The sequence below is a fragment of the Cornus florida genome, unplaced genomic scaffold, assembly GCF_030987335.1.
Source record: "Cornus florida cultivar Cherokee Brave unplaced genomic scaffold, ASM3098733v1 CherokeeBrave_3.0.0_Hap2_Chr04, whole genome shotgun sequence".
In the NCBI taxonomy this organism is placed as follows: Eukaryota; Viridiplantae; Streptophyta; class Magnoliopsida; order Cornales; family Cornaceae; genus Cornus; species Cornus florida.
The window spans coordinates 14,504,736-14,648,914 of NW_026775574.1; the positions used below are offsets into that span (position 1 = coordinate 14,504,736).

General features: G+C 36.3%; 11 protein-coding genes and 1 non-coding gene across 18 annotated transcripts; 5 read left to right on the top strand and 7 right to left on the bottom strand.

Annotated features, from left to right (window-relative positions):
* Window positions 1–31,191: 31,191 nt before the first annotated feature.
* Window positions 31,192–32,787, bottom strand: LOC132304753 (uncharacterized). The gene is made up of 2 exons (XM_059802475.1): window positions 32,594–32,787; window positions 31,192–31,978 (listed from the first exon to the last, which is right to left on the bottom strand). Exons 1-2 carry the CDS (start codon window positions 32,785–32,787, stop codon window positions 31,192–31,194), a joined length of 981 nt encoding a protein of 326 aa, XP_059658458.1.
* Window positions 32,788–40,202: 7,415 nt separating this feature from the next.
* LOC132302802 (remorin 1.4-like) lies at window positions 40,203–42,686 on the top strand. Its single transcript, XM_059799759.1, has 6 exons — window positions 40,203–40,382; window positions 40,784–40,884; window positions 41,159–41,389; window positions 41,473–41,791; window positions 42,145–42,226; window positions 42,316–42,686. Exons 1-6 carry the CDS (start codon window positions 40,357–40,359, stop codon window positions 42,505–42,507), a joined length of 951 nt encoding a protein of 316 aa, XP_059655742.1. The 5' UTR covers window positions 40,203–40,356; the 3' UTR covers window positions 42,508–42,686.
* Window positions 42,687–43,589: 903 nt separating this feature from the next.
* Window positions 43,590–46,579, bottom strand: LOC132302803 (uncharacterized). Its single transcript, XM_059799760.1, has 2 exons — window positions 46,409–46,579; window positions 43,590–44,573 (listed from the first exon to the last, which is right to left on the bottom strand). The coding sequence occupies exon 2, from the start codon at window positions 44,409–44,411 to the stop codon at window positions 43,605–43,607; it is 807 nt and encodes a 268-aa protein (XP_059655743.1). The 5' UTR covers window positions 44,412–44,573; window positions 46,409–46,579; the 3' UTR covers window positions 43,590–43,604.
* Window positions 46,580–49,308: 2,729 nt separating this feature from the next.
* LOC132302804 (uncharacterized) lies at window positions 49,309–51,947 on the top strand. Its single transcript, XM_059799762.1, has 4 exons — window positions 49,309–49,906; window positions 50,704–50,793; window positions 50,900–50,996; window positions 51,558–51,947. The coding sequence occupies exons 1-4, from the start codon at window positions 49,660–49,662 to the stop codon at window positions 51,745–51,747; spliced, it is 624 nt and encodes a 207-aa protein (XP_059655745.1). The 5' UTR covers window positions 49,309–49,659; the 3' UTR covers window positions 51,748–51,947.
* Window positions 51,948–56,023: 4,076 nt separating this feature from the next.
* On the top strand, window positions 56,024–67,966 carry LOC132302805 (uncharacterized). 6 transcript variants are annotated; one of them, XM_059799767.1, is made up of 16 exons: window positions 56,030–56,146; window positions 56,471–57,016; window positions 57,999–58,076; window positions 58,594–58,649; window positions 58,952–59,071; window positions 59,168–59,238; window positions 59,507–59,600; window positions 59,778–59,996; window positions 63,458–63,709; window positions 63,993–64,101; window positions 64,287–64,354; window positions 66,885–66,954; window positions 67,035–67,109; window positions 67,195–67,286; window positions 67,582–67,635; window positions 67,749–67,966. In XM_059799767.1, the coding sequence occupies exons 2-16, from the start codon at window positions 56,705–56,707 to the stop codon at window positions 67,750–67,752; spliced, it is 1,674 nt and encodes a 557-aa protein (XP_059655750.1). In that variant the 5' UTR covers window positions 56,030–56,146; window positions 56,471–56,704; the 3' UTR covers window positions 67,753–67,966. The 6 variants fall into 6 exon arrangements, with proteins under 6 accessions (XP_059655747.1, XP_059655750.1, XP_059655746.1 ...); XM_059799764.1 differs by having other exon boundaries at window positions 56,024–56,146; window positions 56,552–57,016; window positions 67,582–67,966; XM_059799763.1 differs by having other exon boundaries at window positions 67,582–67,966.
* A 1,519-nt stretch (window positions 67,967–69,485) lies between these two features.
* LOC132302806 (clp protease adapter protein ClpF, chloroplastic) lies at window positions 69,486–81,738 on the top strand. 2 transcript variants are annotated; one of them, XM_059799769.1, is made up of 9 exons: window positions 69,486–69,645; window positions 74,706–75,135; window positions 75,244–75,303; window positions 75,724–75,818; window positions 76,093–76,265; window positions 78,124–78,236; window positions 80,484–80,529; window positions 81,112–81,152; window positions 81,237–81,738. In XM_059799769.1, the coding sequence occupies exons 2-9, from the start codon at window positions 74,812–74,814 to the stop codon at window positions 81,390–81,392; spliced, it is 1,008 nt and encodes a 335-aa protein (XP_059655752.1). In that variant the 5' UTR covers window positions 69,486–69,645; window positions 74,706–74,811; the 3' UTR covers window positions 81,393–81,738. The 2 variants fall into 2 exon arrangements, with proteins under 2 accessions (XP_059655752.1, XP_059655753.1); XM_059799770.1 differs by lacking the exon at window positions 69,486–69,645 and adding an exon at window positions 74,226–74,244.
* LOC132305605 (U6 spliceosomal RNA) lies at window positions 77,183–77,285 on the bottom strand. The gene has a single exon (XR_009481647.1). It is a non-coding gene; the product is annotated as a U6 spliceosomal RNA (small nuclear RNA).
* Window positions 81,739–83,057: 1,319 nt separating the features above from the next.
* LOC132302808 (putative pentatricopeptide repeat-containing protein At1g69350, mitochondrial) lies at window positions 83,058–86,667 on the top strand. Its single transcript, XM_059799771.1, is given in 2 exon segments — window positions 83,058–85,658; window positions 85,660–86,667. Coding segments are annotated over 2 exon segments (2,379 nt in total). The 5' UTR covers window positions 83,058–83,412; the 3' UTR covers window positions 85,793–86,667.
* Window positions 86,668–86,918: 251 nt separating this feature from the next.
* LOC132302809 (pentatricopeptide repeat-containing protein At2g03380, mitochondrial) lies at window positions 86,919–89,791 on the bottom strand. Its single transcript, XM_059799772.1, has one exon. The coding sequence runs from the start codon at window positions 89,712–89,714 to the stop codon at window positions 87,570–87,572; it is 2,145 nt and encodes a 714-aa protein (XP_059655755.1). The 5' UTR covers window positions 89,715–89,791; the 3' UTR covers window positions 86,919–87,569.
* Window positions 89,792–123,868: 34,077 nt separating this feature from the next.
* On the bottom strand, window positions 123,869–126,740 carry LOC132304754 (uncharacterized). The gene is made up of 2 exons (XM_059802476.1): window positions 126,116–126,740; window positions 123,869–123,975 (listed from the first exon to the last, which is right to left on the bottom strand). Exons 1-2 carry the CDS (start codon window positions 126,738–126,740, stop codon window positions 123,869–123,871), a joined length of 732 nt encoding a protein of 243 aa, XP_059658459.1.
* A 2,915-nt stretch (window positions 126,741–129,655) lies between these two features.
* On the bottom strand, window positions 129,656–130,573 carry LOC132304755 (uncharacterized). The gene has a single exon (XM_059802477.1). The coding sequence runs from the start codon at window positions 130,571–130,573 to the stop codon at window positions 129,656–129,658; it is 918 nt and encodes a 305-aa protein (XP_059658460.1).
* A 6,095-nt stretch (window positions 130,574–136,668) lies between these two features.
* Window positions 136,669–138,886, bottom strand: LOC132304756 (uncharacterized). Its single transcript, XM_059802478.1, has 6 exons — window positions 138,359–138,886; window positions 138,195–138,267; window positions 138,039–138,098; window positions 137,596–137,955; window positions 136,948–137,279; window positions 136,669–136,797 (listed from the first exon to the last, which is right to left on the bottom strand). The coding sequence occupies exons 1-6, from the start codon at window positions 138,884–138,886 to the stop codon at window positions 136,669–136,671; spliced, it is 1,482 nt and encodes a 493-aa protein (XP_059658461.1).
* Window positions 138,887–144,179: the final 5,293 nt, after the last annotated feature.

Sequence of the window (144,179 nt, forward strand, 5' to 3'; positions counted from 1 at the left end):
ATTCTCACTGTGTTCCTTGCGCTTCTTGCGTTCTTCACTTCGTCATTTTGCTAGGTTAGTTTTCCATTTTCTTCTTTTCAATCTTGCATTATGATCATTTCATCTACTCCTGAACACATAGAAAACATAGATTCTGAATCCACGCCCTCATCGTCCCCTGCACTTATTAGGGTTCCTCCCCCTAGGGTTCCCAATCTTACTGGTTCTGTAAATACTTTGACCAATCAATCCAATATCCCTTGACTTCAAGCCGAAACATCCACTTCTGGATCAGATTACATCTTTACTAAAGAAGAAAGAGATGCAATTTTATCTATTCGTCGTATTAAGTTCTCTATTGAATCTACAATGGAGGACTTTGAGATTCCTGAGGGAGTTGAGATCGTAGAATACCCCGAGGGTGCCAATTTTTGTGCCGGCGAAGGCGTCGGAGATGATGAGTTGCTTCTCTGAGTTCGTCATCTCAACGCTCTTCGGTTCCCCCTTCCCTTTCTATCATTTAGTTTTCAATCAATTAGGTATTTCACCCCTTCAAGTAAACCCCAACTTCTTCCGAATAATCTCGGCACTCCTAATTCACCGAAGGCTGGAGAGCCTTGATCTAACTTTTGCTGACTTGTTGATTACTTATACCATTTCCAAACAAGGGAACGAACCTGGTCGCTTTTTCTTTACCTCTCCCTTGCACCAGAGGATATACACAGACGTCCTTTCCTCTGAAAAGAAATGGAAAGAGAGGATGATGATCGTTAAAGGGAAGTGGGTTGTGTCTCAATCGAGCAAGCTCCCAATCCCAAGCAAGTTTGGGAAGTTAGGTATAGAATATGCCCCTTCTTATAAAAATTATTATAGTTGTTTTCCATGTCGAGTCTTACTCTTTCGATATATTTATGAATTTCTTGGTCTTGTTTCAATGACATTTCCTCCTTCCTCAGCTGCAAAAGGAGACTTTCCTTTCTTGAAAGCAGAGTCTGGTGCGAGCCTCATTCTATCGAGGATTTGCTTACTTCAGCTAACCTTAAGGAAATTGCATCCAGAGCTGAAGCTACAGACCTCATGGATCTATCTCTACCAACCTTTGATAGTTTTCCAATGACTGAGGAAGAAAAACAGAGGGCTGAAGCCCTAAAGAAAAAAGCTGTTGAAGCTCAGCCTTTGATAATTGTTAGGTCAACTGAGCATGAGATAGAGGTTGAGGAACCTCCTCTAAAGAAGACTCGACTCAATCCTCCTTCTTCTGGCAAGGGTAAGACTCTTTCCAAGAGCAGAGGAAAAAAGTCTGAAGAGACTGAGCCAGAGGATGAGGTCAGAGCATATGTTCTGGCTGAAACTGGGGCACCTTGGACACCCTCATTCTCTAGGGCTGATAAATCGGTCTTGCATTCTGGTGATTCTATGATTACCGATCCATCAGCTGCATTGGCAGTGGCTCGAGGAATATGGTTCCCCAAAGATGAGGAGATTATAAACAGAATGGGACTGGAACAGTTGCTTCCCTCTGCCCTTGTTCATGCTATAGAGGTTTGTTCCACCTTCTTTCCCTTATTCTTTTAATTCTTGTTTCCACTATACTCACATTGCTATCTCTGTGGTTTGTTGATGTAGGGTCTGTATCACACTATGGCCCTGTGTGCCACCGCTGAGGCTCAATCTCTGTCAATCAAGAAGCTGGAGAAAGACCTTGGTAATGCTGAGAAGAAAGCCTATAATTCTATCTTGAACTTAAAGATAGCTTCGGACGCTAGGGATGTTTACAAGAAGCAGTTGGCCACTTCTGAGGCTAAAGTAGAGACCCTAGAAGCTGAAGTCCAATGTTTGACCGATGCTATCAACACTTGCATCATTGCTGGGAAACAGATGCAAGGTCACAATTCCTCTTTTGTGCGTCTATCTAGTGCAAAAACGTACCGGTCCGGCTTCAATCAAGGCTCAAGCCCCAAAACGATGGATCCTGATGCATTTGATGCAAACATGGGAGTATCCTTCCCTTATGATGAAGGTCCGAAGGCTCAGGAAGCTGAAGTTCTTTTCGTTAAAATGGTGAAGGCTCATCCAGAAGGTCCTCCAAGCTCATTAACTTGCGGCTCCTAGTCCTTCAATTCCTCCAACCTCAAGTCCCCATGTCGTGGATGCTTTTGAATCTACTCCTTTTAATCCGAAAAGGAAGTAGAATTGTGTAATCTTGTTCCTTGAATTGAGACTATATTTTTGGGATAATATAACTTGTTTCAGGCTTTGATGCCTTAACTTTATGAATGCTTTCAATCTTGTATATATTTTGTTGACTGGTAATGTTTTAAGAGTTGTACCCTGTCTGAGGGTTCCTCATTTGTTGGAGTCCGAAGCAAAAGTGGATAAGATATGAAGAAGGAATATCCTTCAACATCTTACTTGATATCTGATGATTGTTCTTCCCTCTAGCGATTCAATCGTCAAGAGAACCATAATTGCTATTGATTTGTATGGAGTAACTATATATATACTTATTTATTTTCTGTATTTTGTCGACGTGGGATCAATATATAATAGGCCTTGCACTAGCGTGAGGACTTATGAAGGAAGTACCTATGAAGTATTTTCCTCAGCGTTGATCATGAGAGGAAATATTCTAACCCGGATACTTAGGGTCCGTAATTTTCTGAACCGAACACTTAAGGTCCGGAGCGTGTTATTCCTCGGCGCTGAGCCTGAGAGGGAATGTGCTGATTCGGACACTTTGGATCCAAAGCAATTTCGTTCCTCGGCGCTAAGCTTGAGAGGAAATTTGGCTGAGCTGGACAATTAGGATCCAAAGCTACTTGTTCTTTTGCAATGAGTCTGAGAGGAATTTTACTGAGCTGGACACTGAGGGTTCGAAGCTATTTGTTCCTCGACATTGGTCCTGAGAGGAAGCTGTACTGAATCGGATACTAAGGGTTCGAAGCGTTTGTTCCTCGGTATTGGGCCTAAGAGGAAGCTTTGCTGAACCGGACACTTATGGTCCGAAGCGTTTGTTCCTCGGCGATGAGCCTGAGAGGAAGCTTTGCTGAACCGGACACTTAAGGTTCGAAACATTTTTTCCTCGGCACTAGGCCTAAGAGGAAGCTTTGCTGAACCGGACACTTAGGGTCCGAAGCGTTTGTTCTTCGGCACTGGGCCTGAGAGGAAGCTTTGCTGAACCGAACAGTTAGGGTCCGAAACATTTGTTCCTCGGCACTGGGCCTGAAAAGAAGCTTTGCTGAACTGGACACTTAGTGTCCGAAGCATTTGTTCCTCGGCGATGAGCCTGAGAGGAAGCTTTGCTGAACCGAACACTTAAGGTCCGAAGCGTTTGTTCCTCGGCACTGGGCCTGAGAGGAAGCTTTGCTGAACCGGACACTTAGTGTCCGAAGCGTTTGTTCCTCGGCACTAGGCCTGAGAGGAAGTTTTGCTGAACCGGACACTTAGGGTCCGAAACATTTGTTCCTCGGCACTGGACCTGAGAGAAAGCTTTACTGAATCAGACACTAAGGGTCCGAAGCATAAACTCGGATGAGATTCTTTGTAGCACGATTCATTATGAGGCCGACGAGTAAAAAATGATAGGAGGCCACGAAAAAGAGTCACCGTGACTAGGATATCTCTCACTCGTTTGTTTGAGAAATTTCCCTCCACGAAGACTCCCTTCGTGGCGTTTTGATGTGTTAATGCATGCATATATTAATTGCACATTCTCTCTATTTCTAATCGATGTGGGACAAGATTTAGGATTTTCAAAGAGATAGGTCAATAACTTGGATTTTTCAAAAAGGTTTAGTGTAAGGAATGCCACTGGTAATGGGCTGGGCCAGTGTTATTACCAGTGGGCCCTCCTTACACTGTACTCAATTACTTTCATATTCCCATATATAAAGGGTTGCAAGCACTACTTTTTTACTGATGTGGGATAAGAACAAAAGCTGTCGAATGTGAGCCAGAAATCTGAGCTTCAAAAATTATTGTAAAGAATGCCCGTTGATACCGTTGCTTTAAGCGTTATTTGGGCTGACTATGCGTGTTATCAACGGGCTTCTTTACAATGCATTTGAGTAGTTCACTATTTCTTTATAAAAAGAAATTTAAACAGTAATTTTTATTCGATGTTGGACCATGGTAATAGTAAATGATGCAAGACATAAGTTACCAAGGTAAGAAAACTTGCTCTTGTTTGTTTCATAAAACTTGAAAATTGAATTGAAAATTGGATTGAAATTTAGAATGCTGGTGGCCTCGGTTTCAGGGATGCATCGCCGTATGATTTGGTCCGGGCAATACTTTAATAGTTCCGGATCTTCCCAAAAGAAATGCTTGACTTGGGAGAAAAACCGGTCCCTCTCTTGTTTGGACCAATGAACTGGAATTTTGCCAACCGCAAGATAATTGACAATATCCGCAAACCATGGAAGAGTAGAATGTGAAACTTGAAGAAGTTGCTCATCCGGAAAGGAATCACGGATGGCTGCGAATTCTGAAGATTTCTCAATAAGTAAGCGAGAGAGATGATCGGCGACAACATTGTCGGTCCCTTTTTTGTCCCGGATGTCAATGTCAAACTCTTGAAGTAAGAGGATCTATCGAATTAAACGGGATTTTGTCTCTTTTTTCACTAACAAATGCCTAAGAGCGGCATGATCTGAAAAGACGATGACCTTGGAGCCAAGAAGATAAGAGCGAAATTTATCCAAGGCGTACACCACAGCTAGCAATTCTTTTTCAGTGGTGGTGTAGTTCAATTGGGCATCGCAGAGAGTTTTGCTAGCATAATAAATGACATGCGGAAGTTTATCCACACGTTGGCCCAAAACCGCCCCTAATGCATAGTCGGATGCATCATACATGATCTCAAAGGGAAGAGACCAATTAGGGGGTTTCATGATTGGGGCGGAGGAGAGGAGAATGCGAAGTTTGATGAAAGCTTCCATGCAAGCGTCATCAAAATTGAATGGAACATCCTTGGCTAAGAGATTACACAAGGGCCGTGAGATTTTGCTAAAATCTTTGATGAAGCGACGATAGAATCCGGCATGGCCAAGAAAAGAACGGATTTGACGGACGGAATTCGGAGGAGGAAGATTAGAGATTAACTCAACTTTTGCCTTGTCTACCTCGATTCCCCGCTTAGAAATGACATGTCCTAAAACAATGCCTTCTTGGACCATGAAGTGGCTTTTCTCCCAACTTAGAATGAGATTCGTCTCTTTGCATCTTTGGAGCACAAGAGATAAATTTTTGAGACACGAGTCAAAGGAGGAGCCAAATACGGAAAAATCGTCCATGAAAACTTCCAAGAACCTTTCAACCATATCGGAGAATATGGACATCATGCACCTTTGGAACGTTGCCGGTGCATTGCATAGACCAAAAGGCATGCGTCGATAGGCAAAAGTACCAAAGGGACAGGTGAATGTTGTTTTCTCTTGATCTTGGGGGGCGATTGCCACTTGGTTATAGCCGGAATAACCATCAAGAAAACAATAGAAGCTTTGGCCGGCTAACCTTTCTAGGATTTGATTAATAAATGGGAGTGGGAAATGATCCTTCCTAGTTGATGAATTGAGTTTCCGATAGTCAATGCACACACGCCACCCGGTGGTAGTTCGTTGTGGCACGAGCTCACCCGCTGAATTTTCAACAACGGTGAGCCCGGATTTCTTGGGGACAACTTGTGTGGGGCTCACCCACTTGCTATCAGAGATAGGATAGATGATTCCCGCATCTAGCAATTTGATCACCTCTTTCATGACTACTTCCTTCATATTTGGATTTAACCGGCGCTGGACCTCTCTAGTAGGCTTTGCGTCATCCTCCATATGAATGCGGTGCATACAAATGGAGGGGTCAATTCCTTTCAAATCTGCCACTGTCCAACCAATAGCTTCTTTATGCTCTTGGAGCACCGCTAAAAGGTTGGTCTCTTGGTCGTTTTGAAGATCCGAGGCAATAATGACCGGAAGGGTTTGCTTTGGACCAAGGAACACATACTTGAGATGGGCCGGGAGCGGCTTAAGCTCAAGTTGTGGTGGAGATAACAATGATGGGACCGGAGGAGTGGTGGAAAGTTGGGGAAGTGGTTCTTTTGGAATTTTTCAAGGAGGTACATCCATGATAGCATTAATATTAAGCAAGGAATTTACTTCTTGAATGGCTTGATCAACATCAAAGTTTGAGAAGTCAAAATGGGACATGCAAGTTTCAAGAGGATCTTTACTTAGAATGAAGGGGAGAGATTCTTCGACCACTTTATCGATGACATCCACAAGAAAACAATCATCCTCATTGGAGGGATGTTGAGTTGTATGAAAGATGTGGAGTTTGACTTGCATGTTTCCAAAAGCAATGTCCATCACCCTGGTTCGGCAATTAATTGATGCATTAGCCGTGGCTAAAAATGGCCTACCAAGGATCACGGGAATGTGCTTTTTTGGGTCATGGACCGGTTCCGTATCAAGAACCACAAAATCTACCGGGAAGTAGAATTTGTCCACTTTGATGATAACGTCCTCGAAAATACCTCGTGGATGCTTGACCGATCTATCGGTAAGTTGCAAAACCACGGAAGTCGGCTTAAGATCTCCCAAACCAAGTTGTAGGTAGACTGAGTATGGAATTAAATTCACACTAGCTCCTAAGTCAAGGAGGGCCCTCTCGATTTTGCTGTCACCAATGACGCAAGAGATTGTGGGGGCACCCAGATCCTTATACTTCGGGGGAGTGCTGTGCTGAATGATAGCACTAACATTTTCAGTCAACCTCACTTTTTTAACGGGTTTGAACTCCGTGTCCACCTTCAGGCTATGTGATCGGTTGATTAACTATACATCAACCTTCGCAATAGCACGAATCATTGTAAAATAGGGCTATTGGTCGGGTAAGTCGAACCACTGGGACTGCGCTAGTCTATGGCAACCTAAGAGTCTAGATTACTTTTAGAATGATGAGGGGGTATATAGAGTTTTGTTGGTTTATCACTTATACTATGAATTGAAATATGCATTAATGAAAAACTTGCAAGAATTTAAGAGATGAAAGATGAGCAAAGAAGACTAAGGAAGTGAATCCGCCTCCATCCCTATACACATGCTAGATTAGACCTAAATTAGGGGAAAAACAACATATGATGGTCAAAAACTACATAGCAACACATAGTTGCCATGTAAGTAATCAAGAGGTACATTAGGTCTCAAACAAGTATAATCCATCAAAAGGGTAAACATGTTGAGACTACCTAACTAAGGTGTAGCTTATACACGTTTACTTAAATGAAAGACTATCAAATTCTTGACAAAATGATGAAGCACATGGAGTTAGAGATTAAGCATACACCATCAAATGATTTCCTAAGCAATGGTCTATCAAAGTCACCTATCAACATGCCATTAAATCATTTCATAACCTTGTTTCCATTCTCACCATGTAAACTCAAGCAAAAAGATTAATACAAGACATTACCTAACATAAGATAATGAGCTTGAAGAAATCATCCATACTTATATAAACATTCATTACACCAAATGAAGTGCTCTTAGCTATGAAAAAGACCATAAATATACATTATAATCCCCCAATATAGACTACCCTAGGACATGCTTATAAGGGAGGGTCTTCATCACCTCCCTAGAGAAAGAGTTAGTTACTCATTGCTAAGCTAGAAGAAGGAAGAAGCTCCATCTTCATGGCCATTTTCGTGCAACCTTCTTGGAGCTTGAAGAACACACCTCTTTTGCTCTCTTCTCTCTCCTCTAATCTTGTAAAAAATGTAGGATAGCAAATGTGTGGCCTTTGGTAGCTTTTTATTCTCCAACAAAACCCTCTCTCTCCTCCAAGGAACACCTCCAACCACTTCATAAAGAAGGAAGATGGCATTGAGGAAACCAATGTGCAAGTGGCTGAAATTGAGCCATTTCCGAGTGCAATCTGCCTGATTTTCGAGCACTCGAAAAGTGGTCTCGAGCACTCTAAATTAGTGCAATGTGCAACATGCTCTTCTTGCTCAGCGCTGACCTTCTTTGGCAAAACTGCTATAACTTTGTGCCCTGAACTCCGAATGATGATCTGTTTGAAGATTTGGAGAGCTGATTCAGTGCTTTAAAAACTTCATGTTTTGATGAAGACCCAATTCTCAAGTCTGGTTGGTCGAAAATGGGGAGAAAGGCAGTACTTCAGTGCTGCCAGGCAGTTCTGCGCACCTCTGTTACGAAGATCATAACTCTCTGCTTCGAACTCCGAATGATGAACCACTTGAAGATTTGGAAAGCTGATTCAGAGATCTAAATCTTTCATGTTATGATAGAAGTCCAGTTCCTCAGTTTACTAAGTCAAAAATGGCGACAAAAGTCAGGATCACTGCTGCCAGAAATTCAGAAATGGCATCCTTTTTGTTCAAAATTCCACAAGGCATCATTTTTGCTTCCTTTTTGCACTTTAACCTGAAAATGCATAAAAACATGCAAATGGAGTTAATCTACATAAAATAATCAATAACTGGACTTTGTTAATGTAATTTAGGGCGCTTGAATATACAGTATTCAGCGCTTATCACACCCCCAAACTTACATTTTGCTAGTCCCTTAGCAAAACCAAAATGCAAAGCTCAATGGAATGAAAACATGGGAATACAATTACAAAAATATTCACCATGGCAAAGATAAACATAAACATAGCTCAAATACAACTTGAAACAGATAAGGAGTTGGAGACGGGATCATTGGGAAGACTACCTTGCATATATGAAGCATTGATACAAAAATTGGGAACAACCATTTCAACATGCATGCATCAACATCATAGTCCATATAAATAATTCAATTGTCATCTCTTAAATGGAAATAAGTCAAACTCCAGTGAAAGTGAATTGGATTCTCAACATGCGGCTTTTACTTTCTTTTCCAATTCCACAGCACAAGTTTTCAAATCATTGAATTCCCCTTTAAATGAGGTTCCTAAGGCATGATTTTATTTACAAGACAACTTTTGTTGCTTGTTGACAATTTATTGCAACTCATAAGCGACACATAGAATGGTTGTGCAATGCTGAAGTCCCTTAAGCTTTCTAACCAACCTATGTAGCAAGCGTTAGGCCAACAGCTCCCAAACCAGATGGCTTTAGGGTGTTAAGTGTATAGACACTCCTAGGGCTTAATAGCTCAAGTTGGAAAGGCTACGAACTCCAACGAACCATGTTTATTACAATTTTTTTTTTTTTTTGTTGAATGACCGTGCAATGTTTAAGTCCCTTAAGCTTTCTAACCAACCATTGTAGCAAGCGTTAGGCCAACAACTCCCAAACCAGACGGCTTTAGGGTGCTAAGTGTAGAGACACTCCTAGGGCTTAATAGCTCGAGTTGGAAAGGCTACGAACGTCAACTGGTCAAATTTATTTTTATATATATATATATATATATATTTAATAGAAACATGCCAAAGGTATCCATCTATCAGGTTCATCAAATCAGATTAACTAGGCCAAGGTCAAGGTCAATCAAGTTGCATGCCTCACAGTTAAGTTTCCAATGTGCATCTGTGCATTGTGAAGCTTATAAGAGTGTAAATCCAACAAGAATCTAATTGAGACATTTATACAGACTACATTGTATTTGCATGATCACATCAAATTCAAATTTCTTTATTTTCAAAAATTTCTCAATTACTTCTATACACAAGGTATTAAACATATGCTTTGTCTCCGACAAGTTCCAAGTTACACTATCATTGCTTTACAAAAATATGATACCAAAACTATGCCAAGAATGCTTTGTTGCACCCCCAAACTTAAACTACACAGTGTCCTCAATGTGGGACATGGATGTAAGTTAGAGAAAAAAATGACAAAGAGTAAAAAAAAAGGAACAACAATACCCAGGGGGAGGAAACGACATCTTGATACAAAAACCCCCAAACTTGAATTGGACTGCGCAACCTGGAGAGCATCATGAAGAACAAAAAGAAACAACCACAAACAGCATTAATAGCACAAGCATAAATATAGAAAAAGAATGTACCGAAAGTTAACATAACAGAAAGAATTTGCATTGCAAAAAGAGTTTACATGATTACAAAAAGAGCTGTACAGGGATCATGTCTACTAGAGCAACCTATACATAGCAAATTCTTACAGTTCAAAAGGAAAACAAAAGATACAAGAGAAATAGGTACATATGAAACAAAAAGAGAAGGTCCAACACTCGCAACAAGCTACAGTCCAGAGGGTAAACGGGCGAGGATGGAATGGAGGAGAGATTGAGTTTTACGCCATTCAGCGGAGGCCAAACGACGTTCCTCAGTGGCGACACGATGGTCTTCAGCAACAAGACGACGATCTTCTTCAGCACGTGAAGAAGTCTCACACAGAGTCCGAGTGTACGCGGACAAAGAATTCTCAAAACGATCCAGTCGCTCATGAATACCGGCAAAGCTAGCCCGGATGAAAGCCTGGTCCTAGTGAGAGTCGACCGGAGGCTCTACCCTTGCAGCGGCTGTTGCGATGGAAGCATCCTCAGAAGGAGGAGGAGGTGGAGCGTGGATGAACAGGGGGGCAGCAGGCTGAGGGGTACTAGAATGGCTAAGAACATTGATCCACTAGCGCTGGGTAAAAATTTTAATCTTTTCGCCTTTTGGTTCATGGGGAGGAACAATGAAACCCTTGTGTTGAAGGAGCCGAGTGATGAAAAACGGCAAAGGCAATTTCCGATTTTCAACTCGCGGAACCCGTGCATTATGAGCATCATGCCAAAACTTCATAAATGTGGTCCAAATGAGCTCTGGGATGGAGAACCATTGGCCTTGGTCCATGGCATATAAGGCTTGCAAAAGGAGGCCCCGACGCTCGGTGCTATGCACCAAAGGGCAGACATTGTGCTTGAAGACAGTGTCAATGAACCACAGGCATTCCGGAAGATTGGTTTTGCGGATAAAAGACCGGGGCCTAGTAGGATCGTCAACAGTGCAAATGGCAGCGGCAATCTGCTCCACAGTTAATGTATCCGGTTCCTCATATAAAGGGAGATTCTCACGATTGACAATGTCATCGGGGCACTCAATGGGGCAACCAGAAACCTAAATGATGTCAGTCATAGTGAAAGCATATGTGGTGCCATCAATGGATGTAGTGAGAGAAATGGGTGGCTCTTCAGGGCATTGGAGATTCTGGTAGAAGAGGCGCACTACACGGGGGTAGGCAACCCTGGCAAGGGGTGCGCAAATGTGCTGTAGACGTCGGTTAGTCAATTCGGCGACAGCCCACGAAGTAGTGGGTAGAATGTCAAAGGCATCCGTGAGCGGAAATGAGAGTTCGTAGATGAGGTGTTTGCGATCCCAAGGTTCACGTGGTCGCTCACGATTGACAGCACGGGTACCCGAAGAGGGTCGAGGAGGGCGAGAAAAACCGGCACGAGACATTTAGAGAGGTGGACTTGGTTGAGGACTTTCAGCGAGCACCTGGCGTGCACTACAAAAGAGAGAATGGGAAGATGAGTGGGAGGGATGAAGAAAACCAAAAATTTTTGACAATCAAACCAAGCTCTAGCATAGAGCACTCAGCAACCACAAACAATACAACCTCCACAATGCATTCCCATCCTCCGTATAACAGAAATAAAGGAAAGGAATTGAGAAAAAAAAAAAAAAAATGAAGCTCACATACCTTGCGTAGAAGAAAAAGAATGGAGGCACATGGAGTGAATGCATGCATGAATGAGAGGGAAAAAGGGGAAGGTGGGGTGGAAGGGAGAGAAAGTTGTATGTGGTGGGTGGCCAAAGGTGAGGGGTTAGAGGGAGAGATTAAGAGGGAGGCCGAGAGGTGAGGGGGAAGGAGATTGAGTTGGTGGTTGTTAGGTGAGGGGGATGGTGAAGGTGGTTGGTTTGGGTTGAAGAAAGGTGGATGGTGAAGGGGGTTTGGTTGAGAGGGTTGTGGGGGTTTAAAAGAGAGGAGGGAGCTTGGGTCGAGAGAGAGAGGTTGTGTGGTTTTAAAAGAGAGAGGGAAGCTTGGTTCAAGCACTCGAAGGGTGTCTTCGAGTGCTCGAAATTGGGGCAGTGGCCTCGGCTGAGGATGGGGCATGGTGCTCTACACTTCGAGCACTCGAAATGGGACTTCGAGTGCTCGAAGTCTTGGCAGTGAGGTTTGCTGTGGCATGAGATGTGGCGGTGTGTGAAGTGGGGGTTGGTTGGTTGTGTGGGGTGGAGGTGCATGGTGTGAAGAATGGTGGTGAGTTGGTGGTAGAGTGAATGGTGAAGATGGTTGGAGAGGAGGAAGAAAGGTAGTAAGGTTGGGGTGTAGAAGGAGGTGTGGGTTGTGTTGTTTGATAATTGGGTTGGTGGTGTGAGGTTGAAGGGCATGGTGGAGAGTGGTGATGAGTTAGGTGAGAAAGCAGCGTGGGTTTGCATGCATGCATGCATGGAGCTTGCATGCATGCATGGATGTGTTGGGTGGTGAAGGTGGTTAGTTTGGGTTGAGGGAGTGGTGCATGGTGTAGGGGTTGGGGTTGCATGGTTGAGTGTGGATGAGGTTTGTTTGGTTTGAGTGGCCGAGAGTGAGGGTGGTGGATGGTGGGTTGGTGAGGATGATGTCGGGATGGGGAGGTGGGGTTAAGGTGGAGTTGGTGTGGTGTGTGAGGTTAGAATGGGTTTGCATGCAAGATGGGCATGCAGGAGGCATGGTGTGCATGGTGTGCATGCGTGGAGGTGGTGAGGTGATTGGAGGGTGGCTGGTTGAGGGGCATGCATGCATGGGCTTGCATGCATGCATGCAGGGTTGTGGGTTGATTGATTCGAGTGCTCGAACTGAGCCTGCGAGCACTCGAATTGAAGGCAGCCGAGAGAGGTTGTAAGATGGATGCAGGTTGGTGGTTTGTGGAAGTTGGTCTGCATGGGTTGGGGGGGTGGTTTGTTGATGGAGGTCGAGCACTCGAAGCTTGGTCTTCGAGTGCTCGAAATTTGGGCAGTGAGTTGGGTTAAGAAACTTGGGCACTCGGAAGGGGGTTGGGATTGCTCGAAAGTAAGGCAGAGAGTTGGGGTCTTTGGGTGAGAGAATTTCGAGCACTCGAAGTTCAACTTCGAGGGCTCGAAGCCTGGACAGTGAGCTCCACTGATGAGTGCATGTGAGTGCAAAGTTTATGAGGGCATTTGAAGAGCAATCAAGCTGTTGCATGCAGTGGCTTGAGTGTTGGGGAGGAGGAGTTCAGATGAATGAAGCTTGGGAGGAAAACTGGAGCACTCAAAGCTTGCATGAGGATTAAAACAATGCATGAATGCAATGCAATGGTGCTTTAATGCAACATGTGAACCTGAACTCTAACATTTCTTGACCATTTCATGCAATGCAAGTTCTGGAACCTGAACTTAATACAATGCGAGTTCCTTTGCATGCATGAATAAACTGTGCATCATGTTGGCATCAAAGCTGCATGCATTATGATTATGAGTATGATAAAAATATGTATATATATAAAGAGGTGATTAATGATTATTTATTTATTTATTGATTTATATATATACTGTGCATCATGTTGGCATCAAAGCTGCATGCATTATGATTATGAGTATGATAAAAATATGTATATATATAAAGAGGTGATTAATGATTATTTATTTATTTATTGATTTATATATATATATATATATATATATATATATATAAATCAATAAATAAATAAATAATCATTAATCACCTCTTTATATATATACATATTTTTATCATACTCATAATCATAATGCATGCATCAAATATATATATATATATATATTTTTTATATATGCCAATGGAAAACTTTCCAAGCCTTGATACATTGCAACATGATGCAAAATGGATGGAATTCTCAAAAATGAATATTTCAAGCATAGAGAATTTTTGAAAATTTTGCATGTCAGTCCTAAATTCAAGCCATGCATGGAAAATTTGAAACTTGGCACATTATTCCAATCCAATGCATGGATGATTTTGAGAAAAAGTTGGAAAACTTTTCGACTTCTCTCTAATGCATGGATGATTTTGAGAAACCATGATCCAACAATGCATTGAAGATAAGAGGCTATGCATGTGAGAGCCATGTCGAAAGTCCAAGAAAATTGCCTGATAGAGCCAAAAACTTCCGGGAATGAAAACAAGAATTAAGAAGGTCTAAGAAGCCAGTCTAAAAATGTGGAACACAACTTAAGATAGTTCCAGAGAAAGTTAAATTTTGGCATTTCTACACCGTTTCCCAGAAAATTTGCAAGGCACGAGCAATTTCAAAGAGAAGGAAGCTTGGAAATTGAAAGAATTGCTTCCCTTGCTTTGCTAAATTTATTGTCGATAGCTAGACAAAGCTAGATCAGGCACTAATCCTCATAAATTGGATCCGTCAAGAGGACTTCCTCAACTTTTCGGGTTAGGATGGTGCCGTCAATGCAAGGCTTAAGCCTTTGGCCATTTACCTTGAAGAGTGATCCACTTGCAAGATCATGAAGTTCGATTGCTCCATGAGGAAAGACGGTAATGACAATGTATGGACCATCCCATCTTGACCGGAGTTTACCGGGAAAGAGTTTCAAGCGGGAATTGAAAAGCTAGACCTTTTGTCCCGGGACAAAAGACTTCTTGACGATGTGTTTGTCATGAAAAGCTTTAGTCTTTGCCTTGTAAATTTTTTGCGCTTTCATACACGTCATTACGCAATTCCTCAAGTTCATTTAATTGCAACGCACGATTAGAGCCGGCTTGTTTGAGATCAAAATTGAACCTTTTTATGGCCCAATAAGCACGGTGCTCTAATTCTACCGGGAGATGACATGCTTTGCCAAAGACAAGTCGATATGATGACATGCCAATGGGTGTCTTATAAGCTGTCCGGTAAGCCCAAAGCGCATCGTTTAGCCTTACTGACCAATCTTTGCGGTCCGGTCTAACCGTTTTTTCCAAGATATGCTTAATCTCCCGGTTAGAAATCTCTACTTGACCACTCGTTTGAGGGTGGTAAGGTGTAGCAACCTTATGAATGACGGAATACCTAGCAAGGATGGATTTTAGATAACGATTTCGGAAATGAGATCCGTCATCACTAATGATTGCTCGGGGCGTACCAAAATGACTAAAGATGTGAGACTGAATGAAATGGATCACGACTTTATGATCATCGGTTTTGGTAGCCTCTGCTTCAACCCATTTAGACACATAATCCACCGCTACAAGGATGTACTCATAGCCATAAGAAGATGGAAATGGTCCCATGAAGTCAATCCCCCACACATCAAAAATTTCAACAATTAAAATGTTGGTGAGGGGCATCATGTCTCTACGGGACATGGATCCAAGTTTTTGACATCGTTCACACGATTTTCAAAAATTGTATGCATCCCGAAACAAGGTAGGCCAAAAGAATCCGCTTTGAAGAACTTTGTTAGCGGTCTTTTTGGCACTAAAATGGCCTTCACAAGCAAGAGTATGGCAAAAATTTAGAATGCTGGTGGCCTCAGTTTCAGGGATGCATCGCCGTATGATTTGGTCCGGGCAATACTTGAATAGTTTCGGATCTTCCCAAAAGAAATGCTTGACTTGGGAGAAAAACCGGTCCCTCTCTTGTTTGGACCAATGAGCTGGAATTTTGCCAACCGCAAGATAATTGACAATATCCGCAAACCATGGAAGAGTAGAATGTGAAACTTGAAGAAGTTGCTCATCCGGAAAGGAATCACGGATGGCTGCGAATTTTGAAGATTTCTCAATAAGTAAGTGAGAGAGATGATCGGCGACAACATTGTCGGTCCCTTTTTTGTCCCGAATGTCAATGTCAAACTCTTGAAGTAAGAGGATCCATCGAATTAAACGGGGTTTTGTCTCTTTTTTTGCTAACAAATGCCTAAGAGCGGCATGATCTGAAAAGACGATGACCTTGGAGCCAAGAAGATAAGAGTGAAATTTATCCAAGGCGTACACCACAGCTAGCAATTCTTTTTCAGTGGTGGTGTAGTTCAATTGGGTATCGCAGAGAGTTTTGCTAGCATAATAAATGACATGCGGAAGTTTATCCACACGTTGGCCCAAAACCGCCCCTAATGCATAGTCGGATGCATCACACATGATCTCAAAGGGAAGAGACCAATTAGGGGGTTTCATGATTGGGGCGGAGGAGAGGAGAATGCGAAGTTTGATGAAAGCTTCCATGCAAGCGTCATCAAAATTGAACGGAACATCCTTGGCTAAGAGATTACACAAGGGCCGTGAGATTTTGCTAAAATCTTTGATGAAGCGACGATAGAATCCGGCATGGCCAAGAAAAGAACGGATTTGACGGACGGAATTCGGAGGAGGAAGATTAGAGATTAACTCAACTTTTGCCTTGTCTACCTCGATTCCCCGCTTAGAAATGACATGTCCTAAAACAATGCCTTCTTGGACCATGAAGTGGCTTTTCTCCCAACTTAGAATGAGATTCGTCTCTTTGCATCTTTGGAGCATAAGAGATAAATTTTTGAGACACGAGTCAAAGGAGGAGCCAAATACGGAAAAATCGTCCATGAAAACTTCCAAGAACCTTTCAACCATATCGGAGAATATGGACATCATGCACCTTTGGAACGTTGCCGGTGCATTGCATAGACCAAAAGGCATGCGTCGATAGGCAAAAGTACCAAAGGGACAGGTGAATGTTGTTTTCTCTTGATCTTGGGGGGCGATTGCCACTTGGTTATAGCCGGAATAACCATCAAGAAAACAATAGAAGCTTTGGCCGGCTAACCTTTCTAGGATTTGATCAATAAATGGGAGTGGGAAATGATCCTTCTTAGTTGATGAATTGAGTTTCCGATAGTCAATGCACACACGCCACCCGGTGGTAGTTCGTTGTGGCACGAGCTCACCCGCTGAATTTTCAACAACGGTGAGCCCGGATTTCTTGGGGACAACTTGTGTGGGGCTCACCCACTTGCTATCAGAGATAGGATAGATGATTCCCGCATCTAACAATTTGATCACCTCTTTCATGACCACTTCCTTCATATTTGGATTTAACCGGCGCTGGACCTCTCTAGTAGGCTTTGCGTCATCCTCCATATGAATGCGGTGCATACAAATGGAGGGGTCAATTCCTTTCAAATCTGCCACTGTCCAACCAATAGCTTCTTTATGCTCTTGGAGCACCGCTAAAGGTTGGTCTCTTGGTCGTTTTGAAGATCCGAGGCAATAATGACCGGAAGGGTTTGCTTTGGACCAAGGAACACATACTTGAGATGGGCCGGGAGCGGCTTAAGCTCAAGTTGTGGTGGAGATAACAATGATGGGACCGGAGGGGTGGTGGAAAGTTGGGGAAGTGGTTCTTTTGGGATTTTCAGGGAGGTACATCCATGATAGCATTAATATTAAGCAAGGAATTTACTTCTTGAATGGCTTGATCAACATCAAAGTTTGAGAAGTCAAAATGGGACATGCAAGTTTCAAGAGGATCTTTGCTTAGAATGAAGGGGAGAGATTCTTCGACCACTTCATCGATGACATCCACAAGAAAACAATCATCCTCATTGGAGGGATGTTGAGTTGCATGAAAGATGTGGAGTTTGACTTGCATGTTTCCAAAAGCAATGTCCATCACTCCGGTTCGGCAATTAATTGATGCATTAGCCGTGACTAAAAATGGCCTACCAAGGATCACGGGAATGTGCTTTTTTCGGTCATGGACCGGTTCCGTATCAAGAACCACAAAATCTACCGGGAAGTAGAATTTATCCACTTTGATGATAACGTCCTCGAGAATACCTCGTGGATGCTTGACCGATCTATCGGCAAGTTGCAAAACCACGGAAGTCGGCTTAAGATCTCCCAAACCAAGTTGTAGGTAGACTGAGTATGGAATTAAATTCACACTAGCTCCTAAGTCAAGGAGGGCCCTCTCGATTTTGCTGTCACCAATGACGCAAGAGATTGTGGGGGCACCCAGATCCTTATACTTCGGGGGAGTGCTGTGCTGAATGATAGCACTAACATTTTCAGTCAACCTCACTTTTTTAACGGGTTTGAACTCCGTGTCCACCTTCAGGCTATGTGATCGGTTGATTAACTATACATCAACCTTCGCAATAGCACGAATCATTGTAAAATAGGGCTATTGGTCGGGTAAGTCGAACCACTGGGACTGCGCTAGTCTATGGCAACCTAAGAGTCTAGATTACTTTTAGAATGATGAGGGGGTATATAGAGTTTTGTTGGTTTATCACTTATACTATGAATTGAAATATGCATTAATGAAAAACTTGCAAGAATTTAAGAGATGAAAGATGAGCAAAGAAGACTAAGGAAGTGAATCCGCCTCCATCCCTATACACATGCTAGATTAGACCTAAATTAGGGGAAAAACAACATATGATGGTCAAAAACTACATAGCAACACATAGTTGCCATGTAAGTAATCAAGAGGTACATTAGGTCTCAAACAAGTATAATCCATCAAAAGGGTAAACATGTTGAGACTACCTAACTAAGGTGTAGCTTATACACGTTTACTTAAATGAAAGACTATCAAATTCTTGACAAAATGATGAAGCACATGGAGTTAGAGATTAAGCATACACCATCAAATGATTTCCTAAGCAATGGTCTATCAAAGTCACCTATCAACATGCCATTAAATCATTTCATAACCTTGTTTCCATTCTCACCATGTAAACTCAAGCAAAAAGATTAATACAAGACATTACCTAACATAAGATAATGAGCTTGAAGAAATCATCCATACTTATATAAACATTCATTACACCAAATGAAGTGCTCTTAGCTATGAAAAAGACCATAAATATACATTATAATCCCCCAATATAGACTACCCTAGGACATGCTTATAAGGGAGGGTCTTCATCACCTCCCTAGAGAAAGAGTTAGTTACTCATTGCTAAGCTAGAAGAAGGAAGAAGCTCCATCTTCATGGCCATTTTCGTGCAACCTTCTTGGAGCTTGAAGAACACACCTCTTTTGCTCTCTTCTCTCTCCTCTAATCTTGTAAAAAATGTAGGATAGCAAATGTGTGGCCTTTGGTAGCTTTTTATTCTCCAACAAAACCCTCTCTCTCCTCCAAGGAACACCTCCAACCACTTCATAAAGAAGGAAGATGGCATTGAGGAAACCAATGTGCAAGTGGCTGAAATTGAGCCATTTCCGAGTGCAATCTGCCTGATTTTCGAGCACTCGAAAAGTGGTCTCGAGCACTCTAAATTAGTGCAATGTGCAACATGCTCTTCTTGCTCAGCGCTGACCTTCTTTGGCAAAACTGCTATAACTTTGTGCCCTGAACTCCGAATGATGATCTGTTTGAAGATTTGGAGAGCTGATTCAGTGCTTTAAAAACTTCATGTTTTGATGAAGACCCAATTCTCAAGTCTGGTTGGTCGAAAATGGGGAGAAAGGCAGTACTTCAGTGCTGCCAGGCAGTTCTGCGCACCTCTGTTACGAAGATCATAACTCTCTGCTTCGAACTCCGAATGATGAACCACTTGAAGATTTGGAAAGCTGATTCAGAGATCTAAATCTTTCATGTTATGATAGAAGTCCAGTTCCTCAGTTTACTAAGTCAAAAATGGCGACAAAAGTCAGGATCACTGCTGCCAGAAATTCAGAAATGGCATCCTTTTTGTTCAAAATTCCACAAGGCATCATTTTTGCTTCCTTTTTGCACTTTAACCTGAAAATGCATAAAAACATGCAAATGGAGTTAATCTACATAAAATAATCAATAACTGGACTTTGTTAATGTAATTTAGGGCGCTTGAATATACAGTATTCAGCGCTTATCACACCCCCAAACTTACATTTTGCTAGTCCCTTAGCAAAACCAAAATGCAAAGCTCAATGGAATGAAAACATGGGAATACAATTACAAAAATATTCACCATGGCAAAGATAAACATAAACATAGCTCAAATACAACTTGAAACAGATAAGGAGTTGGAGACGGGATCATTGGGAAGACTACCTTGCATATATGAAGCATTGATACAAAAATTGGGAACAACCATTTCAACATGCATGCATCAACATCATAGTCCATATAAATAATTCAATTGTCATCTCTTAAATGGAAATAAGTCAAACTCCAGTGAAAGTGAATTGGATTCTCAACATGCGGCTTTTACTTTCTTTTCCAATTCCACAGCACAAGTTTTCAAATCATTGAATTCCCCTTTAAATGAGGTTCCTAAGGCATGATTTTATTTACAAGACAACTTTTGTTGCTTGTTGACAATTTATTGCAACTCATAAGCGACACATAGAATGGTTGTGCAATGCTGAAGTCCCTTAAGCTTTCTAACCAACCTATGTAGCAAGCGTTAGGCCAACAGCTCCCAAACCAGATGGCTTTAGGGTGTTAAGTGTATAGACACTCCTAGGGCTTAATAGCTCAAGTTGGAAAGGCTACGAACTCCAACGAACCATGTTTATTACAATTTTTTTTTTTTTTTGTTGAATGACCGTGCAATGTTTAAGTCCCTTAAGCTTTCTAACCAACCATTGTAGCAAGCGTTAGGCCAACAACTCCCAAACCAGACGGCTTTAGGGTGCTAAGTGTAGAGACACTCCTAGGGCTTAATAGCTCGAGTTGGAAAGGCTACGAACGTCAACTGGTCAAATTTATTTTTATATATATATATATATATATATATTTAATAGAAACATGCCAAAGGTATCCATCTATCAGGTTCATCAAATCAGATTAACTAGGCCAAGGTCAAGGTCAATCAAGTTGCATGCCTCACAGTTAAGTTTCCAATGTGCATCTGTGCATTGTGAAGCTTATAAGAGTGTAAATCCAACAAGAATCTAATTGAGACATTTATACAGACTACATTGTATTTGCATGATCACATCAAATTCAAATTTCTTTATTTTCAAAAATTTCTCAATTACTTCTATACACAAGGTATTAAACATATGCTTTGTCTCCGACAAGTTCCAAGTTACACTATCATTGCTTTACAAAAATATGATACCAAAACTATGCCAAGAATGCTTTGTTGCACCCCCAAACTTAAACTACACAGTGTCCTCAATGTGGGACATGGATGTAAGTTAGAGAAAAAAATGACAAAGAGTAAAAAAAAAGGAACAACAATACCCAGGGGGAGGAAACGGCATCTTGATACAAAAACCCCCAAACTTGAATTGGACTGCGCAACCTGGAGAGCATCATGAAGAACAAAAAGAAACAACCACAAACAGCATTAATAGCACAAGCATAAATATAGAAAAAGAATGTACCGAAAGTTAACATAACAGAAAGAATTTGCATTGCAAAAAGAGTTTACATGATTACAAAAAGAGCTGTACAGGGATCATGTCTACTAGAGCAACCTATACATAGCAAATTCTTACAGTTCAAAAGGAAAACAAAAGATACAAGAGAAATAGGTACATATGAAACAAAAAGAGAAGGTCCAACACTCGCAACAAGCTACAGTCCAGAGGGTAAACGGGCGAGGATGGAATGGAGGAGAGATTGAGTTTTACGCCATTCAGCGGAGGCCAAACGACGTTCCTCAGTGGCGACACGATGGTCTTCAGCAACAAGACGACGATCTTCTTCAGCACGTGAAGAAGTCTCACACAGAGTCCGAGTGTACGCGGACAAAGAATTCTCAAAACGATCCAGTCGCTCATGAATACCGGCAAAGCTAGCCCGGATGAAAGCCTGGTCCTAGTGAGAGTCGACCGGAGGCTCTACCCTTGCAGCGGCTGTTGCGATGGAAGCATCCTCAGAAGGAGGAGGAGGTGGAGCGTGGATGAACAGGGGGGCAGCAGGCTGAGGGGTACTAGAATGGCTAAGAACATTGATCCACTAGCGCTGGGTAAAAATTTTAATCTTTTCGCCTTTTGGTTCATGGGGAGGAACAATGAAACCCTTGTGTTGAAGGAGCCGAGTGATGAAAAACGGCAAAAGCAATTTCCGATTTTCAACTCGCGGAACCCGTGCATTATGAGCATCATGCCAAAACTTCATAAATGTGGTCCAAATGAGCTCTGGGATGGAGAACCATTGGCCTTGGTCCATGGCATATAAGGCTTGCAAAAGGAGGCCCCGACGCTTGGTGCTATGCACCAAAGGGCAGACATTGTGCTTGAAGACAGTGTCAATGAACCACAGGCATTCCGGAAGATTGGTTTTGCGGATAAAAGACCGGGGCCTAGTAGGATCGTCAACAGTGCAAATGGCAGCGGCAATCTGCTCCACAGTTAATGTATCCGGTTCCTCATATAAAGGGAGATTCTCACGATTGACAATGTCATCGGGGCACTCAATGGGGCAACCAGAAACCTAAATGATGTCAGTCATAGTGAAAGCATATGTGGTGCCATCAATGGATGTAGTGAGAGAAATGGGTGGCTCTTCAGGGCATTGGAGATTCTGGTAGAAGAGGCGCACTACACGGGGGTAGGCAACCCTGGCAAGGGGTGCGCAAATGTGCTGTAGACGTCGGTTAGTCAATTCGGCGACAGCCCACGAAGTAGTGGGTAGAATGTCAAAGGCATCCGTGAGCGGAAATGAGAGTTCGTAGATGAGGTGTTTGCGATCCCAAGGTTCACGTGGTCGCTCACGATTGACAGCACGGGTACCCGAAGAGGGTCGAGGAGGGCGAGAAAAACCGGCACGAGACATTTAGAGAGGTGGACTTGGTTGAGGACTTTCAGCGAGCACCTGGCGTGCACTACAAAAGAGAGAATGGGAAGATGAGTGGGAGGGATGAAGAAAACCAAAAATTTTTGACAATCAAACCAAGCTCTAGCATAGAGCACTCAGCAACCACAAACAATACAACCTCCACAATGCATTCCCATCCTCCGTATAACAGAAATAAAGGAAAGGAATTGAGAAAAAAAAAAAAAAAATGAAGCTCACATACCTTGCGTAGAAGAAAAAGAATGGAGGCACATGGAGTGAATGCATGCATGAATGAGAGGGAAAAAGGGGAAGGTGGGGTGGAAGGGAGAGAAAGTTGTATGTGGTGGGTGGCCAAAGGTGAGGGGTTAGAGGGAGAGATTAAGAGGGAGGCCGAGAGGTGAGGGGGAAGGAGATTGAGTTGGTGGTTGTTAGGTGAGGGGGATGGTGAAGGTGGTTGGTTTGGGTTGAAGAAAGGTGGATGGTGAAGGGGGTTTGGTTGAGAGGGTTGTGGGGGTTTAAAAGAGAGGAGGGAGCTTGGGTCGAGAGAGAGAGGTTGTGTGGTTTTAAAAGAGAGAGGGAAGCTTGGTTCAAGCACTCGAAGGGTGTCTTCGAGTGCTCGAAATTGGGGCAGTGGCCTCGGCTGAGGATGGGGCATGGTGCTCTACACTTCGAGCACTCGAAATGGGACTTCGAGTGCTCGAAGTCTTGGCAGTGAGGTTTGCTGTGGCATGAGATGTGGCGGTGTGTGAAGTGGGGGTTGGTTGGTTGTGTGGGGTGGAGGTGCATGGTGTGAAGAATGGTGGTGAGTTGGTGGTAGAGTGAATGGTGAAGATGGTTGGAGAGGAGGAAGAAAGGTAGTAAGGTTGGGGTGTAGAAGGAGGTGTGGGTTGTGTTGTTTGATAATTGGGTTGGTGGTGTGAGGTTGAAGGGCATGGTGGAGAGTGGTGATGAGTTAGGTGAGAAAGCAGCGTGGGTTTGCATGCATGCATGCATGGAGCTTGCATGCATGCATGGATGTGTTGGGTGGTGAAGGTGGTTAGTTTGGGTTGAGGGAGTGGTGCATGGTGTAGGGGTTGGGGTTGCATGGTTGAGTGTGGATGAGGTTTGTTTGGTTTGAGTGGCCGAGAGTGAGGGTGGTGGATGGTGGGTTGGTGAGGATGATGTCGGGATGGGGAGGTGGGGTTAAGGTGGAGTTGGTGTGGTGTGTGAGGTTAGAATGGGTTTGCATGCAAGATGGGCATGCAGGAGGCATGGTGTGCATGGTGTGCATGCGTGGAGGTGGTGAGGTGATTGGAGGGTGGCTGGTTGAGGGGCATGCATGCATGGGCTTGCATGCATGCATGCAGGGTTGTGGGTTGATTGATTCGAGTGCTCGAACTGAGCCTGCGAGCACTCGAATTGAAGGCAGCCGAGAGAGGTTGTAAGATGGATGCAGGTTGGTGGTTTGTGGAAGTTGGTCTGCATGGGTTGGGGGGGTGGTTTGTTGATGGAGGTCGAGCACTCGAAGCTTGGTCTTCGAGTGCTCGAAATTTGGGCAGTGAGTTGGGTTAAGAAACTTGGGCACTCGGAAGGGGGTTGGGATTGCTCGAAAGTAAGGCAGAGAGTTGGGGTCTTTGGGTGAGAGAATTTCGAGCACTCGAAGTTCAACTTCGAGGGCTCGAAGCCTGGACAGTGAGCTCCACTGATGAGTGCATGTGAGTGCAAAGTTTATGAGGGCATTTGAAGAGCAATCAAGCTGTTGCATGCAGTGGCTTGAGTGTTGGGGAGGAGGAGTTCAGATGAATGAAGCTTGGGAGGAAAACTGGAGCACTCAAAGCTTGCATGAGGATTAAAACAATGCATGAATGCAATGCAATGGTGCTTTAATGCAACATGTGAACCTGAACTCTAACATTTCTTGACCATTTCATGCAATGCAAGTTCTGGAACCTGAACTTAATACAATGCGAGTTCCTTTGCATGCATGAATAAACTGTGCATCATGTTGGCATCAAAGCTGCATGCATTATGATTATGAGTATGATAAAAATATGTATATATATAAAGAGGTGATTAATGATTATTTATTTATTTATTGATTTATATATATACTGTGCATCATGTTGGCATCAAAGCTGCATGCATTATGATTATGAGTATGATAAAAATATGTATATATATAAAGAGGTGATTAATGATTATTTATTTATTTATTGATTTATATATATATATATATATATAAATCAATAAATAAATAAATAATCATTAATCACCTCTTTATATATATACATATTTTTATCATACTCATAATCATAATGCATGCATCAAATATATATATATATATATATATTTTTTATATATGCCAATGGAAAACTTTCCAAGCCTTGATACATTGCAACATGATGCAAAATGGATGGAATTCTCAAAAATGAATATTTCAAGCATAGAGAATTTTTGAAAATTTTGCATGTCAGTCCTAAATTCAAGCCATGCATGGAAAATTTGAAACTTGGCACATTATTCCAATCCAATGCATGGATGATTTTGAGAAAAAGTTGGAAAACTTTTCGACTTCTCTCTAATGCATGGATGATTTTGAGAAACCATGATCCAACAATGCATTGAAGATAAGAGGCTATGCATGTGAGAGCCATGTCGAAAGTCCAAGAAAATTGCCTGATAGAGCCAAAAACTTCCGGGAATGAAAACAAGAATTAAGAAGGTCTAAGAAGCCAGTCTAAAAATGTGGAACACAACTTAAGATAGTTCCAGAGAAAGTTAAATTTTGGCATTTCTACACCGTTTCCCAGAAAATTTGCAAGGCACGAGCAATTTCAAAGAGAAGGAAGCTTGGAAATTGAAAGAATTGCTTCCCTTGCTTTGCTAAATTTATTGTCGATAGCTAGACAAAGCTAGATCAGGCACTAATCCTCATAAATTGGATCCGTCAAGAGGACTTCCTCAACTTTTCGGGTTAGGATGGTGCCGTCAATGCAAGGCTTAAGCCTTTGGCCATTTACCTTGAAGAGTGATCCACTTGCAAGATCATGAAGTTCGATTGCTCCATGAGGAAAGACGGTAATGACAATGTATGGACCATCCCATCTTGACCGGAGTTTACCGGGAAAGAGTTTCAAGCGGGAATTGAAAAGCTAGACCTTTTGTCCCGGGGCAAAAGACTTCTTGACGATGTGTTTGTCATGAAAAGCTTTAGTCTTTGCCTTGTAAATTTTTTGCGCTTTCATACACGTCATTACGCAATTCCTCAAGTTCATTTAATTGCAACGCACGATTAGAGCCGGCTTGTTTGAGATCAAAATTGAACCTTTTTATGGCCCAATAAGCACGGTGCTCTAATTCTACCGGGAGATGACATGCTTTGCCAAAGACAAGTCGATATGATGACATGCCAATGGGTGTCTTATAAGCTGTCCGGTAAGCCCAAAGCGCATCGTTTAGCCTTACTGACCAATCTTTGCGGTCCGGTCTAACCGTTTTTTCCAAGATATGCTTAATCTCCCGGTTAGAAATCTCTACTTGACCACTCGTTTGAGGGTGGTAAGGTGTAGCAACCTTATGAATGACGGAATACCTAGCAAGGATGGATTTTAGATAACGATTTCGGAAATGAGATCCGTCATCACTAATGATTGCTCGGGGCGTACCAAAATGACTAAAGATGTGAGACTGAATGAAATGGATCACGACTTTATGATCATCGGTTTTGGTAGCCTCTGCTTCAACCCATTTAGACACATAATCCACCGCTACAAGGATGTACTCATAGCCATAAGAAGATGGAAATGGTCCCATGAAGTCAATCCCCCACACATCAAAAATTTCAACAATTAAAATGTTGGTGAGGGGCATCATGTCTCTACGGGACATGGATCCAAGTTTTTGACATCGTTCACACGATTTTCAAAAATTGTATGCATCCCGAAACAAGGTAGGCCAAAAGAATCCGCTTTGAAGAACTTTGTTAGCGGTCTTTTTGGCACTAAAATGGCCTTCACAAGCAAGAGTATGGCAAAAATTTAGAATGCTGGTGGCCTCAGTTTCAGGGATGCATCGCCGTATGATTTGGTCCGGGCAATACTTGAATAGTTTCGGATCTTCCCAAAAGAAATGCTTGACTTGGGAGAAAAACCGGTCCCTCTCTTGTTTGGACCAATGAGCTGGAATTTTGCCAACCGCAAGATAATTGACAATATCCGCAAACCATGGAAGAGTAGAATGTGAAACTTGAAGAAGTTGCTCATCCGGAAAGGAATCACGGATGGCTGCGAATTTTGAAGATTTCTCAATAAGTAAGTGAGAGAGATGATCGGCGACAACATTGTCGGTCCCTTTTTTGTCCCGAATGTCAATGTCAAACTCTTGAAGTAAGAGGATCCATCGAATTAAACGGGGTTTTGTCTCTTTTTTTGCTAACAAATGCCTAAGAGCGGCATGATCTGAAAAGACGATGACCTTGGAGCCAAGAAGATAAGAGTGAAATTTATCCAAGGCGTACACCACAGCTAGCAATTCTTTTTCAGTGGTGGTGTAGTTCAATTGGGTATCGCAGAGAGTTTTGCTAGCATAATAAATGACATGCGGAAGTTTATCCACACGTTGGCCCAAAACCGCCCCTAATGCATAGTCGGATGCATCACACATGATCTCAAAGGGAAGAGACCAATTAGGGGGTTTCATGATTGGGGCGGAGGAGAGGAGAATGCGAAGTTTGATGAAAGCTTCCATGCAAGCGTCATCAAAATTGAACGGAACATCCTTGGCTAAGAGATTACACAAGGGCCGTGAGATTTTGCTAAAATCTTTGATGAAGCGACGATAGAATCCGGCATGGCCAAGAAAAGAACGGATTTGACGGACGGAATTCGGAGGAGGAAGATTAGAGATTAACTCAACTTTTGCCTTGTCTACCTCGATTCCCCGCTTAGAAATGACATGTCCTAAAACAATGCCTTCTTGGACCATGAAGTGGCTTTTCTCCCAACTTAGAATGAGATTCGTCTCTTTGCATCTTTGGAGCATAAGAGATAAATTTTTGAGACACGAGTCAAAGGAGGAGCCAAATACGGAAAAATCGTCCATGAAAACTTCCAAGAACCTTTCAACCATATCGGAGAATATGGACATCATGCACCTTTGGAACGTTGCCGGTGCATTGCATAGACCAAAAGGCATGCGTCGATAGGCAAAAGTACCAAAGGGACAGGTGAATGTTGTTTTCTCTTGATCTTGGGGGGCGATTGCCACTTGGTTATAGCCGGAATAACCATCAAGAAAACAATAGAAGCTTTGGCCGGCTAACCTTTCTAGGATTTGATCAATAAATGGGAGTGGGAAATGATCCTTCTTAGTTGATGAATTGAGTTTCCGATAGTCAATGCACACACGCCACCCGGTGGTAGTTCGTTGTGGCACGAGCTCACCCGCTGAATTTTCAACAACGGTGAGCCCGGATTTCTTGGGGACAACTTGTGTGGGGCTCACCCACTTGCTATCAGAGATAGGATAGATGATTCCCGCATCTAACAATTTGATCACCTCTTTCATGACCACTTCCTTCATATTTGGATTTAACCGGCGCTGGACCTCTCTAGTAGGCTTTGCGTCATCCTCCATATGAATGCGGTGCATACAAATGGAGGGGTCAATTCCTTTCAAATCTGCCACTGTCCAACCAATAGCTTCTTTATGCTCTTGGAGCACCGCTAAAGGTTGGTCTCTTGGTCGTTTTGAAGATCCGAGGCAATAATGACCGGAAGGGTTTGCTTTGGACCAAGGAACACATACTTGAGATGGGCCGGGAGCGGCTTAAGCTCAAGTTGTGGTGGAGATAACAATGATGGGACCGGAGGGGTGGTGGAAAGTTGGGGAAGTGGTTCTTTTGGGATTTTCAGGGAGGTACATCCATGATAGCATTAATATTAAGCAAGGAATTTACTTCTTGAATGGCTTGATCAACATCAAAGTTTGAGAAGTCAAAATGGGACATGCAAGTTTCAAGAGGATCTTTGCTTAGAATGAAGGGGAGAGATTCTTCGACCACTTCATCGATGACATCCACAAGAAAACAATCATCCTCATTGGAGGGATGTTGAGTTGCATGAAAGATGTGGAGTTTGACTTGCATGTTTCCAAAAGCAATGTCCATCACTCCGGTTCGGCAATTAATTGATGCATTAGCCGTGACTAAAAATGGCCTACCAAGGATCACGGGAATGTGCTTTTTTCGGTCATGGACCGGTTCCGTATCAAGAACCACAAAATCTACCGGGAAGTAGAATTTATCCACTTTGATGATAACGTCCTCGAGAATACCTCGTGGATGCTTGACCGATCTATCGGCAAGTTGCAAAACCACGGAAGTCGGCTTAAGATCTCCCAAACCAAGTTGTAGGTAGACTGAGTATGGAATTAAATTCACACTAGCTCCTAAGTCAAGGAGGGCCCTCTCGATTTTGCTGTCACCAATGATGCAAGAGATTGTGGGGGCACCCGGATCCTTATACTTCGGGGGAGTGCTGTGCTGAATGATAGCACTAACATTTTCAGTCAACCTCACTTTTTTAACTGGTTTGAACTCCGTGTCCACCTTCAGGCTATGTGATCGGTTGATCAACTATACATCAACCTTCGCAATAGCACGAATCATTGTAAAATAGGGCTATTGGTCGGGTAAGTCGAACCACTGGGACTGCGCTAGTCTATGGCAACCTAAGAGTCTAGACTACTTTTAGAATGATGAGGGGGTATATAGAGTTTTGTTGGTTTGTCACTTATACTATGAATTGAAATATGCATTAATGAAAAACTTGCAAGAATTTAAGAGATGAAAGATGAGCAAAGAAGACTAAGGAAGTGAATCCGCCTCCATCCCTATACACATGCTAGATTAGACCTAAATTAGGGAAAAAACAACATATGATGGTCAAAAACTACATAGCAACACATAGTTGCCATGTAAGTAATTAAGAGGTACATTAGGTCTCAAACAAGTATAATCCATCAAAAGGGTAAACATGTTGAGACTACCTAACTAAGGTGTAGCTTATACACGTTTACTTAAATGAAAGACTATCAAATTCTTGACAAAATGATGAAGCACATGGAGCTAGAGATTAAGCATACACCATCAAATGATTTCCTAAGCAATGGTCTATCAAAGTCACCTATCAACATGCCATTAAATCATTTCATAACCTTGTTTCCATTCTCACCATGTAAACTCAAGCAAAAAGATTAATACAAGACATCACCTAACATAAGATAATGAGCTTGAAGAAATCATCCATACTTATATAAACATTCATTACACCAAATGAAGTGCTCTTAGCTATGAAAAAGACCATAAATATACATTGCAATCCCCCAATATAGACTACCCTAGGACATGCTTACAAGGGAGGGACTTCATCACCTCCCTAGAGAAAGAGTTAGTTACCCATTGCTAAGCTAGAAGAAGGTAGAAGCTCCATCTTCATGGCCATTTTCGTGCAACCTTCTTGGAGCTTGAAGAACACACCTCTTTTGCTCTCTTCTCTCTCCTCTAATCTTGTAGTAAATGTAGGATAGCAAATGTGTGGCCTTTGGTAGCTTTTTATTCTCCAACAAAACCCTCTCTCTCCTCCAAGGAACACCTCCAACCACTTCATAAAGAAGGAAGATGGCATTGAGGAAACCAATGTGCAAGTGGCTGAAATTGAGCCATTTCCGAGTGCAATCTACCTGATTTTCGAGCACTCGAAAAGTGGTCTCGAGCACTCTAAATTAGTGCAATGTGCAACATGCTCTTCTTGCTCAACGCTGACCTACTTTGGCAAAACTGCTATAACTTTGTGCCCCGAACTCCGAATGATGATCTGTTTGAAGATTTGGAGAGCTGATTCAGTGCTTTAAAAACTTCATGTTTTGATGAAGACCCAATTCTTAAGTCTGGTTGGTCGAAAATGGGGAGAAAGGCAGTACTTCATTGCTGCCAGGCAGTTCTGCGCACCTCTGTTACGAAGATCATAACTCTCTGCTCCAAACTCCGAATGATGAACCGCTTGAAGATTTGGAAAGCTGATTCAGAGATCTAAATCTTTCATGTTATGATGGAAGTCCAGTTCTTGAGTTTGCTAGGTCGAAAATGGCGACAAAAGTCAGGATCACTGCTGCCAGAAATTCAGAAATGGCATCCTTTTTGTTCAAAATTCCACAAGGCATCATTTTTGCTTCCTTTTTGCACTTTAACCTGAAAATGCATAAAAACATGCAAATGGAGTTAATCTACATAAAATAATCAATAACTGGGCTTTGTTAATGTAATTTAGGGCACTTAAATATACAGTATTCAGCGCTTATCACTATGGCAGGAGATTGAGGGATCGATCCCTACCATGTCTAAGTGATCCCAGGCAAAAGCATCTGCATTACGTTGAATGACATTGATCAATGGTTCTTTCTCCTCGGCTGTGCAGGAAAAGCCTATATAAGTGATTTTCTGAGGGTCACCAAGGATTACTTCTACGGCTCCGAGGGATTCCTCGGTTGGTTCTACAGCTTCTGCTTCTTCCGCTGCCTTTAGATACTTGGGCAGAGGACTCTGTAATTGCTATTTGGTTGTGTCTCTGGGAGTTGCATTTGACTGAGGTGGTTTAGACACCTTATTCGCTTCACCTTGTGTCAGCATATAACATTCTTTCGCTGCAACTTGATTCCCCCATAGATTAATTACCTCCTTACCATCCGGAGATAAGCACTGCATCACTTGGTGAAGGGTGGATGGAACTCCATTCATTCGGTGGATCCAGCCTCTGCCCATGATGAGATTATATGAAGGATGGATTTCTGTTAGGACAAAATTCTCCTTCAGTGTTCGTTTGGCCACTGTGACGGATAAATCTACCACACCCAGGGGGTCCACCTTCGTACCGTCGAATCCCATTAAAGGATTGGAAGTAGGTCGAATTGAAAATGACGGTATCCCCAATTGCTCAAAAACCGTTCTTGTGATAATATTTGCACTACTTCCTAGATCTATCAAGGCCCTTTTGATTACACAATTTGCCACTAAGAGGCTGATGACCAATGGATCTTCATAGGGAAGCTGAACTCTGGACAAGTCACTATTGCTGAACCCTATGCTGATGCTGCCCGAGGCGATAGTATTGACCGAGGTTAGCCTTCTGAGCTTATGGGCTACCCTCAATCTGGATCTGTAAACCTCCTCAGACTCTTGATCATTTTCAGATCTGCCATGTCTCGCATGAATGACTTTTACTTGATTATCCTCCACTTTACAAGGGTTGACCTCTCGGGGCTTCACGTACTCATTCACCGTGAGGTAATTTGCCAACTCACCTCGGGCTATCATGCTCTCCTCTTGGCGCCTAAGGGATCTGCAATCATTGGTCGAATGTGCATAATCTAAATGATAAGCATAATGCTTGCTTTTGTCCCTCTGCTCCAAGGGTTGCTTCATTAGTTGCCGTGTGGTGAAACTCATCTTATTCTCTTAGAAGAGCCGAGCCAAAGTAGTTCAGAGAGGTGTGATTCTTTCCTCTGTCCTTCTCTTCTTCTCAGGTAATTGAACAATTGGGGTTGAGGCGCGCTGGCTTTTCTGAACTTTTGAGTTTGGAATTCTCTCCCGAGGCTTATTCTCTACCGTGACGAGGGTGGCGTGCCGCGTTCGGTGGGCTACATTCTCCTCGAGCCGGATGTAGATCTAGGCTCTAATATTGAGAGTCTGCATGTCCGGAGGAGAATATTTAACTAGGGAAGTATAAAACTTAGTCCCTTGAATCATTGCAAGTTTGAATGTCTCTATGGCAATGGCAGGATGACAATCGGCTATTTCCGAAGCTTCCATATTGAATCTATTCAAAAAATCGTGCAGTGATTCCCCTTTCTTTTGCCTTATGGTAAAGAGGCTAGCCATACTCTTCTTTTACTTCTTATTTCCACAGTATTATGCTAGGAACATGGTGCACAGAGTTTCGTAATCTGGGATAGACCTGTGTGGCCTGTTCTTGAACCATTCTAGTGCTGCTCCTGTTAGACTGGTGGGGAAAACTTTGCATAACCAAGGATCATTGCGGTCGTCCAGAGCCATCTTCTGGGCGTAGTGATCCAGATGACGAAAAGGATCTCCTGTACCATCGAACTGAGTAAAGGAAGGCATGGTAAACTTCCTGGGCCTCTCAACCATATACACATCGTCAGTAAAAAGGAGTCTTTACTAGAGAGTTTTTGTGTTCTCTGGCCATCTCCGCTGGTGTTTCAATATTCAAGAGTCTTTTCTCATCAAAAGCATCCTGTACACCAGCACCATCTGGGATACCATTAGACCACACTGTAAACTTACGGCTAGACTCGGTCTGTTCATCCTGCATGCGACGAAGGAAGTTATCCGAAGCAATTGCCTCAGTCCTTGTCCTCTGCTGCTGCTGACCCTCGTTAGGCCGAGCTTCATTGAGTCGTACCCCATTGAGTTGAGGCTCGTTAACTGGAGGAAGAATGTTCTGGTTAAGGGGCGATGCTGCCGTATCACCCGGTGGTGGCTATGGTATCAACTGAGCCATCGCCGTTTGAAGAGTGTTATTCTGTTGTTAAAGTAAGGCGATCTGGGTCACGCTAGCTTCGTTCGCCTGACGAAGTACTTCAAACTGGTGCAGAAATTCTTCCCGCATCTTTTGCATCAACTCTGTCTGTTGATCCGCTGAAGATCCTCCATTTGACATTTTAGATGGTGGTAACATAATTTACTTGAAACAAACGTGGGAGTATCTTTGAATATAGTTCCCACAGACGACACCAAAGTGTAGGTGCAAAATTCTGCTCAACCAATAATGATTGAGAATAATTAAACAACACACTCAAAAAACAGTAAGAATAAATAAGAACAATAGATATAGAAGCATAGAATTGTTTGATCTCTTTATTAGAGGTCCAGGCCTTAATTTATATACAAAGATTGGTAGAATTATGGTAGGACTCGCATTGCTTGTCCTCCAATTATTACCATCTTTGATATTCTTTACAAATAAAGTTCTTTCTATTGTATATAATTTTCCATACACAGAACTTGCCTTGTATGGAAAATTCTATCATATAATCTTCCTTCTACAACAACTTCCTTCTTTGTTGTATCATTTATCTACCAGAACTGATCTTCTTTTAATGAATTTGGGCCGTACATGACCTGATCCACGCGACTTTGCTAATGGGCTAGATCTCTTAATTCGGACTTGAACGATACTAGAAATCAGTTCGCTGTGATCTTGGGCTAGCGAATATGACTTTGGGCTAGCAACGAGCTTGGACTGGGCTCTAGGCAGGATGGGCCTCTGACATTTGTGATGGATATTTATATTGTGATGACGTGTATCATTCTCATTGGAGGGAGATTTTTCCCTCCATAGGGTAAAACGGCCATTTTCAAAATACAACCTTCATTTTATAGATAAAATGAACCGGAACAGTGTCCCCTGGTTTATTTTGCAAAAATTAGAATAGTTTTGAGGGTTTTCTTTAAAAATAAAAGTTCAAGAGGGTTCTTTGAGAAACATTTACTCGGAGTCACATTGTCATTTTGTTAAACTTTATGTCTGAAATATCTATTAAAACCTTAAATTTATAAGTAGTAAAGCTAAATAAGGTGGCTAGGTGGCTTAACATCTACATTACTGTAATCTCCTCTTGGAGTGGAAGGTTGAAATTGTTTATGGGTAATGATATAGGGGCCGAAGGTATTTGGCCAAACAAGGGACGAATTTGATGTGGCAAGGCCATCTCATATGATTAAATCTAAGTGAAACAATAAAAAGACTAATGTACCCTAAATGTTTAGCATAATTTTCATTTAATAGCCTTTCAGATCTGAAATAGAACATTCAAGAACTCCTTAGCCTATGAAAGTCATCTCTCTAGCTCCGTCTCAAAACTCTCTGGACTTCTCAATCTCTTTCTTCTCTGTTCTCCCCGTCAACGTTTATCTATTTGGCATACCTCGCTTTAAAAACCTTTAAATTTGTTCCATCCTCATGACTCCACTAGGGCCGGCCATCATCTTGCACATCAAAACCTGTTCAAATAACCTATTCTTTTCTATGGTCTTCTTCCTTTCAAAGGCGACCCAGCTCAATAACAATCCACCATTGCATAAATCAAAAGACCAAATTTCCTTCACAAAAACCTAAATAAACCTTGAAGAGGAGGGATTTGCTGTCATGCACCATAGCCAATTAGTAATCAAAAGGGAAGCAATGCAAAATTGGTCGGCTAAAAATGGATAAGCTATGCAACGTCAGAATCATCCAAATTCAATAATGCTAAACAATGTAATTTGGGTATATATATATATATATCTTTGAACACCCATAATCATATAGATTTTATATTTTTATATACTTTTACACCTACTTTTTTTTGGTTCGCCATGGTTCTACGATTGTCAAATAAGGGATTATTTCTATATATCTGGTGTTATACAAAAGAATACTCTATAACGCAGCGTACTCACTCCTGTGGGACTCCTAGTTTTTCACGCAAGGTCAGATTTAAGAATCTGATGTGGCCTTGTTCGGCCAAAACCTTCGGCCCCTGTATCATTACCGATTGTTTATTAGATGGAACTTGATAGAGAGTCTTTATAAGGGTAGTTTTTTTAATTGTATTACGAATCGATAAGCATTAAATAATGAATATGTAAATAATAATAATAATAATTGATTCTGGGTTTGATAAGAAGTCTAAACAACACAAGTCACCGAGTTAGGAGTTGGTTGGATTACGACTTTTAATGGATGATGATAAGTGATAGTTTGCTTATCCTTGTTGAAAGGTAAAAGGGAATTGATTTCCTTCTTAAATGCAACTATTATCTCTGCTAAGATGTACGCACAAACAAACCCGAGAAACGATCCCTTGATTACCAATCAAGTCTCTAACTTGGGAGCCCTTCCGGCTAGTACACATTGAAGACTTGCTTATAAAAGTGATTTTTATCATTTTGGTTAAAATTCTTGTAATTCTGAAATATTTAGACACAATCTTTAAATTTTAAGGCTTAAACTTATTCATTTATTAATATATATATTACATATATTTTTGAGTTCAAAATAAGTAGATTGTCGTGTTTGTTCACGAACATGTTTTTGAACTAACAAGCCCAAAATTGTTTTGAGTTTTCTATCTTAATGAAGCATGAAAATTATATTTTAACTAAGGCTCATTTATTAAACATGCAAACATGAATGGAACTCATGACATGCCGAACCTGAACTGTAATTACTAATATTGTTTTTTCATCGGATTTACTCCAAGTCAGGTTATTTTGTTAAATTTTATGTGTGAAATATCTATTAAAACCTTAAATTTATAAATAGTAAAGTTGAATATGAAGGCTCCGTGGCTTAACATATCTATTTGGCAGTCTTAGAAGGGTAGTTTTTTAATTGTATTGCGAGTCTATCTAATAAGCATTAAATAATGAATTATGTAAATAATAATAAAAATTAATGAATCAACTTTTTAATCATGGTAACAAATTTTATGTTGGTAAAAACAAAATTGACTTGATTTTGATCATTTTGGTGTTAAAACTCTTATAATTTTGAATTTTTTATTATTGGCGATTAGTAAGCAAATAAGTAACCAATTAACTTTTTTTTCCTTTTTCTTTTTTCATGACCTAATCAACCCATCTCACTTTTTTAAAGTTGAGGAGGTTTTACCATTGTCTGGAGAGAGTCGTAATATGATATGAGGTATACTTGATCTCACGAAGAATTTAAAATTGGTAACCCAGTAAATTAGTGTTTTTGGTAATTTTAAAGTGTCAAACTTCGACTCTCTCGTCTACTAATATAACTTTTAACTCTTATTGTCTTATATATATGTATTGAACTCTTTTCACTTTTTATACGGAATCAACATTTGATTCCGTATAAAAAGTGAAAAGAGTTCAATACTAGTTGTATAAATTTTAGTTCCTTCCAACTCCCTTTTTAATATCCAAAGTCTTCTCTCTTTTGGTGCGTGCCGTGCTAGGGTTTTCAGGGAGGAGCGAATTAGAAGAATTGAAAGACGGTTGTCAAAGTTTGTTACTGTATCGTGCTAGGGTTTTCAGGAGGAGCAAATCAGAAGGATTGATATCGTTGTCAAAGTTTGTTTCTTCTTCATTCTTCCCCATGTCTAATGTTTTTTTTCCTATGAATGGTTGACTTAAAATTGGTTTTAGAAATTTGCATTCTGCTGCTTTTTTTTTTTTGATAAAAGACTCTTATTATTTATTTATAAAAATATTTATTTCAGATTGCCACAAAGATGTCGCGGCTCAGTAATTTGAGTACTAATTCTCTATCCACCTTACATTCCTAGTCTTGATTGTGTTTCAATTTTCACTAATTCTATGTTTTTTTCGTTTTCGTAAACCAGTTTTACTTTAGGCGCATTTCTACTTTCTAAGGCGTATGTTTCATTCTTTTTTTCTTTCTTTTTTCAATTGATTAGTAAACAACTTGAATTAATACTTGTACTCATACAATGTCGAAGAATTATTTTTAAACAATGGTAATATTTCATTATATGTCTCTTATATCTTAATTTTTGTTTTGATTACAGGATATTTAAATTGGAGGATTGGCTCGATAAAGGGTATGTCTTATTCCCCCTTGAAACTTGAATCTACTTTGTGTAATTTTTTTTTTTTCTTTCACTATCTATTGGTCTGGCTTCGTATTGTATATGAAACAATTACGGTTGTTTATGGACGTTCACATATCACTACATGACCATAGAGTTGGGAGATTATTTATTCGTGTTTCCTTTGTGAGGGAATTTCCTAATCCACCTATCACTCCCATGAATTTCATACCTTATAGGGTAAAAGAAAGTAATTTAGGATTTGCTCTAGGGAGCTATAGTTTCTTTCTTAGATAATTTTTTTTTGTTGCATTATTATTATTATTTAAATATATATCCCTACCAAAAACTAATTTCTCTGTTTTTTTTTTCTCTGTTTTTTTTTTCTTTTATATTAACATTTTTTTTAATTCATTATGTTTTTTCCATTTTGATGAAATTAAAATAAAAGAGTATTTTGTATTACAAATTATGTCTTGGTTGCTATTAATATTCATTGTTGATGTAATTTTTTTTATATTTTCATTTCAGAAAGGTAGAAACATCGGTGAGAAAGGTGGATATATCGGTGGGCACACGCACACGCACGTATACATATACGGCTGACTGAGCTATATGGGAGATCGTACGTCAAGTAGATGCTGCAAAGGCACAATATGAAGATGAGATCAAGAATAAAAAGAAATTTAGATTGTAAAGGACCCTTTAGGATTGCTTTTCAATCTCTTAAAAGTGGTTTTATTTTTAAAATTTGCATTTGGATGTATTTAGTAAACATAAGAAACACTTTAATAAGTGCGTTCTAACTTTTAAGAAGAGAATATATTTTAGAATATATATATATATATATATATATATATATATATATATTAATCAAAAACACTTGGCATTCTATTAAGCACTTTATGCATCTTAGGGGAGTTTTTTAGGCCTTCTCATAAGCTATGTGAATAGACATTGGATGCGCTAGGTATACGAGCCTTACATGCACAACACGCATCTGTGCTTGCACAACACGTATTACTCGAATGAGCCCAGTGCACGGTGTGTCTAGCTCACCTAATACCTTCTCGACAAATTTACGTACGGATCGAATCAGATTCACAAATTCACATATTATTTGCTCACCCCTAACTTTAATGGCAGTTCTATTTTGTCATTTAGCATTTGAGAGCTAAGTACAAACCTGCCCTTACTTTTCATTAGAAACTCAAAATTTGATTCTTGAATTGCATTCGTAAGTGGAAACGAAAATTTATAAATGAACATGTATTTATAAAAGGGTTTAAGATTATTTGATAACAGTCATTACACTCCTAATAATCCCACGTTCGCTCTCTGTATGGTTGAAAGCTACCCTTTAAATAGTGGTTTTACTATTTTTCTAAATCAGAGAATTTGGATGGAAAAAATAAGAGAGTTAATAATTGTCTATTTTGTCCATGTTTTTTAAACAAGTAAATTCATATTTTGCACTTAATACCCAAAAATAAAAAATAAATAAAAAATTATCTCATTTGTTTTCCCTCCTGCCAATCTTCTCCTTGGATATATGTCAAACACATGTCCATAAATAGAAATTAATTTTATTATTTTAGACACTTCGCCACAACATTTATAACACAAATCTACCAAATAATCTTGAAAATAATATGACATTTCTAACACAAGTTTACCCAATAATCTTAAAAATAATATAAATACTTTCATGACAAAATAATAAAATAATGGTATATATGATATACAAATCATTACAATAATGACACAATTTCATTTTCTAATTCATGTAAGGGAGGGAGCCAATGAAGGCCTGGGGACACTGCCCCCAAGTTGGCTCAGTAAAAATCACTTTCTTTAATAAATGGTGGCAACCTATAATGTATGGATATGCTGCTGTAGAAAAAGTTTGAATGGTAAAAGTTTATCCTATATTTCTCCCTGTTTTGAAATAGTGCCATTTCAGTGTCAAATATTATCGTGTTTCAGTGCTTAATATAAATATAGTAATGAGGCTCTGTATAGTCAATGTTGTGTACCAAAACGACACCTTTTCAACGCGAGACAATTCGGATTGGCATCAATTAAATAAAAGATTAATTACTTGTACTTTGAACCATTGAAGTCATTACTCAAATAAATAATAACCCTTTAAATAGTGGTTTTCTGTGTAAATAATTCGATAACTCAGTAAATTTGTACCTCGGAATGACAGGATCTTTGATTCATAACTGATGTGATCATTTATTTTCTTTTGGGTCCTAGTTATTCAAAGGTATCCTAAAGAGTAAAGGGTGCATTTTCTTTTGTCTTTTGCACAAGCTGTTTCAGAAAAGCGCTTTCTTGTCAGACGCAACAAACACATCCGAAGACGTCTTATGCATCTTAGAAGAGCTTTTTAATTGCACTCAGAATTCTTTATGAAAAAAGAACTAAAAACTTCAAAGGTTACAACACTGATACAAGAAAGAGAGTAAAATACCTTGACTATGAAAAAATTATGCAACAAGATTACTTCTTTTATAGCCCTCTCTAAGTCACAAGGAGCAGGAGCAAATGTAAAAGCCGGAATGCAAAAGTGACAAAATCTAAGTCACACATAGTGGGATCGGAAACAACAGTGTGTGCGGAGCGCAAAAGCAGAAGCGCGCGAAGCATGTGAAGGTCACCTATTTAGAAGTATTATTTAACTTAGGTACTTCTATTTTACCATTTAGCATTTGTTACCTTCGATGGTTTCAAATGAGATTTGAAGGAAAGCTATCCCAAGGCAACATCCCTCAGAGGCCTTGGGTACATTAAAATGGTTTTTAAATGTTGCTTTAGAGAAGAAACCTGCAGAAAAGGAATACCAAAAACCACAAAAAAAGCTTTCAATGTAGAAAAGAAAGCAACAAGAGAAAGAAAAGAATACATTCCTTCACTCTGTCGTCATTTAAGATCGAAAAGCAGGCCTTGCATGCAAGCAAATTCCACCTTGCTTGCCTCCAGTCCCCAACTAACAGTAACAGCCTATCATCAACCTCGACAAACCTTCCTATCTTCCTACCCTTCTCTGCTTCAAATAAGGAACAAACTATGATCACCATATCGTTCCTTCGAAGAAGAGGTTTCAGAACAGGCGCTGTCCCGGAGAATGGAGAGTCTGATTAAGAAACAGAGGTAATTCCAGTTTTTGAACACTTTTGATGGGGAATGGAAATTAGATTAGGTATGCAGGTTCATAACGTTATGAATGCACTGAGACACAAGCTCAAGTTCATGCAAACACAAACACACACATAAAAGTTGGAAAATAGCAAGTCATACATAATTCAGCTTCACACAAGACATTTAGGGGCTTTTACTACCATTTCATTCAACTATTGATATTGAAGATCTCTAAGTTAAGAGTGTTTGGCAACAAATTTCTGAATTTTTATTGGCTTGTTAAGCCAAGCACAGCATGTTGATCTCAGCCATCTAAACCTAGCTAAAACATGCACTAATTTTATTTTAGCATAACTTAATAGCTTCATGTGCATATTAATTTTCTTTCAATGACTACTGACTTCTTTTGTTAGGGTGAGATTTTCTGGTGTAGGACAGCAAAACAAAGAAGGGACTGACAACATCAAAGATCTAAGGATACCACCACCCCAAGAAACTGAATCCTTAAAGAAAGGTACACCTGAAATTTTCACTTTCATTAAATTTTCACTTCTCAACAAAAGCAGAAAACTATAAGAAAATCTGCTGTTTATCTACAATCAAGTCCTAAATCGTTCATAGAGATCATATTAAACACTTAGTAACCTATAGTTCACTAAAAGTTCACTTCTGAGGTATAAAACAATACCCTTAATCAACAATTTTCATTACAATTACTCCTTTATAGCATAAGGGTGATGTATATATAGAGAGAGCAATAAATCAAACCTTGACAATGGAATTTGCAGAGAGGAAAAACAACCAGAACTGGTTTTGGAGACAGTCTTCTGGGCAAATGAATGAGGATGATTCCAGCAATGGTGGTGAATACCCAACTGCAGTTGCAGCAGCAGCATTTGCCATTTATTCACTTGAAGAATCAAGTGTCCCAGAAAGGAAAGAGAAGAGTGAGGACCCTGCAACCTCTTTGACCAAGATCAAGAGCAAAACACAAGATAGTGTGTCCGAACAATTATCAGGTAAGGATGCCGGGTAAAAGAAGCAATAATCGAGATCATTCTAACAATTTTCTTGCATATATATTGAAATTGGACTACATCAGGTAAAACTTCCATTACAAATGTGGAAGTTCCGTATAAGGTGCCAATAACAGCGGCGGCCAAAAGTGAAAAGATGCCTGAAAAGGCTCTTAGTCATGCCCCACCCATCAAAAAGACACCAACTTTCGCGGACAAACACTTGAACAGCACTGCCAGTACAAAGCCCGAAAGTGCAGTGCCAAAACCTGATCTTCCATCCACCAAACAGTCTGCATCCCCACCAACTGAAATCAGAAGGCAGACTTCAACAAAACCTGCTGGAATAGGAGAAACTGAGGCAGATGCTTGGGAGACAGCTGAGATGGCCAAGATCAAAGAAAGGTAATTATTCATTTCAAGAGAGATATTTAGTATCAGTCAACTCAAAACAAAAGGAAAAAAGAAACTATTATCCAACTACTTGCAATCTCCTATATGTATCCTTCTCTCCACTTTTATCCAATGCAATGCTTTCTGTTACAAATAGCACAAGCATAAATGAAAGCTCAAAAAGTACTCAGAATCACTAAAAGAACAACTTAATACATTATTTAGAAGCTTTTACCAAGTGGCTAGAGACTGGACAAATTCAGGACCAACATATAAGCCTGTTAAATTCAAATACTTGGTTCAAATTTCATATTACAACAAATCAAAAAGGTATGTTGTTTTTACTCTAACGAGAGAATCTTCAGGTACGACAAGTCAAACACTAAAATTCACAACTGGCAGGATAAGAAGAAGGTCAAAGCCAATCGCGAAAAGGATAAAAGAGAGGTCTTGTCTCATTCTTTTTTTTATCCTTAATCTAATAGTCATCATTGATGCTAAATTTAGAGCTGACAACACAATCATTTAAAGTGCAGAGCAAATTGGAGCACAGAAGAGCAAAAGACTTGCAACATTACCATGATGAGATGGCAAGAATTGACCGGTATGCAGGAAAAGCAAGTGCTCAGGCAGAAGCAAATCGAAGAAATGAGGAAAATAAGGTGAAAGAGAAGGCAAATAAAATCAGATCAACAGGGAAAGTTCCAGCAACATGTTTCTGCTTCTGACTCTCACTAACAAAGAGGCCCCCCTGGTCAAACAACAAATTGTAAATAACACACATACATGTGTATATATTTTTCTAACTAATGCTGTAGTAAACTCAACAGGTGAAACCAGGTTGCATGAGCCGGCTTTCTATGTAAAGATGAATTAATAAATGAGCTTTATGCTATTCTTGTGATAACTAATATGACTAATTCCTTCAATGATGGTAGCAAATGGTGACTAATAGCACACAACCCTTTTACTCTTAGTGCCTCTTATGTTGTAGAGAGACCTGGAAAAATATAATGAAAATGACAACTACTCTAGGCATTTAAACTGACAGTATAAGACACGTTGGAAGAAAGCTGAATCAACATGCATTGTAGGACTGGTTCATTTGAGTTTGTTTAAGATCCACAACGAAGGAAATTTTAAACAATGATTGGAAGTTGTACAATAAAATGAAAATCTAAATCGGGACAATACCTTACTAAAACGAAGGTCATATGGCATTGAGGGAAAAACAAGAATAGCTGAAATTTTTTCTAGTAATGCTAGCTCCGTAGCTCAACATCAAACGGAGCATTACTAACACAAAGGTCACATGCATCTGTCCAAAATTTCAGGATAAAATTCTTCCAAAAGCTTCTGCAACTGCTGAAATGACAACATTAAGTACCAGGGAAAATATATATATATATATATATATACTGCTGAGAAGATGACAATTTTACATACAATTAGGATCATTATGATCTAAGGCGGACAGGAAACCATGCTTGGAATGGAGAAAAAGTATCATCATCAGAATCACTTGTCTTTTGTATTTTTAACAAGAAAAGTTCGGTACTAAAGTCAAGTCACTGTAATGCTTAATCAAGCCTCAGAAACTCTTGAAACGTCTATTCCCATCACAGAAGCCACATAAAAACTAAAAAAGCTTCTCAACATCAAACAGTTGAATTTAAGAGAAATGGAATCACTACTGAGAGGCACTAGTGTTAGCAATGAAAACTAAAGTAATCAAAAGTACACCACTACCAAGATTTAAGCAAAGATTGAAATCATCTTAAAGCCACAATCTCTCTTGCCAATTAGAAGAGGAACCAACGATCTCTTAAGAGGTGATTTCTTTTATTAGCCAAACCAAACTAGGATAACCAAAGTACAATACCAGGAAAGATGGGATCACAAAAAGAACAGTGATTAGCAAATACAATGCCAAAATGGCAGCACTGGCAGGTATCGCAAAAAAAACAATCAGAAGAAGTATGATCACCAGTGGCAACTTTGCCGTAAAATGAAAAAAGAAATCCAGGGATTTATGAAGGGAAAGATGGGGTCTCTCCACATTAAGACAACTATTGGTGTGTCTATCATCATTACTGTTAGATCCTGAATGTCCTAGACGATGAGTACATGATGGCCTCCTGAGGCTAATGTTTCTGGCTTGATTTCCAAGCATTGGAAGGCTTCTTGGAGACCAAATTGGTTGATGGTCCCCACAAATTGAGGAAGTAGACTTCACCCTGTCACCATTCAAGCTCTCAACCATCCAGAGAATGAAGAAATTCTTGCAAGGAAATTTGAGATTTCCCTTGTAAACCAGCCGCAACGTCAACGAGTTGCACCATGGACAGGAAATGAAGAGCGGGATCTTGATTTGTTGATTGTAGAATTTCAAGACAGTCCACTTAAGCCCTAGAACACAATTCTTGCAGATGGTGTGGCCACACCATAAGACATAGGGCACATTCTCAACAATATTAAAGGATTCCCAGCATATTGGGCATTCCAGTCCTTCCTCTGTGCTGGCATTGGAACCGGTCTCATCATCTGAGTAGTCTGAACAAGCTCGAGTTGGATCAACAGAATTCTTCTTTGGTCCAAAGACAGCAACGGCATTAGAAATTGAACTCCACATGGTAAAAAGGGAATAAGTATGATAATCAACAGGGAGTAACAGCTCTAGTTCTGTGTCTGATCCATAAAATGAGAAATTACTAGTAATTCTTATCAAAACACCATAATTTCACTTGGCCATGAATGTCTACTTTTGGCTTTAATCGTCGTCCTCAAATCAAACCTGCAAAATGGTAAAGAGTGAGAAAGTCATCTAATTCAGTTGATATAGACAGAATGTGAGAGAACTTGGGGCTGAGCTTGGACTGTAGGCTAGATGATCTTCTACTAATTTGTAAGACTCTGCTAATAATAGCAAAATTTCCAGTATATGACATAACTTGCTTTCCCTATCTATGTATTACACATGATACAATAATTGCCAAAATGTAATGGAAGTCAACTAACCAAATCCTGTAACTACAACACAAGAAATAATTCCCTTTCAACTTATAATTGCTTTTGTGCCCTGGCAAACCCAAAGAGAAGAAAAAGAAAAAAGAAAAGCAATGCCATCAACCTGTTTTTTATTAACAATCCATCTGTAAAACCAAAAATTTCAATCATAGAGAAAATCCAAATTCCATCCAACATTCTGGGGTGACTGTTACTGAAATTTCACCAGAAGTTATCTTCACACTAGATTATATCTTCCGGGTTTGTAATTCACCCTAAAGCTAGACTGTGCACTTTACAGTATGCACATTATCGTAATGCAGGGGCTAACTAGGAAAAGAGGAACACTCAGGAAACTATAAGCCATTGAAAAGAATATAACTAAATGCATTGTGATTAAGTGACTAAATAGTAAATAGAGTGCTGATAAGGAAGTTCCAACTTATATACCATAGCTCTCTAAAAATTATTATACTTATATACTGTGACCAAAATTAAATCCAAAGCATTGTCTCAAACTTTGTCTTGGTACAGATAACACAGAACCCTAGAAGAAAGTGTTTTAATCCCTGCTGCTTTCAGACAGACTTACGTATAATTAAACATAACTGTCGTCTACTCTATACTACAAACATATAAACTAAGCCAAAATTTAGTTGCCATAACACCATACAATAGCAGTAGTCAAGCCCGTAGGTCGACAAATAGTTAGAACACAAAAAAATGATGGTTCAAGGTAATGTTTATTTAGGCATGCCGATTAAAAGTATTGAGCATATCAAGATTTAAAACTCAGAAAGCTTTTTTTTTTTTTTTTCAATTATTAATTTAATTTTTTTCTTATAAATGTGTGGAAAACAAGCAACTTTAATTAACCTGTTTTTCTATGAATGCACAAACACAACTCAACAAACATGACTGCAACAGAAAAATCGACAATTTTGGTTTCTCTTCTTGATAAACAAAATTATGAAATGCCGCCAACAAAATACCATGATTTAATATATCCTCAATTTCAGACCTTGCTCTAACCGAAAAAAAATTCAAACCTAGGTTCCTACATGGGTCCATTATAGTTGCAGATTGCCTTATCCCTTCTCATTGCCAAACTATAAATAACTACACAGACATGAAAATAAGAAATTATTTATCAAAAAATCAGAAACAAATGAGCAATAAAGCAATTACGATCCCAATTAAGCAAAATCTAGAAAAATTAAACCAGTTAATACCGATTCATACACCGATGAAGAGAAGATCGGCTCATAATCGAAGAGAAGACAAAACTGAAAAGCCAATCTTACCATTTGTGAATATTAACACCACAATACATGTCTCATTACCCACCAATATATATGTGTATATATACATATATATACAAACACAAATAGAAAGGGATACATATATACACACACATACACATGAAAATAAAAGTTTGATTCTCTGTCGAAAAATCAGGGATATAATAACAAAATCATGTCAGTTAAGTAGCTGCGTAGAAATATGAGGCCAGTTAAGAATTCATAGAGGAAATACATACACATACATACATATATAGATTCAAGCAAATATTATGAGAAAATTCACAAATAATTGAAATAGAAAACTGAGAGACAATCTTACCAATTACGATAATCGACGATGATTAGAGATAGAGAAATCAAAGGAGGAAAAGTAATATTCCTCCCCCCCTCCTCTCTCTCTCTCTCTCTAACTTTCTCTCTCCTCTGGCTCTCCGGCGAACCAAACGCGAGCTCTTTCTAACAGGCGACAAGCTAGGAAAAGTGAAACGGCGTAGCTTGGTGGGTATCTTTTTACCGAGATGGCGTGATTTAGCTGTTACTACTATCTTTCACCAATACGGCGTAGTATTATTCTGCAATTGACCAACCAAATGGTCCATATCAAGTTTGGTTGCTAAACAATACAAGACTAAGCTAAATTTAGGCAGTTGAGTGTTTTAATATTTTATTTTTTTACATTCTTGTAAATGTAACCGAATATGAATTTTTATTGATCAACCCTTCAAATATATTTTATATATATAATATATATATATGACTATGGATCATTTAACCCCTCCCAAAAAAAAAAAAAAACTCTGAATACAGCACCAAACCTTCATCCAAATGCATTTTCGAGTAAAATTTGGTCATCTTGAAATAATTTGATGGGCATCTTTCATTATTTTATATAATGGTGAATTTTGATCTAAAAATAGAGAATTTAAAATTAATTTTGTAAAGTAGTTACTTCATATAAAATAAAGTCAAGATATAATATTTCAAGCCTTTCTAACTCGAATTATATATATTTATATTAAAATTAGGTGTAATTGAAGTTCTCATCCAAAATCTCTTTGGAGTAAAATGTTGGGGCTATGTGAAAATAAAAGAAAGAAAGAAAACAACATTTCAAATCACAACACAAGATATACACGTGGTTCACCCAAAATCAGGGTTACATCCACGGATAAAAAGAGATTCACTATATATGTAGAAATATTACAATAGTAGAGAATTTTAACACCAAACCATGCACACGAACTCGGTATTCACTCTACCAAATCCGTAACTCACCCCTACTATCAACGTACTCTCTCATGAGACTATATCTCTTTCAACTCATAACTCTCAACAATAACCTAAGTGTCTATTGATAGTCACATTACATACCCAATTCCTTTGTTAATAAGGATTACAATTTCTTAAAACCCAATTCAAGTCTCTATAAGAAAATATATACTAAAATAGAAACTAATAATAATGAGAATTTGAGACATAATTTCTAAAATAAAACTGGTTTGGTAATAGGCTTTATTTGAGGAACAATAATAATAAATAGTTCAAAAGTGGAATTCATTGTTTTGTTTTGTGTGAGTAGAGATGACATTGTCATAATGTCATTAAATATGATGATGTTTACCATGATGTTGTTCCCTATTGACATTAATTTAGTTGGATGTGTCCCATGGTTGAGCTTCGTATCATTATTTTTTGACGAATTAAGATGCATGCCCGTGTGAAGGTGATCTTGTACTCAAACGCCAAGTATCATTACTTTATGACGAATTGAGATGCATGCCCGTGTGAAGGTGATTCAAAGCCAAGTATCATTACTTTATGACGAATTGAGATGCATGCCCGTGTGAAGGTGATCTTGTATTCAAACGCCAAGTATGTGCTTTGATGCATAGACATTAGGCTTGATGGCATCATATTAATTATGTGCAGTTTGTGTTATGCATCAAAATGATATCGTTTTAGTGCACAAAGAAATTCCGATTATTTTTGACACAAAGGAATTTGAAATTTGTAACCCTAAGTATTCATTCTACAATGAGTTCTATTACTGCGGCACAATTAAATAAAAGATCAATTACTTGTTCTCTGAACCATATATGAATAAAAATTATTACTCATAGAATTGAAATCACCAGACATCCCGCTTAAGGTAGATAAGTCATATCCATTGGCCAATAACAGTTTCATCAGGTTGTTATTATGGACCTGCCCACAGTGGATATACTCCAAGAAATGACAACATTTGTTTGACAGAGTCAATAGAATGACCACATTATGACAGTAGTTCTAATTCCAACACTATATAAGGGGAAGCAAACCCTTGCATTGAAGACACACAGCATTCTCTTGTTTGAATGTTATTTGAGAGGGGGGCAGGATACTCTACAGCACAAGTGCAGTACAGCATTTGAGGGTAGATCCATAATCCTTGTATGGATTACGGACCTTCAGATGCAGTACTGCACTTGTACTGTACTGCACGCCTAATTCATTTATATTTTAAAAGTTCTTTATGCACGTGTGAGAATTATAAACCGTCAAATACAGTACTGCACTTGTGCTAAACCATACGCCTAATTCACTCACGTTTGAGAGAGTTGGTTCATATAACAAGGGCACACCCCAAAGGAGTGACACTGAGAACACAGGTGGCTTGGCCACTTTGAAAGTGGGCTCATGCACTCTGTGTTCTCAGGTCACCCCTTTGGGGCACCCTTGTTCACATTGCAACTGGTCTCAGGTTCTCTCTGTTCAATTCAATTCTTATCATCTATGTGTGTGTATGTGTGTGTGTAATTGTCTATAATATTACATCTTTCAGGATGTGCTTATGTGTACTAATATCCACTCATTTGTTTGCAGCAAAAGCAGTTCAATCTCATGAACTTGTCAGAAAGTTACCACCAAATTCTACTCTCTTTTTATCCCCTTGGGACAAATAAGTCTTATAGATTTCCTTTGGACCTAAATCTTGCTAAATGGATAAAACTTTCTAATTATATATTTATTTAAAATTTTGATGTATAATCTATTTTTTTTAGCTATTAGTTCATTAATAATATATTGTATTATGAGTTTAATAATACTTAAATTAATTTGAAATTCAATACAAAATATCTTGTCTAGAATTTGGACGACTTTAATACACAAAAAAATAAATATCCTATAAAGAAAAGTCAATAAAATGTTATCTTTTTAATTAAATTTCATATCTAAATTTTTAAGAATATAAATTAAAATTTGAGCTTAAAATTTTCAATTAATTTAGCAGTAGCATAAATGAAAATTTTAGTGATCTAAAATTTAAATGGAAAAAAAAAAAAATCTAAAGTAGATCTTATTTGTCCTAAAAATAAAAAATAAAAAAATTACATTTACTGGAAAAAGTAAAATTTGGTGGTAATTTTTCCAAATAAATATCAAGGGTTTCTTGGAGATTAATACCAACCGCCAGTTCTTCCCTCTCCGTTATCCTCCATTATAAGTGCCAAGCAGAGTATACTCACTCTCTTTCTCACACAGTCACACACACACAGAGAGAAAGAGGAGAGAGAGAGAGAGCCAAGAAACATGATTGCCTCTTCATTATCTCCTAAACCATCTTCTACCATTACAATCCGTGACAAATTCAGAGACCCTCAAATGAAGCTCATCCAACAAATTGGGTTCAATCTGAAACCACAACGTGTTGGCTCTTTTCCCACAAGTCTGTCTCTGTGTTCTTCTTCAGCAACAGATGTTGATAACCGAGTTTTGTTTCAGAAATCTGTTGTTCCATTGGCAGCTTCCATTGCAATTCTTCTCTGGTCCAATCCAGGTACACCCTCTTAGTTAATTCCAACTTCCATTCATTTGTTTTTGTGGGTTCTATTGGAAGCACTTTGTTTGGTTGCCGAGAAAGGGTAGGAAAATCATAGAAAGTTGAGTTTTTTGAGTCTTGTAAATTCCATATATTGGGACTCAAGAAAGAAAATAGCTCTACTCAACTGCGATGCTTAATTCTTTGACTTAAAAGAGAAGGAAACCCAATTGATGTAGAACTCAAGATTCAGATTTGACTACATTTTTTTTCTTCCTTTTACTTAATTTTCCCAGCCCCCAAACAGAGGGCCATGTTATTGCCTTGGTCATTTGGTTGCTTCCACTGTTCCATATAAAATTTAAAGGAAACCCCAATTGATGTAGAACTAAAGATTCAGAATTTACCGTCTTTTTTTTTTTTACTTAATTTTCTCAGCTGCCAAACGGAATTAAGGTCATGTTATTCCCTTGGTTTTAAAAGGAACTCATTGGATATATGCAAGCGAAAGACCCTGGAAGCAACCATAAAATCTTATTTGGCTAGTAAACACACATTGTGTGTGTACAGTATATATATTAGTTATTAGTACCATAGAATTTAATTTTTCACATTTTTTTTTTTTTTTTGGAATTTAATTTAGTCACACTTTATGTTAACAAATACTACAATAATCTTTCCCTTGGTTAGCTGAGAGGATAGAGAGTGAAGAGAATTTTGAATGTTATATATGCCGTATGGGCATTATAGATAATAATGTACAAATGTGAAGGTTATTTAGTCACACTTCTGAGGTTTTTTCGGGGTTTCTGCAGCTAAAGCTGGATTTCTCTCAGGCTCCACTGGAATTGAATCAGTTCCTGGTCCTCAGTTACCTTCAATTGAGTTTCTCAATCGATTTAACGGTACGATCTTTGCTTACATTTATTTTATTTCTTGTAGCATTTTGTATTAGATATGAGACAGCAAAAAAAAAAAAAAAAAGGGCTTCAATCTCACATTCTTTTGCAGAAGAAAATCAGAAAAAGTATGCTGAAGCCGACGCAAGATTTAAAGAATCGCCCCTACTTAAGAAACTACTTGAGCAATCCAAGCTGAATAAAGAGAAGTATTTCTCCTAGCTTGGTGTGAAATTTTTGTGGACAGATAAATTGTTAGACAGCCTCCATTGGGTTGTAAAACATTTCAGCTTCATTTTCTTTAGAATTTATTTTTATCAAGCCTACCTAAAGACAGTCAATTTCTGTGTTACTTGACTCTCCAAAAGTAGTAGTAAAGTACGGAGGCGCAATACTTGGACATGGGTATGGATACGTGTCCGACACTTTTGATTGGACATGCATCTAAAAAACATATCCGAGGATTCAATTTTATCATATTATTGCTTCCAAAAGAGTCAAATGCCTATCTTAAACACTAGGTAACATAAGAACTTCAAGTTTCAACCGGAGAAAAAGCAAAAGATAGGGAAGGGAAAAAGGAATGTAGCATTCAAAGCAATCTTCTATCTTTTTATGTTTCTAGGGCATAGCAAAAATAATTTCTGGATGCTGAAGCATGGGGTTTTAGTGTCCAATCACGAGCTCTTTGTAACTACACACACAGTGTGTTGAAACACATTTATGGTGACACCGTAATCAATAGTTTTACATTGTTATGGAATTTTCAGGAACAAGCAAGAAATTCAAGATAAGTACTGCATAAGGGGAGCAGAGTGGGGTGTTGGAGATTGTTCGACGGAGGGAATGTCAGAACTAGAGAAAGAGAAGTTCATTTCCATGTTGAAGCAGAAGGCTGGAGTACCAGAAGAGAAAGGGGACTTCATTTCCATGTTGAAGGAGAAGGCTGGATTAAAATGAGCGAAGCAATCGTGCCCTGCATGGAATGCCTGCTTGCAAGATTACCGGATCAGGTGAAATAATCATGTTAGGTTACATTTGACCACTGTTTACACCATTTTTTTAAGCAGTCCCCCCCCTTGTCACATGTGAAACAAATTAGACGTTTATTATGTAACAGCATTGTACTTTTTAGCTATCGAATTCACTGGTTTGTGCCATGACCGTTATGAAAATCTATACATGCTACAAGAGCAGGAGGAAACTTGTTCACATTTTGGTATAGACATTGATGTAGAATACTAGTGTTATGCAGAAGTGACGGTCCATCAGTAAGCACTGTCTTGGTGCCTATATGGTATAACATTTGATTTAGCACTAGTCTAACCTAACATCGCGTAGTTCAGTTATAACTTAGCTCAGTAGCTTAGATACAATATACACCGGTAACACCCTTTTTCTACACCATGTATACCTTTTGACACTGCACCTCTATAAAACCCCTACTATGTACTCAGTGTCACGGGGAAAACTTCACCATCAACAGCACAGTTAAGAAGCATTTTAAGCATAACGATAGCTGCACTAGGAAAGTAAAGATTGTAGCGAAACCCTTTACGAGGGATAGGAGGGTGGGGTGGGTGCAGATCTATGTGAAGGTGATTCAGGTGATCGCCTTCACCCTATGTGTTGTACATTAAAAGGCAAAGAACAACAGTGTGTGTGTGTGTGTGTGTGGTGCTAGGTTGGTACTGGTTTGTGTTTGGATGATATTGTTGTCAAATACCATACTTGTTAGGTTGTGGTTCCTAAGTACTGAGGTAGGAATTACTTTGCTAATAAAACTTAAATATGTAAGATAGATCCTACTATTAGCAATCTAGTTTCTTGTTCGCTTGCATATGGCTTAAGATGATATTCATCAGCAATGTTTCACAATGTCACTATGCAGAGACTTGTTAGTAAAGGTGATTTCAAAAATCATCTCAATCATCTTATCGAAAAAACTAAATTAACAATTTCATTAAACAGCTTTTCACCGATTGAGTGCTTTCAAACGCGACAACATAACAATCTTTTAAAACCTAAGCATTTGAAAAACAATCTGCTTTTCTGCCTAATCAAAATAGTGCCACAAGCAAAACTGAAGCTATCCTGCTCGTATTAGATCAGTACCATCAAAAATGGTATAAACCATGCGAAACGTCTAATCCTGTTCCGTCCAGTTAGTAATGTACCTCACAAAAATGTTGTGATAGTTAGCTCTGCATGACAACATTTTGGTCACGTACATCACTAACCAGAGGGAAAATGACAACGGTTTCGGAGAAGAGAATTTTAGACTGGTAGGATTGCGGTAGAGTGGTAGTGATACAATATAAAGTAACTAAAAGGTTCTTTTGAGATTGAAGTCAAGGAAGAGAAGTATGAAATATTCGCCTCACAAGTGAATTAGAAATTAATAACAATGTTGCAACTTTTGATTAGCCATAAGGAGAATTGCAAATGCAAAAATTTCCTGAATTTTTTCACTGTTAAATAGCTATAATTATCTTACTAAGTTTTTTTTTAGGAAGTTGGTGTTGAGCCTTTTAGAGCACTTTATAATTCACCATAAAATACATGTAATCTACCGTCTCATATGTACCGGCCGATTAAGTGAAAAAATTCTCTAAGGTGGCTCCAGCATAGTTTGAACTCCTGACCTCCAAGAGTTTTGGTTTTAAATGATAAGAATTTGGCATGTGCTCGAGGATTTAATATATTTTAGGCTAGAGGTTGAAGAACGAAGACTGCTAAGGGCCTGTTTGCTACGTGTTTTATTTGTTGTGTTTTTGTTAGGTTTGTTTTGAACGCTTTGTAAATAGTGGTCAAAATCGAAACTCCAATTTGATATTTTTATGTGTTTCAGCACTATAGTGATGAGCAGTAAAAAATAAAAATTTGAAAATATCTTAAATTACATTTTAAACTAACTATTATATTTTTCAAACTTGTAACATTCTTTTTAGCAAACATGTTTTCATATTTTTTATTTAAATTTTTTTGTAATAAATGGATCTTATCAAATATGCTTTCAATTACCATTCACAACACCATACAACATAACGCTATTCCGGTTAGTGAACAGCCCAAACCAAACATGTCCTAAAAGATTCCGACTATTTTGAAGGCAACTTTAGAATTATTGGAAATTATATAATACAAAAAGAAAATAAAAGGAGTTGAGTGGGGTAAAAAAACAAATTTAGACAATCAACCAGACACGTTATCAAGCAATCACAGACACAATGGTAGCAATTTCATTTTACTGATAAGCAATACTTAAATGCAGATTCAGACTTATGCAAAACTTTGAAGGAGACAAGTCAAGCTTGGGCCTTGAGGTGGACCAAATCTCGTGGAGTGTGCAAAAAAATAAGAATTGATTTATAATCATTTCGGGTTAAAAGAAAAACATAAAAACAAAACCCTATTCCTGTTAGTGAACAGGCTCATACCGAATATGTCTCAAAAAATTTCGAGTATTTTGAACGAGGCAACTTTAGAATTGTTGAAAATTATATAATACAAAAAGAAAATAAAAGGAGTTGAGTGGGGCAAAAAGCAAATTTAGACAATCAACCAGACACGTTATCAAGTAATCACACAGAAAGGTAGCAATTTTCATTTTACTTATGAGCAATACATAAACAATGCAGTCTCAGACTTGAAAAGTATGCAAAACTTTGAAGGAGACAAGCCAAGCTCGGGGCTTGAGGTGGACCAAATCTGGTGGACTGAGCAAAAAATAAGAATTGGTTTATAGTCATTTCAGTTCCAAAATATATGTCCCGTCGGTAACTGCGATTCATTATAAACTTCGTAAACTTGAGTGTAAATATTTGATTCGATTCAAAATAAGTATTAATTTTTAATGCTTCACAAGTAAAAATCATTTACGTTATTTTTTCACCTCCTAAAGTATAAAGAATAATGCGGTGTTGGAGTGAGTTTCTTACTAAAGTAGTAGTAAAAAAAAAAAAAAAAGAAGAAGAAGAAGAAGGGAAAGAAAGAAAAGGTGAAATCATTTGGTATTTTAAAATATTAAGACAAGAGTGAAATCATTTGGTAGACAAAAGGTTAATTATGCTTTATGAATATAATATTTATAAATGACCCTATCCAATTAAGTAACAGTTGTTATCAATTTATTATATAACAAAAGTATGAATTGATTACTTTAAAAAAGAGAAGAAGTATGAATTAATTTATGAAAAATGATAAGTCTTTCGATCTCAATTATCGACACTTTCTCTAAATACAACGTGGTTGGGAATGAATAGAAGAAAAAATGATGTTTACGGGATTTCCAACCACGTTGTATTCGAAAGAGAGTCAGCAATTAAGGTTGAAAGATGTATCATTTTTCTTAATTTATTACTCATTTTAGTAATTAAAACTAAACAAAATTTTCTACTTGGTAATTTTTATTGGAAATTTTTGTGAAACAGTGGTTCGTATAAGCAGTTTTATCATTCATAAACTTATGACAAAAATCTGTAGATTTCAAATTTCATTACCAAATATATTTAATATTGGACTCATAGAATTTTTTTCCTTAATTGTCATATGCATGTAAAACATGGGTCTCATGTACTAAGAGCCAGTTTGTACTTTTATCAATATATGTGTCAAATAAAAGTACATGGTCTCATGTTGTTGGAATAAAAAAAGTAAAATAATTGCGGTTATTAAAAAAATATATTAGGTGTTTAATGGCACATTATAATAAGTATTTTTTTTAATTAAAGTATTTTAAAATTTATTTGGTATAATATTTTTAAAACAATTGTATTACTACTTTTACAATAATATTCTTTAATATGATGTTACATAATAGCAACTTTATTAAGGAAATGATATAATTGTTATGATAAAAAAGAAAAAAAGACAAAATTAGCTATTGAAAAAGAGTTATTAATTTAATAATCATTTAAAGTGCTTTTAATGGTTACCAAACACATGTCAATATAACTTTTCAAAATAAAAAGGCTTTTAAGTCGTAGAGAAACAATCTGGTAGACCTACACATTATTGTAAAAGAAAAAAATTTAAATTTAAATTTAACTTTAATTTTTTTTTATGGGGTTATAGAATGATTTCCTTATTTTAAGTCCAAACATTTGCCAACCAAAAATAAAAATTTAAACTGTTTTGCAAGGTTATTAACGGAATTTCGTAAAAGACCGAGGGTGATTCTGAAAACATGAGTCAAACCATACATAAAGACAAAACCCCGATAAATTTCAATTTTATGTCGCATCTCCAATTTCTGGCCAGATGAGTTTTTCGCATAGAATGCTCATCAGGTCCAGCAAAAATTGACGTCACTTTCTCTCTACAATCATTTCGCCGATTGTGCCCTAAAAAATCACAGGTAACCTTTCTATATTTCCTCAATCAATTGGTTCTTTTTTGTTTCTCTCTCCCGTCTCTTCTTTCGCTTTCAATGTTTGGCAAATCCGTAAGCTTCGTGAATTCTTCAAGTTAGGTTTGTACTGTGTATCTATCTGTGCGTATTCAATTCAGTAAAGACGACTTCAAATTCGTTTTTATAGATTGACACTTTGATTTTTCGATTGTGATTGTTCTGTTCTTAATTTGAGATGATGATGATGATGATGATGTGAGATTTCTGTTAAGAATTGTTTTGAATGAATTATGGGACTTGAGGTTTAATTGAATTGTTTATGTTGAGCAGTGATGCAAGGTTCTGTAGCTGGTGGAACTTATGTTCATAATTGTAGAGCTGGGTTGACTGTGATATGTTGTGTTTTTTCAGGGGTGTTGTAATTGATTAGGCCTTGCAATAGGAGTTTATTTGGGGATGTTGGTTCAGTTTGTTTCCGAAGTTCGGATTAATTGAGGGGCTGTAGGAATAACAGTGATTGTGGGGCAATTGAAGGAGGTGAAATTTTGATTTGGAGTTGCAAAAATGTATAGGCCTGTGACGGCAACCACCACCCGGGGTGGATTACCTACTGAGAATGGGGATTCTGTGGTTACACTTGATCAAGTGCCATGTTGGAGCGATGCTGAGTATAGGTCTCCGTACGAGAACGAAGATCCTGGCTTTTCGAGTTCATACTTTCCCGACCCTTTATCTTCTGCTTCGGGGGCAGGGAGTAGTGGAAATGGGATGGTTTCCAGGTTTCCAGTTGATTATGAAATTAACTCAAGGATCTATCTGTGGAGAGGGAACCCTTGGAATCTTGAGGTAGACGCTGTTGTTAACTCCACAAATGAGGTGAGCAGTCTAATACATACTGTACTGTGTTTTAGTTAAGTGATTTGTCAGTGTGATCATTGTAACGTATATATATGATATGTTTATTTGGTTGAATCAAAGTACTGTTTTTTTGTTTTTTATTTATTTATTTATTTTTGTTGGAAAATGACATCTTTGTAATTGTTACTTTCAGATTTGTGTGCCACCTGCATTTCTTTTTGTAACTTTATGGGGAAATGGAAATGATTCAAATAGCCTTTTTGTGCATATGGGGGGTTCTGGGAATATGCTATAAATAGGATAAATTTGAGGCGGCTTGCTTCATTGAAGTTGAATATACATAGAATCATCAATGTAACAAGTATAGGCAGGATTTCATGTGCTCGACAAGCTGACTAAGCTTATAAAACCCAAAGTTCTAATTGTTGTCCTGCACTTAAAATCATGAAATTGTTAGTCTATCCGCACCCCAATGTGTGCAAACTTTCTTAGAATCACTTTCCATGACAAAATATAGATTTTTTTTTTGGCCATGTCTAAATAACCTTCTGACCCTGGACCATTCTGTTAAATTAACTCTATTATGGGGTTACATAAAATTTTCTCTCAAATAGATTATGGAAATGTGCTTAATTTTCAATTTAGAATTGACAAAAAATAAGTAGCCCCATTCATCCTTGTTCCATTGTTCATATTCCCCAAGATTCTGGAATGTGTTCTCTGGCTTCTCCTATGGATTTTGTTGCCAATTCCATTTTCATCCAAACATAATTTGATTTTGTCAAATTTAGTTTGATTCACAATCAATTAAGCTAACTGCATCCTAGGGCCAATTAAATAAACCCTAGTACCAGTTCCATTTCTTTCCATCTAATAGGACTATAAGTATCCTTTTGACCATCTGCGCTATAAAGCAGGTTGGATTTGGATTACTAACTAGTTAACAGTGGAAGTGGTTTATTTTATTCTGAGAATTATTTTTCTATTGGGTGGTTGACAGAATCTGGATGAAGCACACAGCAGTACCGGTTTACATGCTGCAGCTGGACCTGGTCTTGCAGAAGAATGTGCAACACTGGTAAGCTAATCATATATTTTATTCACTCTTATTTCTATTTTTCTTTTTCTTTTACCCGAAACATTTTCCTATTCATGGATAGTGTGGACATGGGCATTATACACTAGGCTTGGGAACTTAATGATTAGCCACTCAATCATGTATATATAATATAACATGACACTTAGGAATATATATACTTGTATATTGTTTATTCTTGCTAAGATAAAATATTGTATGTACAAAGATGTCTTATGTTGAGTCTGGGAGCATTGAATCGGCGCTTTGGATTTGGGATTGGAGGAAATTTAGTTCAATATTTCAACTAGATTTCTTCCAATCCCAAATCCAAGCCACCAATTGGGTTCTCCCAAACATTGCATTATAGTATTTTTTTGGTATTATTAAACAAGAGGAATATAATTTAATTGAAGCAAATTTGATTCAAGATATTCTGAAAGATATTAAAGTTGATGCTTGATGAAAATGAAACTTGTCAAAAGCTGAAACAATGTGGTGTAACTTTATTTTTTCACAGGGTGGCTGTCGGACGGGGATGGCAAAAGTTACTAATGCATATGACCTTCCTGCAAGGTGGGTAACATGGTTTTGTTTTATAAAACTGTTCGATATGGTTCTTATGGTCACATTTTTATGTATATGTTAAAAATGGAAAAAAGAAGTAATGCATTGAGGTTTTATAGAAACTCAGTTCTGCGTACTACCCTGTTTTCCCATGCCTTTGTGCAAAGGGATCTACATAATTTGATATTTCATCATTATTTTAACCTAGAGTCTACTTTTAGTGTCCATGGAAACATACAATGCTATCCATTTGTGTAATTTTAGAGACATGAACTATTGACTTATGCTGAATTATGTTATACTTTTTCTAGGCGGGTTATTCATACAGTTGGCCCCAAGTATGCTGTAAAATATCATACCGCTGCAGAGAATGCTTTGAGTCATTGCTATAGGTCTTGCCTAGAACTTCTTATTGAGCACGGGCTTCAAAGGTTGTTTTGTACCAATACAACATCATTTTCTTTATATTTGTGCATTTAATTTTTGTTAAATTGGAACTTACTATCTTGTAACATGAATGAATGCAGCATTGCTATGGGCTGTATATACACAGAGGCAAAAAATTATCCCCGTGAACCTGCTGCTCATGTGGCAATAAGTGAGATATTTCCCTATATGCTGTTGCAATTCTTCTCTTTGTTATGGTGATATATCTTTTAATTGCCTGTGTTGTTCTTTTGACTGCCAATGTGCAATACATAAATTACTTTGTAATAAAATTTAGAAGATCTTTGCTTTACATAAATATGCCTATACTTATGGAAGGTTCTGTTTATATAGTTCATGGACGTGTTTATATGGTTAGTGTTTCTTATTTCATTCCTTATCATTAGATTCATCTTTTTTTTTTTTTTGTTTTTAATCAGGAACCGTCCGTCGATTTCTTGAGAAACAGAATGATAAAATCACAGCTGTTGTTTTTTGTACTACAACGTCATCTGATACTGAGATATATAAACGGTATGCTAGTCTTGCTGCTTTTTTCTATTATTAAGGCAATGTGGATGTTACAAATTTTTATACAAGTTTTGATATGACACCTTTAAGTAGCTTATGGCATTAGAGGTGACATATCCTTTTGTTAGTATATATTTTTAAATTTATGCACTTTATTCTTTATTCTCATTTCAAATGTAGATTGCTTCCACTTTACTTTCCTCGGGATAAACATGAGGAAGAGGTGGCAATATCGAAGCTTCCTGCAGATGTTGGGGATGAAAATGGTGAGACAGTTATAGATGAACGTAAAATCAGAATAAAGCCTTTGCCAAATGTTAAAAAGTCTATTCCTAAACCTCCTAAACCTTTGCAAGCGTCAATGGATCTTCCTGTCAGCGATGTTGGCTTGGCAAGACGGTTAGTGAATGACTCAAAAGCTTATTATATATCTTCAGATACCTTTATTTTTATTTTTCATTTTCTATCCTTGTCTTTTAGTGATGAGTCGTTAAGGATTGCCAGAATATGTATCTATATTGGGGATGGCTTTAATTAAGCTGAATGTATTTGTTTGTTCATCACCTTTGTGGTTCTTGTTCAATTTTTAAATATTATGTTCTTTACGTTTTGAACTTGTCAAAAAAAAAAAAAAAAAAAAACGTTTTGACAGTGCAGATGTTAATATGTTGGGCTAATGCTTAGGATCCTATTTTTGAGTGCCGTTTTGCAACTTGAGCAGTTTGTTCGTGTTGCGAGTGTGCTACAAGGACGAGGCCAAAAGAACTTGGCGTAGCGATGAGAGTATATATAGATAGACTGAGATCTAAAAAAATACATGACCATAGATAGAGCAAGTAGCCAACTCCACTTTGTTTGGGCTTATGATTTAATATTTGAGTTGTGCTGTCATTCTGGGTTGAATTATTTGAAAGATATTTATTCCCATAGTGCTTATTATTATTTTAAATCATTCAATCCTGATAAATCAGCTTTGCTTTGGGCTTTGTCTTCATCATTAGATAGTTCGCAATGAGGTTGCCGCCTAGTAACTGAGGACTGATAAGAGACAGCCTCAAAAGATCAGTGGGTAATGCCCCTTGAGGCATTATCGAATAGTCATTAACTAATCTTATAAATAATGCCAATTCCACAGCATTAAAGGTAGATGACCTTCCCCATTACTCCTGCTATAGAACCATTATTCAATATATTAGAAATCTTTGTCCGGGAGTCTAAGAAGCATGGAAACGGATACATGACATAGGTACGACACAACATGGATACGGCAACATGGCTAATCCTAAAAAATTAGGACACAAAAACAGCGGGGACACAACAAATAAGAAATATATTTTCTATATATATGATGTTGTACTTTAAGAAATTAAGAGTAATATTATTTTTCACAATCTCATAATTAAAAAAAAGAAAAAAGAAAAAAAAGAAGAGAGAGACAAAGAGGATTAGGGTTTTGCTAGAAAAAGAATTAGGCCTTAGTTAAAAATAAAGGTAAGAATCCATAGAAGAGAAAAAAGTTCATGGGGAATAGAGGAAAAAAAAAAGAAGGTAAGAGAGACAAAAAGAAATTTATTGTGAAAGGAAAAAAAGAAGTATTTTGGGTTTGTGAAGAACAAAAAGAAGAAAGAAAAGAGGAGGATGAAGAACAAAGAAGCACGGAAACGGATACGGGGCACCGATATGACATGACACGGATACGGCGACACGGCAAATCCTAAAAAATTAGGGCACGGACACGGTGGGGTCACGGCAAATAAGAAATATATTTTCTATATATATGATGTAATTCAAGAAAAGAGTAATATTATTTTTTACAATCTAATAATGGAAAAAAAAAATTGTTTTGCTGGAAAAAAGAAAGAATGATAGAAAGAGGGTTAAAAAAAAAAAAGACAGAGGATTAGGGTTTTATTAGAAAAGGAATTAGGACTTGGTTAAAAATAAAGGTAAGAATCCAAAAAAGAGAAAAAAGTTCACGGGGAATAGAGAAAAAAGGAAAAAGAGAAAAAAGTTCACGGGGAATAGAGAAAAAAGGAAAAAGAGACAAAAAGAAATTTATTGTGAAAGGAAAAAAAGAAGTATTTAGGGTTTATGAAGAACAAGAAGAAGAAAGAAAAGAGGAGGATGAAGAATAAGAGAGAAAAGAGGAGAAAGAGGGGTGAGAGTGAGACCATTCACCGGTAGCGAAGCTTGGTTGGTGGGACAGCAAGAGAGTCAAAATTGATCGTGCAAGGGTTCTAACCTTTGAACTAAAATATAAGAATAAATATCCAATTGTTTGAATATAAAATTGTTTTATGAAACAAGAAGTTTGTAAGTAATTATGTAATTAAACAACTCCTAATATTTACACTTCAACTCAACATTGTTTCTAAAACTTTCTTAAAAATCTCCAAAGAGCGGGACACGCGTGTCGGACACGTATCCATGGCGTGTTGGAAGCGTGTCCACGGCGTGTCCGACATGTGTCGGGGTGTGTCGGTGTCTGACACGGATTCTTTGCCCTTTTAGGCGTGTCCGTGCTTCCTAGACGAAGAATAAGAGAGAAAAGAGGAGAAAGAGGAAAGAGAGATAGAGAGACCATTATTCACCGGTAGCGAAGCTTGGTTGGTGGGACAAGAAGAGAGTCAAAGATGATAGTGCAAGAGTTCGAACATTTGAACTACAATATAAGAATATATGTCTAATTGTTTGATTATAAAATTGTTATATGAAACAAGTTTCTAAGTAATTATGTAATTACCATCATATTACTGAAAAATATTAAACTCCTCCTAATATTTACACTTGAAATCAACATTGTTTCTAAAACTTTCTTTAAAATCCCCTGGGACACGTGTCGGACATGTATTCATGGTGTGTCGGAAGTGTGTCTGGATATTAAAAAATATGAAATATTCGGACACGTTTTTTGGCATGTCTGTCACGTGTCCCTTTTAGGCGTGTCCATGCTTCCTATTCCGGAGTGCATTGAATTCCTGCCTTCCCTGGAACCTTTGGGGTTTGTCTGGTTCTTCCCCTCCTTCCATTTCATATTCTGAGTCCCATTCTCATTACGAGAGACATCTCCATATTTATTTCTTACTATTAGCTACTGCTTGAATTAAAGAACCCCCATAATGTCAAATTGGCACGCTTACTCAGTTCTTTCAATACGTTGATGTGGATTGTCTCGCGAAACAGTAATGATTGTGTATTATCTTGGGAAATAAGGATGATGCTAGAGCTGTACTCGCCTGGCAAGAAATTATATATTCATTGGCCGATCTTATTCCCTGAAATTCTCCCATAGGTAATGAGGTATTTTACGTAGGGTTGAAATCCCATTTGAGCTCCCAATAGATGAACTGCCTCGATTTGTTCCTCTGCTGAGAGGAGTATACGATCTCTTGGGTAATAAAAGGAAATCAGAGTTGTGCTTATCTGGCAAGAAAGTACTACTGCAGACTTGTATATATGTTTTTTTCCTTTCCGGAGATAGGGTGGCTAAGATAAAGCATTTCTGTTTCACCAAGGCAAGAAATGTGGTGCTAAAATCCTAACTGAACACTTGTGGTGCTTTTCTATGATATCTTACTTATCCAGAGATGTGTGTGTGTGTGTGTGTGTGTGTGTGTGTATTCAACAACTTATCATTTATTAGGACATTTTCTTGTTTTTTCATTTGCTTTCCATATACAGGTATGCATATCTTTGGTGCACATTGTACTCCTCTCTCTATCGCACACAGTGCAACTTCTTTTCTCCTTCCCTCTCTTTCGCAATGCAACTTATTTTTCTCTTTCCTCTCTTCTGCAGTGCAACTTATTGTTGCTCTTTATATCTGCTGAACTTACTGGAAGATTGTTCTCTCTTAACAGTAGCTCATCATACCTGGATTCATATTTGGATCCTGCTTTCATGTCCCTAATTAAGGATCCAGATCAGCGACGCAAGGAACAATGGGAGAAAACTGCTCAAGCACAAAGTGGATTTAACTGTGCTAAAATGCTTGGATTTGGTAACCTTGGGGGACCTCCATTGTCTGCTGCAGAAGAATACTCACTTCATTCTAGATATCTTGCTAAAGCAAATTCTCTTAATCTTTCCGAAATTGCGGAAATGAAAATTGTGTAAGGACTTCTCTTTCTTGGGGAGTAGCACACTCTTGCATGCTTGACAGAGTCACATTGGTTCTCTGCTATGCCTATAACTAGTGATAATTTTAGAATGTTCAATTAATGCTTGTCATTTAAATAGTGATGATGCCAATTAAGGGGTATCTTGTCTTTTATGACTTACCTTAGGTAAGAGTCATGTCCTGCAAAATCCTTCGAGCTTCTAGCATTTATCAAGGTTCTCATTTGGGTTGCATGTTGACACTAGAATTCATGTAGTTCTATGCTTTTGTTTCAGTTACCGTGGTGGGGTTGACAGTGAGGGTCGTCCAGTGATGGTCGTCGTGGGAGCACATTTTCTGCTGCGATGTCTTGATTTGGAGCGGTTTGTGCTCTATGTAATAAAGGTAAAAAAAAAAAAAGGCTACTGCTTGATTTGATTTGAGGTGTTTGAAGTTTATTATTGCAACATCATTGTTCTCCCTTTGATATTGTTCTTATGTTATTATCCTTTCCTTGGCTCTGTTCTTTATTAAGCATTGGCCGTTAGAACTATGGTGATTGTAATTTGTATTTAATATCAAAATTTCAGGAGTTTGAGCCTGTGATACAGAAGCCTTATACAATTGTTTACTTCCACTCTGCTGCATCTTTACAGTTGTAAGTCTCAAGTATTTCTCTTTTTGTTTATTTCAAAATTTGAGCTCCTCCTTCAAAAACCAATGTGAAGAAAGCATGGATCTTTTTGGTGCTTCAAGTGGCATAGAATATTTGTTCGCATCTATGAAATTCTTGACTAAGTTTTAGTTTCTTATACCATTGTTTGACATTGACTTGCCCTACAATATTTTGTTTGCTTTTGCTCAGCACATTTTGTGCGCGCGTAATTTTGTAAGTGTTAAAAAGATTGTAGGAAAGTCTTTCCAGTCAAATGTGAATGGGTTGCATGGCGTGGAATCTGAATAGCCTTGTAGGAATTGGTTTTATTTTTAAGGGATAATTTAAATAGTAGCAAGTATTGGAATTACTATTTATAATACCATAAATACGAAAAAATATCTACATATAAAGCAATTTAACAAAAAGTAATTACAAATAGGATAATTTACACACCGTACTTTAATATTGGTAAGTATTTATACAATTAAGACAAAATTACCCCTATCTTTTTAAGAATTCCCCATTAACTCTTAATCTATACATACACATATATACACCACCACCGGACCAGCACCGCCCTAGAATAACCCACCCACCACCCTAGAATCCTCCAATCTCTTCCAATCCTCCTCTCCCTTGTCTCTTCTCTCTCTTACCTTCTCTTTTCTCTCGTCTCTCTCTCTCTTTATACAATCCTATATATATATACTCCATCACCACCATCTCCGGACCACCACCACCGACCACGGGACTACCACCACTCTCTCTTTCAACACCATCCCACCTGAAAATTAACACCCAAAAGCCATACCCAGCTATACCAATTTTTGTTTTTGTTTTTTTTTGATAAGTAATAATCGATTGGAAGAGCATTCAAAAGGGGAACGCATCCCTAATACAAAAACAGAAGCTGAACCTAAGGACCCATAGAGTCCAAAAGATCAACTAAGTCAGCGGTAGAGGAGCAAGTGCTTCCTTTCACATAACAAAAAATAAAGCGAAGAATATGAAGTTTCAAGGTCGCCAAAGGTGATTTCCTTCGAAAATTCTGCTATTCCTCTCTTTCCATATACTCCACCAAACACAGTGTGGAACTATCCTCTAATAATCGCGAGCGTGACTTCTCACTTGGCATCCTCTCCACGCATTAATCAGACCTTTGGAAGACTGAGGCATTACCCAATGCATGCCAAATAAACCGAAGATGAGGTTCCAACAAACGTACACCACAAGACAGTGCATAAGGATGTGATCCACAGACTCACCATCTCGTTTGCATAAACAACACCAATTAACAATAGTATTGCCTCTCTTCCTCAAATTGTCCAGCGTCATGATCTTACCCCAGACGGCAGTCCAAACAAAGAATGCCGCTCTAAGTGGAGCCTTGGAGCGCCATATAGTCTTCCATGGGAAAACAGGACCAACGAAGTTGAAAGGCATAGAAAGATGGACCGGACATCAAATCTTCCATGGGAGGAAGAAACCCACAAAATGTCATCACTACCTCTGCCAACTGCCTCCTGCTGATACAACATATCCAGAAGGGCACATATCTCGTACCCAACTATACACAATTAAAGAATAGATTTGGATCTAAGCATCATCTTAGCCGCCTCTATAGTCACTAACAACAAACCAGGGGTGAGGTGCGTGTCTATCTTCAATGCCTGTCCTGTTACATCACTTTCTCTCTCTCTAATGCATCTTCAACTACCACCCCCGGTGCTCTAATTTTAGGTCTGCATTTTAGAAACCCTATTCCTATTTTGATTTTTTCAATTTTGAAACCCCAAATCTCCACGTGAATACTAAATTTCTTCAATTTCGAAACCCTAATTTGATTTCTTAAATTCGAACAAATCACTACGGGATTGTGTGGGAGTGAGGAGAGAAAAAGAGGTATTGGTGATGGTTGTGGTTGTGTGGCGATGCTTGTGGCGGTGCTTGTGTGGGACTGTGGAAGGGTTACATGGTGGTAGGTGTAGGTGATAGATGCTTGTAGTGAGAAATTTCTGTTTGTTTCGATCTGGGTATTGCAAAGGTGAGGGTTTTCTGCGTTCGGTTTGGATGTTGGTGGTGGTGGCGGCGAGTTAGTGGTGGAGAGGAGGAGTCGGTAGTGGTGGGGAGGGAATGAGGGATTTGGCTATGGTGGAGGTCGGCGGCAATGTTGGTGGTTGTGACCGCGGCAGTGGGTTGTATGTGGATAGAGAGAGAGTGAGTAAAGGGCGGTGGCTGTGGATAGAAAGAGAAAGTGAGCAAAGGGGATGAGATGGAAGAAGAGGAGATGGATGTCAATGTTTAAAGTGTTGAGGGCATTTTAGACTATATTTGTATAATTCCTTTACTTTTGTTAAGTTGCTTTATACTTTGATTATTTTATCGTATTAATTGTCTTTTAAATAGTGTCCCAAATACTTACTATTTTTTAAAGTATCCCTATTTTTTATGGTGGGGATGTATGTGAAATTTCTTCTGAAAGTATTTTTGCTTGACTCGCTCTTTTACTTATTTTTGTTGGAGTAAATAGGCAACCAGACCTGGGATGGATGCGGAGAGTACAACAAATACTGGGTCGGAAACACCAGCGTAATCTTCATGTATGCAATGCTATAAATTTTTCTGTGCATTCAAAAGACGCATGTCTGCTCTCTTGTATTTAATCTCCTTTTTTACGTAGGCAATTTATGTTCTTCACCCGACTTTTGGACTGAAGGCTGCAATATTTGCTCTGCAACTGTTTGTAGATAGTGTGGTATGTCCGACCCTTACTATTCAAATGAATGGAATCTGAATCTTTTTACTTGCCTTTTGGAAGTTCTTAACTTGTTGATACTTAGGTGTGGAAGAAAGTGGTTTACGTTGATCGTCTTCTGCAGTTATTCAGATATGTTCCTCGAGAACAATTGACCATCCCCGACTTTGTATTTCAGTTGAGTTTCCTGTGCTTCTCTCAAAAAAAATTCGTTCTTCTTTCTAAAGTAATCAGAGACTGTTACCTAAAGCCAGGCAACAATTTGATTATGAATCCACCTAATGGAAAGGCATGTCATGGCCCCGTGATGTTTTAGTTGCTCTGATTATTACTGGTTCGTGTTTATATTTAGGGCAGCCTAATTGGTGGCACTTATCAGTGTGCTGATTGACACAGTAATTGTCTTAAGCGCTGATGAAGGGAATAAAAATAAGACATTTCATTCTCAGTTTATAATGATGTGTTAATGCAGGCACGATTTAGAAGTGAATGGAGGAAAGGGCCTAATTGTGGATCCCAGAACAAAGTATGTATATCATCGACCGTAGGCCTTGCGTATCATGCTTAAAACAAGCGACTGAGAAGGTCCCCGGGATTGCATTCTCTTCATTTTCTTATATTTTTTTATTGTATGTGCAGGTAATTTGAGATGGTTGTAGTTGTTGGTTATTGTTATAAAGTCACGTGTCACTTCCTTTTTGTCTTTTTTCATATTTATTATTTTTATTTTTATTTTTTCTTTCTTGAGATATGTTTTGTATTATGTCTGCAGATGGAATTAGTTTTTTCTCTGTAATTTCCTATTTGTTGGATGAGTCCTTTGCCAATAATCCAAAATGATTTGAGCATTGATTGAAGCTGCTTGAAAGCTGAGAAAATTGTGGTTTTTTTTTTTTTTTTGGCTTTTCGGTAAGGGAGAAAATTGAGTCGATGAAGTGTTATCAGTGTGTCAATCTGAAGTTTGATGCCTGTTTTTCTGGACTTCCCTATTATTGTTTTTGTTAGCGAGACTATTTATACTGAAATTGGAGGTGAATGGAAGTTCCAATGGTCATTTATGTAGATGATGTGGGGGTTGCGATGGCCTCTCTCTCTCTCTCTCTCACACACACACACACCAGTTGGTTAAAAAAGGCTTTTGAGAGATCAAAACAAGAGTCAATTAAGAGAGGCTACCATGACATCTTAAAGGTCACAAGGCTAAAGTTGTGTGTGTGTGAGAGAGGCTACCATGACATCTTAAAGGTCACAAGGCTCAAGTTGTGTGTGTGTGTGTGAGAGAGAGAGGACAAATTTTGTGCAAGTTTTTTTAATTTATCCAGTAGATGAAACAGGATTCGATTCAACGCAATTGGTTTGGTATTCTGAAAAATATCTACAAAATTTTGTTGCTCGAATGAGACCATAAACATTAAATATTGGATATATCAAATGCAAAGTATATACAGTGACTCAATTTCTTGTTAAAGCAAAAAGAAAAGGAGCACCGATTTCTTCCATTTTAGAGTTCCGAGCTTTTTTATTTATTTATTTTTTATTATTATTATTTTTTATCATAAAATTGAGAAATTTATTAAAAGATTCATTTCATATTTTACACTCCAACTAATCACACAGTCCATTTATATGACCTATATTGTGTTTTCAAATAGGTGTTGTTTATATAAAATAAAGGGTAATTGCTTGATATTGAGAAGGTGAAAACACAAGTTTGAAATCAATCGCTAAGGACTTGCACATATATTAAAAATAGTTTTCAAAAATTCTAAAATATAAAAGGACTTCGAGAAAAAAGTGCTCTTTAAAACTATACATTTTTTAACCACCAAGACCTTGACTCAAGGGATAGAAAGTTGAAATCTCTTTTTTTTGTTATAGAAAGTTGATGGCTGTAGTCACCACTGTAACTGATGCTAAAAATTTCAAACTTGTTTTAATATTTACTTTTTAAAAAAATTTATTGTGAAAACTCAAAACTGAACTAAGTTGGTAAGAGAGAATTATTAAATGGAAAATACTTAGATCTCACTAGTGACATATATACAGTCCGGATATATATTCACTTATTAAATCAAAAATGGTGGGAAGAATATATGTTTAAGCACACATTAGCAGATGACTAAGCCATTACGTATTAACTAAATTAGAGATGGTGGGAAGAACGAGTTGAGACACACATTAGTCGTGATGACAATGTACATCTTCACCGGTGAGAATTATTCTTTCTGGTCGATAAGCTATACTCCTAAGATTCTAGATGAAGAACTTTTTTTCAAATATGCTTCCAATTAATATTTTAATCTCACCATGGACTTACATGTCATTTTCCAGCCAAACACACCCTTCCCGTCAAACTAAAAATGAAAATTTTCTACACCATAAATTGCGTTCCACGTGCAATTCAATCTGGTTCCAACGCTCCAAAATCCTCGAGAGCCATCTCCGCTTCTCGCTACTCTTTTAAAGTGATAAGTCACTTTTCTTTTTCTGCGGCAGCTACCCGTGAAGATCATCAACTAGGAATATGCATCACCGTGTATGTATATATGTTTATATATATTGTCAAATTTGGCTATAACATGTCAAATTACTTAAATATTGCCTCTTCTACGGTTTGTTAACTGATCTTTTTCTCGAAGCAATTAGCCTCTGTTTCTGCAATTAGAAATCATGTTTGTGATCAGTAGCGTGGTACTGTCATGATATTGTTGCTAATTTGATGTATATGTATATATATATGTTCATGTATATGGTTAGTTTCTTCAATGGGAACATTTGGCTATAATATGTCAAATTATTTCAATATTGCCTCTTCTAGGGTTTGTTATCTGATCTTTTTCTTGATACAATTAGCCTCTGTTTCTGCAATTAGAAGTTATGTTTTTTATCAGTGGCGTGGTACTGTCATAATATTGTTGTTAATTTGATATAATTTACTCTATCAACAAGGTGAGATTGTTATTGGGTGTTGTACTGTTAATACTAATTACACTGCTCTTACATTCGAGTTACACATTTAGCTAGTCATGCATATGCATGTATCTATAGGTTCTTAAGTATTTAGGTCTCATCGGTCTGTGTACTAGGGTGCTAGTTTCTTATACTTGAAAGAGGAAAAAATATAGCTATTTTAGATGACAAGAGCACCAATTGTTTATCCTATTTGCCATTGGACTAGGCTGACATATTATCCCCCTTCATTGGATAACTTATATAGGACACACAAGTTAATCCATTTGAAAAAAAGAACAAAAATGACTTCATTTAACAAAATCAAGTAATCTGACATAAGTTGAACCATTTGAAAAAGAGTAATGCTTTTGGACCTATTTGTCTGGCTGATGAATGTAACTCACGGGGTTTTTATCCACTTCATGTAGTGGATAAGTTTAAGTGTGGGTCCTATCTACTGCACCAAAGGGATAGAAACCATTCGGCTATACAAATAGGCCAAATAATCATTTTCCTTTGAAAAAAGAACAAAAGTAAGATCATGCTTGGTGTTGTTTTCTAAGATCAGTTTTCTGTTTTTCGATAACTTAAAATTGAAAAACTATACAAAAAATTGCTTCATTGATAGTTTATGTGAACTATTTTATGAAAACTTAAATAGTTCTCTGAAATAGTTTTCTAGTTTTCTGAGTTCTTGAGAACTATTTTCTGAGTGACAAACCAAGTAGGCCTTAAAAAAAAACCATCAAATCAGAATCAACAAGAATCAATCGTTAACCCTTGTTAATCTAATTAATCGGGTCATTAACAACCCAAGTCAATCTAATTAATCAGCAATCAGATGCAAGAATTCATTTTTGGAAAAATAAATCACATTCACGAATTGATATTTTATTCAATCTGCAAAAAAATTAACATAAAGTTAATTATGCTAAAATCAAATGCAGAACATTGAAAACTATTTGAATCCATTTGGCGTTAAATTTACTTCACTACAATAAAGGCAAAAAGGAAAGAAAATTGAAAATCAATGTAAAGAGCGAACTTATATATTCAAAAACATGGAAGTAAAAAATAAAAAATTATATATTTTAACAGAATTGAATAAGAATGACTGAAAACTCTGTATCAATCGAATGATGAAGGATATAAAACTTAGTTTGAGAGAAGATGAATGAGACAGGAAATTGAAGAGGAACAAATAAGGAAATAAAAGGGTTTAAAGAAGCTTCGCTAAATGTAATATTTAAGAGATTTTTGGATATACTTGTACCCTTCTAGTAGGAGGGTAGGACTGAGAATATAGAGAGGGGTGTTTTGGATGGTGTCACTTTGGAAGAAGAGATGCATTCTCTCTCTCTCTCATGTAGTCACGTCTCTATTTTATTATATCACCGCCTCTTTTTATTTTTTAATTATATATTTTTGGCAAGCTTTCGCAAGTACGTTACACATGTTGCTTACAGCTAAAGCTTATAATGTAAAATGACCGTGTTACTCTTCCGTCAGGACTATTTTTTTTATTTTATCATTGCATATTAATGTTATTTAAGCAACTAAATACAATCCGAAGTAAATTTATGATAACAATTATGTTCATAAATTTTGTTACTTATCAAAAAAAAAAAAAAAAATGTTCATAAATTTGGTTAACTCCATGAATTCAAATCCAAAAGAAAATGAAAAACAATAGTAATAAAAATATTTTTTTATGTTTTTTATTTATATAAATAGACATGACTGGTTTAAAATAGAATGGATTTTGATTCATTCTCAAACTCACTAATAACAAATTAAAATGCAATGATAAATTTAAAAAAAAAAAGAAAAAAAAAAAAGGAAAGAACAAAGAAGCATTAGTTCTTACCGAAGGTAATACGGTGATTTTACATTATTGGCCTTATCTACAAGCAACATATGTTTTTGAGTAGGTAGCCCCAAATATGTTCTTGTGAATAATTGCCAAAAAATGTATAAAAAAGGTCGGCGATACAATAAAATACACATGAGAAAGAGAGAAAATACATCTCCTTCTCTCACAATGACACCGTCCAAAGTCTCTCTTCATGCACTCCGAGCCTATTATACTAGGAGAGTATAAGTATCTCCGAAAATTTAGATAAATGTAGCATTTAGCTAGGCCTCTCGAAATATCTTGTATTTTCTTATTTGTTTCTCTTTCTTCAAATTACTTTCTCATTCATCCTCTCTCAAATTAAGCTTTTTAATTTCATCGATTGATTGATGCAGAGTTTTCAGTCATTCTGATTCGGTTCTGGTAAAATACATATTTTTAGATTTTCTGCTTCCATGCTTTTGAAAATATAAGTTTTGGGTTTGCAATGATTTTCAATTTTCTTTCCTTTTTGCATTTATTGTAACGAAGTATTTTAAATGCTAAATGGGTTTAAGCAGTTTTTAGTGTTCTGCATTTGATTTTGTCATTAATTGACTCTAGAGATTGAATAAAAGATCAATTCTTGAATGTGATTTTTTATTTTTTCTCAATAAGGAGTTTTTGCATGTGATTGTTGATTAATTAGATTAACTTGGGTTGCATGTGATTATTGATCAATTGTATATCCATTGATGAGTTTATTGATTTTTTGGGTTCGGTGGGTCCTTAGGACCTTGTCTCTAGCTTTGGGCTCTGTATAGCTCTTGGGATGTGTTCCCTGTTTAAACACTTTCTAATACATTTTACTTATCCAAAAAAAAAAAATGTCTATTTTATTGTATTGCCGACTTTTTTTTTTACTATTTTTTTTGGCAAGTTTTCACAAGCACGTTGTTTGGGGCTATCTACTCAAAAACATATGTTGCTTGTAGCTAAATCCAATAATGTGAAATGAATTAAATTAAAATATAGTATGAGTAGATATATAGTGCAAGATAATAATATTTAGGGTGTCCGAATATACATAATTTAAGCAACTAAATACAACCTCAAGTAAATTAAAGATAATAATTAAGGTCATAAATTTTGTTAACTATATGAAAACAAACCCAAAAGATAATGAAAAACAAAGAAACAAAAGTAATAAAAATATTTTTTTGTGTTTTTTTATTTAGAAAAATAAACCGGGCATGTTCTAAATAGAATATATTTTGATTCATTCTCAAACTCATAACAAATTAAAATGCAACGATAAATAATCAAAAACAACAAAGAAGCATAGTACTCACGTAAGGGTAACACGGTCATTTCGCATTATAAGCTTTAGTTGCAAGCAACATATGTTTTTGAGCATCCCCAAACAACGTGCTTGTGAAAACTTACCAAAAAAAATGTAAAAAGAATGTCAGCCATACAATAAATTAGACATGTGACTACGCGCATGTGTGTGTGTGTGTGTGAGAGAGAGAGAGAGAGAGAGAGAGAATGCGTCTCCTCTCACAGTTACACTGTCCAAAGCCTCTCTTTCTCTGTACACTCTCAGTCCATCCTACTAGGAGAGTATATATCTTCGAAAATCTCTTAGATGTTGCATTTAGCGAAGCCTCTCTAAATCCCTTTTCCTTCCTTATAAGTTTCTCTCTTTTTAATTTACTCTCTCATTCATCTTCTCTCAAATTAGGTATTCTAGCTTTCATCTATTGATTGAGCAGAGATTCGGCTTTGGTAATGTTTATATATTTTTAATTTTCCGTTTCCATGTTTTTGAATATATAAGTTCTGGGTTTGCATTGATTTCGACTCTATGTTATTGTTTTGTTGATCAAATAAAATATCGGTTCTAGAATGTGATTTTTTTATTTTTATTTTTTTTCCAACAAGGAGTTCTTGCATGTGATTGCTTTTTAATTAGATTAACTTGGGTTAATCATCCTGATTAATTTGGGTTAATAATCGATTCTTGTTGATTGGGATTTGATGGTGTGCTTCAGAAATTTACTTTTGTTCTTTTTTCAAATGGTTTAACTTATGTCGGTTGATTATTTGATTTTGTCAAATGAAGCCTTTTTTGTTGGGTGATCATATCGTGCATAAGAAATAACACAAGAAATAGGAGATGGAATTCAGTGGGTATGTAGAGAATGTGAGCAATATGATGATGAAAGCAGGTGCATGATGGTATATAATGACTATATAATGATGAAAGCTTGGAATCTTGGACTGACAAAGTGTAAGGATGTGGCTTCATGTATGAGAACAGTCACTTTGTGCATAATTATGACAAAGGTTAGGTCTATGTCCTGTCATTGCCTTTCAACACCTTGTGTAAGCTGGACCGACAAATCTTTAGACATGTATCCATAATGTTTTCAGTTGGATTTAATTAATGTTGTTTACAATTTACCTTTTCCACTATAACTAGCTCGTTTATATGTATTATAATGTCATTGCACCGAGTGTAAGCCAAAATGTGGCCTAACAATGCATTTAGTAGAGTGATAGATCAGCAAAAAGATTATCAACTTCTTTTCCATGGTATTTTGGAATCTGTTAGGGTGCGTCCTACCTCCAGTTTTGCTTCTGAAGTGTATTATGAGTCTTTATAATAAACTTTAAAACTTCCTTAAAATTCATTATTTTTATTCATTTATTTATTTTGCCCTGCATTTATGTATTTTTCCTTATGTTTATATGTTTCTGATTTATACAAGGTGTACTGATCATTGCTCTTCTATTTGACCTCACAGTAGATGCAGAGACAGCGATATAGAAGGGTGGAAAAGGGAGGGTAGTTTTTCTGAAAAAAAATTTAAAGAAAAAAAAAAGAAGAGGAGATTCTACTGCCTTGCATAAATGGTGAGAGCTATGTGGTTAAGTAGCTTGACAACCTCTGTAAACAGTAGCATCTGTGGATCTACCCAAATATGGAGGAGTTTCAGGACCCGAACCCAGATAACCTCTGGAGTTGAAAGATTATGCCATTGGCATCAAGGTGTACAGAGACTATCCTCTACAGGTCTGTATGATATTTTAAGACTGCGAAATTTGAGGGTCAAAGCTGGATGGCTTTTTAAAGGAGGTGACCAGGGGTCGGATGCAAGCTCAGAGAGTAGTGAGAGTGCGAATGAGGATATATTGGTTTTCTTTTTCCAACTGGACCTGGCAACTCGAGTACAGGTTTGACATGCATTTTCCAAGTTGTCATTGTATATCTTGTAACTATATAATTGGTTTTGCTTATGTGCCAAAAAAATGGTTTAAATATATCTCAATATATATTGGCAGTGTTCTCTGAATATGGAGCAGTATGAAATTGCACAACAACTGAGAAACAAACTTACTGAGGTTAGATCATTTAATTTTTATCATGGTGAACATCATGGTGTACACTTACACTAATGTTGAGGCTCCAGCTTTTGCAAATTTCCTGACTTAAGGATTTATTAAGGAGCTTTATTTATTGCTCTCTTGTGTTGGTAGTTTTCTTCCTCCTGAATTCACGAGAATTTCTTTGATACAACTTTTACATACATACATAGATATATGTACTTATATACATTATAGTATATTCTTTTTTTTCAGACAAATGCATTTTGGTTATATAAAGCCATTGACAATGGTGTTTGACATGTCACGATTTTGCCATAAGGCTTTGAATTTGTGATTCCACTAACGCGCTAACATGTTTCTGTGTCTGACTAAATTTCCTCTAAATGGTGGACCAAATGGAATTGCAGCATTCTTAATGCGTCTTTTACTTGCAAGGTTGAAGCAGAGATTATCAAACAGACAGAAGCAAAAAGGGGATCAGCCTCGAAGAGCGAAGCTCAAGACAAGGCTATAAGCATCTTACGTCTACGGTGAGTGTCACATCATGTTATCATTAGACCTGCCAGTTCATTTGTATAAGGTGGTGTTCCACTTTCTGGTTTCACTTCGTAATTGTTTTCTCTTCTTTCTTCAATGTTGTGGCATGTTCATTCTCAGGTCTTTACTCAGGGTATGCCCTCTGTGCATCTGTACTTAATACTTCATTTATATACAACACCAATTATGAAAAGGAAAAAAAAATGTTGTGGCATGTTGCTTTAACTTGAACAATTTATTAGATTGTTTCTGCTTCTTTACCTGCAGTGCAGACCTGCAAAATGCAATTCAGAATGAGAACTATGGTTTGGCAGCTAAATTACGGGATGAAATTTCTAAACTCGAGGCAGAGTCTCTGGCTGCATCAGCAAAAGCTCAAGTGTATGAAAATGCTGAATATGCCTTTCGTTTGGGTCAGAAAGTGAGACACAAGATGTTTGGTATGTATTTGTCATGCCTTCACTGCATTGTTCTATTGTTGTTTTGGTCTTAGCACAATATGTGACCTCATTCAATCTCTAAGAGAATTCTTATAATCTTGTCTAGTCTAGAATGGAGGTTTGACAGAAATCTAAATTTGGGTGGCTAGTGGTAAATTTTATGATAATTGATGAGGCAATCTAATTCAATTCCTTATATAATTTTTAATCAACAAAACCTAAAAGGAATCAGGATTCAATCATTAAATTAGCAGCTGTAGTAAATCTGGATTTAATCCTCTGTGTGGTCTACTCAACTATACCGTGATTTGTTCACTTGAGTGATTTACAAGCTCATGAGCCTAAGTCAATTTTGTCTTTAGAAGAAACCCCTTTAGCCCGCATCATTTGTTGCTTTTCACACGATAGACTTAATTGTTGAAGAGGAGACCTTTAAAACTCTTAATGGAATGTCATCTTTTACATGCACAGAACACACAAGTTGAGTTATTTATTTATTTATAAATGAGAAGTGAATTAATATCTTCAAATTCTTAGTGAAAGAGTTCAGGTAATTGAAGAGTGGTTGCATCTATAAACGTATGCATATAGATACTTACAAATAGTGGTCAAGATCTATTAATATATGCATATAGATACATTCTTTTATATTATATATGTCTATATAATATAAAGAATGGCTTAGGTATTTTACCTGCTGTCTCTAAGATTCTGCATTTTGATCAAAGGAGAGAGATGATTTCTTATCATTAATCTTTAGTTTAAGGAATTTTGCAAGGTAAAATTCTCTTATTAATCGTAATTTACTCTTTGAACCAAAATTTTGTTTGGCTATATTTTCTAGGGGGTGGTAGTGGGTTTGGTCTGTTTGGGCCATTCATTGATAAGAATTTCATTTTTTTTTTTTTTGATAAGTAAAAAATTTGGACCATTTCTCGATTTGTGCGTGTCATCCTTGCGCCGGGGCCATGCCAATCTTCTCTGTATCGTTCCAATTTTATCGGATGTCCCCGAAGGGACTTGATAAGAATTTCATGCTTAACCTAGATACGGCCTGCCAATTCCTAGGTTTACCCAGTTAAAATTTCATAATACAATATGCTTGACTTAAAGTAGCTTTCCAAATTCTAAGTTTACCATGTTAAATTTCCATATTCTCACACCTAGTTATCGAACTTGTACATAATGTCTATACTTGTACTTAATGAAATTATGAAAAAACATATAATTTATTTTAAAACTATATATAATATTTTAATGTCTATACTTGTACTTAATAATATTATGAAGTCATTATAACCTTCAAAAGTGATTTGCATAAATATTGAAAATGATAATTAAGTGTTGCCTCTTATGAAAAGAAACCTGGTAAATTGACTAATGGACCAGCGAAGGTAGGTCAACAAGAATCAAATTGTTCAAGAAGGATTTTGAGCAAGCTCTTCACTCTTCATGTGAAGAAGTTGATAGTCAGGTCTATACCCAATCCACCTTTAAACACCCTGCTTTGGTAGGAGCAACAATAGATAATAGCATCTCCACCTCCTCTTTATTTATTTATTTTGTTAAGGGCTGAACACTTTAGGTAGGAGTCTTAGGGTGTTGTCTTCTTTCATTTTTTCTTTCATGGTATTTTGATATTTAATTGTTGTTTCTCTTAGGATCTCGTGTTAAGCTGGCTGCATTTCCATTTAAACAAGGAATTATATAGATTGTTGTCAACCTTCCCAAACAAATTCTTGTAATATGTAAAGTCTCTGGCACCTAGCCACCTGGATGTAATGGACTACATGATTTCTTTTTCCCTATTTATATCTTTAAATTTTCTTATTTGTCAGAGATGATTTTATGATTTTAGGATATCGAGCTGTGGTTTGTGGAATGGATCCAGTGTGCTGTGAATCAAATTCGTGGAAGGAAATAGCGCAGGTTGAAAAGTTGTCTCGTGGTCCTGATCAACCATTTTATCAGGTTTATTTTGCCATATTATATGTGTTGACTTTTTGTGTGACAGCAAGTTCTGGCATTGTCTTCTGTATTGTTTAATGATTTTTTATTTTATGAGTGACTTGTGCTGTATAGAATTATCGGGGCTTTAAGCTCCTTATCTGTTCATCCTCCATGAGCATTCTTATCTTACCACGTCTCAACCTCACATACTATCTAAACTCCTCTAGGAATACAATTTGATATGTATATATTTTCTTTTGAGAGTGAGCTGTGAACTAAATCATATGGTTTTTTTTTTTTTCTTTTTTAATTCTATGATATTTATGCCAGGTTTAGCCTAGAAACCCAACTCAATTCGAGCACAACCCATTATCTTTTTGTTTTGGGTTGAAATTTTTTTAACTCTGCCCCAATTGAGGTTGGGCAGCTTAACTTCTAATATTCATATTTTGTTACTGTTATTAAAATACTTGTAGATTATATCATGACATATTTTTTTTGTAGTAGTTGGATAATTTTAAGGACTGTGATTATGTTTTCATGTTGGAATGTTAGGCATGATTTTTTCCAAGTTGTTTTTCAGAACTAAAAATAAATAAAATAAAAAATGATCCTGAACTTTACCATATCTTGGGAAAAAGGAAAAGAAGCTCAAATTGGGCTTGGCTCGGCTCTTAGCGTTAGACTCGGGCCTGAGTTGAGGGATCTATGCCTCGTGTAGAGTTCATGTTGACCCCTTAACCCTCCCAAACTGCCCTTGAGCCCTAGTTTTAGTAGGCTTTCATGAGGTCTTCTAAGATAGGGACGATTGGGAAGGGAGCATATGATGGATATGTGGGGAGTGGGGGACAATGGTATCTCTTACAAGTATATGAGAGATTCCACTTCCTACCTTGCTCAAAAACCTTGATGTAATAAATTCTATATCAAGGATATTCTTAAGAGACTAAATATCATATGTTAATGTTTCTTCAGGCACGCTCCCCTATTGGGCACGTTTAATGAAATGCTACTTATCAATATCTATATGTATATACATACACACATATCATGTGTTAACCTAGTCCTCGTAAAAGTAATTGTAACATAATCTGAGGGGGCATATAGAGGTATAGTAATAATTTAAAACATTTTATAATGTCTTACATGGTAATCAAAATGAGTTCATTTCCATATATATTTGAAATAAGTCCTAGCAGACCCCAAATAGTTGGGAAGATGTTTTGTCAAGTGATTAAATTAAGTTCTTGCTAAGCTGTTAAGTATGAATCGGTTATTAGATTTCATGGACTGATCATGCTTTGAAGGCGATGATCTTCATTTTTATTACAATGCTTTTCCTTTTTCCTTTTCCTTTTTGGTACCATGCCTATTTTTGAGGTAGTTTGTGCATGAAAATACTATGGAGACATTGGAATAGATTTCGTTATAAATACTTGTACCCTGTGTCCATCCTGGTTCAACTGCACCCAAAAGTACGAATACTAAAAAATGAACTCTGATCTTTGTCTAATTTCCTTGAAATTAATGGTCAAGGAAATAGCTCTCCGCAGCAATGCAACTTGGCTTATGCTTCTAGCATTTCTGTGTTGACTGTCTTGCTTCTTTGTTTTATTATTGCATATGCACAGTTGAAGTAGTCATGTGAACATGTAATGGTCCCTTTGTTATATGATGATTTATGTGCACAATTCGTATAAATGACGTTATCCCATAACTTATCGTATTTGGCGGTAACAACACCATTACTGTGGAGGTAATTCGATGTCCAATCTCACTAAAGGTTATTTGAATATTATGTCTAGTAAATTTAAGCAACAACGATGCGCTCTTCATTTTTTATGATTAAACAGTAAATTTACGTCTAACCATGTTTAATGGGAACCAAATCCAAGTCTTTATAGTTCCATGAGAATGTTAGGTGCATTGAGTTAGATGACAAAATAATAACCCACACAGCTACACAGTAATGCTGGAATAAGAAATGAGCATTTCAGGATTAGGCATTGGGGAAGGAAATCTGCAACGAAGGTCTAGTTTTACTTATTTTGATATCACTGTATTTTATTTTCTGAAAGATTTCTTGGGCATCAAAAAGGCTTTGCTCCTTTCTTGGTTCATCTCACATCTATTTGTTGGCATGTACATCACAGTACATTTTTATTGTTTGAATGCCTTTTATTTCTCATTTTATTTATTTGATGCTTGCCCATGAAAGAATAAATAAAAAATTGTATTTCATTTTTTTTTTTTTTAATTTTATATCAGGTATTGGTTGATGTACATGCAGACCCCAATTTACTAGTGGCATATGGTAATTATCAGCCATTTATTTTTCTTCCCAGTCTAAAATTTCAATTATATTTCCCTGTTTGGTTAAATCTAGATTTACTACATTGTCAACGCTTTTGTCTTTTTTTATTTTATTTTATTATGCAGACTTTTCACCAACCCAAAGGGGAAAGCCTAATGGCAAGTCTTTCACCTCACGTCTTGGAGGTTGGGAGTTTGAATCCCCTCGGGGCCACCCTCAAGAAATTTTCTGGTAATTCCCTAGCACATGTGGGACAGGAGGACTACATGTGCGCAGTGGTGGATTATGGAGGCCATTATTATCGACCAAAAGAAAATTTATAGGCTTTTCAATTTTCACCTGGAACTAGGATCCTGTGCTATACAGCACTTTTGTTGTACAGCTGTGGACAACATAGATCAGAGCACACTCTTTCACCTGTTTAGGGTTTTTTTTTTCACCTGACCTGGAGAGGCATATTAGAGGCATATTATGTTTATGGACTTGCATTATTTCACTCCTTGGATGGTCGGCTTCATAACTTTTGGCTTCTTTTCTACCTTATTCCCCAATTGATTCATCAAATGCTTTCGTACATTGCAGTTCCAGAGGAGAATTTACTAGCCCCTGACAAAGCAGACAAGGTGAGTGTAGTTCTCTTCTAAAGAACAAATGTGCCAGCTATCTTTGCATCTTACTCTGTGCGGGCTGTGCTTGACCCTGTGCAGGGCAGGTTTGATCATCCCTATGTTTCCTTTTTATTCTACGGGATGGATGCCGCTGGAGATTTCATCCCCATCAAACAGCTGCGTGAGAAGTACAATAGGCCGCGGCATGAGGTGCCCTATGATGGACAGGATGAGAATGATAAAGAAGATGCTTGAGTGGCTCCACTCCTGATTTGCTCTCATCTCAGATTCTAATGATACCGGAAATCGTTGTGCCATCAGCTGTCTGCTGCGGTGTTTTAAGTAGTTGCCTCTGTTGAAAACATTATATGATAACACGAGTTCTGCTTTGGCTAGTCAAGTTGATCCTACATCAAGGCTGCACAATCTTGACATCTTGTAGTTCACTTGTAGATGACCTGAATACCAGTCATGTATATACCATATTTTCAGATACTATATATTTTCAGGATTAGGGAGGCTTTCCTGTACTCCATATGTAGAACTTTGATGCTAAATCACAATAGTAAAAAAATTTCCTCACAACTTATTTTTATTTGTATTCAGCGGACAACTTACTTGCACCAAGATTTTACACAAACTCCCATTGTTCATTGCAGTGCTGGTATACTTTGAATATGAAGAGGTGGGTTTTGGGATTCCATTCTTATTGTTGTGCCATTTTGATGGGACTGTTATCTAGGTCCTGTGCATCATAATACTCCGCATACGATTGAGGGCAGCGCACAAAGAGCCACGTGCTCACCTTATTTAAATATTGGACAATTTATTAGTGACTTTTTTATATTTCAAAAACTGTCTTGCAGTTATTAGCCACGTATTAAGTTTATTTTCACCTCATTTGAGATTTGTTAATATTTCACAAGAAAATATAAATACTCCAGGATTTGGTACCGGGGTCATTTCAATCCTCGGATGTGGTGGAGTCTAGCACCATATTCATAATCCAACAGCTACCACCGTTCCAGGTACCATACACCACAATATTTAATACTTTTTTCACATATATTTTTTTTACGTTTCATAATTTCATTAACCTCCTCGATAGGAGAATCTGTTGCATAAATCAGAACCTCAAAGGAGGTAAGTGAAATTATAAAACTCGGAGAATCTGTTGCATAAATCAGAACCTCAAAGGAGGTAAGTGGAATTATAAAACTAAGAGAGGACCTATATGAGATATTTACATAAATTCTCCCTGTATCTACAAAAGTAGAATCTGTTACATAAATCAGAAACTCAAAGGAGGTAAGTAGAACTATGAATCATAGAGGGATTTATGTGGGATATTGACAAAACTCGCGGATGATAAGTCAAATTTACCCTTCTTTTATTTGGTGAGTGATAAGGTAATTAATTGTAAGAGTACAATGAATGATAACTATAATGACAAAAATGAGTAAATTTTACTTACCTCCCCTAAGGTTTGTCAATATCTCATATAGGTCTTCTCTTAGCTTCATAATTCTACCTACTTTCCTTGAGGTTGTAATTTATGTAACAAATTCTCCCTGCCATTAGGGCATTTGACGGAGATAAACAAACTACCGATGTCAAAAAAAAAAAAGGATACAATATCAATTTTGCCATTCTAATGCCTAAAATGACAGTAAATATTTAATGAGTAGAACAATAAAATAACACACCACTATTTTCAAATTGGATAGCCGATGCGATACGTGACATTTTGAAACCAAAGATGGTTTTTGTAAAACATTGACAAATATTTCTTGAGTAGAACAATAAAGTAACACACCACTATTTTTAAATTGGATAGCCGATGCGATACGTGAGATTTTGAAACCAAGAGGTGGTTTTTGTAAAATATTGACAAACCTGGGGAGGAAAGTAAAATTTATCCAACTATAATTTATTATTACTCACTCCTTTGAGTTTGGCTCCACTTTTAGAAGAATAAGAAAATCATGTGCAAGAGCCCAAGAGGTTGTGCGTTCCTCTCTCTCGTTTTTTTTTCTGAAAAAAAAAAAAAAAAGAAAAAAAAAAAAGAAAAGGAAAAAGGTTCCTCCTCTCTCTTCAAATACCAAATACAGACCTATATTTTTCTCCATTTTTCATACCAAGACAAACACATGGATATACATATAAACATGACTCATGCAACTCTCTGTCTATTTTTTCCTAGTAGAATGGTCGGTTTATCCCCTAACAAGATTCAAGACAAAAAAGTGCATTTACCCAAACGGAAACACTAAGGATGACACTGTACATGCCCTTGTTCAGATCATGCACAACCTCAAGAACGCTCTCTCAACTCCATGCCCACCTCTTTGTTACTGGACTCCACAGAGACCCATCTGCTTCAACCAAACTCATTGAATCATATGCCAAAATGGGTCCCTTTGAATCTGCCAATCTTGTCTTCCAGACCTTCCCAAAACCAGATTCCTTCATGTGGGGTGTACTCATTAAGTGCTATGTGTGGAATGGCTTCTTCAAGGAAGCCATTTCATTGTACCATAAAATGCTGTATGAAGAAACCCAAATCAGTAGTTTTATATTCCCATCGGTATTAAGAGCTTGTTCTGGTTTTGGTGATCTGGGTATGAGCCAAAAGGTCCATGGAAGGATAATTAAATGCGGGGCTGAGTCTGATGCTTTTATTGAGGCCTCATTGCTTAGTATGTATGGTGAAACAGCTTGCTTGGATGATGCTTGTAAGGTGTTTGATGGAATGTCTGTAAGAGATGTTGTTTCGTGGAGTTCTGTCATTTCGAGTTATGTGCAGAATGGGCAGGCAAGTAAAGGGCTTGAGCTTTTTCGTGAAATGGTTGCGAAGGGTCTTGAACCCGATTCAGTGACAATGCTTGGTGTGGCTGAGGCCTGTGGCGAGTTGAGTTTATGGAGAGAAGCGAAGTCGGTTCATGGTTATGTAGTGAGAAGGGAGATCAAGAGTACTGGGTCATTGGATAATTCTCTCATGTCTATGTATAGTAGATGTGGTGACTTGTACAATGCAGAGGTCCTCTTTGGCAATCTTACTGACCTGAATACTTCTTCATGGACGGCAATTATTACATGTTACAGTCAAAACGGGTGGTACCAAGAAGCGCTAGACATCTTTGTTGAGATGCAAGAGTATAATGTTGAACCCAATGCCATAACCATGATAGCTGTTCTATGTTCATGTGCTAGGTTAGGCTGGCTCAAGGGAGGGAAGTCAGCTCATTGTTTTGTTGTTCGAAAAGCTATAGACCTTGGTTATGATATTTTGGGGCATGCATTAATAGATGTGTATGCTAATTGTGGAAAAATAGGAGATTGCCAGAAGGTTTTTGATATGACCCGAGCGAGAAATATTGTATCATGGAATATGCTCATAACTGGTTATACTAGGGAAAGGCTGTCAAAGGAGGCTTTGATGCTCTTTGTTCAAATGCGTGTGCAAGGAATATTACCAGACTCATATACTCTGGCAATTGTTCTCTCAGCCTGTGGAGATATCAGTTTCTATGAGCTTGGACGTCAGTTCCATGGGCATAGTATTAAAACGGGGTTCTTGAATGAGTTTGTTCTGAATTCCCTAGTTGACATGTACTCCAAATGTGGCTTTGTGGATTCAGCATACATATTATTTGATGATAGCCAACAGAAAAGTGTTATAACATGGAATTCTATGATATGTGGATTTTCTGAAAATGGTAATTTGGTAGAAGCAATCAGTCTCTTCGATCAAATGTATTCAAGTTGTCTTGAAATGGATGAAGTAACCTTCCTGAGTGTAATTCAAGCTTGCTCGAATTTAAGATATCTAGAAAAAGGAAAATGGATTCACCATAAGCTCATCACCTGTGGTATAGTGAAGGATATGTATATCGATACAGCTCTAACTGACATGTATAGCAAGTGTGGAGACCTTCAGATGGCCCGGGCAGTTTTTGATAGCATGTTAGAGAGGAGCGTGGTGTCATGGAGTGCCATGATAGCAGGTTATGGGATGCATGGTCAAATTAATGCTGCCATCTCTCTCTTTAATCAAATGGTAGGAGAAGGAATAAAACCAAACGATGTTACCTTCATGAATATTCTATCTGCCTGCAGTCATGCAGGATATGTAGACCAAGGGAAGGCATATTTTAATTCAGTGATGAAGGATTTTGGTATTGTGCCCAAGTCAGAACATTTTGCTTGTATGGTTGATCTTTTGAGCCGAGCTGGTGATCTTGATGGGGCATATGAAATTCTCAAATCAATGCCATTCCCTGCAGATGCTAGTATTTGGGGTTCTCTGCTAAATGGTTGTCGCATCCATCAGAGGATGGACATGATTAGAAAGATTCAGAGAAATTTTGTTGATACAGTAATGGATGATACCGGATATTATACTCTATTATCTAATATATTTGCGGAAGGAGGAGACTGGGATGAATTTAGGACGGTGAGATCAATGATGGAAAATATAGGTCTGAGAAAGGTCCATGGGCACAGTACAATTGAGGTTGATGAGAGTTTACAGATTCGTAGCAAATGATAAAATATCATTTGTAAAACAAAAGAAATTTACAGGTTATTTCACAATGTTTGTAATTGGGGTCATGAATAAGGTCGTCATGTCGATTTGGTGTTCCTGTTATTAATAATAGCATTATTCACAGATGATCAACATGTCAGGTCTGTGGTGCTGCCATGGAGGATATTATTCGTGTCTTTTAGATGCTATCGTTGCATGACCAACATTTGAAGAGCAACAGTTTCTAAAAATCTACAGAGCAGAGCATTTTCTTTGAAACTAACATTTGAGGTTGGACAGATAATAACGGAGGAATTTTGATGAATGTGACAGTAGGATAAACTGATGGCCCTCTGTCTTTCAGGTAGCCTATTGGAAAATTTGTAAATGGCGTAACTCAGTGCAAGAGATCCTACACCAAGTCCATAACATGATCTGCACCCTCAACTGACTGAAGCACATGAACCAAAAACTACGAAATTTTTTGCTTGGAATATCCCCCTTCATCAAAGAGTGAAGGCTAACGAACGGTTGGGCTCTCCAGAGGGAAATCAGGCCCTGCTGCGGTTGTTGGCTTAATTTGGTTCAGGGAGGAGGGGTGGGGGGTGAGGTTGAAGCTGGTCAATGGAGTAGGATTCTCGATCAACAGGGTTGTCAGTGATAATGATCTGGCAGTACTCTGGACTGCATAGGAAAGTCGCCCCTTCTCTGAAGTAGGTGTTTCAATGAGGTGATCCCAGAATCCGATCCAGAAGTGGTGATTCAGATGAATTTCATCGAAGTTCACCAGAATTTTGTTCCAGACGATAGGACCTGCATAGTTTGGCTGGCAAGCCTTAGTAATTCTTGTAGAGATTATTGGTTTTTGTAGTCTGTTTCACCTTCTTGTGTTTACATGCCCATATGGGTTGCAGGAGATTGGGATGTATTGAACTTTCAAAAGCTGCAAACAATAAGATTTATGCCATTTGATTACAATAAATCACAACATCAATTCTGATTCTTTTGGATCTACAGATATTACCTGGTAGCCTTATCAATCATCTCTTTTGGTGATTTTCTAATTATACTGATCTTCTTTCCCATTTGAAGCAGGGGGGGACGAATTGCAGCTGCTTAATTAAGCATTGACAATATGTTTTCTGGATTACTGAACAAACCCTAAAGATATATATATATATATATATATATATATATATGGAAGATTGGAGTCTACAAAAATATATTCTATAACATATCATTGCATCATCCAGGCTAAAAAAAATCTCTCTACCTTACATTTATTTATCAAGAAAAATCTCAAGATTAACAAGAACTATAAAGCAGCTCTCTACTACAATAAAGTTTACAATGTGGATGCACAAAAATTAAGCTGCTGCTACTTGATTTCATTTTCTCATTCAAAAAGTATACACACACACATGGATTGTCTGTCTGAACACCTTCACATTAAATAATTTCCTCTAGCTCTGCAAGGGTATATGATAAATAGACGGTTCCGTAAAATGATGACAACCAAATTTCTTCATCATTGTCACGCTTGAAGATGTGCATGAGAACTTCAAAGTCCTATCAAAGAAGATAACATCTTGAGATTGGAGCAAAGTAACTCAACAGAGAATTTTAACTCCAAGCTACTGTCTGCATCCATCTTCATTCCCTAATTCATCTTCAAAGCTATGTAACCGGTTTCTTAGTTGTAACCCTTCAATTTTCCTGCACTTGAGACATATCAAAGCACCCCAGACCAAATTCTGCATGTCACTGCATAAGCTGTTTCAAGAGGAAAGCTCCATTTTCCAATTAAATTCGTTGTAATAATTCGTGTGAGGATAAGCTTCAGAAATTGGGCCCATACAGGTGTTTCAAATTTGTACAAAAGGCATACAAGATGAAGCATATCACTAAGCAAGACAGGCCACTTGTAGAGGAGAAAAGTGAGTACCGACATCCATTTCCACTTGGCTAGACCCTGCGGACTTGCTCAATCCTCTTTCCTTCATCAACTCCCTCACCTGATTAACCTGGCTCCATCTTCTATCTGAAGCATATAAGTTCGACACAAGCACATAGTAACAAGCTTTATCAGGATGCAACTCTAGCATCTTCTTTGCAGCCACTTCCCCAAGGTCAAATCTCGAATAGAGGCTGCATCCGTTCAAGAAGGCTCCAAACACGCTAACATTTGGCTGAATCGGCATCATCTCAATAAAAGCCCAGGCTTCCTCAAGTCTGCCAGCACGAGCCAATAAATCAACCATACACGCATAATGCTTCATGGAAGGGACGAAATTAAATTGCTGACACATTAAATTGAAATGCCTCCATCCTTCTCCCACCATCCCTGTATGACTACAAGCGGATAAAATGGTTGTGAAGATTACATCATTGGGCTTCAATTTCTCCTCCAACATATCATTGAAAAGGGAAAGGGAACCATTACTGTCCCCTTGCATTCCATAACCACCAATCATTGCACTCCAAGTGACCGTGTTCTTCTCTCCCATCCCATCAAAAACAGTACGCGCAGATTTAGCATCGCCACATTTGGCATATAAGTTTAATAGAGCAGTGCCAACATAGATATTAGATGATAACAGGCCTTCTTTCATACAGTAAGCATGAAGAGAAGAACCAACTCGAAGAGCACAAAGGGAAGCACAAGCTGAGAGGACAGCTACAATTGTTACAGCATCTGGCACCAAATACTCGGATCTCATTTGATGAAACAAATTCAAAGCTTCATAAGCAGAACCATTTTGGGAATATCCAGAGATAATTGAGTTCCAAGCAATCACATCCTTGTCTGATAATGCATCAAACAAATAATAAGCATTTCCAATCCTATGGCACTTTGCATACATGTCTATGAGAGCATTTGTCACGGTAGTATCTTCTAAGCATAGCTTGATCCCAAGCCCATGAATTGACATACCCAATTTCAAATTGCCTGACTGTGCACAGGCTGATAATACACTTGCAAAGGTAACACAATTGGGCATAATACCTAGCCATTTCTTGTCCACAAACAACTTCAATGCCTCATCAGAATAGCCACTCTGAGTGTACCCAACAATCATTGCCGTCCATGGGACAAGATCAATAGCATGAAGCTCATCAACTATGGAACGAGCATCTCTAATGGACCCGCACTTGAGATACATGTCTACAAGATTTGTAACCAGGAATGAATTACAATCAATTCCGTTCTTGATCACATAACCATGAACCCATTTTCCCTGATGTAATGCTCTTAACTTCGTACAAGCTGTGATTATACTCCCGAAAGTATATTGGTTACCTTCAACTAAACCATTTCTCATCCGATTAAACAAAATCAACCCCTCCTCTGCACAATCATTCTGCACATATCCACCAATCATCGAAGTCCAAGAAACTACATTTTTATCAATAATTTCATCAAACGCGTCACGAGAACACTCCACCATTCTACACTTCGCGTACATATCTACAAGGCCTGCCAACACAAAACCATCCGGGTTCCCCACCTTAACAATTATGCAATGCACCTTCCTCCCTTCATCAATATCACGCAATTCAATACACGACTTCAACACATGCGAAAAAACAATGTTGTCAAGCTCATTCAGGCATTTTCTCATACAGGTATAGAGCCGAATGATTTCTGCGTAAGAATCATTCATGAAATACCATCTAATCATCACTCTATACGCATAAAAATCTGGGCTTTGTATTTGATCGAATATCAAACGGGCACTAATGATGTGCCCGAACTGACCGTACGAGCTAACCAATTTAGTTTGGAAGAGATGGTCACTGGTTAGGCCATGGACGATGAGCAAAGCATGGATTCGCTTGATAACAGAGACGTTTTTGCAGGCACCCAGGTAAGAAAAAAATGGGTTTCGAGAGGTGGAGTGAATTGAATCTATGGTTCGATCGATTTTGGGAATTTGTAGCGACTGTTGATGGGTTGGTATCGAAACCAGAGTGCTAATCTGAAATTGGGGTTTGGTGATGACGATGCGAGGGACGTGTCTGTGCAATTGAGAAATTACTTTCATCATCTTTTGATCATATCTACATGGGTTTGCTGTTTTTGTTGGTTATTATAAGCTCAATCACTCCCGCCATTTTAATCAAGTGAGTGAAGCTCGTACAAAAATTTACTGGGTGATTTGCAATTTTTTATAATACTTTTTTATCCCAATTATCCTAGATCAAATTTAGTATACAGTGTAACCTTTATAAATTAATAGGGTTGGGGACTATATAAATTTTACTAATTAAACAAGATATTAATTTATTCATAAATTAATAATTATAAATTTAATATGTTATTTTTTGTAGATTATTTATTTATTTCAAAGAATTAAACAATTTTTTTTTTAGAACTTTTGAGCGAAAAATTAGAAATGAGATCCAACTGGACTTAAATTTCAAGAAAAGACAAGCAACTTTTTATCTTATCAAATTAATAATTTATGTAATAAGTGGGACTTATAGAAATCTATAAGGAAATTTATGAAATGTATTATCATATAAATTTATGGAAATTATTAATTTAGTACTTTGACACGTAATTTATTATTTAAAATAAATTATTAATTTATCAAGTATTAATTTATAAAGATTATACTGTATTATATATCCTAAGACATCCATGATATGTAATAAATAAATAAGTTTAAAATTTAAAATATTTAACATAGCAGCCTATAAGTCACTCAAATCCATTCCTCCCAAATTAAAACGCCACCCAACCCACTCATGTACGCCCAAAGCCTGACTATGGTATAAGGCAATAAGCCACAATTCTCACCTTTTCAATGGTAGTAGGTCCTTCCTTTTCAAATGGAGCTTGAGGTTCAAGCCTCCCTAGAGACCCGCTCATGTAAGTCCAAAACCTGACTCTCATATGGTATAAGCAACAACCCTCATTTTCAACGGTAGTAGGTCTTTACTTTTCAAATGGAGATTGAGATTCAAGCATCCTTAGAGTCATGGTAACGTGTGTGAATTATTTTAACTTTTAAATAAAAAATAAAAAAAAATAAAAAAACCTCGTAAAGTTTGTTTTTTTATAAAAAATAAATAAATTAAAACAACTGACATATTTATGGAATGAGAATTTGAATCTGGGCCTTTGGCCACAAGCACCACGTACCCTACCACTAAACTATCACACCACATCCAAAACCCCAGAAAGTTCTTATATAAATTTCTATATTCAATGAACTTCTGTAAGTTTCTAACTTTCTATATTCAATTTTTTTTAATGTTCTAATTTTTTTCTTTAAATCTTCGGGGTAGAATTGCAACTTAAGTGATCTTTGAGTTACAATTCTTCTCTAAGTTTCTATATTCAATTTTTTTACACCTCATGAAGCGTATAAAAAGAGGTAGAGGCCTCTTTGGCTTTTTAGTTTTTACTAGTTTGTGTCTATATGCTGTTTTTGTATCTGATTTAAGAAAGTTATCATTTTTCTTTAATTTTTTTTTTATTAATGTTCCTAAAAATGTCTACATGGCTTGTGCGGTGGTTGGTGGGATTGGTGAACTTTTTTTTCTCATATTTAACTAATGTTTACATCTTTTCAAATCAGTAGATTGCCCGTAATATATTGAAGTTTGTTTGCCCGTTCTTGAGGTGTTCGGCTGTTTTCAGTACAACTTTAATTAAAGAATCAAAGAGCAAAATACAATTGCCCTAAAGTTCGCCTATTTTGAGACGTATATTTAGATTCTCTTCCTCCTTGTTTTATAATCTTAAAAAATAAAAAATAAATTTAAAATGTATTTGGAGTTTCTCAGATTTCTGTTTAAGGGAGGGAATAAAACTGGGATGCAAATCTGCTCCAGTGGAGCAAATCCAGTGCAGATCTAAGGGCTGAGGTGGTCTGAAACCACCTCATCCCATTTGCCACACCATCGTCCAATCAGTACCCAATCAGCATCCGGTCAGTATCTTACACAATAAAGTTACTAATGTACTATTTCATTTATCACATGTACGAATATTTCATACACTTATACTAATACACCATACACTTATACATTATACGTATAAGAATACATGATTTACAATTACATTTAACTTTTTTTTTTTTTGCAAAAGTGCAAAAAATCCCTCTGAGTTATTACAAATTGGCATTTTAACCCCTGGACTACAAAAATAAACAAGTCAGTATCACAACTATCAAAAATCGTGCAAATTAACCCCTGACATTCAATTCCAGCCACTTTCCGGCCCACAAGGTCAGCACGTGACTGTCCTTTTCTTTTAATTCCGAAATTGCCTTTGAATATTACCGTTGTAGCCCTTTGCTGATAAATGAACCCATTTGTTCATTTGCCTTCTTCCATCCTCTAATCTACTCCACTCTACCTTTGCACCAAACACTCAGACAAATTTGAAGAACAAAGTTTAAGGTAAGATATACATATATATGTATATATATATATTGTAACTTAAATTTTGTTGTACAATTTAATTTCTGTAATATAATTTCAGTTATTTGATTATTTATTATAATATACTTTGGAAGGTTACACACCTCCTCTATAGTATATATAATTTATTTGTTTGAATTTGTTTGTTTTAATTTAATGTGTGCTTCCCTCTTAGTATCAGAGCCATTTATTTGTGGTTGATTTAGTTAAGTCTATTCGTTATACTTCATTCTTGCTAATCTTGTTCTGTTGATTTGGTTTAAACATTCTGTTATTTGATTCTTATCATATTGTTATTAATTTCCTTCTTGTGAGTCCAGATCTAAACAATAAGTCCTAGATCCAAACAGTAAGTCCCAGGGGAGGGCCTGAGCGGCGTGGCATGAGCGGATGAGCACGTGGATATGATATAAATATCAATTTGAGAAGATCATGACCATAGTTTGTTTTCACCAGCCAACTAAATAGGAATAGTAAGCGTTAAGTAACAATGAATAGGTTATTTAGATCTTCCTCTTCAATGAGCTCTAGTTCTAGATCTAGTTTACCCCCTCCAATACCAAACATAGTTAACGAAGAAGAATATTGCATTGAGGACAGTAACTTAGATTTTTGTGATTGGAATATCCTCAGAATTCCAAATCGAGAAATTTACAAAACTAGTTTCCTTAAGTCAACCTTTTTTAGTGATTACACAATTAAAACAGTTAAACAAATTTACTCTTTGTCAAAAGAACATGAAAAATGCCAATTACTCACAGCCAAAGCAATGCAAAGACATAGAGCTAAAGGATACAATTTCATCCATCTAGGTCTCACACAAGTTGCAGTGAAACCATTCACCAACAGAGGACTTAATGCCACTGTCTTGCTAGCCCTTCGTGATGTTAGGTTCCTAGATTATGACCTTAGCCTCTTAGGAGTCGTTGAAACGAGCCTCTGTAATGGCCCAGTTCATTTCAACTGTTATCCAGATTTGACTCTTAGTTAAGTGACCCTCACTTATTAAAGGCTTTAACTCTTAATGTCCAAACATCAGGTTACCCTATGCTTCTTGGGTCCCAACCTTTAGGTCTAATTTACAGAATTTATTACAAAGCAATCAAAACTAATCTTAATGCCAAAGCAGTCAAACAAGACATCAAAGGTTATACCCTGTTGATTAAAAGCAGTACTACTGATCCTAACATCCAAATCAAGAAAACAATTGCCTGGAAAGACATTTCGTTACCCAACGAATGGATTCTCTATAATGAAATCATCCGGTAAAAATAAAAAATGATATAAGTTATCTTGAAAGAGTCCAGGAATTTATGGACGGCACCGTTAGGATAAGTTTTGATGAACAACGTCTTCTGACTCGCTCTCGTCCTTCTGCTTCATTTGATAGATCAGATAATGGTCTGTTAGATAAAGATAGTGAAGTTCCTCCTCTAGAAAGAAAAAATTCACGATTTGATCCAAGGATGAAAGATCTTAAGTTAAAAGGTCTAAAAATAGAAGAACAAGTTAACCGACTATGTTATGTTCAAAACCCAAAATCTAAATCCACACCAAGTTCTCCTACTCCTTCTGATTTCATTGGCAACCTTAACACCATTAACCCACAATTAAATACCATTAGTAAACCTTTTAAGTATAACTTCTCCAGGTTACATGATGAAACCTCATCTGTTCCCAATAAAGCAAAAAGAAAAGATTTTAGGAAAACTCATACTAAAAAGGAACAAAATAAGATTCACCACTATTGGCAGCAGTTCATGATCGAACACAAGGTCAAAATTAATTTCTTTGACTATCTTGAGAACTATCATAACAAAGTTAATGTTCTAACAAAAGTTAATTGGAAAAAACCAGACACAACAATTATCTCCTTTTCCTATCCCCCATTAGAATTTGTGCTTCTTGATCACATGGGGACTGAGGTTACTGATTCCCTCTTAAAAGTAAGCACCACTACTAATCCAGATGCCAGAAAAATAATTGAACAAAACAATTTCACAAATCAATACCTGCATACTATTGGAATACAACTTGACAAAATAGAACTTTCCTTGTCACCACCTATTGCCCCAACAGCAAAACTTTCCTCTCTTCATATGGAAAAACCCCTTATTTCAATGCCAACTCAACGAAAAGGGCTTCCTCCAGCATTGCCCGACCCCTCTACTATTCTACAAATTGAAGCAATTCTCAAAGGCTAAAATTAAAGATGAAAAAACAGTTACTGCCATCAACACTAATGATGATTCTGGCACTTTCTCCTCCTATTCTAGTTATCCCTCCGAAATCCACCAAATTGAACATGCCTTCTCCAACCTAGAACTTACTTGTATTACCAATAAACGAGTCAACCCTACCAGCCTTACCAAAAATTGGTACCCTAGACCCACTTATTCAATATGAAGAACGCAACATCCACAATCAATTCTCTGTCTCCTCTGATAAACTCTATGAATGGAATATAGATGGTTTATCTGAGCAGGAAATTCTGAACAAGTTAAATCATATATCAATGGTAGCTAACAATTATGTCACTTCCCATGATCTTTGTCAACTAGATATTGTTGATTTACTTACATCTGGATTTTCCGGGATGCTAAAGTCTTGGTGGGAAAACGATCTTACTGAAGACTCACGCACCAACATCAAAAATGTTGTCCAAAACGATAATAATGGACTTCCTATTTTTGATGAGACCATAGGTTGTGGAATCCCTGATGGAGTCAATACACTTATTTATACAATAGTTGAACACTTTATAGGGACTCCGAGTAACATCACTGCTCGAATACATGACCAGCTTACCAATCTCTCTTGTCCTACCATGAGTGATTTCCACTGGTATAAAGATGTATTTTTATCCAGAGTTATGCTCAGAGATGATAGTAATAAACCATTTTGGAAAGAAAAATTCATTAATGATTTACCCAATCTTTTTGCCCATAAAATTAGAGAAACACTTAGTAAAGCTACAGGTGTCATTGACTATGACAACCTCACATATGGCAATATCATTAGCTTAATCCAAAAGGAAGGATTAAGGATATGTATTGACATAAAAATTAGTAACCAGTTACAAGATGGTCGGAAAAGAGTCAAATATGAAATGGGAACCTTTTGTGAACAATATGGTCTCCCACCCATAGCCCCTTCCAAAGAAAAGGCCAAATCATATAAAAAGCCTTATAGAAGTCACAAAGGTTATTGCTGGAATTACACGAATAGAAAATCAGTATTCCCAAAAATAGAATACTATTCTAAAGAAAACCGGAGACCCAAAAAGAAATTTAGTAAGAAAACCACCAGTAAACAGCAATCCAAAGACACTAGTAAAGACATTAGTAAGATTAAGTGTTATAAATGTGGAAAATTAGGACACTATGCAAAAGATTGTTATGCAAAGGAAAAAATTAGTCAGTTACAAATTCCTAATGACATTAAAGAATCTCTTTACCAAATACTCCAATTGCGCGACACAGATGATACTACTAGTAATCCAGAAATTAGTTCTTCTTCCCAGTCATCTGATGATTCTGACAGTTCTCCTGATATTACTATAGGATGTAAGGATAGCTGTTGTAAGAATAAGTCACTCAACGTTCTCACAAAAACTGAAGAACAAGAACACCTACTTATTGATTTAATCAGTAAAGTAGACGACCCTGAGTTAAAATCAGCCTACCTTAAAAAACTCAAAGCGTTATTAGGGAACATAGAATCAGAGACTCTAAAAGTAACTAAACCTAATTTTAGTTTATATAAAACTTTGGAAAGATTCAATAATCAACCAAAAGAAGTTACCCTCCAAGATCTTCAAGCAAAAATTAACATAATCAAGACCGAAATTAAACACCTCAAGATAGAAAACCAAACTATCAAAAATGACATTGCTGAGTTAAACACAAATCCTGTTTTTTCCTTTAAAGGAAAAGACCCATCTGATGAAGAAGGCTCTAATCACTCTGATAGTTCAGAACCTTCCCAAAAGCTCCAAACTTTAACACGTATATCATTTCAAAAATGGTATGCTAAAGTTACTCTTATCATCAACAAAGATTTCAAACTTGAAGTCATTGCTTTGATTAATATTGGAGCTGATCATAATTGCATTTAAGAAGGTCTCAGACCAATTAAGTATTATGAGAAAACTTCTAAAAAATTAAGCTCAGCCAATATAAGTAAAATGGACATAAAATATAAATTGTCAAAAGCTCATATTTGCCAAAACAATGTATGTTTCAAAACATCTTTTGTTTTAGTAAAAAATATGACTGACAAATTAATCCTAGGAGTCCCCTTTATCTACCTTCTTTACCTATTCACAACCAATAATGAAGGATTAATAACCCGACCTTTCGGACAAGAAGTTCAATTTAAATTCTTGAGTCCTTCCTTTAAGAAAGAACTCAAATCAGTAATTGATTTCTCTATATCCAAAACTATAAATTTACTCCAAAGTAAAACCCAACAGTTAGCATTCCTAAAAGAAGAAGTTAATTATAAATGCATAGATGAACAACTAACTGATCCAAAATTACAACAAAAAATCCAAGCATTTGAACAACACATTAAGAACCAAGTTTGTTCTGATCTTCCAACAGCTTTTTGGCACCACAACAGACATTCTGTCAAATTACCTTACATTAAAGGCTTTAAGCGAAGACACATTCCTACTAAGGCCAAACCAATTCAAATGACTCCTGAAGTTATGGAATTTTGCAAGAAAGAAATTTCTGATCTTCTACATAAGAAGATAATCAAGAAAAGTAAGTCACCATGGTCCTGTCCAGCTTTTTATGTTCAGAAAAATTTTGAAATAGAGCGAGGTGTGCCCCGTCTAAATATAAACTATAAACCTCTGAATAAGGTTTTAGAATGGATAAGATATCCCATTCCTAACAAAAAAAAGACCTTATTAGCCGTTTAAGCCAAGCAGTCATCTTTTCCAAGTTCGATATGAAGTCAGGATTTTGGCAGATCCGTCTCCGAAAAAAAGATAGGTACAAAACTGCCTTCATCACTCCCTTTGGTCATTATGAATGGAAAGTCATGCTTTTTGGATTAAAAATGCTCCAAGTGAATTTCAAAATATCATGAATGATATTTTCAATCCCCACAGTCACTTCTCTATTGTCTACATTGATGACATCCTCCTTTTTTCCAAGTCAATTGATGAACATTGGAAACATTTAAAGACATTTCTTGCTATCATTCAGAAAAATGGCTTGGTAGTCTCTGCTTCAAAAATCAAGTTATTTCAAACCAAAATCCGGTTTTTAGGTTATCATATTTATCAAGGACAGATTCGTCCAATTGATAGGTCCATCCAATTTGCTGATAAATTTCCAGATGAGATTCTAAAAAAGTCATAACTCCAGCGATTCCTAGGATCTCTCAATTACATTGCTAATTTTTACAAAGATCTTCGCAAGCAATGTAAACCCCTATTTAATAGACTTCAAAGTAATCCTCCTCCATGGATTTCTATCCATACTAATTTAGTAAAATCTATCAAACAATATGTCAAGTCCTTGTCTTGTCTCGGCATCCCCACAACTGATTCCTTCAAAATCATTGAAACTAATGCCTCAAATATTGGTTATGGTGGCATCCTCAAACAACGGGTCAGTCCAAATGCTCCTGAACAATTGGTTCGCTTCTATTCTGGTGTTTGGACAAAAGCACAAAGTAATTATAGTACTATTAAAAAAGAAATTTTATCTACTGTTTTATGCATTAGTAAATTTCAAGATGATATTTTTAATCAAAAGTTTTTAGTTCGTGTTGATTGTCAAAGTGCAAAATATGTACTAGAAAAAGATGTTGAAAATATTGCTTCTAAACAGATTTTTGCCTGATGGCAAGCTATATTGAGTATATTTGATTTTGATATAGAATATATCAAAGGAAGTAACAATTCTATTCCAGATTTTCTTACCAAAGAATTCTTGCAGAAATCTAATAGCAAACCGACAGCCTCCCCAGAGGCATCCCCAAGTTAATCCCTTTGACATTTACCCCAGTAACCCTCCAAGTGCTCAACCACGGTCATCTTCTGCTCTTACAGTAGTCAACAGATTCTAGTCGCTTACATAAGCGTCTACATTCAAGTCAGCCTTGGTTAACCCCTCTCCAGATCATTTTCAAACTCAAGTTCAACCCACAGTTCGCCAAAATGTACAAACAGTTCCAAAAAAAGTCATCTAGTGATTATTTTGAAAAACCCTCTGTTCCTCTTTTTTATATTGAACCACACCAGAGTCACATAAAAGATCTGGTCGCCTTGATGAGTTCTTATTTCCCTAGTAACCTTCACTTTTCCCAAGTCACCCCAAAAGACACTTGGATTCTATAGGGACATTCTCTATCATACTGAATCCATCACCATCAGGTCCACAAAAGATCGCAATGATCTTACCAAAGTTACATACCACTCCCTATATATCCAGTGGATTATTTCCATGGAAGAATGGGGAGATCATCCTTCTCTACTTCAACCCCTGCCTAATCATGAAATTCATTCTAGTTATTATGATTACATGGCAGCATGGTCAACCATATTGTTACACCAAAATGATTCATTTACTCATTCATGGTTTATCAATATTGATAACAAGTTCAAAAGTCAAATCTCAACTTAGTTTCTCAAATGGTGGTCACAGCATGGCTCCATTCCAAAAATCCTCCCTCTTACCCTTACAGACCAAGTCAAATATTTCTACATTGTCTACAAAGTCAACAGGCACAATTCACAATTCCCAATTCTCTTATTATTCTCCTGTAAATACAAAATTCCATGGATATGCAAATGGCAATACGATATCCAAGGTCACCTTGCAGTTCACTGTCATTTTGTTAAATGGTGGGACGTTTTTAACATTGACAGAATAATGGGCTATGTTGAAGATGAGTTTCCAAAATCAATCCCAACTTAAGTTACCCTGGTTGCTCCACCAGTTCAAGTTACTCTAGTTGCTTCACAATCAAGTTAAAAACTCCAACAGATCAAGTCAGACAAACCGTCTTCATCTGAAAAAACCACCAGATCTAGAAGGCCCCCCCAGTAAGAAATTGCAGAACTGAAAGAAATGGCAGCATCCATTTTAGACCGCATCTAAGATCTCTCTCAAAATGATGAAGAGGATGATGATGCCTCCTCAAATGCTGCATCAAGTCACCCGAGGAATCTGTACAATGATTCTCTCTACCAAGATAGCCAGGATCCATTTGCCTAATCCGGGTTATCCAAGTCAAAATTCACTATTTGCTACAGTACAAGTCAAAGTCACTATTTCTACAGGAACTGTCGGCAGAATCACTATTTCTACAGTTCTCCCGACAAGATACTATTCATCTACAGTACCGTCGGCACAAAACAATAAGAATAGTAACCCACTATTCATCTACAGTTAAAAGCAGTCTCAAAAGTTAAAAAAGTAACTTTTTGAAAGCCGAAAATGGCGCCAAAAATGCTCCTCACAGTGCAGAAGCTCAGCTATAAATGCAGATGCCAATCTATTTGCAAAATAGACTCCTTCGGAGGCTTCTCTTCTTCAGTCTTTTCTAGTTCTCATATTTCTGTAATATTTTATGTTCCCTACTTGTAATACACTTCCAGTATGTTGTATTTAACAGACTTCTACCAGTAACTGTTATTAATATTGTAAGTTAAATTTTGTTGTACAATTTAATTTCAGTAATATATATATATATATATATATATATATATATATATATTATCATATATAATGTAGTATATTTTACTGGACAATACACATCTCTATATATATGCTTACTATTAATTTTATTTTTTAATTTTTTTTTAAATTATCAAATCTAATGTTATATTTACTAGAACATATATATATGTGTGTGTGTGTGTGTGTGTGTGTGTGTGTGTTTACTCTTTTCAATTTATTATTTTGGTTGTTGTCGAGATATAAATCTACTAATTTAGATAATCCGCCTATAGACTTTGGTAAGCTACCATTTAATCGATTTCCTGACAAATGGATAGTTTTGAGCTTCTTGAGCTTGCCAATGGTGTTTGGAATAGCACCAGAGAAGCTGTTTTGTCGAAGATCAAGCATAGTTAACGAAACCAAATTGCCAATTGAAGATGGGATTGAACTAGACAGTTGATTTTCTGAAAGGTCAAGAAAAGAAAGTGAAGCTAAAGACTCAAAAATAGGGTTAGGGAGAGAACCAGATAAGCAATTGTGACTCAATTGAAGCTTCTTTAGCCTAAAAAGGTTTTTAAATGAAATGGGTATTGAGCCTGTGAGATTGTTGTAGTAAAATATGAGGTCGGTGAGGTGTGAAAGCTTGCCAAGTTCAGGTGGGATGGGACCCTGCAAGTATTCGAGTTCGCTGAGGTCAAAGAGTTGAAGGAATATGATGTTGCCAAGATAAGGGGAGAGTGTGCCGGTCATGGAGGTGTCGATGGTGTAGTCGTCGCTGGCCACGAGGCTTGGAAGAGAGATGTTGATGACCCTGCCGGAGGTGTCACAAGCAATGCCTTCCCAGGCTGTGCAGTAATCAGAAGAAGGTGTCCATGAATGCAGCATTCTAAAAGAGTCGTCAGTGATTTGGTGTTTGAATTGGAGTAATGTTTCTTGGTCTACTGTATAGCATGCTTGGGATGGAAATAGTGAAAGAAAAGTTGAGAAGAAGAGGAGGAATATAAGTGAGAAAGCATGTTTTTGATTGAAAACCTCTATTGAAGCTTGGAGCTTGGACATGAGAGTTGGAACAGAGGTTTTGACTATTAAAAGGTATAAATCAACCAGATATTTAGGAATTATTATTCTTTCCTAATGTGTTGCTGATGGTGGTGGTGGCGGTCATGTATGTATATAGGAGAGAAAGTGAGTGGAGAGAGAGAGAGAGAGGGGTGAGGTGGATAGAGAGAGGATGAGATGCATTTGGGTTCTCTTTCTACAAGCATTGTAGAGCTAGGCTCATGAGATGCAGGGTCTCTAATGGTGGGTAGTGGGTGGTTGGAGTGGCAGAGTTGTGAAGAAGAGGTGGTGGTGATATAGAGAGAGAAAATGAATAAAGAGAAAAAGTGGGAATGCATATAAGAGTGATATAGAGAGGGCATAATGATGATGATGATGATGATGATGATGATGGTGATGGTGTGTGTGTATATATATATGTATATCTATACATGCGGTCGCCGGAGAAGATGAGTTGTAGGTAGAGGTCGACGGCGGCAGTTACAAATCGGCATTTTATAGAGAAAAAATGAGTCGTTGATGGTGGCGGCGGCGGTCGTGTACGTATATAGAGAGAGAAAGTGAGTGGAGAGAGAGAGGGGTTGAGGTGGATGGAGAGAGGATGGGATGTATTTGGGTAAAATAATAAAAATTTGTTGAGGGGCATTAAGGGTATTTCACGCTGATTATTTATTTTGGTATTTTTTTTTTCTTAATTACAATGCGTAGTTTTGTAAATCTACAATGAAGTAGGGCGGAAAGTTGCGAGAATCGACTTTTAGGGGTTAATTTGCACGATTTGGATAGTTGTTGTACTAACTTGTTCACTTTTGTAGTTTAAGGGAGTAAAATGCCGATTCCTGATAGTTTAGGGGGTTTTTTTTACACTTTTTCCTTCTTTTTTTTTTTTTTTTTTTTTTTTTTGTTTCAAATTACATTTAACTTTACCTTTAGGTAAAATTACAAATCCCTAATCTCTCTCCTCTACTCTCCTCTTTCGTCTTCGTCGTCTGAACCTTCCACTGTTCTTCTTCCTTCTAATCTGTCTCATGTACTCTCCTCTTCATCTTCGTCTGAACTTCGAAATTTCAAAATTTAATGGCTAGGTTAAAATCTATAGCGAGGAAGAAAATGAATAAACATACATTCCAATTACCTAAGTAGAAGAAGGCAATGTCTACCAATGACACAAGAACAGAAAACGTCTTACATGAAGGGCAAACCTCACGTGAAGGACGAAGCAGTGTTGGTATTTCCGGTGGTGAGCAGAATTTGGTGAACCTACCTCCCACAGTGTTCTTAATGTATAGGTAAACATTGATTATGTGTCGGTTTTAGGGTTTAGAAATTTATTTCATATTTTAGAGTTTTGAAATAGTTGACTAATTATATAGATTTTAGGGTTTAGAATAGTGAAATTGAGTTTTGGAAGTTAATTTTTTTAACGTGTTAGGAAGATATTCTGATGGTATATGCAATTGATACATGATACATGTTTTAAAAAGTTGTGATAATAATAATTTGTTCTCTCCGAATATGAAATATTCCTACATATACTGAAAGTGTTTGTGGTTGTTATTATTAATTTAAGAATTGTGAAATTGAGTTGTGGAAGTTAATTTTTTGAACTTGATAGGTCAATATGTTGATGCAATATAAATAATAAGTTAATTTCGTACATGATACATGCTTAGATAAGTTGTGAGCATAATAAATTGATTTGCCCAACTTTTGTATTGTATTGCATTACAAATAGTAGGTGATGAAATATGCAAATCTTCCTACATATATGTTGAAAGTATTTGTAGTTCTTATTATTAATTTATAAATTGTGAAACTGAGTTGGGGAAGTTAATTGTTTTAACATGTTAGAAAAATATGTTAATGCAATATGCAATTCATATATGATACATGTTAAAATAAGTTGTGATAATATGCAATGCATACATGAAGGGCTGACTTCATTAGAAAGTACCGGAAAGAGCAGATAAAACCTTACAAGTTACCGAAGGCAGTGATGCATTCGGTGCACAAATGTGCTAGACAGATATGGAATGCAATGTCTGGTGCTGAGAAAGAGCCATATATCAGGGAGCGTACAAGACTAAAGGAAGAGTACGACAAGCTTCCTGAAAAAAGAAAGGCCCTAAAAAAAGAAAAGGGGGTAATTAAATTTTAATGTAAATATTTTATTTGATGACCAAACCTAGAATGTATGCATGATGTGTTATAATCATATGCTTTTGAAGTAGAAGAAAAAGGAAAAGATCAATCCGACCCAAGGTGCCTAGCATAGATGCTTTCTTTCCGCGAAGCAGTGTCACAGCTTGATGAGGAAAAGATAAAGGCTGTTGAGGAGCTTGGTTTTGGAAAATTGTTGGAACTTAAATGTTCTTTTTTATCCCAGAAGTTATGTTTGTATTTAATTAAAAATTTTGACTATGATAAATATTGTATAAAAGTTGAGGAGATAAGCTATATACCTATCCATTTAGCTGATATCCACTCTATCCTTGGCATACCATTTGGTGTTCCAAAAGTACCAAAAAATAATCATTTTTTTTTTAAAATTCTAAGTGGATAAATGAAGGTGGTTACAAAGAAGCTGATGGAATGCACCAAGATGTTTTGTTAGAGGAGGTTTTAATGATAAAGGGAGTGGATGAATTCAAGCGAGCGTTTGTGCTCTTTACTTACAATACTGTCCCAGTCCCACCGGTCGTAATAATTGTCATTAGGGTTTGTTGAAAACTGTGGATGATGTGAATACAATTAGCATTTACGACTGGTGCGAATATGTCCATGATTGTTTGGTGAGAACCCTGGAACCATCTGCAGAAGGCATGCTGAAAAAGTCATACAGTGGTTGTATGATTTTTTTGCAGGTATCCTTGGTTATGATTTTTATACATTTGCCTTTAAAAATATGTGTGAATTACATATTAATTTTATGAAACAGAAGTAATATTTACTTTAGTTATTGGTCTTTTAAATCAGCTACTTTATTTGATGCGTTGTGATACGCAATACCGAGTTTATCCTGAGGGAGATATGAAAAGCTTAGGTTTTTGGACGTCAAAGGTCGTACGATCACGCATCAGATGGGAAATAAGTAATGGAGGTTTTGGACATGGAAAGGTAATTATTTTTGTTATGTATGGACATGTATATTTATGAATAGTATTTTGTATTGTTAAAAATAGTTTTTTATATATATATATATATATATATATATATATATATATATTATAATTTGATGATAGACTAGTATTATTTAAATATGGAATGGAAATAGTTGATCCCTCTGAAGCCGAAGACATGTAGCAGCACCAGGATTGGTAATGATGTGCCAGCCGAAGATGGTTTGGGCCTTTCTTTAAACATGGATTTTGATGATTATTATTTTTTTGACTCGGATGTGGAAGTAATTGCGTTGTAAAATACAATTTCTCTATTTACAGGATATGTTTGAAAAAGTTATGTGAACTAATTGTCCTTATTTTACGCAGAGTTACATAAGTAAAGTGCGAATCGAAATCCAAATGGCTGAATTAAATTTATTAAAATCCAAAAGAAGCCTATCAAAAATGTTGTCTGCCTTCAAGAAGCGGGACATGCGGAAAAAAAAACAAAACTGTTAAGGAACAACAAAGAGAAGAATGATGGGTTGGGTGGGCAACCAAGTGATCGAGATGGTAATGATGATGATGGTAACCGTGTTGAGGAATCAGGTGGGGATGAAGAAGTTGAGGATGAAGCAAGTGATGGTGACAATGAGGAAGCTGATGATGAAGAAAGTGATAGAGACTTTGCCGATGGCAATGAGGCCAATGAGGAAGGTGAGGATGAAGAAAATGATGGAGAGTCTGGCAATGGCAATGAAAAAAGCAAAGATGAAGAAAGTGATTGAAAAAGTAAGGAAGAGTGTAATGATGATGATGAGCAGGAGCAGGGTAAAAAGAATGAGAGCTGTTCTAGTCCAACTCACAGTATTTTGCTAATTCCCAAGGAAAATAATGAGTTGAATACTGCTGTTGCGGCCACTTGTCGAGACAATGAGTTAAGTTTGGACCACATTAAGTTAACAAAGAATGAAGGACTTGTAAAGGTTGCAAGGGGGAAGAGGAAATTAAAGCGCTGCGGATATACTTACGATCCCTTTGTAAAGAAAAACAATAAAATGGTTCGTCCCACCAAGGAGCAGAAAATGCTGTTGACATATGTGGGAAAGGTTGATGGAGAGTTCGTAAGTTTTTTAATGCACACTTGTCATCTTCTACATTATATATGTTTGCATTTAAATAATTATTGCATGTTTATATGTAATGTGTGAGTATGATACTTAATTTACAAGCCTTGTTGTTAATTGTTTCTTCAGTGAAATAATCGTTTCCATGTTTGGTCGCATTATAAGTTGTCATCAGATTCAAATTGTATTCCATGATCAGTGGTTGTCCGATGATGTGAGTTTAATGAGTGATAACAAACCATTAATGGCGTTTAAGGACTAATGTTTACATTGAGTGTTATAGATTATTCATATTCAAATGATGACCTCAATGAAGCACGAAAGATCATTCCAAGTATTCCGTTATTCAAGATCACATCAAGGAAAGCAATGGATACAAAGAAGACATGAAGTTACAAAAAACCAAATGCAAAGTCCATCCAAAGATAGCTTGGACTACAACGAGCAAGAAAGCAACTCAAAGGAAGGAAGGAAGAAAGCAAGACTACCTCAAAGCCTAAAGATCATGGACAAAGCTTGAAGAAAAGGGTAGATAGGATGGTGAGTGTTTAGGATTCAATGTCAAAGTATTTATGAATCCATTTGAAGTTCATCTCTATAGGACCATGCATAACCTCTAGATTGTCTTTGGATGGAGTCCTTAAGGTCAACAATCTCCCCCTTTTTTATGATGACAAAACATTAATGTGTTCATAAGTAAGTGAAGTAGCATTTGAACAATGCTCCCCCTATCAAAATGCATTCAATGAGCATACTATTATAAAATAGCATGCTTGTACATTCTTCATGAATTTTAGGCATTAACATGCATATAAGATCATTTTTCTTTTCAAGAGATTTCTATAAATCTCCCCCTATTAACATGTTTCTATCAAAATACATATATATATCATTCATTTGACATGTAAGAATAAGTATGACTACATAATGATATATAACATAAAACATTTGATCCAACAACTAGAGGCATCTTCCCCCTTGATATGAAACAATATAGAATTTCACACATTATACTTTTCTCTCCTTTTGTCATCTCAAAAAGGTGAGAGGCCTAAACAACTTCATTAAGCATTTATCATTAAGCATAGTGAAATGATGGTATCAAGAATTGGCAATATAGTGGTAATGACTATAATATGCTTTGGAGTGCAACATATAAGTAATTATATCATAAGCTACCAATTTCATTGATAGCATGAGTTCAATATATCATAAAGGTTCATGACATATATAAAAGTATACATAAGACATAAACAAAAGAATGAAGCATAAACTTAAATAAGCAAAAATATACAAAAGTATATATAGTAAAGCATAACAAAAATAAAAATGAAGTATGAATTAGAATGAGCCAAAAGGCAAAAACCTTTGTAGAGGCAAATTTAAGAATTTAAGTGCTTCAATCCTAATATATTTTTCCCATTTGATATTTTCAAGAAGGAGGGAAAAATAATCAAAATCATGAAACCTCATGAGTATGAATATGATGATCAATATGTCATTTTGTAGCATGCTTCGCAATTTCCAAAATAAGTCAATTAAGCATAACAAGTCATGCAATATTCCTTCATAAGAGACTATCAATAATCTTCCCCTATGAGTGTGCTTTCATTTGCATCATATATCATTTAATGGATACACCTCATTAAAAGTAATGATATATAAATTAAGTCTTTTATACTAAAAGATCCTCTTTTACAAGCATATAGTTGAATGATAAAAGTCACCTGTGGCATGTAAAACATAAGGCATATGCAAGTAGTGTTACTACTCTAGTTATATGTAATGAATTTCCAATAATGCAAAAACATCTTTTCTTTGACATATATGATTAGAAATAATTGGTTACATGATTGTACATGTAGATGAGCTCAATATTTCTCTTGTTCATATTTCTCATGATGTGATGTCTAGGTATCTCATGAAGTTCTAGATTGCAAAAAGTAATAATGTATAGATTAAGGTCTTGATACCAAAATATCTTTTTTAAGAGATGTGGTGAGAGATTGGCTACATGACTCTTCATGTGGATAAGCAAATTATCTCTTTAAGATACATTCTTTAAGAATTGATCAAGAAATATCATATGAAGTTCTAGAGTGCTAAAAATTAATACATCAAAGTAGAATAGCACTTGTGATATCTCATTAGTCATGTGACGACCTTGGATTTTTCAATCCAGTGTGTCCTGTGATGAACCATAGTTTGACCCGATAACGGATCGAAATGCGGAAGCGAAAATAGAAAATAAGACTCTAAGAAGTCAAAGTGACCTTCCATGAGGTCGTGGAACTTAATGAGAACTGGTGCGGAAGCAAAGATCGAAAATATGACAAATAAGCCCCTAGGGGCAAAATAGTCATTTCTGAAAACTATGGACTTGGATGCTACCGAGTACACCGCTGGAAGGACAACAAAAAACTAATCAAGATGGACTCAAGAATCACATGATTTGGAGTCCGGACGAAGGAGATATGAAGCTCCAAAGTCTCATAAAAATCAGACTTTCCGGGTTAAAAATCAGTGCGGCAAGGGTACTTTACAAGGGGTAAAATGGTCTTTTCAGACAAAAATAGATCCAACTGATCATACCATTAGATAGACTAGGAAACATCAATGAATCTAGACTCAAGAATTACTTGATTCGGAGTCCAGATGAAGAAGATATGAAACGTCAAAGTTTCAAAAAAACCAACTTCTGGGTTTAAAATTAGTGCGGCAAGGGTATTTGACAAGGGGTAAAATGGTCTTTTAAGATAGAATTGGATGCAACCGTGCATACCGTTGTATAGACCAGTAAAAACTAATAAACTTAGACTCAAAAATCACTTGATTTGGAGTGGGGACGAAGAAGATATGAAGCCTCAAAGTTTCAAAAAACCAACTTTCTGGGTTCAAATCTAGGCAGGACCTGCACAGATTTTTGGACTTCAAATGTGGTTTTGAGGGCTTAAACCACATTTTTTGGCAAAAAGTTGTGAACAAACCCCCCTCCCCCTCCCCCCCCCCCCCCCCAAAATCATGTTTTCTATATGACCATGTCAAGAGAAGATTTTATTTTACAAGTGAAATACCCGAAATGCCCCTTATATCAACATTTTTTCGAAAAAACCTGGAACGCACCAGGTTTCAGATCTGCGAGTTGTTTTCGGCATCAAAATGATTTTTTTTTTTTGTAAAAACACAGAGAAGAAACCCCCCTAAAATCATGTTTTCTACCCGACCCGCAAAAAAAAAACGAAAAAAATGCACTGTGAAGTACCCAGAATGCCCTTATATCAGAAAAGGGTAAGAGGATTAAAAAGCTGCTATATGTATAATAGAAAGCTGAACTTTGCATGGGATTTCCGGCACCAAGGCGACATTTTCTAGAAAAACACGTTTTCTAAGTGACCATGCAACGCTGTAATTTATTTCCTGAAAGAAAATCCCAAAATGCCCTTAAACCGGATTATGCAAGAAAAATGTGAAATGAGTCCATAGGAGGCTCAAATCACAAAGGAAAGGGTTTTTCTTGAAAACGACCATGCACGCAGACGTAACTTACTTTTTAGGACGCGCTACAATGATCCACGGCGTAAAAATACCGTCGATGCAAAATCTGACCACCCAACGGGCAAAAAGGCAAAAATGAACAATAAAATGGAAATTTGAAAACCAAAATTATCAAATGATTCCAAATTACCATTTGGCCCTTAGCCACACTTCAAACATGATTTAAAGAGCCTATGAAAGAATAAAAATGAAATTACCACACCCGATGCAAAAGTTATGAAGTAATGACGTAGCATTTTTTAATATTTTCATGATATTTCATGAAGTTAAAAGTTACATAAGATACAAATTAGATGTCATTGGCCTGTGGCCTCATCTCATACATGTCAAATACCTTGTAAAGAGTATACTTATGTACATATTATAAAAATAGAATCAAATTTACACATTTTGACATATAAAGTTATAAATGGCATTTCAAGCCAACATTTACAAGAAATGAGAACTTCAAGTCTACAAATCATCCAAGCATGATGTGAATCCCGAATCTTGATCCCGGTACTTGAAAAATGTCCCCACTATGTGGGTGAGTAACATAAAACTACTCGTAGGAGATGAGCATGCATCGACCTAGCATTTTACAATTATATCACCTTAAGGTGAAACATGTTAAAAGGGCTCATGCCACCTAACGTCTATGTCAAAGTGAGACTCAGTGATCATCCTAAGCTACTCATGCAATTTAAAGTAAACAACGGCATACAAGTATACATGCTCAAGTATACTAAGCAATATTAAAATATGTTATACAACATACAAGTATACATTTTCCAAGTATACTAAACCATATTAAAACATGATGCACGACATTCAAGTACACATGCTCACAAGTATACTAAATCATGTTAAACGGGATAAGCAATATCTATGATACATACACAAGTATAAGATATATGTATAGAATACTCATAAATCAAGTATACAAACACGAGTATACTAAGCTAAACACGTACGCACAAGACAAGTATACATGGCACAAGTATACAAAAATGAAATCCGCACACACAAGACAAGCATACTAAGTGTAAGTACACTAGATAGAGTTTAGATACACCAACAAGGATACAAGTTCAAGTATATAGTTTCAAGTATACTAAATGAGATCAAAATACATAAGCAAACACCAATTATCAAGCTACAAGTAATCCATGATTAATAACTTGAAATTGAATGCAAAAACAAAGTAGAAAGACTATGACATGTGGTCACTAGACCAAGTAAGTGTTTCCGGGGAATTACGACCCAAAAGGCACTACCTAGTGCGTACATGCATAAGTTATTCCTGGCAATTACGACCCACAAGGTACTACCTAGTGCGCACTTATGACTTAGAAGACTTTTGTCTCCGTACTAAAGCCAAACCCTAGCCATCACGTGAAATATTTCCTTACAAGCTTTCCAAAAACAATAAGTTCAAAACTTATGCAAAATCAATAAGTTAAACCAAACTTATAGATCTCAAATAATATATAGGAATCAATTTACATGCACAAGTAAGGTTGAATCCACACAAACCATGTCTTAGAATTCAAGTCTAGATAGCATATGACATGTCAAGCCTCCAATATGCAATTTATACACCAAAACAAGAATGTTTTACAATAATTGAGCCACATTACCACACTAAGCCACAAGTACTAAATAAGTCCTAATTTAGTAACTAGCTTCCAACGTAAACAATTGTAATATTCTAACAAGCTATATACCTACACAAGATATATCTAAACAAGCTATGCAAGACAATGATATCACATATCATGCTAAATCAAATCACCATCTTTAGAGCCCACAAGTACTAATTCTACAACAAGTTAGTAGCATGCTCATAAGGTAATTAAACGGACTACATTTCAAGGAATTATCAACCTATCACATCCAATATCAATTTAAGTGACTAACACACTTAAAATAAAATTAATTAAGCTAATTAATTAATTTTTCACTAGATTTTCAAACATATCTAAATATCCTCAATTTAATATATATTAAAGAACTCACCAAGGCCTACTTAAATATCACATTATAAGTTGATTTCATGCTTGATACAACTTTGTGAATTAATCTTTTACAAAAGATAAATATTAAATAAGTTTTGCAATTCTTATTCAAATGCCCCAAATTTAAAATATGTTACACGACTCACCAAGGCCTAATTTACTAGCATGCCACAATTTAATTCTAAACTATATATCATCATTAGAATTAAATCCTAAACAAAGAATATAAATAAATTAAATTCAAAAAAACTTGAACAAGACATGCTCACAAGTTGTATATGCTTATAAAATAATCAATACAACAATAATATAAACCTAAGACATCCCCTACCTCAATTTGAGATGAAAATCTCAAAAGCCCACCGAAAAAAAATTGTTCCGAATCCGACGATACCGAAGGGTTTTGTCGGGGACAACACGATCTACATGAACCCACAAGAAGCCCCATCAAAATCACAACTTGACTTCAAACCCGAACTCAAAATTTGGCCAAAAACGGGTTTTAATAAGGGGGAAAGATGCGCGTGGTCAAGACAAATACAAAACGCAAAGGCAATTCGACTTTTTAACAAAGGGAAGAAGGTTCAAATGAAAGAAGAAAGGTGGCAGCCCCCTTGGGCTGCCATAGTAGGTTATGGTCGTGCATGGACAAGGGAGAAGATGATTTTTTAATTTTAAGTCCCTCTATGTATAAAAAATCTCAAAAAGTGCCCCAAACGGGCTCCGCCGAGTCCGAAAAAGTGAAATTTGAGCAGACCTGCTCAAACGGCAAAACTCTATAAACGAAAAAGATTCAAAATGAGAAAATATGAATAACAGAAGAAACGGCGTCGGAAACTGAGTCCCGAGCAGAAAGTTATTCTCTAAACAAGTTCGGCGGCAACTGGGGTCAGAAACTCTGAAACTAGAGAAAAATGACAAGAACGGAATTCTATATGATACCCCTCGGATCTGAGACACGGGTTTATCAGGCCCAAACCCAAACCCGAGGGAAATATCAAACAATTAAAGTATTTTAAAGCGAACACAGATGACTAAATGAAATAATAAAGATGAAATAAAACTGAAAGAAACATTAATTATAAAACCCTTCATGCATAACTGAAAAATAAAACTCCAATCCTCCAAAACTTCAAGGTTACAACTTGGGAATCCACTGGTGGACCCCTAACCAAAAGGTCAATTGAAACTGAAACTGAAAATAGTTAATGCTAGAAACATTGAGAGAAATCCTACGTAATTAGATGAAGGTAAAACTGTCCTCGACAAGCACGATCAAGCTCTAAGGCTGGAACCATCCTGTACTTGAAAAGAATAATGAAGGAGTGGGTCAGACCCACGAGCAAGTTCTAATCTAACTGCAATCCATATAGTGACCCGATACGCAGATACACCATAGACACCTCACAATATCTATCTAGTCCATACGTATAAATATATCCACACTAAGGGACATTCACTAGACTATAATAGGGGTCTCAACCTGAATAGAAGGCAACATGCGAATACGCACCCAAAGGTGGGCATGAGTACCTAGACCTAACAGGGTACACCTCAACCTATTATAACCAGCTACGCATCCACTGCATATACGCACCCTAACCAACGAGTCTGAGACTCAAGCTCAACTCGTGGTACCATAACATATATATAAAGTCCGTCCAAATCCAAGGTATGCAATTCAACTATTTATTAAACTGACATACAATAAACCAACTAGTTAGTCACTCAACTTATTCAGTTGATATGACTTAACTACCATCCGTTAATCCAGGAAGTCATCCAACTTGGTTACAGCTGATCTGACATAGTCACAATTAGGATTCGATATCTTTCAATCCATTCCATTAATCCATTAGGTTAGGTTTATGCATTTTGAGCTAAACCGTCCCTAGTATGTCACTGTCCCATACCGGTACATACAATCCTCCATATCCATGTAAATTACAACACATATATAACAATGTAGTAATTTATAAACCAAAACTAATATCTAAATAATTGCAGAAAGAAGATTACAATCTAGCAATTAAAATACAGTATTAATCCATGTAATTGCAATAAAGAATTTAACATTCTAACAATTCACCTCCAGTGCATGCATAGTTCGAGTTTAAACTTAAAATGATCTATCATGCATTCAAAATAAGAATTAAAATCTTATTATACTCCATTATGTTGCCTAAAGTTAAGCTAAGCAATTAGATTATTTACAACATATAAACAGTATGCACAATTTTATGCTTCCCACTGTTGTATCCTTTAACATGGTGACATAAACCATCTAAACAGAAGCTTAATTAACACTTACCACTTGAATTAAGTAATCTAGTATACTTTCAACTCAGTTCAGAACAAGTTAAAACCCCCACAGTCCAAACAGTATTCCAAAAACGACCCTGTACGCATCAAAATGGAAGAGCCTGCTCTAAAACTTTGGAGCAGGCTCTTTTTAGAGCATGGAGCCGGCTCCATGCTTCTTGGAGCTGGCTCTAAACATCATAGAGCCGGCTCTTTTAGATGGGGGAGCAGGCTCCTTCCATTGTGGAGCCGGCTCTCTCCTCTTTAAGAGCCTACCGTCCGTCTGTTCTTCGTTTCAGTTTCCCTGCTTCGTCACTGGGTTACTCCTATCACTCTGTGGGTTTTTAGAACAAATCAAGAAGCCTTAATTAAGCCTAGAATCATCTCCAAGATTTGTTTACAATATTGGAAATAGTTACAGAGTTTAAACTAAACCATTGAACTAGCATGCTTGAAGAGCAACACTGTAAACAATTTGCAATATCAGTTATGATCCAACCCATCTGTTTCTCTTCACCCCTGCACCCAGGAGTCTTATATCATCCCAATAACATCTCCATGATCCGTTTACAGAAGATAAAAATAAGTATGATAATTAAAACTACAACAGAATTTAACATGCTTTACTGAATAGAACTGAAACAAACATGCACCACCTGTAAAAATATTTGATTTTCAAGCAACCAAATCATCAACAGAGCATATATTAAACACGTAAGTTTTAATTATTAATTAGTTCATCTCTAGAGAAAATCTAAGTGCACAAAACACGAGCCAAGGGAAGGAGGAAGATAAGAACTTTCCTTTGAGTTTCAGACTTGAAACTCTAAGTTCCCAGATCTGTATTGCCCGTTCAATTCCCCACTGCTGTTCCACAAACCCGCGTTCCTTCTACCTTGCTCCCACCTATCCTTCCTCTCCTATCTCTCTCTATTCTCACTCTGTATCCCACGGTCTCTGTTTTTTTTTTTTTTTTTTTTTTGTTACAGAAATTACGTTTAATTATTCTAAAACCCTAAACCACCGTGACACACATACTTATAGGCTTAGTGATTAAACCCTAATCCATGTATAACTCGGCCCATAAAAACCTAGGTTATACTCACTGTCGGCTCATAAAGCTATTTAGGTTATAAGATACTCGGCTACAAACGCGTAACCTCTTAGGGAACCCTACTGTTTAAAATTAGACCAGTTATTAATTTATTTTACTACAGTAACTGATACTAATTTAGTCTATAATTTAATCTAATTAAAATATTTAAATAAACCAATTAAACATTAGAAAGACCAAGTAAACCAATTACAGAAAATACACATATAACTAAATACACAACCCAATTAAAGAAAATAAGAAACAATTAATGAAAATAAAATTTATAATTAAACAATTAAAATTCATAATTAAACAATTAAAACACTTAAACAATAAATGCCAACTAAATACATGTCACATAAAAATTAATAAATAAAAATAATAATCACGCAAAAATACAATAAAAATAATAAATACATGCCGAGACTATCCATTTAAAATTAGGGGTATTACATTCTATGAATACACGACTCGACGAAAAGTGAAAATAAATCCCGTACGAGGATCCAGGCTCAAAATGAGGCATTTTTGCAATAACTTTCATTAATTGCACAATGACCCCTCCAAAAAGGGAAAACTGCACTAATGACCCAAAATGAAAATATCTTTCCAAAATATTTTCTTAAAAACCCCTGAAATAAAATATCTTCAAAAGATATTTATGAAAAACACCTCAAGAAAAGAAAATAATTCCAAAGAACTTTGCATCCATGCCCCTATGGACACCGGGAGCAACCAGAGTACTTTCTTACAAAAGTAAAGATACGTATTTCGTGGAAACTACTTAGAATGAAGATACGTGAAGTCAAACACTAACTCCGAACACAAAGAGTGAGGTTACGCCAACAAAGTGACAAACGGTAAAAAGACAAAATAGGGAAAAGGACGAAATAGGGAAAAAGACGAAAAGTGAATAGTGTCGAAAAACGAAAAATGTGAAAATGACTCGGTCCTTAAAGAAAGTTGTCAATCTAAAGAAAAGAGTCTCAGAAACCATTTTCGAGCACTCGAGACGACACTAAGTGACGAGAAACTGAACTCAGAAAAGAAATTTCAACGAAAAAAATTCATCCATAAAATTCTGAGGAAAAAGGAAATGAAGGAAATGACCAGGTCATTACAAGTCATCTAGGCTAAAACAAAGTGTTATTTGAAAAATATAATCCCAAGACTAAAGTGTCAACTAAATGTATGAAAATTCATTTTCATGACACTAAAGGAGTTTCAATCCTTAGAAAAAATTGAGTTACTTATCATGCTAATTTCAATTTATTTTGCATGCTTGAGGTAGACTTCTTTGTACAAAACATAAATATTGATTTAAGACAATATTATCCATGTAAGTGCAATCAACATAATGTCAATAATGGTTTTGAAAATAATGAAAGAGAATCACTTGTGCCTTTCAAGATGAGCTCTGAGAGCTTATTTATAACTGCAAATGGCAATCGATAATTTTAAACATGTAGTTCATTTCAAATTCGGGTGATTTTTCCTTTATAGACCCTTTAAGATATGAAGTCAATAAATCATGCATTGGATAAAAATCATTTCATGCAAGAGCATGTAACATTCTTATTGCTTTAATTTAAGGCCATATGCAGGCATTTTATTGGTTGAACTCTTGTAAACATATTCTAGCTTAATTACCAATAATGACCCACAATGCATATCCTGATGAAGATTTGAAAGTCCTTTAAACATTGGTGCTATACACACATCGGTCGACTGGAATGACTCCATCGGTCGGCCGGTTTACATCCTGAAAGCAATTTTAATTTGCTTATTTCGGTCGGACGGATTAGAGTTTCAGTCTGCCGAAATAGTTATTTCAATCGTTCGATTTTCACTTCGGTCGACCAGTTTGTGCAGGAATGCAAAACCAGTAAATTTAGGACCTGTTACAGTATCTCTTTCTAGATTTGATCCTATTATCTTTAAGTTCAAATAATTTCATTTTATGTGCTAATGATGCCAAAAGGATGTAAGTGAAACATTTAAAATTACAAAGGCATATAAATGACTTTCTAGATATAGCTACTTAAAACAAATTCAAATGAAGTAGATTTTAACATTTTTGAGTGACTTTCTTTAATGGCATGCAATTCCAAATTTCTTTTACAAATTTAGTCTTCAATAACAATAAATGCATGCTAGCATGTTCAAGTCACATTATCCAAGACATGCTACTTTAATAGCTTTGAATAACTTTAAATGAAGTAGCTTTAAGGATCAACAATGTGTCTTACCAAACTACTTTTATATAGATTATCAAAATCTATACCTTAGACATTTTTAACAACAAGTAGCATTCATATCAAGATTGTCATCCATATTAATTATGCTATGACTAAATAATAATATAGTCCTCATCGCATAGCACAATTAAGTCACATTTAATCCCTTTAAACAAAAGCACATTTATGATGAGGAGGGGATATTTATCGAAACAATCAATATCTCATTGTAGTGCATCCCTCATCTTATTCATGGCTTGATTTCTCTTTATGTGTTTTAGCCCTCCATATTTATGAATCCACTTGTTCTTGAAAGAAGAGGTCTTTAACCTACAAAGTATGCTCAAGTGGAATTCTTTGGTACCCAATACTTTTAGGGTCCTTATTAGTTAGTACACATTTTGAAGGTTCCTTTTGGAGCATAATTCAATACAAAGCACAAATGTGGTACTCTATTTGATTAACATACTTCAAAACAAAATTAAAATTTTAAATGTCTCTAGCATTCTAGTGCATTTGTCAATTCAATAAGTATATGCTTATGGTTACATACACCTCAATGAACCAATATGAGATGAATAATAATTGAGTGGAAAGCATAATTTAATATATGGATCATAATGTAATTCCATGTGCATTTTCCATGATCAAATTCAAAAATTGACAAGAAAAACAAGATTCTTCCTAAGTAGGCAAAAATAAATTAAGTTGCCTCTTTTTAAAATTCTTAAAAGATTAAACAATTAAGGAAGAGCTTTTCTTTCCAAAAATAAGACTTTTATTTTCAAAGAGTGTTAGCTCATTTGGAAAGTAAGTTCATTCACAAGACTTACACTTTTAAAGCAATTTTATGTACTTCTAATTGTTGCTCATCAAATGCAATTTCAAGAAACTCATTTAAATGTAATGCATGAATAAAATATTTTCAATCAATAAACCATGCAATAAAAAGTTTGCATAAACAATGAGTACTTGGAGCATAAAGATAAGACATCCATAATATATAGTAAATCATCATAGTCTTCATTGGTCTAGTGTAATTCATTCAAGAACTCCTCATATATGATGACCAAAAGCTTAAGGATTTTATTTCATTTAGCAACAATTTATTGATCATAAATAATTTTAACATGCCAAAAGAGTCAAGCAATAAAAAGTTTCTATGAATTATACCAATGACCATGCTTTTGTAGTTGTTCCAATTGAAATGCTCCTTTGCTTTAAGAGTGAAGAATTTGGAACATTTCTTACATCCCATGTTGAACAACCATTATGAAGAAGCCATTTCTCCTTAGATGATGAAGATTCCTTCAAGCAACCCTACAAGATAAACTTAGAAAATCTTCATTTGGTACCCAAATTTTCTTGGGTCCATAAATGTTAGGCAATGGCACAAAAGTTCCTTTTTGAACCCAAATCTTCTTGATCCTTTTCTTCTTTCTAAATGGATAATTGTAAATTTTGTGTCCCAACTTTCTACAATAATTGTATTTAGAATAATGAAAAGAACTTTTGATAAAGGGATCATTTAAGTACTTTCTCTTTTTCATTAAACATCCATCTTTGATATTAGATTCATATCCTATCTCATTTTTGAAAGAGATAACTTTTTGCTCACCAAGAATAGTACCTAGGTTTTCTTTTCCTTTTGTGAATTTAGCTAAAGTGTCATTTTGATCATCAATAATTTTATTTAAAGAATCATTTTTAGGGACAATATTAATTGATGGTGACTCCTTAGATGATACATACTTCTCTTCCTTTTTGAAAGACTCATTTCCATTTTTGACTCCTGAGAGCTCAATTGAGAAAGAAATGTTTTCTTTCTTAAGAATGGCATTCTTAGAAATTTCTTTCTCTAGCATCTTATATAGATCTTTAAAAGCATCATGTAAGTCATTATGTGCATCAACTAATTCATCATGTGAAATATCTAGATCAAATGAATCATGGATAGAGTTTACCTCATCTTTGTCGGCTATGAGACAAAGAGCAATATCTTCATGATGATCAACCATATCTTTGATGTCATTTACTTCTTTGCTAGAAACTTGGAGAGTTTCACTCTTCCTTTGAATTGCTTCATTTTCTTTACTATAGGAAGATAAGTAAGTTCTAGCAAGATCATTCACATGATTAGTAATGTTAGTAGAGCTAAAATTCATCTCATTATTTGAACCATTGTCATTCATGCTACAAGATTCATTTTCATTTATAAGCATGCATAAATTTGATTCATCAACATTACAAGTACTACCATGGAGTATCTCAAGTGAGTCCCAAATTTCTTTTGCCATTTTACAATTTGCAATTCTATTGAACTCATTTTTGTTCAATGCACAATAAAGATTATTTATGACTTTAGCATTGCATTGAATTAATTTATGGTCATTTGCATTCCATTCTTTTTTTTCTTTAGGAACCATTGTTTTTTCTACTTCTTTCATGGGAATGAATGGTCCATTAACTATGGCAAGCCAAATTCTATAGTCTATGGATTGAAGAAAGTCTATCATTATACTTTTCCAATAGCTATAGTTGGTTCCATAAAAAATTAGAGGTCTATTGATACATTGCCCTTCTAGGTGTATGAATATGCCATTGTTGGCCATGATCGTACTCTAAGACGGTTAAGTCTTTTTAATTAGAGTTAGGCTCTGATACCAATTGTTGCCCAAGTATTGACTTTAGAGGGGAGTGAATAGAGTCTATGGCAAACAATGGCCAATTTTTTATTTGCAAATTTTACTTAACACCTTCTAACAATTATGCAATAATCAAGATATGGACATAAGCAATTAATAGCATAAATGTAAGGAAGATAAGGGAAAAGATATTGCAAACATTCACACAACAATTTTAGCGGGGTTCGGAAACTCCAACCCCTCGGCTCAAGACCCCTCTTGAGACTTCCCAATCCACTTTGGCTTCTCCTTACAGGTGGAGAGCAAACCTTGATTAGAAGTAACTCCTTACTTCTCCTTGCTAAGAGACAACCTCTCTTAGTCTTCCTTTGGGTTACACTAACCCTTACAAATATGAAGCTAGCTTGCTTCTTCTTCCTTGGGCCACATTAGCCGTTACAAATTGAAGATCAGATTTGTTGCATACAAATATATCTCTCAAAGATTGATATGCAAATCAAAGCTCACAATAATCTCTCACAGATTTAATGTACAAAGTTTAGCTCACTCTAGAGTATATATATGAATACAATGACTCTTTAGTCTACATTGTCTTTACAATATTTATATGTCCATTTACTTTAAGTTTACAATGTAAATAAGGAAGTACCCCCCATTTGGATTCAATAAAAAACACTAGAAAATTGAAATCCAACTAAATCAAAATGTAGAAATTCAGTTTTAGTACAAATTTAGATTTCTGACAGTTTTAGTAAAAATGAATCCTTATGTAGACCAATGTAGATTTGGTCAAAAATTCTGATAAAATCAGTTAAAGCTAGTTGAAGTATAAAGAGTTATTACCGGGAAAAATTATTTTGAAATAATCATTATTTCAAAAGTCCATTTTTCACACTTAACCAAAAACACAATTTTTCATGACGCGCATTCAGGGATCCTAATGTCCGTTACCAACTCATGGTAATGAAGGCTTCTCGTGCCTTAATTGTTGACCAATATGAATTATATGATTGATGTGCATGGCCTTAGCATTTCTAGCACAAGTGATGAGTTCTTTTAAAGCTTATGCAAGCTTGAACTAACTCACACTTTAGCAATGACTTCATATGCAATTATATATGAATGAAGTGCATAATCTATTGCTAATATATATAGGAACATATAAATGATGATATGATATGCATGGTCCTATAGAGATGAGCTGCAAATGGATTCATAAATACTTTGACATTGAATCCTAAACACTCACCATCTTATCTACTCTTTTCTTCAAGCTTTGTCCATGATCTTTAGGCTTAGAGGTAGTCTTGTTTTCTTCCTTCCTTTGAGTTGCTTTCTTGCTCATTATAGTTCAAGCTATCTTTAGATGGACTTTGCATTTGGTTCTTTGCAACTTCATGTCTTCTTTGTATCCATTGTTTTCCTTGATATGATCTTGAATAATGAAATACTTTGAATGATCTTTCGTGCTTCATTGAGGTCATCCTTTGAATGTGAATAATCTATAATACTCAATGTAAACATTAGTCCTTAAACACCATTAATGGTTTGTTATCATCAAAACCTCTAGATTGTCCTTGGGTGGAGTCCTTAAGGTTAACATAGGGTTCAAAGAAAGTGGTCTCTTGGAAACCATTGTTTCAACTTTCAACGGCTTCTTGTTGCAAAATCGAATAGAAGAAGGAACAAAAGAAGGTGTTGAAGAATAGGAAGTGGAGGCACCGCAACCAAGGAGTGTTGTAGAATCCATATTCGGATTCATCTTCAACTTCGCCAAAGAGGTCGCGAAACAACTCGCAACCGCCATGGGAACGACGGCTAATAAGCTTCAAAACCCTAATATCAAAGCAGGTAGAGGTGAAAATTTGAGATTTGAGAGAGACAAAGAGTTCAACGATATTTTCAAACGTCGGTTTGACTGAGACACTCTTCGACTTTCTACATTCATTTCACGTTGCCGATTTGGTAAACGCGTCTGGTCCTCTTTCTCTCTCTCGCACACGCGCACTGAATTGAAAAACATGTTTTTGAACATTTGTGTCAAAGATGGTTTGTTCACCGTCTCAAACCCACCACCACATCCTCTCGCCGTCATAGATCCTCGCCGCCGTCACCACTAATTAAACCAAATGAAGGCTTTATATATATATATATATATATATATATATATATATATATATATATAATATCAAGTATATATATATATATAAATATATATATATATATATATCTTTTAAATATAATATTTATTTAATTATATAGACAAGGGTATTTTAGGGATTTTAATAAAAATAGTAGCTGACGTCATCAATTTTCGTCATTGACTGGCATTGACCGTAACGAAAGGGAGGTTCGTGTAGGATATTTTCAAAAGTAGAGGAAGTCTGCATAATTTTCGGAACAGGAAGGGTGCCGCCTGTAATTATGGCAAACCATAGGAGAGGTCTGTGTAAATTACCCTAATATATATGTATAATATATATAAGGAAATGAGAGAAACAAGAGGAATAAATCAAGGAGGAAAGAAAGGAAACCGAATATAATATATATTTCAACATTCTCCCGTAAACTCAAGATGGGTTTCTCGAAGACAACTTGAGTTTGGAGATGAAATCTTGAAAACGGTGGTGAAGCGAAAAGCATTCGAAAGGCCGGAACAACACCGAGGAAATGGGTAGGAACAAAGCCGAGAAAAGGGCCAGAGCAACTTTGGGAGACATCCGGGTAATCCATCCGAGAAATGAAAAAGATCTGAAACAAAGCCGGTAAAAGGCCGAAACTAAGCCTGTAATAAACACAAACAGCCTCTTTCTGACCAAGAACTGAAACAATGGTGAGTTGATCATTGCTTGGGAGGGTTGACTACCGTCAGTGAAGGAGGAGCACGTGGGCGCGTGTAGCGCGAGTGAGATATACTCGCAGGTTCGTGCACGTGATGATGCGGGACGTCACTTGGAAGCACGTGGTTGATAAAAAAAGGAAAACAAAGAGAGGTCTGAAGCAGAAACGGATCAAATTTTACTGGTCTTCTCCTTCACTGCTCTCTACAATCAATGTAAAAAAAAATAATCTAGGATCGTTGCTCTGATACCATGTTAAATTTATGATGCAGAAACATAAGATGTAAAATAGGAAGATGAACACAGTATATACATAGTTCGGCACTAAGGCCTATATCCATGGATCAAGAGCCACTAAGGCTTCATTTCTTTTATTGCTTGTAGTACTTGATATGTTTATATTGTATTGATACATTATGACCTTGTTTAGAGGAGTTTTCTGATGTGAAAAGTAATTTCACCATAATGGGCTTACAAAAATCACTTTGTATGAACAAATTTGGGAATCAAAAGGTGTTTGGTTGTCTTACTTTTAAAAAGTTCATTTATTTAAAAAAATCATTTTACTCACATGATATGTGTTTGGTTACAAAGTCCTTCTACTATTAAATAACTATAAATTTACAAGAATACCCTTATAATATTTATCTACATTTGACATAGTACTGAATAATATTAACAACAATGTTGTAATCCAAAAAAAAAAAAAAATTTGTAATTATTATTTTAAAAAGATAATAAATATCAAATAATGTAAACATGCCCAGACTTTAAAAACTAATTTCAAATAAACAATTAATCACTACACATCAATACTATCAATTTTAAATACTTAAGAAAATTAATCTTTAATTGTAGTAACCATGTCAGCTTCTGGGAATATATATATATATATATATATGATACTTCATGTCGCTATTTTAAAGAAAATGTTTTTCAGTGGAAAAAAATATTGTATTAAATTGATATCTTGATATCCAAAGCTCTTAAGAGCCTGTTCAAATATCTGAAATTCAGGTATAACCCAGTAAACTATTTAAATTAAATTGAATGAGATAAAGAGAAATATATATGGCTGCTGTGTTTAGAAAATTAGAATTCCATTAAAATTGAAATTGCTAAGATATTTGTTAAATAAGATATTTATCCACAAAATTCAAGATTGAGAGGAACATACTGAAACATTGATCCAGATCAAAAAAAAAGAAAAAAAATAATAGGGCAGTGGTGGAATTGGATGAAGAATGTCCATGCTCCGTTTTAGCAACAAATCTAATTAAGAAAATATTCAATTAGAAATTATGAACTTGAGATGAAAAACATGGTTCTCTGCAACTCTTCCTTCTTCCACTAAGATATGATCGACTACTTTAGGAAATATATTGGGGTAAAATCGTCAATGTAATATGTTACTTAAAATTATTCACTTAACTTCCAAAACGTGAATTTAAAAAGCAAGTTTTGTAGTCTTCTCCAAAATGGACTTTCAGGGACTGTCACTTTTCTTAGAAGTTCATTTTACATTTCATACCAAACACTCTATTTTTTTCAAAATGGACTTTTGGGTTTGGAAGCCCGTTTCAGGCACCCAGGAAGCCATGCCAAACAAAGCTTATATATAGGAAATAAAGTTGACAAATGGAATAAATCAAGGAGGAAAGAAAGGAAACCGAATATAATATATATGTACAATATATATAATATAGGGTGAACTACATGAAACACCCTTTTTATCTGTGTTTTTAACTAAACCCCTGTCACGCCCCAAAACCGTAGGGCATGATAAAGTACGGTTCCAAAAAAAAATAATAGACAACTCATTATAATTGGAAAGAAAACTAAGTAACGATTACTTAAAAATCCGTAGCAAATTCATTTTAAATTGAAACGGAGCAAACGAAAATGATTTGAAAACTAGACTTAAAGGGTAATGTGACGCTATAATTCCCAGCAACTTAAGCTTTGCAGATAAAATTAGTTTTTGGAAGGAAAATGGCTGTCTAAGAATGAGCTGAAAATAAAGTGTTTCGGAAACCTTCATTCATTTGAAAATATCCGGAGCTACGAAAATTCCAATAAATTCTTTTTGGAAAGTAGACTTAGCAAAGTATAAAACTAGAAATTTTTATAAAGATCCGTTCTCGAAAAGTTGGTCAAATAATTCAAGTAAAATCTGATTTCCAACAGATGTAAAATTCGGACAGCTGTACTCTCGAATTTTTAGAAAAATATCTGTTAATCCAAAATTACAAAATTTTATGGAGAAATACTAGATGCATAAAAAAAGTTGTGGTAAAAATTTGAAAGCATTTGGATCAATACAGCTCCTTGGAGAAATTTTTGAATTTCAGCAAAATTGAAAGAAAAGTGAATTTCCTGCAACAAAACAATTTCTGATTCCCTATCATCAATTCCATCATTCAAACCCACAGGGAACATAAGCAAGAAGTCTCTAGATAACCATTTACATATAAACAGATACATTTACACACCAAGGTCTTTATACAAATGGGTAGAAACTTAGTCAATTCACAAAAACTACATTGGTATACACATAAAAGAGGGTACAACTAATACCTTGAAATAGACTAAACCCATACATTAACACCATAACATGCTTTACACCTTAAGCCAACTATATACAACATCAAAACCAAATATATACAATAGAAGAGCATGCTAACATTTTCGAACCAGCACAAAGAGTGACAATTCTACAACCTACTATAGGAGTCATACTATAACTACTATAATAAAAACCAAAATAAAACTACTCATGCTATCAGCATAATTTCATCAAGCAACATAGGCTTCAATCCAAAAATATATCCCAGTTCAAAAGCAAATCATGGACCACAATTAATATCCCTACGTCCACCATCTCGGTTGACGGTACCTGAAAATTGTTAGAAGTGAGACAATGCCGGTAGGAAAATTCTAATGATGCCTCAATGAGGTTTTGTTCTTTTAATTATAGACTATGTTATATATATCAGAATTTTTATATTTTCATACAAAAGAACAGACAAAACTCATAGTGAGCTAAACAAAATATTCAGGAAATTTATTAAAAAAATATTTTCTTTTCTTTGGTACAATACATCGAACACCTTCAACTCATCCCGGAGTGTCCCACACTGTCACTCCCACACCGATCAGTGTGTAAACATCTCCCAAATACCCAAACAAGGGTCTATCGCTACGGGTTTTGGGACTTTCACCCTAGGGTAACTCGTACCCTCTTTTCCCTTCCGAGACTTCACGCACCCAGTCTCAATTCACCCAAGAAAATCTGTTCTCATGATGTCTATTGTACCAACTTAGAAGTTCAAACTTGAAGGAAATCTACTAAATTTGTTTCTTGTGCTCAAACCAGTAAACATCTCACTTTAACACAATTTGCCTAAAGGGATTTCATAAAACCTTAACTGGAAGTACCCTTATTTTCAAATAATTAAAGAAAAAATTAGTTTTTGACATGATATAAACAATGCTTGTCTCAATCTTTCAAAGAGGAAAAATCAGAACCTACACATCTTAGAAAACATGACATTCAAAAAATCTAAGTATCACAACTAGAGAGAAATATTTCATGAGCTTACAGAGAAAGAAATTTCAATATAACATATAGGACTATCAAAGAAATTTTAGAAAATGAATATCTCCCAAATCAGCAAAATTAGAGAATCCCTACCAATTACATAGATGAATAAACAACTCCCTAGCCCTCCTCGGCCTCCCTTTTTCTTCCTCTTTTCCTTGCTCGATCTTCCTCTTTCCCTTTTCTGTTAGTTACTTTTAGATACTCTTACATGCAGAGAAAATATGTGGAAGGGCCTAAGCTTGGTGTCAATCTTAGAACACAAACGTGTCCTTAGGATGCTAGGAATAATGACAGGTGTTTCCCACTAATACATAAATCTTGTGTAAATTGCAAGTTTTCCCTACCATCTAATTTAAATACAGAGAAATAGCAATACTTCCCCACAATTTCCTCTAATAGTGAACCCGCATAACTTAGCTAACTAATTGCGTCTTTGGCCCACCCTTCTACCTAAAACATGGAAAATAATACAACACCACTATGGAGAAAAAAAAAATAGTTTCAGCATAATAGAGATTAAAAAAAAAAAAAAAAAAAAAAAAAAAAAAAAAAAAAAACTTAACTCACAAAGAATAGGAAAATAAATCGTGATGCATTTTAAATATTAAGGATAAAAAATAAATAAATTCATGTGGCAGCAAGAGGAAAAAAAATAATTGTAAAGAAAAAATGATTTACTTAAGAATATAAAGAACCTAATAAAAACCCAAGATGTCACATTCTCCTTCCCTAAAAAAAAATACGTCCTCGAAGTTTCATAATGCAAACCTGATTCATGAAAAAGATGAGGAAATCTATCTCGCATATCAGACTTTAACTCCCACGTTGCCTCTTCTACTTCGTGGTGTCGCCATAAAACTTTCACAAGTGGAATAGTCTTATTACGGAGAACATTTGCTTTCCAATCCAATACTTGAATAGGTTGTTCAAGGTAGGAAGCGTCTTCTTGCAAATGCAAATCATGCCACTTGACAACGTGTGAGGAATCTGAATGGTACTTCCTAAGCATTGACACATGGAACACGTCATGAACATGAGCGAACGTGTGTGGTAGAGCCAATCGATACGCTTGTGTTCCTACCTTTTGAACCATCTTGAATGGTCTTATTAATCTTGGGGCGAGTTTACCTTTCTTTCCAAATCTGAAAATGCCTTTATATGGAACGACCTTGAGAAAAACAAAGTCCCTGACTACGAATTCTAGTAGCCTCCTCCTTTTATCGGCGTAGCTCTTTTGCCGGCTTTGGGCTGCATATAGCCTTTCCCGAATTACTTTAATCTTTTCAATGGTTTGCTGCACTAACTCCGGTCCCACAAGGAGAACTTCTTCCTTTTCAGCCCAACATAAAGGAGAGCAGCAAGGCCTACTATAAAGTGCCTCGTATGGGGCCATACCAATGCTTGACTAATAGCTATTGTTGTAGGCGAATTCCACTAATGGTAAGTGCTCACTCTAGCTGCCCTTGAAGTCCAAAGAACACGCTCTTAACATATCCTCAAGGATTTGAATAACTCTCTCCGATTGCCCATCGGTTTGAGGATGAAAAGCGGTGCTAAGGTCTAATTTTATGCCCATAGCATTTTACAATCCCTTCCAAAATTTGGAGGTGAAACGGGGATCACGGTCGGATACAATGGACAAGGGAATGCCATGGAGACACACAATCTTCTGGTCGTAAAGCTTACTAAAAGCTTCAAATGAATCCGTGGCATGGACTAGAAGAAAATGGGCTGATTTGGTAAGTCTATCCACAATGACCTATATTGAGTCAAAGCCACCTCGAGTCTTTGGCAGTCCGGTCACAAAGTCCATGGTGATACAGTCCCATTTCCACCTAGCAACGGGAAGTGGTTGAAGTAGGCCGGCAGGTCGTTGATGCTCCGCTTTAATTTGTTGACAAGTTAGGCACTTAGCCATATATTCTGCCACATCAGTCTTCATGCCTTTCCATCTTAAATGTCAACGCAAATCTCGATACATTTTTGTGCTTCCTGGGTGAATCGTGAATTTCGAGCGATGGGCTTCATCTAGGACTTCTTTTCTAATGTTAGGCTCATTTGGTACCACGAGACGTTGCTTGAAACGTAGACCTCCATCTGTGAACAAAGACCATTCTTGCACATCTTATCGTTGTGCCTCAATGACATGTTGAAGTAGTGTGGGTCAAGCTACCAAAGCAAATGCATAAGCTTTCTCATTTATTTCGCTTAATTGCAGATTGCACTCTTCTAAAATGTTGTATGTCCTCCACGCTTGGATGGCACAATTGTATGTTATAGCTTGGCGTTTTTGGCTTAGAGCATCAGCAACCACATTGGCCTTTCCTGGATGGTAATAAAGCGTGAAGTCGTAATCTTCAAGATACTCCAGCCATCCTATTTGTCAGTTGTTCAATTCTTTTTGGGTGAACAAGTACTTCAAGCTTTTGTGATTGGAGTACACCTCAAATTTGGAGCCGTAAAGATAACATCGCCACAACTTGAGTGCGAAAATGACCGCAGCCAATTCTAAGTCGTGGGTCGAATAATGTTGCTCATGTGGCTTTAGTTGGCATGAACCATAAGCCACAACTCTGCCTTGTTGCATGAGAACACACCTAAGGCCGATTGAAGAAGCGTCGTTGTAGACAACATACTTGTCTTCACCGTTGGGGATGACGAGAACGGGTGTTGTTGTCAACCTGCGTTATAGCTCTCGGAATGTTGTTTCACATTTTTCAGTCCACTCATACTTGACCCCTTTTCTTGTCAGTTGTGTTAATGGCATTGCAATTCGGGAGAAATTATCTACAAAACGATGGTAATACCCTGCTAGTCTGAGGAAGCTTCGAATTTCTGTAACATTCTTTGGCCTTTCCCAACTTAAAACAACCTCAACTTTGGATGGATCTACTGAGATGCCATTTTTGGACACTACATGGCCCAAAAATTTTACTTCTATCATCCAGAATTCGCATTTTTCTCGCTTAGCATACAACTGATTTTCCCGAATAAGTTGGAAAACCACTCTCAAGTGCTTTTTGTGCTCTTCTTGGTTTTTGGAATAAATCAATATGTCATCTATAAAAACAATGATGAATCGATTTAAATATGGTTGGAAGATGCGGTTCATTAAACCCATGAATGCTGCTAGGACATTGGTCAATCCAAAGGGCATGATAAGAAACTCAAAGTGGCTGTATCGAGTTCGAAATGTTGTTTTCTGTATGTCTTCTTCTCTTACTCGCAGCTGGTGGTACCCAAATCGTAGATCAATTTTTTAGAAGAAACTAGAGCCCTGAAGTTAATCAAATAATTCATCTATTCGTGGCAACGGGTACTTGTTCTTTATTGTTACCCGATTGAGCTTTCGGTAGTTGATACAAGGCAGTAAAGAACTGTCGTGCTTTTTGGCAAAAAGAACCGGAACACCCCAAGGTGAAGAGCTAAGCCGAATAAACCCTTTCTCTTGGAGTTCTTGTATTTGCTTCTTGAGTTCTTAAAGCTCAGCTGGTGCCATTCAGTAAGGAGAAGCGGAAATTGGAGCAGTTCCAGGGTACAACTCAATGGAGAAGTCTACTTCTCGCTTGGGTGGTAATCCAGGCAAATTGGATGGAAAAACGTCTTCAAATTCACTTACCACAACTGTTGGAACAGATTGTGCCAAAAAACTCGGCTTCCCACAAATGGAACCTAGAAGGCGAAGGAAATTTCGGCTCCTTCCTTTTAGCATGAACATTTTGGAAGAAGACAATGGTGGAAGGATGTGCATGTCTCCTCGAAAACAGAAGGTAATTTCATTTTCTTCTTAGAAGGTTACCCTTTTATAATAACAATCCACTATAGCTCGGTGAGAGGATAACCAGTCCATTCCGAGTATGACGTCAAACTCATTCATGTCAAGCAAGATCAAGTCATGAACCAAAGAGCAACCCGCAATGGAAACAGTACAAGACTAGCAAACTAAAATGCTCTTGGTAAGTTCCCCTACCGGAGTAACAAGTTCAAGTGGAAAATCTAAAGGAACAACCTCTAGCCCCAAAGATAATGCAAAAGATTCAGAAATGAAGGAATGGGATGAACCAGTGTCAAACAATATACGAGCCTAGGTGTGGAAAATCATAACAGTACCTTCAACAACCGCATTGCTAGCTTGCCCTTCGGCTTCATTTGGACTGATACAAAATACCCTTCCATGTGGCTTAGAAGCTTGGTCCGCATTTTTCCTTTGTAAGTTGAGCGAGGCTGATTTGTGGTTGTTGCCGGTGCAGGATAAGAGTACCTCGAGTGTGGCTGTGATTGTTGAGACATTTGAGAATGACTAGGAACTTAAGACTGAGCTTGATCATTTCTTGGGGCTGAAAGTAGAGATGGATAGTTCCGTTTGAAATGCCCATTTTTTCCACAATAAAAATATTCATCAAGAGCTTTATTGAAGTTGCCTTCAAAACTGCCCCCACTTGAATCTTGTCCACCTTTTTGTCTTTTGTTGTTGGAAGGACAACGATGCTGATTTTTATGCGAACCCCGAGACCTTTCTTGAATTTTCTGAAAATCCTCTCTTTCACGGTCCACACTCATGGCACTGTCTACCATGTCAGAATACTGCCGGATGCGTAGAGCCACTAATTTTTCTCGGATGGTGGGTCGGAGTCCCCTCTCAAACTTTGAGGCTTTCATCTCCTCCATAGCTATCAAGCACTTCCTAAACCGACTTAATTCCATAAACTTAGCATCATATTCAGCAACCGTCATATTACGTTGAGTGAGATGAAGAAATTCCTGTAGCTTGGCTTCACGAACCACATCTCGAAAATATTGGGCATAAAAGAGTTCTTCAAAGGTTGTCCAAGTCATGCTTTCAAAATCATGTCTAATCTTTACGGTGTCCCACCAGTGATCGGCCTCATCAAATAAGAGTGATGAGGCAATGGCTTCTTTGAATTCTTCAGGCATGGATGTCACCTCAAAAAGCTTTTTGATTTCTTTAAGCCATTTCTCAGCTTCACATACAACCTGACCCTTATTTCCTCTAAAATTTGGAGGTTTGAGCCTCCGAAACTCCGCAAGACACTTTATCTTCTGTTCAGCTATTGTCAACTCCCTAACTGGATTGGGAGCCTGGTTCATTTGGACTTGCCGTCCCATTAGCCCAGTGAGATCTTCTAAGGCTTGGAACACCCTTGCAAGCCTCTCATCATTTGTAAGCTGTTCATTTGAATTAGCACTGGCAGCTTCTCTAGACATCATGAACTAGAAAACACACTTAAAAATCAAGTTAATCATATTGCATACAACATCTATAGCATAAGCATATGTGCATAATTTTTTTTTTTTTTTTGACATAATGTTACAATTTAAAGTCACTCATCACATACCATCTAACTTTATAGCATAGGAATTTATGCAATTAAAAGGGCACACATTTAACACTTTAGAGCACATAATCAACAAGTTACGATCATTTATCGCATAGCATGGTACAATGCAACTTGTTCATAACATCAACAGTCAAACATCACAAAATTCTCCATAGGAACTACAGCCTAGGCTCTGATACCAAACTTGTCACGCCCCAAAACCATAGGGCATGATAAAGCATGGTTCGAAAAAAAAATAATAGACAGCTCATTATAATTGGAAAAAAAAACTAAGAAATATTACTCAAAAATCCGTAGCAAATTCATTTTTAAATCGAAACGGAGCAAACGAAAATGATTTGAAAACTAGACTCAAAGGGTAATGTGACGCTATAATTCCCAGCAACTTAAGCTTTGCAGATAAAATCAGTTTTTGGAAGGAAAATGACTGTCTAAGAATGAGCTGAAAAATAAAGTGTTTCGGAAACCTTCATTCATTTGAAAATATCCGGCGCTATGAAAATTCCAATAAATTAATTTTTAGAAAGTAGACTTAGGGAAGTATAAAACTGGAAATTTTTATAAAGATCTGATCTCAAAAAGTTGGTCAAATAATTCAAGTAAAATCTGATTTCTAGTAGATGTAAAATTCGGACAGCTGTACTCTCAAATTTTTAGAAAAATATCTGTTGATCCAAAAATTACAAAATTTTATGGAGAAATACTAGATGCATAAAGGAAGTTGTGGTAAAAATTTGAAAGCATTTGCATCAATACAGCTCCTTAGAAATTTTTTTGAATTTCAGCAAAATTGAAAGAAAAGTGAATTTCCTACAACAAAACAATTTCCGATTCCCTATCATCAATTCCATCATTCAACCCCACAAGGAACATAAGCAAGAAGTCTCTAGATATCCATTTACATAGAAATAGATACATTTACACACCAAGGTCTTTATACAGATGGGTAGAAACTTAGTCAATTCACAAAAACTACATTGGTATACACATAAAAGAGGGTACAACTAATACCCTGAAATAGACTAAACCCATACATTAACACCATAGCATGCTTTACACCTTAAGCCAACTATATACAACATCAAAACCAAATATATACAATAGAAGAGCATGCTAACATTTCGAACCAGCACAAAGAGTGACAATTCTATAACCTGCTACAGGAGTCATACTATAACTACTATAATAAAAGCCAAAATAAAACTGATCATGCTATCAGCTTAATTTCATTAAGAACCATAGGCTTCAATCCAAAAATATATCCCAGTGCAAAAGCAAGTCATGGACCACAATTAGCATCCCCACGTCCACCATCTCGGTTGACGGTACCTGAAAATTGTTAGGAGTGAGACAATGCCCAGTAGGAAAATTATAATGATGCCTCAATGAGGTTTTGTTCTTTTAATTATAGACTATGTTATATATATCAGAATTTTTATATTTTCATACAAAAGAACAGACAAAACTCATAGTGAGCTAAACAAAATATTCAGGAAATTTGTTAAAAAAAAAAACATTTTCTTTTCTTTGGTACAATTCATCGAACACCTTCAACTCATCCCAGAGTGTCCCACACTGTCACTCCCACACCGATCAGTGTGTAAACATCTCCCAAATACCCAAACAAGGGTCTACCACTGTAGGTTTTGGGACTTTCACCCTAGGGTAGCTCGTACCCTCTTTTCCCTTCCGAGACTTCACGCACCCAGTCTCAATTCACCCAAGAAAATCTATTCTCATGATGTCTATTATACCAACTTAGAAGTTCAAACTTGAAGGAAGTCTACTAAATTTGTTTCTTGTGCACAAACCAGTAAACATCTCACTTTAACACAATATGCCTAAAGGGATTTCATAAAACCTTAACTGGAAGTACCCTTATTTTCAAATAATTAAAGAAAAAATCAGTTTTTAACATGATATAAACAATGCCTGTCTCAATCTTTCAAAGGGGAAAAATCAGAACCTACACATATTAGAAAACATGACATTCAAAAATCTAAGTATCACAACTAGAGAAAAATATTTCATGAGCTTACAGAGAAAGAAATTTCAATATAACATATAGGACTATCAAAGAAATTTTAAAAAATGAAAATCTCCCAAATCAGCAAAATTAGAGAATCCCTACCAATTACATAGATGAATAAACAACTCCCCAGCCCTCCTCGACCTCCCTTTTTCTTCCTCTTTTCCTTACTCGATCTTCTTCTTTCCCCTTTCTGTTAGTTACTTTTAGATACTCTTACATGTAGAGAAAATATGTGGAAGGGCCTAAGCTTGGTGTCTTGGTGTCAATCTTAGAATACAAACGTGTCCTTAGGATGCTAGGAATAATGAAAGGTGTTTCCCACTAATATATAAATCTTGTGTAAACTGCAAGTTTTCCCTACCATCTAATTTAAATACAGAGGAACAGCAATACTTCCCCACAATTTCCTCTAATAGTGAACCCGCATAACTTAGCTAACTAATTGCGTCTTTGGCCCACCCTTCTACCTAAAACAAGGAAAATAATACAACACCACTATGGAGAAAAAAAAATAGTTTCAGCATAATAGAGATAAAAACAACTTAACTCACAAAGAATAGGAAAATAAATCTTGATGCATTTTAAATATTAAGGATAAAAAATAAATAAATTCATGTGGCAGCAAGAGACAAAAAAATAATTGCAAAGAAAAAATGATTTACTTGAGAATATAAAGAACCTAATAAAAACCCAAGATGTCACAACCCCCCTTTTCTATTTTTTTTTGTCAAAAAACCCCCCTCAACTATTAGAGGGGGGTGATTTAACTAAATTCCGTTAACTAACTATTAGAGGGGGGTGATTTAATTCTCATATACATATATATATATATATATATATATACATAGCAAATAAATTTCAAGAAAAAAAAAAAAAAAAAACCTTAGATTTATATTGGCAAAAAAAAAAAAAAAAAAAAATAGACATTATTTCTGGTGGTGTCCATTTAATAAATCTATATAAAATGAAAATCAATAAAAACCAAATAAATGAATGCACAATATAATTCTCAAATATATATATAGCAAAAAAAATTTCAAGAAAAAAAAAAAAAAACTAGATTTTTTTCCTAAATAAATAAATAAAAATAAAAATACCTTAGATTTATATTGGTCTGAAGCCTAGATGGAAATGAAAATATATTTAAATAATATTTAAGCATACATATTATATATACCATTATATTATGATACAAATTATATATAATATTATAATGATGGGTAAATAAAAGAAGTTGAATAAGAAGAAGAATACATGTGTTGCAATGTGTTTTTTTCCAATATAAATCTAGGTTTTTTTTCTTGAAATTTATTTGCTATATATATATACATATATATATATATATATATATATTTGAGAATTATATTGTGCATTCATTTATTTGGTTTTTATTGATTTTCATTTTATATAGATTTATTAAAGGGACACTACCAGAAATAATGTCTAATTTTTTATTTTTTTTTTGTCAATATAAATCTAGGTTTTTTTTTTCTTGAAATTTATTTGCTATATATATATATTTGAGAATTAAATCACCCCCTTTAATAGTTAGTTAACGGGAGTTAGTTAAATCACCCCTCTCTAATAGTTGAGGAGGGTTTTTTGACAAAAAAAAATAGAAAAGGAGGATTTAGTGAAAAGCATAGATAGAAAGGGGGGTTTAATGTAGTTCACCCTATAATATATTATATATATATATAGAATATATATTTCAATATTAATCTCCAAGAACGATACGGATGATATTTACATGGAAAAATTACCACATTAATTTGTTGTATAAATGATGTAATAATGCACAAATATATATATATACATACATACATATACATGTATTCCATAAAAATACTTACGGACAAGGGCAGATGTAGGGGTGGGTTCTGGTGGGCTTGAGCCCACTTCAAAAAATAAAAAAATAAATAAATACTGTACAAATTTTAATCCAGCCAAAAAAAAGAAATTATTAATAGAATTCGTCCACCCAATCAGGTCCAAGTTAACTCAGCCACCATAATAAAATAAAGGCCAAGCCAAAAAAAGCCCAGGGTCGGCGCCCTTAAAATTTATAGGCCCATGGATGATGGGTCACCAAAAAAAAACAAAATACTGTATTTTTAGGGCAAATCATTTCAGCCTCCCTAATCGCCTCCATCTATATTCTCGATCTCGACTCTGAGGCTTCGTTTGGATACGGAGGAGAGAAAAGAAAAGAAAGGATTAGAAGAGAAAAGAAAAGAAAGGAAAAGAAAGGAAAGGATAGCTATAATGTTTGGATAAATAGGAGAGAAAAGAAAGGAAAACATAATATGCTTGTTTGGATAAAACAGATGAGAGAAAAGAAAGGAAAGGATAATAATGAAATTACTATATTACCCTTTTATATATTTTGATAAATAATCATTCATAACTTGATAGCATACTGATTTTTTTTTTCTCTCCCTCAGTTTCATTGGAAACTAAAATTAATAATAACTAAAAAAAACAAGATAACTTGATAGCATACTAGTGTTGTTTTTTTTTTTTTAATAAGTAACTTGATAATATACATATAACTTGATAGCATACTTTGAAGATAGATAGATATGGGTGTAAGATTTTTATACCACATTTTCTCATCTCTTCATAAACTTTAGGGTTTTTTTTTTTTTTTTTGGATAATTAAAATAATACTAAATAATTAATACCAACTAAAAGTTAGTACATTCTTTATTAATAGACAATTTTACTATAAATCAATGTCTACACGTAAGATATGCAATACATTGTTCAATTATGTATCACATGCTTCTTAACTTGGATAAAAGAGTGCTACATATATATGGTTCTTCTATACCTGTAACACCACAAATATGTAGCCACACCCCTGATTCCCTGTGTTTAGATCAATATTTGCTTGTCCCTTACATAGGTAAACAAATTTTTTTAAAACAAGAAGTAATATATATAAGTAAAAAATCACTTCTCAAACACTTCTCAATTGAAGACAGAATAGGCTCAATTCACAAAAAGTAAAATTATAACAAAATGACACAACAAATCACTTCTCAATTGAACACAATATAGCCTCAATTCACATCCAAGCTACATTCACACGCCTAGTATAACATAGTACACAGACTTTAATCCATTATAGTTTTTTGTTTCTACAGTCACACGCCTACTCAGGAATTCATCAAGACCTTAAAAAAAAACATATGCCATCTTCAACACACCATACGAAGTTCTATAGAGTTTATATACCAAAAGCTCCATAACAAAAAAATAAAATAAAATAAAATAGATACAAAAAAATACATAATTAAACTTAGACATAATACCAAGTTCTACTAATTGTTCCAAAATATTGCCAACTTAAAAGACATTATCAAAAGTTAGTATAACCAAAACCATTATCAACGTCAAGAATCATTGGACATCAGTTCCTCCAGGAGTATCTTGCGAAGCACAGGTGGGCAACCAATAAATTGTGTCATTCTCTCAGGATGGTCACGCTTAGTCAGAAAAATAAAGGCCTTAACAACTGCATGCCCCTCTAATCCAATTTCTGCCAAAATCTTAAAGAGTTCTTCTTCATATTTTCCCTTTTGGTTGCACTTCTCATAAATATGGTTGAATGTTTTGTGAATATCATTTCCCTCTTTTAGAGAAGCAGCCACACCTCTCACTATTTCAATTATTTCATTATCTCCATCAACAGTCGAATAATTCCTTTTTCTCTTTCCTTTTGAAGAAGTGGAATGGGAAGGTGCACTTGAAGGTGTTTCAGGAGACATCATATTCATATTCTCAAACTCATGATCCATAAAAAATGAATTATCCAAACTTACTTCATTCCGGGACACCATGTGATCAATAGCATCAATGTTCTCCATTAGATCATCATTAGGACTTGACTCCCTTTCATTACTCTTCTCTTTTCCTTTTGTTGCCTAATCATTAATCCTCTCCTTAGCAGTGGCTGCATTAGACCCAGTTGCCCTATCCTTGCCAAATAAATCTAGCAACTTATCATAGTTGCAAATTGGAGTAGTTTTCCATTTCACCGCTGCTGGATTTGACTGTTGGCGAAACATAAAAAAAACTACATTATCATTATTTCAAGCTAAAACAAAGGCAGAATAAAATGTAACTATTAAAAGAAAAAATAATTAACTAAATAAATAAATAATCTCAATTAAATAACTAACCTTAATTAAAGAAGCCTAAACTTCAGGTTCAGCATACCACATTTTTGTTGCTTCACTCCAAGCAAACCCACTCAAACCAGTTTTGAATAAGTCAAAACACTCGTTAAATGTTTTCTTTATTGTTTTCAATCGATTCTTCACTTTATCTTTGTTGATATCGATACCTAATCTTTCTTTCAATTCATCAACAATCTCACTGTAAGCTTTTGTTGTAAATGTACCATCAATCATATTCCCCTTCACAAATTGATTGTGCAATGCATCTACAAAAATATCATCCATCTGTGCAGTCCAAACACATCTATCTCTCTTCGACCCACCACTTATGTTTAATTGATTACCCATTCTTATATCTACATAAAAACAAATACAATAGAAAGAAATGAAGGAAAAAATAAATCATTTAACTAAAGGTAAACAAAAACTATATGCAAGGTAGGAGTTTATAACAAGCTATAATTAGCATTCTACATCTCCAAATGAAGCACTCTGACATAAAATAAGTTACAGAAAAATTAAACATTAGCAAATAAGTTTTAAGTTATTGCAACCAAATAAAACATTTCAAGTATCACACATGATTAGCTACATAGTCATGCCACATGTGAGAAGTTATTGAATCTCTCAAGTGTTCTCCCAAACTATGATCTTCACTTTTTTCCATTAGACCATGCTCTTTATGTGGAGTTTCATTTAAGAGCTCCCGATCTACTTCATTAAAAAGGCTTTCATCCAGATCCATACCCATTAAATAATTGTGTATGATGCAACAAGCTAAAATGATATCAACTTGAGTTTTAACATCATATGTTGGTTCAGTACTGCTTCCTATGATAGGAAATCGTTTCTTCAACACACCAAAAATTCTCTCAATAACATTACGCAATGATGCATGTCGAAGGTTGAATAACTCTCTAGGATTCTCTGGTCGGCGTGAGGCATATTCTTTTAAATGATAGCGCACACCTTTATAAGGCATGATAAGTCCAGCCTTTAATGGGTACCCGGCGTCAGCAAGATAAAATTTTCCTATTAAGAATAATAGTAATTAATATTTGCTTCGTATTAAAAAAAAATATCTTAAAGATTTAGTTAATGATAACAAAAATTACCTTCCGGAAGTATTAATTTATCTCCTTGTCTTTTTAGTGCACTAGCCATAACTCTTGAGTCTGAAGTGGTACCCTCCCATCCAGGTAAAACATAGGTAAATTTCATGTCAAATGAACAAGCTGCTAACACATTTACTGTTGGATAATTTTTCCTACCACGATATCTGGGTGCATCTTCGTTAGATACTTTCACACGAACGTGTGTTCCATCAATTGCCCCAATGCAATTCTGAGATAAAATCATTATAATAAAAATTTTATGTAATAGTTTATAAAATCGTTAAAATTGAAGTATTAAGTTAAGTACTAATCATGTTCACCTTGAAATATGGATGAAACCTATCGTTATTGAGTATTTCTGGGGGGACGTCCAATCCACTAGGTTGCTTGAGGAACTGTCCTTCCAATGAGATTACTGCTTTTAACACACTATGAAAATGACGGCTTATGGTTTCACCAGAGCGACAAAAGAAAAATGACACTGTCCGATTCCTCACATTATGTGATATAATGTGCAGAAATTTAGCAACTTGTTCTTCAACACTTGCACGTTTTATGGGTCGAAGACCACCATCTCTTATAAGCATCTCACAGAAATTTTGAAAAGCTTCTGGTCCCATACGAGTAATGTTACGACATTTCTCACTTACCCTAAGCTCGTTCATTAGTTTATCCCGTGTTATTTGTCTTTCAATCTCTGATTGTGTAATAGGTTTATCTACATAGTTTCTACGTTTTTTACGCTTAAACCAATACACAGCAAGGAGAATGACTAGAGTTGCAATTTGGCGTCGTCTTTGTACCCACATAAGATGGAAACACAGTATGCCATTTTGTTGTTTGTCCATCTAAAATTGTAAAATGCAAAATGATATATTAATAACCAGAAAAAAATGTAGTACTGTTACTTTTTGTATGAAAATAATGCATCAAATTAATGCACAATTTTGAAAAAAGAAAAAGAAAAAGAAAAAAGGAAAAGAAGAAAAAATAAACAGACCAGAGTATACAAAATTACAAGTGAAAGAGAATATGGGTATTGCTTTTTGAGTCATGAAGCCCTCCTTGGTATTATAGTGTACTCTCCCGTTAAAAATAACAAGAATAGAATAATAGTCAATAGCCACCAATCACATCTGATCTAGCCAAAACAAGTCAGTCTCAACATTCTTCTTTAACTCTTGCAAATACAATAACCCAAGATCCTAATATTTATCAATCAAATAGATGTTTATCAATCAAATAGATGCATATACAGATAAATCCTTCATGCTTAATTATGACGCAAATATTTTGTTATTTTCACTATGGACTACACTTTCGTTTCTTCATATGAATCTCATAACAATTATTTATTCTGAATTGATTACTTTTAGCTTTTGGTCTTCAAACTAGAAGCGGTTTTGTATAAAAAAAAAATTACCGACTGCATGTCACCATATAATATAGATGTTAAATTAATAATATAAAGCATTTTCTATATTCCATTGCCTATTTTTGTAATTATTAATTGATGTCATCAGTGAACTAACTCTATCAAAGTTGTTTGAAAGATAACTGACTCAAACTAATGTCATTGTGGCTTCACATTCCTAAGTTACTTGTGGGATTTGAATTCTTGTCTTTAAGACTATGTTTAACCTAGAGAGAGATGTCATTTTCCCCATTATAGTTGTTAGATTTAGGTATAAGTTAAGATATGAAAATATCACATGTATATAACCTCAGTTTTAAGAACAAGGATAAAGAAAGAAAATAGAGTTCATTTAATGCACTAAAAACATCTAAAAATTTTAAACCATCAAGTTAATTAAGTGCTGAACTCAAGAGCTTGAATTTCCTCAAGTTCATTTAATGAGATTTGTTTGCTGCCTAAAATATGCATTCCTCTATGTATGCTGCTTAGTTATTGTACTTCTATTTTTTGAAGAAATCACTGTCAGTATGTGGTATCTCTAGCTCCTTGCATAGGACTTACAAGCTTGAACATCACACATTCACAGCTTTGTGACATTCACATGAAATATTTTCTCTAACTTATAGGTTGAAAAATCAACTTTCAGTTCTATTATAATTCACATCAGAATGATTCAAGTAAAACGGGAAAAAAATAAATATATAAAAAAAAATTAAGTCTCATCATGAAACATTACTGTAAACAAGGAACAAACATAAGTCGATATTTATCCACTCAGCTACTCTACATACCCAAAAAAAAAAAAAAAAAAAAAAAAAAAAAAAAAAAAAAAAAAAAAAAAAACTGTTGTTCTTCTCTAGGCCTTGATATAATAAAATTAAGTCGAGCGTAAGTTCATGAAGGTTAAAAATTTATTGGAGATTCATAGGGTGGAAATTTCATTAAACGACTTAAAGATGTGTTACAAGCAATAAAAGGTAAGAAGAAAACCAAATATCACTAACAAATTCAGGATGCAATAAGCAGAGGTATGGGTCGTATGGCATGAGTATTTGCATATAAACCACAAATCAATATCGAATATGATGCTATTAGAAATCACATATTTGCAATTTAACAAGGAAAGACCTCTCCATACTTGATTGATGGCCCTCAACTTGACTTGTTTCCCAATTAGCATAATACATATTTTGTATATCCTTTTACATGCTACATTTATTATCCTTAAACTTCCTAACGGATAGATGCTCATGTAGTAAAGAAGTATCTGACTCTGAGTGGTTGATCACAATATACATGGAACACAACAACACATCTTAGTGCTTATTTGGCTTCTAAATGCAAAAAATGCAGACACTGAGTGCCTCAGAACTCAGAACTCTTGTAGAAGAACCTTATATATCCACTACGACACAATATGGGGTAGCAGATTTGTTAATTCTATTACAAGAGTGCCTCAGAACTCTTGCCTGTAACTTGAGATAGGGCAAACATTGAGCACCAATGAAGCAAGGGAATTTTGTAAGCAGAATTAACTAAATGAAGAATCTCCAGTCTGCCAGATTTGCAAAATCAGTGAGAAATAGATTCCTGACAGATGCTACAGTAAAAGACCTTTGGCTGTAAACTAAACCCTTGTCTGGCATCAACATGTATAGTTCCAAATTCTTTCAGATTTTACAACGTTGACAACATTGAGCTGGGGGAAAAAAGAGAGGCATTTGGAGATAAATGTACCCGTAGTTAATGGAGTTGGTATCACATATCTGATGTGATGCAACTAAAAATTACTAAATCAATAAATATCAACAAAGTATGGGATGCATCAAAACTTAAATTCTATGCAGCGAGTTAGCGTATGTATATGTTTCTACTGTGTACCTTTGCATCCCCTATTGGAGCATAACATGAAAATATGGGGAAACAATTAAATAAATGGATTCAGTAACTGTTCAAATTTTGAATTGAGATGAGAATCATGACGACAAAGTATCAAAATACTACAAAAAGATGGAGAAGCGGGAAAAAACTAACAAATCAATTATAAAATCTGTAACAGGTAGTACCCCATACTTAAACATCTAGCCTTAAAGAAGTTCAATCTCTATAATATGTGTCACTATGAGTTAATGTAATACCTGAGGAGAAACTAACACCACTTGAAGAAGCTTGTTCTGTGGGGTTTCACAGATTGCGTCACCAATGCCGTTAGGCAGAGAACTGTCCTGGCCTATTTCAGCTGCAGAACAAAAACAATTCTATTACATTACAACAATGAAATTCACTGGTTGGATAAAAAAGTAGAGCCAAATACACTGAATTGGAAGCATCAAAATCACTTGATATGTTTGCATAGCATATATATATATATATATATATAGATATATGTCCCTGTTTCAGCAGTCATCATTTCTGTTAATGACTCCTCTCTTGCTAAACCAAAATCCACAAGTTTTACTGTTTTCTGGTCTGCAATCAAGATTAAGTTTTCTGCAGTAGTTTATAAGTTCTTCATTAGCAATTGTTTCCATTTACTTATTTATTTAGATAAACATATGTACGTTTAAAGATTATAAAAGGAATATTCAACGGCACATCCCACACTCTCTTTTTGGTAATTGAGACGACTACCTACACCTCATGGTAACAACATCAACAAATTTGTTCATAGATCAAGTTAGAACTTGCAATCCCTTAGACTTAACCTAGAAAGAAAATAGTTCCAGTAGATATATGACCATATTAATTTTATTCATCAGATCGATATGCTCCCAAGTACCTATGCTCCCAAGTACCTGTAATAGTGTTCAATTTGCCAGAACCATGAGATGTGTTTAAATCTGTCCTTCCTATAATATCGGAATTTTTAGAACGAAGTCATTACCACAAAACAAAATACACACATAAGTCTCTGAAACTTTCACCTTTTACATGCCAAGAATCGGTGCATAACTACTAAGCATTGGATACAAAGAAAGCACTATTAATAGAAATAAATCACCAAAGCTATGAATATACATTTGCTACTTTATTTCATACTTTAGTCATACTCTGATCTCTCTAGAGCCTTTATATAAACGATTCATAAACATGACTCAAGTCAGCAGAGACCTACAAAAATGCATCTATGAACTTTTAACAGGGAGCAAAAGCAATGATTGGAAGTGATTTCAATGAAGTACTTCAGAAACTCTCCAATGATCTGGAAGTGTGAACTGATGGATCTTCCAGTTTCAAAATATCGAAATTGAATCCAAAGGCCTTTTCTAGCATTTGACTCTTTTTCCTCGTACTATTTTATAAATTGGGTATTATATCAATTATTCAGTAACTACATAGATTCCATCATGCAAAGCTACAAACTAGCGTGTTTGAATTCTTTAAAAAAAAAAAAAATCATAGCTGATATCTTTCAACATGAATGTTCATACAAGTTTACTTGCTTGAGAATAAGACATTTCCATGAATCTGATTTCTCATGCATAACATTTTTATACCGCATGAATTCAATGTACCAACATTGGAAATGAAGGAATTACCAGGTTTCAGATCACGATGTATGATCCCATGAGAGTGCAGGTGAGTTTTTGTTGGAGACGCAAGAGAAGAGGTTAATACCTTGATGAGAGAAAGCAGGTGAGTTTTTGTTGGAGAAGCAAGAGAAGAGGAGCGGCGCTTTGCAGATGCGAGAGAAGAGGACTGAGAAGCTGCTGCCCTAAATTGTATATAGAAATTGGAAGGCTAATTCTGTCTTTGTCATCCTTTCCCCTCAAATCCTCTCAAATCTTCTCAACTTTGAGAGGATTTGTTTTTACTGTGCTGAAGGGATTTGGAGGGATAGCCTATCCCTCCAAATCCTTCCAAATCATTTCTTTTCTTCTCAATTCCCTCCACCCAAACACACTAAACTCTATCATTCCCTTTCTTTTCTCTCCAAATCTCTCCAATTCCCTCAATCCAAACAAAGCCTGAACTTGCCCCCCCCCCCCCCCCCCCCTCTCTCTGCAACTGCAAACTACAAAATCTACAAGAATCAGAAGTTCAAAACCCATATATTTCAGTTTATCTATTTGTCTGCAAGAATCAAAAGTTCAAAACCTATATCGGCATATCATTCAGCTTCCATCTTTCAGCTTCCATCGCCCATATCTTTCAGCTTATATTTCCATATCTTAAAATTAACAACTCAAAACCGGCATATTTTGTAGTTTTGATTGTTCAAAAAATCAAAACCCATATCTTTCAGCTTCCATCGCCCGCTGTTCCAGTTCGGGTTCGCCGTTCGCAAGCTTCAGCCGCTGGTCCGCTGTGTCTCAACTCTCAAGCTTGCTCCCCTCTCTCTCTGCAACTGCTAACTTGTATGTATGGGTTTTATTTTAAATTTTTTCTACATCAACTAATCAAGGTCTGTAATTCTTGTTTTGCAAACCAAATCCTATTTGGTGAAATTTTTTATGATCTTTTTTATATAATATAAATTTTTTTACAATATAAAGTAACAAAATTTGCATTGCGTTTTGAGGTAATCATTGCATTGCATTTTGAGGTAATCACCGTAATCTAGATTTTATTTCAGCAAAACAAATTTTTTATTTTTATTTTTATTTTTCTATAACTTCTATTTTTGTTTTTTGTTTTTTTTTTTGTCAATTATGTCTACAAGAAAATTTGAATCTGGGCATGAAAAAAGGGAAAAAAAAGAAAAAAGAAAAGAATCTGAATTG

Excerpts from the sequence above, each read along its gene's own strand:
- LOC132304753 (XM_059802475.1), bottom strand. The coding sequence starts at position 32,787 with ATGGTTGAGAGGCCCAGGAAGTTTACCATGCCTTCCTTTACTCAGTTC. Across the intron at positions 31,979-32,593 it reads TTCAAGAACAGGCCACACAG|ATCCCTTAGGCGCCAAGAGG; the intron begins GTCTATCCCAGA and ends CAATGATTGCAG.
- LOC132302802 (XM_059799759.1), top strand. The coding sequence starts at position 40,357 with ATGGAGAGTCTGATTAAGAAACAGAG. Across the intron at positions 40,885-41,158 it reads AACTGAATCCTTAAAGAAAG|AGAGGAAAAACAACCAGAAC; the intron begins GTACACCTGAAA and ends TGGAATTTGCAG. Across the intron at positions 41,390-41,472 it reads TGTGTCCGAACAATTATCAG|GTAAAACTTCCATTACAAAT; the intron begins GTAAGGATGCCG and ends GGACTACATCAG.
- LOC132302803 (XM_059799760.1), bottom strand. The coding sequence starts at position 44,411 with ATGTGGAGTTCAATTTCTAATGCCGTTGCTGTCTTTGGACCAAAGAAG.
- LOC132302804 (XM_059799762.1), top strand. The coding sequence starts at position 49,660 with ATGATTGCCTCTTCATTATCTCCTAAACCATCTTCTACCATTACAATC. Across the intron at positions 50,794-50,899 it reads GTTTCTCAATCGATTTAACG|AAGAAAATCAGAAAAAGTAT; the intron begins GTACGATCTTTG and ends ATTCTTTTGCAG. Across the intron at positions 50,997-51,557 it reads TCCAAGCTGAATAAAGAGAA|GAACAAGCAAGAAATTCAAG; the intron begins GTATTTCTCCTA and ends TGGAATTTTCAG.
- LOC132302805 (XM_059799764.1), top strand. The coding sequence starts at position 56,705 with ATGTATAGGCCTGTGACGGCAACCACCACCCGGGGTGGATTACCTACT. Across the intron at positions 59,072-59,167 it reads ATTGAGCACGGGCTTCAAAG|CATTGCTATGGGCTGTATAT; the intron begins GTTGTTTTGTAC and ends GAATGAATGCAG. Across the intron at positions 66,955-67,034 it reads AACACCAGCGTAATCTTCAT|GCAATTTATGTTCTTCACCC; the intron begins GTATGCAATGCT and ends TTTTTTACGTAG.
- LOC132302806 (XM_059799769.1), top strand. The coding sequence starts at position 74,812 with ATGGTGAGAGCTATGTGGTTAAGTAGCTTGACAACCTCTGTAAACAGT. Across the intron at positions 75,819-76,092 it reads ATAAGCATCTTACGTCTACG|TGCAGACCTGCAAAATGCAA; the intron begins GTGAGTGTCACA and ends CTTTACCTGCAG. Across the intron at positions 78,237-80,483 it reads CTGATCAACCATTTTATCAG|GTATTGGTTGATGTACATGC; the intron begins GTTTATTTTGCC and ends ATTTTATATCAG.
- LOC132302809 (XM_059799772.1), bottom strand. The coding sequence starts at position 89,714 with ATGATGAAAGTAATTTCTCAATTGCACAGACACGTCCCTCGCATCGTC.
- LOC132304754 (XM_059802476.1), bottom strand. The coding sequence starts at position 126,740 with ATGGCCCCATACGAGGCACTTTATAGTAGGCCTTGCTGCTCTCCTTTA. Across the intron at positions 123,976-126,115 it reads TCATCTTTTTCATGAATCAG|ATATTTTTCTAAAAATTCGA; the intron begins GTTTGCATTATG and ends TTGGATTAACAG.
- LOC132304755 (XM_059802477.1), bottom strand. The coding sequence starts at position 130,573 with ATGTCTAGAGAAGCTGCCAGTGCTAATTCAAATGAACAGCTTACAAAT.
- LOC132304756 (XM_059802478.1), bottom strand. The coding sequence starts at position 138,886 with ATGGACAAACAACAAAATGGCATACTGTGTTTCCATCTTATGTGGGTA. Across the intron at positions 138,099-138,194 it reads AGATGCACCCAGATATCGTG|ACTCAAGAGTTATGGCTAGT; the intron begins GTAGGAAAAATT and ends GTACCACTTCAG. Across the intron at positions 137,280-137,595 it reads AACTCCACATAAAGAGCATG|ATATAAGAATGGGTAATCAA; the intron begins GTCTAATGGAAA and ends GTTTTTATGTAG.